This window comes from Pantherophis guttatus, chromosome 6 (assembly GCF_059756535.1).
Source record: "Pantherophis guttatus breed Tessera chromosome 6, ASM5975653v1, whole genome shotgun sequence".
Lineage (NCBI taxonomy): Eukaryota > Metazoa > Chordata > Lepidosauria > Squamata > Colubridae > Pantherophis > Pantherophis guttatus.
The window spans coordinates 98,850,111-98,970,719 of NC_142068.1; the positions used below are offsets into that span (position 1 = coordinate 98,850,111).

Genomic DNA, 120,609 nt, shown 5'->3' on the forward strand with positions numbered 1-120,609 from the left:
CTCCAATGGGACCACCCATTTAGGAACTTGGGTATAAGTTTGTTTCTTCACCTTTTCCCATATTTTTATTAAAATTCTTCTAATATAGTGGTTAGTAAAATATTTAGATTGTTTTCCTTGTTGTGCCCATAAAGCTGAATGCCAGCCTTGGTGAAGATCAAATCCCTCAACTGTTAATATGCGTTTTCTCGAAAGGGATATCCAGTCTCTTATCCAAAGAAGGGACGAGGCTTCGTAATATAACTCCCAATTTGGGAGCCCCAAGCTCCCCCTCTTTTTGTGTTCCTGTAGCATTTTTCTCTTAATTCGTGGTTTTTTCCCTTGCCAAATAAATTTGCTTATTGCCTAATCCAATTTCCTAAAGAAATTTTTATCCAAATTTACAGGAGCCGTTTGAAATAGAAAAATTCATCGTGGGAGCATATGGGCTTTGAATCCAGCAAGTCTGCCCAAAAGTGAAAGCTGTATATTCTTCTATCTATCTAGGTCCTCTACTGTATCAGCCAATAGTTTAAAGTAATTGGTCTCTCTTTTTTTAAAAATTTGATTTATATGCCGCCCTTCTCTGGAGACTCAGGGCGGCTTACAGTGCGTTAAGCAATAGCCTTCATACTTTTGTATGTATTTATACAAAGTCAGCTTATTGCCCCCACAAACTGGGTCCTCAATTTACCTACCTTAGAAAGGATGGAAGGCTGAGTCAACCTTGAGCCTGGCGAGATTCAATCTTACTTTAATTGCAGATAGCTGATGTTAAATTACAGTGCTTCTGTCTGTTGAGCTAAACCAGGCTCCTAACAGGTCTCTTTAATATTAGAGCATTTGTTTGTCAGCCAAGTCCCTAGGTATTTTACCTTCTTTGTAAATTTAAGTCCCATGGCTTCCTGCACCTTATTTTTTTGATCCTCTGTTAAGTTTTTGGATATCATTTTAGTTTTATCTTTGTTAATTTTTAATTCTGCTACTTCTCCATATTCTTCAATTCTCTTTAGCAATATTGGACCTGAATTTAGAGGGTCTTCCAAGATGAATACAAGATCATCAGCGAAAGCTTGGAGCTTGTATTCTTATCCCCTAATCCTTAGGCCACTAATATCCTTGTCTTGCCTGATTATGTTGAGAAGTGGTTCCAAAGTTAAAACGAATAATAACAGTGAGAGAGGGCAACCCTGTCTGGTACCTTTGGAGATTTTAATCTCATCGGAGATTGTTCCATTAAATAGCAACCTGGCCGACTGCTTAGCCTGAATTGCATTTATAAATTTAGAGCCAAATTCCATAATTTTTAATTGTTGTGTAATAAAATTCCAATTGACCCTATCAAAGGCCTTTTGGGCATCTACGAATACCATTGCCATATCTTTGTCTGAATACCTTTCATAATACTCCATTACATTTAAAATTACCCTTACGTTGTCTCGAAGTTGTCTATAAGGTAGAAAGCCATTTTGGTCCTGATGGATGAAGTGGGAAAGAAATATTTTGAGTCTTTCTGCTAATACTGTCGTAAAGATCTTATAATCAACATTTAAGAGCGAGATTGGTCTGTAGTTCTGAATTAATGATCGGTCCGAGTTGGGCTTTGAAATCAACGAAATATAAGCTTCCCTCCAGGATTGAGGTATCTTGGCATTTGTTAAGGCCTCGTTAAATACATCATTTAGTTGAGGACTCAGCAAGTCAATAATATCTTTGTATAATTCACTTGGGAGACCATCAGGCCCAGGGGTCTTTCCCCCCGCTTGCTTCTTAATAGCTCTTTCAATTTCGTCAATAGTAATCTCTTTATTTAAAGTGTGCTTAAAAGAATCAGGGATCGGTTGCAATTGAAGTCCCTGGACATATTCTCCAAGTTTATTTACATGACATCTTTCTTCTCCATATAAGGAGCCGTAAAATTCCTGGGCTATTTTTATTTTTTGATCCCTATTAACTGCCAAATTTCCATTTTTATCCTGTAGGTATTCTATTTTTCTTGCTTCTGCCTTTTTCTTTAGTCTATAACTTAACCACTTCCCAGGTTTGTTCGCATGTTCAAACTGTCTTTGTCTGCTTTTCCTATTTTTGTCTGCCAACTCCTTTTGGTCTATTAATGAAATCTCGTGTCTAATTAACTCTATTTTCTCTTTGGATTTAAGATTTCGTGGGTCTAATCGCAACACCTCTTCCATTTTTTCTAACTTTGATAGTAGCTCCACCCTTTTTGACCTTTCTTCTTTCCACTTGCGGGCTAAGTGCTTTATTGCCAATCCTCGCACTACAGCCTTAGCAGTGTCCCAAGTATTTTGTAAAGAAGTGTCCTCTCTTTTTTTTCCATAAAAAAGAATTATAGTTCTATTTTTATCATATTAACAAAGTCCTCGTCCTTCATTAATTCAGCTCTCATCGACCATCTTTTTTTTTAAACCCTGCCCATTTGATTATTATAGGATGGTGGTCTGCCCATACATTCGTACCTATCTCCAATTCTTTAATCGCCTCTTTAATCTCTGATGTTGACCAAAACATGTCAATCCGTGACCATGACCGATGCCTGGGGGAGAAGTAGGTGTATTGTTTTTCTTTAGGATGTAGATCTCGCCATACATCTGACAGTCCTATTTCAGTTGCCAATTTGTCCCAAGTTTTTGGTAGTGTTTTTTTCTGTCCTTTTACATATTTTTGGAATCCCCTCCCTAGTTCATAATCCTTACCTACGTCTGAGATTGCATTAAAATCTCCCAAAATACATACATTTTCATAATTGAGATCAGCTATCTTCTTATACAGTTTTTTTAAAAAGTTTTTTTTAATCAATATTGGGAGCATAAATAATTACTAGTAAAGCCAATTTTAAACCTGTTTTAATCTGCATGTAATTGTTGAGTCACTAATCCTTTACGGTCATACACCACAATACCTCGTTTTTTCTGGTCGGCCAGGGATACATACAATTTCCCAAGTTTGGGACAAACTAACACCCTTTGCTGGTCTTTACGTATGTGGGTTTCTTGTAGACAAATTAGATCATAGTTTTGTTTTTGTAGGTTAAGCCAAACTTTTTCTTTTATTTGGGGCGTTTAGACCATTAATATTCACCGAAAACAGGTGCAGCCCCTCTTCCATATCCTCACTTACCTGTGGCTTTCTGTTTTTGTGATCTAGTTTCCACTTGCAATCCAAGTCCATCCCCGACCCTTTCTTTTCCGTTCATCATCATCTCCTATTCGCCATGACTTTCCATCCTTGTCTCCTGTATAATATCCTCCAAGCTCCTGCTCTCTGGTTCCCCTTCGCTTTCTCGATCAAAGCGAGTAAATTGAGATTCATAAAATTCCTGTGTGTCTTGTGGGGTTTCAAGTCTAATCCTCTGAACGATAACCCCTCTTGCATTAACCAGCGATACCAAATTCCATATTTTCTTAAGTTAGTTGTAAGAAAATCAAATTGTCTTCTAGAGTCCCGCACATGTCTTGGTAATTGTGGTAATACTGTAATACACTTTCCTTTGTAAGTGAATGATTGATCCCTAGTTTTCTGAAGTACCTCCTCCCGAACTGCCTTCTTAGAGAAACGAATGGATTTCTCTTGGGAGATTATGTCGCATGGCGTAACTGGTGTAAATGCGGTAAATTTCATCAACCTCCCTCGTTGCGTCGAGTTGGTCCCGTCCTAGAATTCCCGCAATTATTTCTCCCATCACTTTTTTGAGACATTCTTCTTTTTCCTCCACCACATTCTGGAAATGTAGAAAATACCCAGACCTGTCCATCTCAAGCAGCACTATCTTGTTTTCCATCTTTTTATTGATCATAGCATAGGGAGAGTCCATTTTTTCTAGTCCGTTATCCATTTTGGCTGTTTTCGCCTCTATAGTTTGTAGTCGCTCTTCATGGTTAATTAAGGTATTCTGGATCTCTTCAAATCTTGTGTGAAATTGCCTTGTCTCGTTTGTTAATGTTGTCACATCCTATTTTAATTCCTCAAGTACTTTAGAAGTACTTTCTTGATTATTAACTAGCGTATCTTGATTCTTGAGTACTGTATCCTGTATGGATTTAAGAATGTCTTGCAGTTCTCGGGATATAGCTGGGGATTTACCCGAGGGTGAGACATTTTCTGCTGATTTCCTTAGCATCTGTGGAATTGTTATTGGAGAGGGGGAGGAGGAAGATGTAAACATCTTCTTATGTGTTGTCGTAGTCGTAGCCATTTTAGATAGGCCTAAAAGATCTCTCCAATCAATCATGCACTGCCACGTTTCTTTGTCAATATCGTTCAGTTTCGTGGTAGTAACACTACTTTACCTCAATATTTGAATTGAAATCAATAACTCTAAAAGTCTATGTCTAATATAATAAATGTGAAGAGTGATTAATTAAGACAAATAAACTGTAGTTTTACAATTAATTAGTAAATAATCAATCAATAGCTCTAAGTCTATCTGTCTTTGATATAATAAGTATGAAAAGCAATTAATTAAGGCAAATAAGCTGTAGTTTTACAATCAAGAGGTGAGTAATCAATTAATAATTAACAATTCTCATTTAATATCAAATGTTCAATAATAATAATAACCCGTAGATAATAATAATTACCAGACCAATCACAATAAATAATTTCTCAGAAAAAAAGAGGGTTAAGTTAGTTGTAGAGTAAATCCCAGGATTGACCACTAGATGGCAATCGAAGAGCAACATATGTTCACTTTCGCGTTCAGAAGGCTGTTCCAAATTGACAGCTCATGCAAATGGCGTCTTACTTGTAGCTTCCAGGGTAAATTTCCAGAATAGCTTGAACGAATCAGTATTCCCCTTCACCAGATCTTCAGAGAGCCCAGATTTACGAACAGCAAAGAAATTGTTTTATTAAAAATAACAAAGTCCAGCCTTCCTCTTTTATGATCTTATCCAAGACAATGTCACTCTCTCTCTTTCAGTTCGCCTCCAAAACTCTTTTGCCACCCTTCTTAATTTTAGTTTAAATACGATGAGCAAAATCAAAGTTCATGGTAGAAATGCCTTTCAAAGTTCCCTTGTTTTTCTTCCAATTTAAAACCGAATCAAGTTAAATGCGATTACCAAGATGTCCTGACTTCCTGCTTAGATGTAGTCACGGTTTTGGGACGCCATTCCAGGCATCCTCTTGATGCGTCGGCCCTGGGGAGTTCCTCAGCTTCTTCCAATAGCTTGCACCTCTACTCCGGAGCTGGAATGCTCCCCTCACTTTCCCCACTCGAGGATGGCTTTGATTAGCCACCAGACGCAGCAAACGGAGCTATCAGCTTTGGGAGAGAATCCCTTGCTTGCTCCAGCTGCTGTGACGTCACCGGAAGCCAGTTGCGCTCTCCCCACTTCTCTCTGTATACCAATGGCTGCATCTCTAACAATCCATCTGTTAAACTGCTGAAGTTCACAGATGACACAACAGTGATCAGTCTCATTCAAGACAATGATGAATCTGCATACAGATGGAAGGTTTAACAACTAGCCTTGTGGTGCGACCGGAACAATCTGGAACTGAACACACTCAAAACCATAGAAATGGTGGTAGACTTTAGGAGAAACCTTTCCATACTTCCACCTCTCACAATACTAGACAACACAGTATCAACAGTAGAGACCATCAAATTTCTAGGTTCTACCATATCGCAAGATCTAAAATGGACAGCTAACATCAAAAACGTCATCAAAGAAAGCACAACAAAGAATGTTCTTTCTGCGCCAACTCAGAAAGCTCGAACTGCCCAAGGAGCTGTTGATACAGTTCTACAGAGGAATTACTGAGTCTGTCATCTGCATCTCTATAACTGTCTGGTTTGGTTCTGCAACCTAACAAGACAGACACAGACTTCAGAGGATAATTAGAACTGCAGAAAAAATAATTGCTACCAACCTGCCTTCCATTGAAGACCTGTATACTGCATGAGTCAAAAAGACAGCTTGGCTGTCTCAGGAATTCTGGGAGTTGAAGTCCACAGGTTGTAAAAGGGCCATATTTGCCCACCCCTGGGATAAAGAAATGATCATGAGAGACTTCCGGTTGGCTCCGCAAGCTTTGAAGACGCTCTTTTACGAGTGCCCAATCCCCGGTTCCGTAAAAGCCCCAGAACAGCCGAAAAACAGCTGTCTGGAGGCTTGGAACCCTCTTCCCGGGCAAAGGGGAAAGAGAAGAGTCGACAGGCAGAGGTAGAGCCCCACAAGTGCGCTAGGAGAAATCCTGGGGCGCAAAAGGTGTGGGCTCCCTATTGAAGCCTGTCAAGCTGCTCCGGACCAGGGACGACTCTGCCAAAGCGGAGCTAGAAGCTGCGACCAAAATCTGCCGAAAATCAACAGGGGGACTTTTAACATCTTTACTTTGATCGCAGACAGAGCAAATCAGGAGAAAACAAAAAGGAAAACTTGCAAGTAACACTTTAACTCCGTTTTAAAATGCAGAAAATGGCGCCTGAGGGCGGGAGGAGGAAACTACAAGGGAAAGTGCTTGTTAAGGCTTGTTAACGTTTGCAACAGTGATACAGCGACTGGATTACACCTGAAGAGAAAGTTTTAAAGTGGAAGCGGCCAGGGAAAGAATATGGTATTGAGGAAGAGAATTTGGTACTGACTTTAACTAAAATTTTGTTTTTACACTGTGTGGAAAAGAGTTGAATTGTTGTTCTGATAGCTGGATGAATACAAAGTGGCTGAAATATGGCTGACAACAGGGCTGGTGAATCAGCAAATTCTCAAGCCGTGACTGTTCAGGTTTTTCAAAAACTTCTAGACTCTTTTACTTCTGCCCTGTTGGATACAATTGAAAGGGCTTTTTCAAATAACAGCTTGGGAAAATATAAGCAGTTGTTAGAGGGACAGCAGGAAATTATTCAGAGGAATTTGTTTTTGGAAGATCAAGAGATGGTCAGGATTAAAAGACAGGCTGGCACAGTTGAAACAAAGGCTTTGGTGGACGTTTCCATTCAACTGACAGAAAAGCAACAAATAGTTTCTTTATTGCAAGCTGACAATCTTTATGGCAATAAATTTTGGCTATATGGACAAAGAAATGGACTGAATGATTATACAAGCAAAAAGAGACGAAATGGGGATTTAAAGTTAGAAAACGCGACCTCAAGAAGAGAGTGAGTATTTCAGAAACATCAACCTCAAATCACCATTTTAAAAGTTTCAAAAATAAAATTGGGGGGACCGTTGAAAGAATTTATTAAAAAAAAGGATTGGAAAAAATATAGAAAGAAGAGAAGAACAGACAATTAAGAAAGATATCTTCCTGTGGATTTTGAAATTGGCATCGGGCAAATATGTGTTTTAATGGTATTAAGAGATTAAGAGAATGTTTAACATAAGATTATATTATTTTAAAAGAAACATGAGATAAATTGTATAAGCTTTTAAGATGCCTAACCCTTTGAAGCGAAGAGAATTAATGTTAAATTCAGGATTTTATTGCAAAATGATAATTAGTTTTGGATAGTAAAAGGGCTGCTCTCTAAAAAGTTAGAGGTATTAAGACGATTAACTGAAAATTTGAAAGACATCCTCCTGTAGATTTTGAAATTTATATTTGGTAAATAAGTGTTTCAAAGGTATTAAGAGATTTTTAAAATGTTTAAAATGTTTAACATAAGACTATATTATTTTAAAAAACATATGAGATAAAATGTGTAAGATTTTAAGATGAAAAATTTTTCTTTATTTTTTCTTTGAATGAAAGAGGATTAATGTTAAACTCAGAATTACACTAGGGAGTAATGTTCAAAAAGAATGATGTTCGAGGGTATAGAAATGGAATTTATTCATGATTTTTACTGTTTGTAAGACTGCTAAAGTATTGGATTATATATCAAGAAAAAGTTTTTTTATAAGTAGGAAGAATGAATTTAATTTAATTGGTTTTGAGAATTTATAAAAGGGAGGTTGATGAATTGGAGCAAAGGGAGTTAAAGAACATGTGGGAGTTTTGAACTTTATAATTAGTTAGTTTATTTTAGCATATGTTTGTTAGATGCTACACCCTGTTTTTGCTCTGGGAAGTCAGGGGGGGTGGGGGGGGATAAGGGAGGGGGGAAAGTGGTGAATAGAGAAATGTTTTAGCAGAAGAAAGTATTTACGAGTAGAATACAGGAGTTGCTCAGACACTAAAGGAGGAAAATATTTCACAGCAAAGAAGCTAGAAAGGAGAGAGAAGGAGGGGGTAGGAAGAGGAGAGGGAGGGTGAGGAATGGAAGAAAGGAGAGGAGGAAGGGAAGGGAAGGGGATAGGAGTAGGAGTGAAAGTGAGAAGGGGGAAAAGAAGAGAGAAGTGGGGGAAAGGAAAAGGAAGTAGGATGAGGTGGTAGAGGAGGCAGGAGAAAGTAGAGAGAAGAGGAGGGAGGGAAGGGAAAGAAGGGAGGAGAAGAAGAAGGTTTGTTGTGGAATGAGGGAAGAAAGAGAAGAAGAGCAACTCTGAATGTAATTAAAATGTCTTATTTTAATGCTTTCTTTAAGGGAAACATGTATATGTAGGATTTCTTACGTATAAGAAAATGTACAATTTCTATTGTACATCTTGTACATCTATTGTATGTACATATTGTACATCTATTGTACATTTTTCTATTATGTGGGGAAGGGGAAAGGGTGGGGGGGAGAAAATTGTTTGTATTTATTATAAAACTTTTCAATAAAAAAAAAGAAATGATCATGAGAGTAAGTAGACTTTAGGAATGGAGATTTTTGAAGTCAGCTCATAAATTGAGTGTCTGAGAGTTGCAGGAATTCAATCGAGCTTACAGCCTATTATAGGGACACAAAGTTCAATTGAGCCTCATTCCTTAACCACTTTTGGATGTAATTAATTTCAAGCTAGAGATTTTGTAGGCAGCAGAATAAGAGAATTCCACTTGATGAGTTGTAATTATTTCTACATTAGGAAGAAATAGGAGAGGAAAAGAGTTTTAAGGACTCAACAAAATTCTGGCAAAAAGCTTAACCAGGAACAGATGTAAGAAAGTAAAAAATGATAAAAAGGGGAGTTATTTTGAAAGAATGTTTTTGTTAACTACTTTTGAATAAACTAGAATTAATTTAGATTTATTTAGATTAAATTAATTAATTTAATTAACCAGGTCTTTTTGGAAATGTTTTTTGTTTATTATTAAAGGGAGCAGGCCATTGGCAGATTTTACAAAACAGAAGTTAAAGATAATATGAGTCAGACTGAGATATTGGCTGTAACTATGGGGGTATGGATTGTGAGGCTCACTGTAACTATGGAGTATCATTAGAGATGAAAATATTAAAGAAAAAGAAGCTTGAAAAAGAAATAAAAAGGGGGAAGCTTGCCTTTTTTCCCTCCCTTGTTCAAGATAATTTTCTTTTTGAATTAAAAATAATGACAACCAGAAGAGTAGCAAGAATGGAGGGGAAGGGAGTATTGTTAGAACAATCAGCAAAAAAAAAAAAAAGGAATTACACCGGATTTGTTTCCATAGTTGTTTAAGGAATTGGGTAATAAATTAGCTGAATCATTTGATAGTAAATTGAGGGCTTTTGAAAACTATTTGTAAAGATGAAAGTGGAGATGATCGAGGAAGTTAAGAGGAAAGCTCTGAAAACAAGTGTCTGGAGAGGTAAAACAAGTTAATGATAGAGTAAAAATGTTAGAGAGTATAACAGGTTTATACAGAGAGTTGAAAAAAGAATTAGATAATCTAGTTGTATTGGAACTGAGAGAGAATGAATTTGTTTGAGACTTAGAGCAATCCCAAAAGATTCTGATGAAGACATTGAGAGAAAAGTTCATTAAAGCCTAAAGCCCTAGAATTTTTTTGGATTGGAAAGAGGATACAGAAAATTGATGAAGTACTTAGAATAAATTCCAGATTTGTGAGAACACAAAAAGTTCCAAGGGCTGTTTTGATGCACTTTGTCAAAAAGAAGACAAGTGGTCAAGTTTTACAACAGTCTTTTAATACAAGATGGAAAATGAAACTCTGGCAGAAAAGTAAAATGGGGCAAAATACACTTAAGAAATGTCTTATTTAGCAACAGAAATTTTGGGTTCGATTGTAGTTGTAAGTCAAGGACTACCTGTACAGAAAAAGTCCAATAGGTGTAATAAGAAACTGAAAGGGATGATATTGAACTAAGTGCTATAGTATCAATTTTTTAAGTATGTTTTGCTTGATAATGGACTATAAATACTTAGCATAGAATATAAATGGAGCAAATGTATCTCAAATGTGTAATGAATGTGGAACCTTGGGGAAGAAGCAGGGGTGAAATGCTCCCGGTTCAGGACGGTTCTCCTGAACCTGTAGTGAAAATGCTACTGGTTCGCCCGAAAAAAATGCTTTAAAAAGTAAAACAAAAGTTCCAACGATCACGCGGCACAGCTGATCGTCTGAACTTTTTTTTTACTTTTTAAAACATTTTTTTACTACCTATTGGGGGGTCCGTTTTTGCTCCCAGGCTTCCCTGAGGCCTGCTAGGCCAAAAACGGGGTGGGTGGGTGGGGTCTGTTTTTGCTCCCAGGAAGCTTGCCCGAGGCCTGCTAGACCAAAAACGGGTGGATGGGTGGGTAGGGGTGCTACAAAAGAAAGAAGGAAAGAAAGGGAAGGAAGGGAGAAAGAAATAAAGAGGGAGAGAGGGAGGGAAAAAAGAGAGGAAGGACCACAAACCTGGCACTAGACGCAGCTTCAGAGGATATCTTGAAAGAGCACAGCAATCCAGGGCTGTAAGGAACCTGGAGGTCATCTAGTGCAACCCCCTGCTCCAGCAGGACATTGTTAAAGTGAGTTTCTGTCTTTTGTCCCCCCAGTCACATGACTACATAGCCACACCGTCACATGACCCCCCCCAAGCCACACCCATCAAGCCACGCCCACAGAACCGGTAGGAAAAAAATTTAGATTTCACCACTGGGAAGAAGATATGCTGTCCAGGAAAATCATAAAAAGAAGCACAGAGCCCCCCCCCCCCGTCTTAAACATCAGAGAAAGAATCTTAGAAAAGGTTCACCCTAATCCATCAAGCAGTTGAAAGAGGTAACGGGAAGTTTTATACTTTCAGACTTGCAAGATTCATGTCAGCCCTTCTAGGTGTATCAAACAGGAAATATGATTAAATGAACTAAATCTGCTTTAAGACTATCTTAACATAATCTAGTCACCTAGATGAGATGGGCAGTGTAGAAATTTGACAAATAAAATAAATGGTAAATTTGTTGCGGTGGATGAAAATTAATTTGCACAGGACTACTAAGACACTGATATTGGAAATTTATACCCCAAATGAAGAAAATGTATTTTTTTTATAAAGGAGACAAATTTTTTCTATTGATGATTGATGGGGAACCGGAATGGAGTCATCTCTCCACAACTGGACAGAATTTCTGAGAAAAACATTAAAATCACTCAAGGCAAATTACCAAAAGTTTTGTTTGATCTGATGGACAATTTAGGACTCTCTGATACAGGGAGACAGAAAAATGGTAATTCAACAGTGTATACTTGCTTTCCTGAAAGACAGAGGTTTTTTTTCAAGAGTAGATATGATTTAGATTTCAAAGAATTTGGCCATTAAGATTTCCAAAATAGAAATATTACCAATATCTTTGAGTCATAATCCTGCGAGTTTGATGTATAAAAGAAAATAATTCTTTTAGATGGAGACTGAATGCAATGTTGTTACATCAAGAAGCGACAGTAGAGGATTATAAAAAGAAATTAAAAGATTTTTTAAAAAAATAATTTACATAAAGGCACTGATTTAAAAATGGTCTGGGATGCAAGTAAATCTTTTATTGAAAGTTATTTTATACAACATAATAATGAACTACAAGCTATTCTGGATGAAATAAAAAGAACTAAAAAAATATCCAGAGGACAGAAACATTTCTTAATAAATTAAGCTTGTACAACAGCTATTAAATTTATTAAGAGAAATGGAAATAAAAATGAATTATAAAAGTTTAAAAATGAATTTGCAAATAAACCAAGGAAGTGGCTAGCATATAAAATACAAAAAGAAAAAGAAAACGGTATTGAAATTATAATAGAAAGATACTGTATTAATAGACAGTATGGCAATACAAAAGCATTCCATCAATATTATTCCACTTTATACAAGGAAATGCTATTCCATCAGAGAAAATAGATAAATACATAAAGGAACAAAATTTATAGAGGATTACTGAGGAACAAGGATAGAGTATGAAGGGACCTACAACAAAAGGGAACCTTCTGAAGTAATAAAAAGAAATTAAGATTAATTAAATTAAGAAAGGTACCTGGACCAGATGGATTATCAGGTTCTTGTTAGAATGTTTTGAGGATGAATTTTACAACCTTTCAAAACAAGATGAATTCTATCTTCTAGGGAAGAAAGATGTCAAAGAGTTGAATACAGAGTAAGCTGCAGTTATTTCAATAGAGAAAAGGAGATTGAACTCCATATCATGTAATACAGTGAATCTTATTTTAGAAATACTGTAAAATATTGTATAATTATAATATTTATTCTTCTCAGCCTCTGCGCCCTGTTTGAAACTAGGTAAAAGCCTGTAGGGTAATTGTAAAATGTAATTATAACATTTTATATAACAATCAGCTGCAATTCATTTACTGTAAATTGTATTTATTTCTCTTGCACAATTATTTTCCAATGTGAAAAGTCTTCAAGTGAACTCATCTCAGGAAAATAGTTTAATATCACACGCACACACAACCAATTAGGATTAACAAATGCCCCTCATAAGAAACTGTTTCTTGAAATAATCTGCATTATTTAGCTTCAAACTTTGCCTTGAAGATACATACTAAATGTTTACCTCAAACTTCCTTTAAAAACAAGGATTTCTAAATCCTTATTGCAGCTTAATCTTCAGTAATTTTGGGGAAAATTTATCTTTACTTTGTTGGTTCTTGCTTTTCACTTACAACATCTGCATACTTATGGAAAACGTTTCCTTGACCAGGCAAATTCTTTTTAGATGAATAAAGCACATTAGGGAATAGCCCAATACAACATGGGGTTTAGTATCTGAAGAATATATATGAACTTTTTCAGAATTGTTTTTCCAAAGACTGATGAACTAATCATCTTTAATTTAAAATATATGTTTTTCACCATCAGAAAGTTTGTCTGAAAAGTTTATTTGAAACTTTCTGAACATTTAAAGCAACATTGCTTTAGATATTATGAAAGTGTCCAGAGAAAACTAAACAAAATCAATCTTATAAATTACAAGTTTTTGCTTTTGAAAGAGCTTAAGTAAACAGAAAACATGAAATACGTACTGCAAGGAAATCCCAACATTTCATGCAAGAGCAGGCAAGATGTAAAAAGCCACCTAAATTCACATATTTATACACTGAATCATCAGAAAAAAAGTATTCTTTAGTAAATCTGTACATCCAAATACAGTTGGGAGCTACATCTAAGTTACATCATTTAATGTTTCATACATTTGTTACCCTTTTAAATCAAGTAAACATTCCAAACTGGGGGTGGGCTGGTGAAAAGAAAGAAAGAAAGGGAGGGAGGGAGGGAGGGAGGGAGGGAGGGAGGGAGGAAGGAAGGAAGGAAGGAAGGAAGGAAGGAAGGAAGGAAGGAAGGAAGGAAGGAATCACTGTAGACATTCATTTAATTTTTAAATCTAGACCTCCATGTGTTGAATGCTTCATCTTCATATATTTTGCTTCCTGACATTTAAAAATTGCAGTGCAGAAAACTCCAACTTTATTATTAGTTACATTTCTTTGGATGGGTTTCAGATATACCATAGTTCAATATACTTTTTGTAATGAACAAATGGAAACATGGTCCTATTAAACTGAGAATGCATGCAAATATTTGACTTCTTTTAAAAAACAAAACAAATGCATGTATATTTTATAATAGGTAACATTGCAAATTATTCCGGTAGCACCCGTGTTTCTTTGCCCTATCAAATAACACTAAAGTTGAAGGGAAGAAATCTTTCCAGAAGAGTTATTTTTTGTACCAATAACTTACTAGAAACCTCTAAGAACCATCTGTTTCACTTTCCTTTAGAACTGAATGGAACAAATAGTTAAATACAGTTTGTCCTCTTCACTGAAGAGAGCTAGTCTATTCATCTTTATGAGCTAATTTTGGGAAGATAAGCATGTACTGTGGAAATGCCTACTGAATATAATCCACACATTTTCTGAGAACATTTGGAAAAAGTCAGTAAGAACCTAGGATCAATGAAAACGGATGTTGCTTTAAATGATCCACAAGAGAGAGACCCACAGAGTGCCCAGTGCCACGCACACAATTTTTCCTGCGTTTTTTGGTGTGCAAGTTATATACTCTTTTCCCACCCCACACCCTAAAATGTTAACTGTTCCAGTTTTCAGTTCTTTTAGTCAATTTTCACATTCGTGTAGATTTTTCGAACAAAGGCACTTGTTCCCATATAGCCAATTGCTCCTGCAAAAAAAATAAAATAAAAACAAACAAATAAACAAATAAATAAATATAAAATTGATAAAACTTTGACATATTTTCTAGAGTAACTTTTAAAAGCAGGGTTCACTATTGAGTAAATATAAATAGGACAACTGAACAACAACAAAACAGATGATGTACAATCTTTTAAATTTCAACAAGATGATCCACCTAAAATTCAGCTAACCTATTAGTACCGTTTTGTTGTATTCTGTTTTCAACCTACACTGAGAATTTCTGGTAATTTGACACATTATGCTCAATCTTATATTATGCATGATGCTACATACCAAATATGTGCCTCTTCAAATGTATGGAAACACTGCATTTAAAAATGTAATCAAATCGGAATTGGTAGCAACTCTGAACTCTCACATGGCAAATATATTCAAGATCCCATTTCTCTCAAGCAGTAGCTTTTCAGCAGTTTTTATTTCTTTATATATGAAAGAGCCTTGGTAGTACAGTGGTTTAATGCACCCTGTAATTAACACAGCTGCCTGCAATTTCTGCAGGTTCGAATCTTACCAGGCTCAAGGTTGACTCAGCCTTCCATCCTTTCTAAGGTAGGTTAAATGAGGACCCAGTTTGTGGGAGCAATAAGCTGACTTTGTATAAATATACAAAAGTATGAAGGCTATTGCTTAATGCATTGTAAGCCGCCCTGAGTCTCCGGAGAAGGGCGGCATATAAATCAAATTAAAAAAAAAAAAAGATTCTATGTTATACCAGGTTAAGTGACAGAACTTGGTTACACATAGCATGTGCAGTTCCAAAAATGCACTTGCAAAAATACTTGCAGAAGCTACCAGTGATTAACAGAATCAAACAACTGGAAGGGGGCATTTAGGCTACCAATTCCAATTCTCTGCTCAGTGCAACAATCTAAATTAAAGCATCTCAACAGAAGACTTTCCAACTCCTGAACACATCCAGTGCTCCTATAAACTATATTTTTAAAGAACCAGTATAGCTCACAGAATAGTGATATCACATGGGCCACGCTTGGGATCCCTAGAACTGTTGTACTATGTTTTGAAAATGATTGAAACATTCTGCTCATGCTCAAAGATATGCTTATTTATCTCTACAACTGCAGGATTCAAGATATACTGTACTAATCAGTTTAGATATTTCCAGCTCGCAGAGATCGTACATATGGTAGGTTTTTTAATAGCTTCTTTCATTTTTCTCTTACCTAGTCTACCTCATTTTCCCCCATCTACTTTTTACTACACTTCTGATTTACTTTTGCTCATTGAACTGGGGGACAGAACAGGGTGATAAAGATTAATTGGCTTTTTTTTCTCTCTCCCCACCTTCCATTTATATTCCAATCCTTATTTCCTCTTGCCTGATCATCCTGTTTATCTTTTACTATGTGAAGCCACACAAATACAGAGATATTTCTAACGAAAGCTAGAAGAAGGTAGAAAGAAATATCTGTGACTAGGTAATAAGAGAATTGTATAAGAAAGTGTTTGATCTTACAGTTGAGATCTCAATTGGTTTTGCAGTTGGGATGCCTTAATTTATATGCAATTAATTCTAAATCTAATAATTCATTTCATTTCTGCTTATTTTTTTTTTGCTTATTTTTGAGCATTCCTCTCACTCAAAGTCCTGTGCTGTCCTCAGCATGTTTTATGCTTCCACTATAAATTTATGCCTAAAACTGAATTCCTATAAAGATATGTATATAACTATTACTTATGTAACAATATATCTATTGAATTCAAATAATTTTATAGCTGACAATTATTTAATATATTCAGAAAATTAACAATATATATGCAAAAATATATTAAGTAGTTTAAATAGATAACATTTGAGAACTAAAAATTCTGAAACCATTGTGATCTTACCACACATTATTCCTAGGGCTGTGCTAAATACTGCCATATAACCAAAGTAAAAAGATGTCTGAAACAAACCATACATCCTGGAGAAAAAGACAGAAGATAAAACAAATTTTAATATTCCTGAAATTATGAATAGTTACAAAGTAAAGTTGTCATTGTGTTATTTTAAGATAGATGTAAAATGTTAGATTACGTACTTTGTCTTGAAAAAGTAGTAATAAAAGGAATACATATAAACATAGATTGCAGTTGAAGCAGCAGAGAGAAAACTCGTCCATTGCCTGAAAAACATAAATTAAAAATATAATACTTTGAGCAATTACATAAAATGTTCCATGACAAAACTTGTAATACATATTAATTCAAATTTAATTAACTATTCTGAGATTCATAGAAAAGTAAAGTTAAATATTTTACAAACATTGTAACATAAAAACTCTTTTGTGTTTTTGTTCAGTCTCTTTTACAACCTAAAAGAGACCCATGTTCTGCTCTTTAATGGTTAAAACTGAATTAACATATTGTACTTACCACCTATAGTCCTCTGCATTCAATAAAAAGTATGTACACACAATTGTCACACAAACAGTTACAATGCAAAGGATGACCAAAACTAACATCATGAAGCCATAGACGTAATAGATTTTGTAAGCCCAGAAGGAGGTGAAGATAAAATACCTAAAGAGAAAGTAAGGATAATTCAAATATATACCTCTAGTTAAGCTGATAAGCATTCTACTGACAAGTTGCTTCTATTAAAAAAACTTACATTTCAATGAAAATTGATCCAAAGGGGAGAATGCCACCAAGGCAAACAATAACAGCTGGTTCCATAAACCTGGAAAAAAAGAACTAGTTTTCTCATTTAACCAAGGATAATGGGAAAAGTCATGTAACGGAATATTCCTGCTGAACTCACTGAAATCAACAGAAAAAAACCACTGATTTTTAAAAATGCACTAGGGGTAAAATCTAAAATATTTTGAATTCTTCAATAAAATTCAGACTGTGAGAGTCACAGGTCAGTCAGCATTTTAAGATTAATTACAACTGATGCAATATTTGTTTATGTAATATTGTGCAATATATTGTGCAATACTAGTTGTTTTGCCAATGGATGAGGGCATCTGGCCCTTGCAATCAATTCATGAAAAGAGATCATTCACTACTTGATGAAAAATGTCATGTAGTTCTGAAAGACAATGCATCCTGTCTCCTATTAGATGCCATATCTTATGTTTAGATAATTACCTGGAAGTCCCCATAAAGACCAACTACCGTATTTTTCGGTCTATAAGACGCACTTCCCCCCATCCCAAAAGTGGGTATAAATGTCTATGCGTCTTATGGAGCAAATATTATGGCAGGGGAGGGGGGGTTTGCCACCGCCTAGCACCACTGCTGCTGGGGAACGCTGGAGCTTTCGCTAACGAGCAGCTGATTAGCGGTTGGATCGGCCTCCCAGAATACCATCTATCGGCCTCCCAGAATACCATCCATCAGCTGTCCTAGAATACCATCTATCAGCTGTCCTTGCCACTTATCGCCGCCGCCTATCGCTGCTAATCGCTGGCAATAGGTGGCAATAGACGGCGGTGGCGATGGCAGCGATAGGTGGTGGTGATTGGCGGCGGCAGCGAACAGCAGAAGCAATCCCTCCCACCTAGAAGAGCTGATCAGTGGTATTCCGGGAGGCTAATCCAACCACCAATCAGCTGCTCAGCAGCAAAGGCTCCAGTGTTCCTGGCGGAGGCAGCAGACACCGAGGAGGCAGCAATGGCAGCGTTTCTGGTCGGCCAGCCCACTGATTGGCGGGGCTATGGGAAGCCAGGATCCATATGTCGCTCAGCTGACCGGTGGTGGGCGCAATGGAGCGAAGCCCTGACGAGCCACGTGCTGGGGCTGCAATAACGTGCTGAAGCTGATCAATCTGTTTGCTGTTTGTTGCAAGGATGCTAGCCAGATGAATACCGGATGGATGCTGGGAAGCAGAGGCAGATTTTTTTTTTTCTTGTTTTCCTCCTCTAAAACTAATGTGTGTCTTATGGTCCGGAGCATCTTATAGACCGAAAAATACGGTAACCTTTAAAGTAGGGTAACATACTTTATCAGATACATGAATACAGACAAATTTAAATTTTACCATTTTTTCTCTGGGATTGGACGAGGAACAGCATTTACTCGGCAAGGAAAGTTGGGCTGACCAGAAAGATTTCGTCCAAGTATTGTTCCAACAAGATTTAAAGGAAGAATAACAAAAAAGCAGATGCAACAAACAGCTACCTGTTAAATCAAGTAAGAAGAGATATAAAATATATTCATTAAAATAAAATCAACCATTATGTTAGCAGCAATTAATCATAAGAAAACATACTGTTATCCAAAATAGATAAGCTAAATGTTGCTTCAAGTTGATAGTAGCAACTTTCAAGCTTTGCTATGAGTTGGATGAACAGCAGTGCCCCTCCTTTACATTCCCACTCACTCCATAGCTACATTGGCAGCCTTCCTTTGGTAATCTCCTGTTGGGAGATTACCCCTAGTACCATGTTTCCCTGAAAATAAGATCGTCTTATATTTTTTTGAACCCCGAAATAAGCGCTTGGCCTTATTTTTGGGGAGGTCTTATTATTTTGGGGCATGTGGAGCAAGACGTCTTGCCGTCGTCTTGCCTGATTTTCAGGTCTGTCTCCCTAATCCTAACCAGAGGAAATGGCGGGGACCGGCTGCACATGCAGTTAAATATTTTCGGGGGGGGCGGCGCTTATTTTTGGGGGGGTATTTTCAGGGAGGTATTATTTTAGTGCATGTGCTCAAAAGCCCAATTGGGCTTATTATCCGGGGAGGTCTTATTTTTGGGGAAACAGGGTAGCTATGTGAATTTCAGTCCTCCAACTTTATTCAACAGATAGAATTTCTACTTCTTGGCAGATGTAGTTTATGCAAATTAAAGTACTCACCATTGTCCCAAAAGGAATAGCTCTTGATGCATGATAATAAATGGCAATAAAATTAATGAAGAAGGCTGTGCCACACACCATTGCAGGAATAAGGAATGCTCCAATGAACATTTGCTTTATCCATCTTCTTCCTGACAATCAAAACATTACATGCATTTGTGACTCAGGGTTACAATTATGAACTTTAAAATTCAGTAGTAGGACATAGCTTAACTGGCATTGTAACACTATTTAGACTGGAAATGATGATGAGCTCTCAGTACCACTTTTCTCTTTTGGACCCAAAATAGGGCTACAACTCAATGGGATATTTTCACAAATCTTGCAAATAAATACATTTTAAGGAACTTTTTATGTATCATTAGAAAATAGAGGACTTCCAGTTGGCGCCGCAGGGACACAGACGGGGAAATGGCGAGCTCCGCAGAGCTTCGCCAAAACCCCGTCTGCTAAGCTGCCGCCGATAGGTCTGCAGACCTCCCCTGTCTTGTAGGGGCAGGGGGACAAGAAGGGACCCCTTGGGCGGCCGAGAGGAAGGGCAGGTTCCTCGGGGCCGGAGGCTTTTCCTTCACGCCAGCAGCAGTGGAACGACAGCCATGGTGGCTGTCCTGAAACTGCGGCAACCGGGAACAAAGATCGTGCTGGAGGAGAGGAGAAGAAGCAGAGAAGAATAGAGAGCGAGTATCTCGAAGCCGGGTGAGTGACACCAACCCAGGCAAAATAACACATATATTTGGACTTAAAAAAAAAAGACCCCAAACTTCCAATAGCAGCTACAGAGCCGTGGGGCTTGAAGATTGAAAAAGGAAAAAAAAATGGAAATGAAGACCCGAAATAGACTTTGCTTTATTAAATTTGGATTAATTAGCTTTTAACAATTCAGTAAATTGACTTTGCTTTTATTTGGAATGGATTGGAGAAATGTCTCTTTGGGAGTTTACACCTTTGAAAGTTAACGAAGCTAATGAAGACAGACAGACGGATGGCTACAAAATTGCCATGGAGTCTGCGGTGACTAAGCAGGAAAGTGGATTGAAGATATTTTTCTTTCTGTTTGAAAAAGAAATATTTTAAATGGCTTTGGATTACTTTGAAATTAACATTAGATCTATGGACTTTGGAGATTTCTACTTTGTCCCAGATGATTTTAAGAAGAAAGAAGGAATATTTTGGATATTTGACAATGGAAATTAACAAGTTTAGCAAAAAAAATCAGGTGTGGCGCAGGAAAAAAAGACAGGAAGTTGATGCATCACACATGGAACAGACATTATAAAAGCATTAAAGGAACATACAGAATTTTTTAATTTGAACAGATGAACTTTGAAATGGAACATTTATGGACAGACAGAAAAAGGAAGAAAAGGAGGAAATAAAGTAATAAATTTTAAATGTAACTAAACTGAAATGTAAAGATTAAAAGCCTAAAGGTATACATGTTTTTTGGATAAAAACATAAAGGCTTCTGGAGTAATAAAAATAGAAAATAAGAGATGGCAATTAAAATAGAGGAAGATATATAGGTGGTTAAAACAATAAAGAAGAGTATATATTACTGTGAGACAACTTTAAGAAAAATTTACTGCTTGATGTAACATGTTTTAATTTTAATTTGCAAAAAAATGTTAGATTGATGATTATGCTGGATTAAGATTTTATTGAACAAGCTATTAGACACACAGATATTAGCGACAAATTGTGATTTAATTTAATATATGATGGAAATGATGATTACTATGAAATATATTGAGAATTAATTTGAAAGACTGTGCTGGAAACTGATATAAAATAGATAATTATATGTTAAGGGGAAGTGAAAATAAGAGGGATGGATACCAACTAGATAAGAGTTTGAGACTTGGAGGAAATATGTTGGAAACTAGTTAAAATGCTGGAAATCAGCCGAACACTTACAGGAGAGTTGGAGGAGACTGTGCTGGAAATCAGCCAAACAAGAGTGGAGCCCTGGAGGGGACTATGCTGGAAATCAGCCAAACATAATATGCTGGAAATCAGCCAATAAAATGCTGGAAATCAGCCAAACAAAATATGCTGGAAATCAGCCAATAACGGTGGTAGGCTTGGAGGAGATATTGAAATTAGCCAAAAATAGTTGGTGCTCTGGAGAAGAATATGCTGGGAATCAGCCAAACAGAATACGTTGGATAATAGCCAAATAATAGAGGGAGGTATGGTGTGATAAATCTGTGTAACATGAAAAGTGTAATAGATGATAAATTGGATAAAATCAAAGATAAATTGATAAAGTTTAAGATATTAAGAATCAAAGAAAGGGTCAAGAGATTAAGAATTAGATGGAATTTTATCTTATAAAGTGTAATAAAATGGAGTGGTATGGAATTTGAAATTAAGATTTGTGGTGATAAAATTGTAGGGTAAATAATTAGAATAAGAGGTTAGAATATTGTTAAAATTTTTTTGATGCTGATGGTAAAAGATGTAAGGTGAAGAAGAACAAGATATAATTAAGTTTGATATATAGATATAAAAATGAGTGAAAGTTAATTTGAAATTAAAATTATATTGATATAATGGATTTGTTTAGATCAGCGGTTCTCAACCTGGGGGTCGCGACCCCTTTGGGGGTCGAACGGCCATTTCACAGGGGTCACCAAAGCCCTCTCTCGCCCCCCCCACGCCTTCACTCACCCTCACTCTCTGCTCTGTTGGATCGCCGGCCGTTCATTTACCCCACCCACTCCCAATCTATTGCTGCCTCCGATGGCTAGAGGAAAAAAAACTGTTTAAATTCTTGCCGCGGGGCTTCAAAGGGCCGCCCTATAGCCAGTGGTGCAGCCGAACCATTTGTTAAATTGCTGGCTTGCCCCGCCCCTCCGCACCACTATTTATTGCCAATAAATAGTGGTGGGCGAGGGGCAGGGAGCCAGCAATTTAACAAATGGTTCGGTGTTTTTTTGTAATTTTATTGGCCCCCGGAGCTTCAGCATAGGCTAATTAGCCCTTGCTTAGATCGGCTCCCGACCCCCAGCTGATTTGCTCTCAGCTGTTTTGCTCAGGGCTCTGCTCCTTGCTTGCAAAGAGTGCTGATTTTTTTCCCCCTAGCTATACTGAAAAACGAAAGAGAAAGTAAAGCAGGCTGTTGGCTTTGCACGTTGGAAAATTAGGCAGGCAGATTTCTTTTCTTTTTCCTCACCAAAAAAGGTAGGTGCAAACAACGGGAAATTTAGGGAAAAAGAGGAGATTTTAAAACACAAAAGAAAAAAAGCTCTATTTAACTAGGGAATTGTAATAATTGAGATACTATTAATTGTATATTGTGTTGAAAGCAGAAATGGTTAAGTTGTGGTTTGGAGGAATATATGGGGGAAATTATTTGGTTTATTATTATTGGTAAATATAATTAATTGATTTGTAAGAAATTAGATTGCATGGAAATAATTGGAATATTCATGTTCATATTGATTAATATACAAAAAAGGTAGTTATATAACTAATAGATTTATATTAAAATGTTGAATTCATATTAAGCAACTGTAATATTACATAATTAACCAATGTGAGGATGGATATAAAAATAGATGACAATGGGAAGGGGTATAATATAGAATAGAAGGGAAAAATTGAATTTGATTAAGATTAGAGATGAGGATGAAGGGTAATATTGGTTTTTTACAAAAATAGATGAGGAATAAATATGGCAAAAAGGAAATATAGAAATTGTAAATTTAATTGAAATGACTAAACACTGTTTAAATTTATGAACCGGCCAAATAATCTGTTCAAAGAAAATACATTGTATGTTTGTATGTGTGTTTCTAATTATTGTTATTTATTCATATTTGTTCTCTTTTATTCTTTAAAGTTTAACAATTCATTCTTTATCTTAATATCTTTATATTTGTTTGGGGTTGGCTTTCTTCCCTTTCATCTTTTTTATTGTACAGCAATCTTTCTCCTCAAACCTACCACCTCTCTCTTTTCTTTCCTTCTTACTTTCTCTTCCTCACCCTCTTCTTCTCCTCCCTACTTCCTCTTCCTTTCTCCTTCTCCTCCTCTCTTCCTCCCTCTCTTACCCTCACTCCTACTCTAATTTCCCTTCCCTTCCTTCATCCCTCTCTATTGCTGTATCCTTTTATGCATATGGACTACTCAGAGGGCTGAAAAAGTTATTTCTGACTGGTCCTCACACTTTTGACCAGTCTTCGAACTTACGACTGTCCTCACATTTTACGTTTTTGCCCTATCTTGTCCCCATGGTGAAGAGAAGCAGTTGTGAAATGAGTGACACATTGTTAAGAATGCTACAATGGGCATAAATGATGACCAGTCATAAGTGCGAAGACCGGTCAAAAGTGCGAGGACCTGTCAGAAATCACTTTTTTCAGCCCTGTGGGTAGTCCTTTTGTGCATATGGACTACTCAGAGGGCTGAAAAAGTTAGTTTTGACTGGTCCTCGTACTTTTGACCAGTCCTCGAACTTACGACTGTCCTCACATTTTACGTTTTTGCCCTATCTTGTCACCATGGTGAAGAGAAGCAGTTGTGAAATGAGTGACATGGTTGTTAAGAATGCTGCACGGGCATAAATGTGAGGATGGTCATAAGTGTGAGGACCAGTCAAAAGTGCGAGGACCTGTCAGAAATGACTTTTTTCAGCCCTCTGAGTAGTCCCTATACACATAGCCATGGCCACCCGGTCACATGACCAGCTAGCCACACCCACCCAGTCACATGACCTCCAAGCCATGGCCACAAAATAAGCCACGCCCACAGAACCGGTAGTAAAAAAATTTAGAACCCACCCCTGGTTGGGGGTCACCACAACATGAGGAACTGTATTAAAGGGCCGCGGCATTATGAAGGTTGAGAACCACTGGTTTAGATGAAGATGTTAGAATTTACGTTAAAACTTCCTTTTTTATTTTTGAATTTTTATTTGTATAAGATATAATGGGAGATTTTGAATGGAGCTTGTTAAAGAAATGTAAGCGTGGTAACCATCTATGGATCGGATCGAGACTCTGCTCGATACATATTCTAAATACATATTCTAAGATTTTTATCATTTCTTCTTAAATTTGGACAATACAGGAAACTTAATTTGTTATACATCATGAAACTTCCATTTTCTAAGATCTATTACTCTGTTTGTCTATGAAACTCTGGCAATGTCATAGCATGATTATAAAATTGATTTTAGTGAAACAATTAATGAATATAATCTTCCTCATCTCTTGTTGAAATATTTCTCCTCTTGGAAACAGAATCTGAAGATAATTCTCCCAGGAACCAATTCCCATCTAGGGCAGTGGTCATCAACCGGTGGTCCGCGGACCACTGGTGGTCGGCAAGAAAATTTTGGTGGTCCGCAGTGCACCAGAGTGGAGGAGTTGCTCCAGGATGAGCAATGGCCAGTCCTGTGACTAGAGCTCTGGAATATGGGACTGGACAGGCAGCTCATGGTGGGGCTGTAAATCTCCGCTGTAGAGGGAGGTTTGTGCAATTTGCAACTTCGCAGCGCAGCTGGAATGAGCTAATGGTGCAAGGGGGGGGTGGCAGTGCAGGCGGGCCGAAGCAACAGGTGGTGGCAACCCCGGGCTGTTTCTTTCCCCTGCTGTAGCTTCCTGTCGGCTAAACCATCAGTGGCTGTCACCAGTCACTCCTCGCCTGGCAAGGGAAAGGGAGGGAGGATGGAGATTCACTCCATATTCCAGAGCGGGAGCGAAGCTTCGTTTCTTGCTGGATCTCACAGCCGTTTCTTCCGGCTCTTGTTGATGCTCCGCGCACCTCGGTCTCTCGGGGATACGCTTGACTTCCTCTCAGCCCCAAGACACATGAGATGGCCCATGAGATGGGAGAGGGAAAGAGAATGAGAGAATGAGAGAGAGAATCAGAACGAGAGAGAGAATGAGAGAAAGAATCAGAGAATCAGAAAATCAGAGAGAGAATGAGAAACAGAATGAAAGAGAGAATGAGAGAGAATGAGAGAATCAGAATGAGACAGAGAAAGAAAAAGAGAATGAAAGAGAAGAGACAGAGTGAAAGAATGAGAGAGAAAGAGACAGAATGAGAGAATGAAAGAAAGAGAATGAGACAGATAGAAAGAGACAGAATGAATGAGAGAGAGACACAGAATCAGAAAGAATGAGAGACAGAATGAGAGAGACAGAATGAAAGAGAGACAGAGACAGAATCAGAGAGAGAATGAGACAGAGAAAGAATCAGAGAGAATGAGAGAGACAGAGAATGAAAGAGAAAGAAAGAGACAGAGAATGAGAGAGACAAAAGAGAGAGAAAAAGAAAAGAGAGAGAGGGAATCAGAGAGAGAATGAGTGGGAGAGAGAGAAAGAGAGAGGGGGAGACAGAGAGAAAGAGAAAATGAAAGAAAGAGAGAAGGAGAAAGAAAGAGGAGGGAGAGTGCCTGAAGGACCCCATCCTGTCACTGGGAATCTAGGCACTTCAGCAAGCGGCGCCACTAATACTGGATTCGTATTAGTGGTCCGCGGGATTTAAAATTATGAACTTGGTGGTCCCTGAGGTCCAAAAGGTTGGGGACTCTTGATCTAGGGTGATACTGAAAATCCCAATCCCACAGAAAATTAGCTGCATGTGACTATCTTATTCTCATACAACAGGACTTTGCAAGCAAGAATGCCAGCAATGAGTTCCATCCATAGAAAGTAAGATTATACTGATCACGGATCCAATCTAGGTCGGTCACCGGAACTAGAGGCATATGTCTTCCAAGCTTTTGGACTCATGCTGGAGCCCATCCTCAGGGAATTTGTCTCTACCAGAATGTATGCTTTGGGCTATTCCATGCTTAGCATTTATTTGATGCCTCTTTTTTGTGGCCCCCTGTTGATTGGGGTACTGATGGCTGGCCACTAAATCGTTGGCTGTTGTTTCCTTGTCCTGTAAAGTCCTTGGCTCCTAAGTACCTGATAAGATGGGCCTGTTTCCAAGGCTTCAATCATTTCCCTATCTTGGTCCCTGCTCGGCCAACAATCTCAGTAATTGTGAAATTGAATGGATGTCCTTGTTCATTGAAATGTGAGGCTACCAATGAGTTCAGGTTTCCTCATCTGACCGCACACTTGTGTTCTTGCAGTCTGGTGGCTAGTTTCCTCCCCATCTGTCCTACATAGTCACAGGGATAATCCATGTAGAGGATCTGGTAGATTATAGAAGTATGTCCCACCTCCAAGCAATTGTTACAATGCATAATTTGTCTTCGTATGATAGCCTCTGGGCAGTGTGCGATGCCCACTTGCAGATCTTGGAAGCTGCATTCTACTGCTTCCAAAATGTTTTTGATGTGTGGCAGTGTGGTCTTGTACTTTCTTTCTTCTTTTCTCTCCCCTGCGTGTTCCGCAGGCATCTTATCATAAAAGCTTGTAGTAGTCATTCAGCCTGAATTGTTCACATAGGTACCTGTTCTCCAGTTGTTTAGCTTGCTGGGTATACAGTGAGTTCTCATCCTGCCATATAATGTTGGATGCAACTCTTTTTAAGTCAAGGTGGATGGCTACTGTTGAAACCCAGGATGCATGGAATGATGGTGGCTTTGAAATAAACTGTGGTTTAAAGGCTTCCATCTTCCTGCCTATTGACAAGTACATCTAAAGCTGACAATTGTCTGGATGTTTCTTCCTCCAGTGTGAACTGTACATCTGGGAAAATAGAGTTCAATAGGGTATGAAATTGGGTGATGATAAATGTGTCATCCATGTAGCAGCACCAAAACTTAAGTGTATAGTTTTGAAATGCATGGTATTCTAGTTCATGCAGGACAGTTTATGCCATGACTCTTGATATTGGAGATCCCATGGGTGTCCATTTTATTTGCTCATACATTTACCTTTTGAACATAAAGAAAATATGTTGACAGTATTGGAGTAGTTTCATGAGTTGTGTCCTGGTTAGGTTGTTCTGATCTGCGTTGTACTCTTCTTCTAGTTTTCTATCTATTACTGCTAGGTAGGGAGGGAGGGATGTAAATAGGGACACTATGTCAAAGGAGAACATGATCTCATCAGGAGCCCCATTTAAGTCTTGTAGTTTTGTCAAATATTGTATGGATGATGTGACCATGCTGTTAGAGGGTGGGATCAGGAAATGTAACGATTGTGTCAGCCATTGGCACAACACTGTGCCAGCAGCTACTCATTAGTAGCCTCACATTTCAATGAATAAGGACTTACAACAAGAATTTCACAGCTACTGAGAATTGTTGGCCAAGCAGGTGACCAACCTAAATTGGATCCTGCAACATTATCCTGGAACACACATATTTGCCTTCATTCATGTTATATTAATTACACTGAGCTAATTTTCTTCCTCAATTTTAAATAACTATACCAATAGTATTTACTGTGTGCCACATACTATGTAGCTGCAAAAGGGTGAGAAAATGGTATGAAATACATGAACTGTCTTAACAATGTGAGAATGGATGTGAATCTCTGAACTGAATACAAAAATCTCCACTATTTATTTAAAAAGAAAATAAAAAAGACAATGAAGAAAAAATACTAATAACATTATAGTATCTGGGCCATACTATTGTTGCATGGATTTATAGTTGATTTAACCACAAGAATCAGTGAATGCAGAATAATTCCTCTCTGATGGTCTGCAATAAGATCTTGAACTCTTTCCTCTGTTCTTTGTTGTTCAGAACATTTATACATGACAAGGACAAAGGTATAGAAGGTTGAAGGTCAGGTAACAAAAACCTAAGCTTTAGAACATTTATTTATTTATTTAATGTATGGCATATCATACATGGACTAGTAATATATATTAACATTTCACCTAGATTAGGTGAAACGCAATAAAATATAAATTTTAAAAGTATCTATATTCAAATACCAATGTCTAGGCTGTCTATGCAAATATGTATGGACGTATGTATGTATGTATGTCAGGGGTGAAATCTAACAATTTTTGCTACCGGTTCTGTGGGCATGGCTTAATTAGTGGGCGGGGCTTGATGGTAAGATGACTAGGAGGGCATGGCTTGTTGGTCAGGTGGGCATGGCCAAGTCAATGTCACTTCTTTGCCCTTTTTTAACCTACAAAACACAGCACAACACAACCGGCTCACCCACAATATAAAAGCAGCTGTACTAGACCCAAAATGGCCCCTGCAACAAGCAGGAACCCCACACAGCCACAAAAAGCCCCCCCCAAAAAACAACTTTCACACTTTACACACACACAACACAACACAACACAACCGGCTCACCCACAATATAAAAGCAGCTGTACTAGACCCAAAATGGCCCCTGCAACAAGCAGGAACCCCACACAGCCACAAAAAGCCCCCCCAAAAAAACAACTTTCACACTTTACACACACACAACACAACACAACACAACAGGCTCACCCACAATGTAAAAGCAGCTGTGCTAGACCCAGAATGGCCCCTGCAACAAGCAGAAACCTCACACAGCCACAAAAAGCCCAAAAAACCAACTTTCACACTTTACACACACAAAATTCCACATACAGCTTTGTGAGATTTTGTGTGTTTGTGTAGTTAGAGTGAAACACTACAGAAACACACTAAATCTCAGAAAGCTGCACAAATATTATTTTATTTTATTTTATTTTTATATAAAAGCAGCTAAATTTAAAACTTCCTAAACTTTAAATGGCTAGGTCTAAAAAAAGAACAACTAAAAAAAAACCCAATTAACTATTTTTTTAAAGCTCTCAAAGGGGAAAAAAACCCAATAGAACAGGGGTCTCCAACCTTGGCAACTTTAAGACTTGTAGACTTCAACTCCCAGAATTCCTCAGCCAGCTTTGCTTTGCTGGCTGCGGAATTCTGGGAGTTGGAAGTCCACAACTCCCTGCCTGCTTGATTGCAGGCAGGGAGATTCAGTTGCTTGCTGATGCAATGGATTGCAGGGATTACAGCAAGGCATTGCGACCAGCAGCTAAGGTAAGCAAGCTGAGGGGGCGGGGGCAGGGATTTTTGCTACCGGTTCTCCGAACTGCCCGCTGCCATCGCTCCCTACTCGCCCAAGCCGGTCCGAACCGGGAGCATTTCACCCCTGATGTATGTATGTATGTATGTATGTATGTATGTATGTATGTATGTATGTATGCAGGGGTGAAATGCTCCCGGTTCGGACCGGATCGCCCGATCCAGTAGTGATGGCGGCAGGTGGTTCAGAGAACTGATAGCAAAAATCCCTGCCCCACCCCCATGCCCAGCTGAGCTGCGCAATCTTCAGAGGCTGTTTTTTTTACTTTTAAAAACATTTTTTCTACAACCTCTTCGGCCGAAAAAATGCTTTTAAAAATTAAAAAAAAAAAAGCCTCTGATGATTGTACGGCTCAGCTGGGATTGTCAGAGGCTTTTAAAAGCATTTTTTCTACAACCTCTTCGGCCAAAGAGGTTGTAGGAAAAAAAAATGCCCTTAAAAGCCTCTGGCAATCCCAGCTGAGTTGCCTGATCGTCAGAGGCTTCTAAAAGCATTTTTTTTCTGCAACCTCTTAAGGTTGTAGAAAAAATGCTTTTAAAAGTTAAAAAAAAAAGTTGGCCACACTGGGTAGTCACATTACCCGCCCCCCCCCCCCACCAAGCAACGCCCACAGAACCGGTAGTTACAAATTTTACATTTCACCCCTGTATGTATGTATGTATGTATGTATGTATGTATGTATGTATGTATAATTTCTGCTTTCATTGTCATGTACAGTTGCAAGAAAAAGTATGTGAACCCCTTGGGATTATGTGGAGTTTTGCATGAATTGGTCATAAAATGTGCTCTGAACTTCATCTAAGTCACAACAATAGAAAAACACAGTCTGCTTAAAATAATACTACACAAACATTAGATGTTGCCATGGTTTAATTGAACATAACATGTAAACATTCACAATGCAGGGAGGAAAAAGTATGTGAGCCCCTAGCCTAATGACTTCTCCAAGAGCTAACTGGAGCCAGGAGCGAGAGCCAACCTTGACTCCAATCAGTGTGATGATATTGGATGTGTTGCTGACAGCTGTCCTGCCCTTTAAAAACACACACCTGTTTTGGGTTTACTGGTTTCAAGAAGCTGTCTGATGTGAACCATGCCTCGCAGAAAAGAACTCTCAGAAGACCTACGATCAAGAATTGTTGACTTGCATGAAGCTGGAAAGGGTTACAGAAGTGTCTCCAAAAGCCTTGATGTTCATGTGTCCACGGTAAGACAGACTGTCTACAAATGGAGAAAGTTTAGCACTATTGCTACTCTCCCTAGGCGTGGTCGTCCTGTAAAAATGACTGCAAGAGCACAGTGCAGAATGCTGCATGAGGTAAAGAAGAATCCTAGAGTGTCAGACCTACAGAAATCTCTGGCACATGCTAACATTTTTGTTGACACATCTACAATAAGGAAAACATTAAACAAGAATGGAGTACATGAGAGGACACCACGGAGGAAGCCATTGCTGTCCAAAAAAAATATTGCAGCACGTTTGAAGTTTGCAAAAGAGCACCTGGATGTTCCACAGCACTACTGGCAAAATATACTGTGGACAGATGAAACCAAAATTGAGTTGTTTGGGAAGAACACACAACACTATGTGTGGAGAAAAAAAGGCACAGCACACCAACATCAAAACCCCATCCCCACTGTAAAACATGGCGGAGGGAGCATCATGGTTTGGGGCTGCTTTGCTGCCTCAGGGCCTGGACGGATTGTTGTCATTGATGGGAAAATGAATTCCAGAGTTTATCAAGACATTTTGCAGGAAAACGTACGACCATCTGTCCGCCAACTGAAGCTCCACAAAGGATGGGTGATGCAACAGGACAATGACCCAAAGCATACAAGTAATTCAACAAAAAAATGGCTTCAACAGCACAGAATACGCCTTCTGGAGTGGCCCAGTCAGAGTCCTGACCTCAACCCGATTGAAATGCTGTGGCATGACCTTAAGAGAGCGATTCACACCAGACATCCCAAGAATATTGCTACACTGAAACAGTTTTGTGAAGAGGAGTGGTCCAAAATTACTCCAGATCGTTGTGCAGGTCTGATCTGCAACTACAGGAAACGTTTGGTTGAGGTTATTGCTGCCAAAGGAGGGTCAACCAGTTATTAAGTCCAAAGGTTCACATACCCTGCACTGTGAATGTTTACATGTTATGTTCAATTAAACCATGGCAACTTCTAATGTTGGTGTAGTATTATTTTAAGCAGACTGTGTTTTTCTATTGTTGTGACTTAGATGAAGTTCAGAGCACATTTTATGACCAATTCATGCAAAACTCCACGTAATCCCAAGGGGTTCACATACTTTTTCTTGCAACTGTATTTGGTTTTATCACACACACACAGACACATGAATACATGGCACTGAAAGCAGAAAAATATTATTTTGACAGACTGAAATGCTATTATCAATCAAGAGGCAAATGTATAATTTTGCATGTTAATATGATTTTCAGAAGTATAGGAATGGAATGGGAGAGACTTGCCTTGTCATCTGTACATATGAAAGGATATATGTCCTTACGACAAACACCGTAACTATGAATTTAGTGGTGCAATATAGCTGCTAAAAAGATACATGCAGACATTGTCAGCATTGAGAGTGACAAATAAAAAAATGAAGATCATTTGAGACAGACAATGAAATCAGAACTATAAAGAAAGAATCGAGAGTTGCTAGAATAAGAATATGATGAATATGAGATAAAGCCAAAAGACCAACAAGATTGCACATATATTTAATTTCCAATAGCTTTTATATAGAGAGCTAAGAGAAAGATTTAAAGTAGAATATTCTTCTTTAGCTACCCATAGTAAAAAAGAAGAAAAAAAAAAGCTCTGCCTACCTCAACATAGAGGGGCAATACAATCCAAAAACATTATAATGGAAAACAAAAAATCAAGTCAAGGGAAGGGGAAGAAATAAGAATGAACTGTATATGGTGGAGACACACTCAATTAATGGACAAAATCTATATTAAGTCCAAGCAGGAGACGGATATATTTCCATTATTATAAACAATTTTTTTTAATACTACTTTTGAATCTATCAATTACTATCAGTTTCTTACCAATACATGCTAAAAGCCATAAACTCATCTTCTTAGAACACAGTACTTCACTTCCAATCATGTTTATTTTAAAAATATTAGTCTGTAATATTTTCAGCATTGGATATTAGGTGTGAGAGAAGTAGTGTACTTCTCAATGCACTCTGCATGACTTCTTCAAGTTCTCCCTGCACACATTTAGATGATCAGCTGGTTGCTTCATCAGCAAAAGTATTCTTCATGCATGAACACATATGTAGATATACCAAGAAAACTCTTGAAGTAGCTATACCATGTCTTGTGCTAGACTGCAGTATGAACAATAATCAAGAAATGCTTTACCTCCTTGCCTGGCATAAAGGCTTCCTCCAAAGTAGCCATTCACTGGTGATGTTGCAGCATAAACAAAAATAGCAGTACTTAACATTGATCCTCTCCTAAAATAAAAAACATTTTTTTGCTATACAAGTGACTGCAAAAAGAAAAGTAAACGTATAAAAATAATGTTGAATGCTTAGTTCTCATTTAGTTAAACTTTGGTTCTTGAGCTGAAAAGAGATGGCTATCATTGCCATGGTTAGTGGTATCCCAGAAATAATAAAAGCATTATGATGCTACAAGGTGGATTTGATTTAAATCAAGTCAATTTAAATCACTATTTAAATCATGATTTAAATCATTAGTAAAAAGGGTTGTTTTAAATCAACTCGATTTAAATCATAATTTTTAAAGAGCAACTGTCATCTCTATCCCGCACTAACTCCTCCTCTGACCTGCTGTTGACTCATCGACAGTCGCAATATTGCAAAATATACAGGCTCATCTACATAACTAAGCTCTATTTCATGCTGAATAAACTAAATCATGAATGTATCTTAAATAGAAAACTATCCTTAGATAGATTTTTATTCCAAAAGCATTTTATGAAAATAATTTTTAAAAAATCTGATTTTTTTAAAAAAAAATTTAAATCACCATCCTGTGATGCTATGACGCCAACTACAGTTTTCTTTCCATAGTTTTCAAACTACAGGGCATAGCACATCTGAGTAGAAACACTTATTCCTTGCGCACCCAACTCAATCAGGGAGATATATCAATAAAAACAGAGTGGCAGAAGGAATTTATGTTCTGTCTGAATAGGAAATAACATACAGCTAATAGCAAGTAAAATAATTTTACTAGAAAAAAATGATATTGTGTTAATCGTTCTCCTCTATTTCAAAGCCATCCCTGTTTCTGCCTCTATTAGCATCTCTCTGAGTCTGTATTATTCTTGCAGCTTTTTTGGCTTCTACTGTGTTTTCCCAAAAATAAGACCCTGTCTTATATTTTTTTGAACCATGAAATAAGTGCTTGGCCTTATTGCCATGCACTCAAAAGCCCAATTGGGCTTATTATCAGGGGATGTCTTATTTTGGGGAAAACAGGGTTGTTGTCTAGAAGCTTCTAGAAATCTAGCAAAGAAAAAATAACTTTATAGTGCTCTCAATGGTACCCATATTGGAAAGAAGAATAAAATATCCACCGTTTGGTCAGTAGGCAACTAGACTGGATATATGTGGATACTTTATTCATCTTGGGAATGTTTATCTTTTATGGATATAAAATTGAAGTCCATTATAGCTAGCGGGCATCTAAACTGATTTAAACAAGCTAGAGATTTTGTCATATCTTTGGCTTTAATACTATTTGATCTTCCCATCTTAATTTTGTTTAATGTTCATTTGTGTTTCCAGAAGCTTGCTATATTTTTAATGCTAAAAGCATATGTATATGTGCCAAGATCTGCATGTAATGTCATGATAGGGCTTGCTTTGTAATACTGAAACTATGCTTTATTGTTTTGGTCCCCCCCACCACAGACACTACTATTTATGGTTCTATTCTGAAATTTGTTATACTATATTAAATGTTGATATTTTTTATGTTAATAGCTACAAAAATGATTTGACTGTACAGAACCAAGTTTTTAATAAGATTTTTTATTTGCCTGAAAGGAAGTTTAGGTTTACACCCAATAATTTACTTCTAATATTGGAGGATTGTTTTGGATTTGCTCAGAATATGGTAACAGATGGTGGTGGGGAATATTTCTTCAGATCTTCAAGGGGAGAGGGGATGGTCTTAAATACAGAGAACATTCCCACTACTAGATTCGTGCTATCTTGCACATAAGTCTGATGTGAGTGAAGCTTGGTTCAATAGACTATGTTCTATCCAAGGAAGAGAGTTTAGGATCTAATTCATCATTTTAAATTTAAAATATGTTTTACCATAATTTTTACTTTACTTATGTTAATACTCTAAGTCAAATAAATATATGAGCATTATCTATGTATCTTCTGCCTATACGGCTATTTTTCTATCTTTGGAAAACTCTAGTGCTCCAAAAATAGCTGATATACAAGTGGGCCCATTGGACCTTACCAATATATTTTAATATAACCAGAAAGTAATACTTACTCTGTATACAAATCTTCCAGCATGGCAACAATGATTACTATGAAAGAAACTGCAAAGATTTGGCAGCCAGAACCAATAAGGGACGAAAATATTAAAGGATGACTAGATGGCCTGAAAACATCTCCATGAACTTGTTTCCAACCATATTCATCTCCTAGATCTCTATCCTGCACAAAACACAATACATTCATTCAAAATAACAAGAAAAAAGGTAATTGCCAAACCACAGTCTAATTCAGTCTATAAAGTATCACCCACAACTTGCTTTACTGAAACCCCTTCTAACGTGCACAGATTCTCTCCTTATTCCTGTCTTGCAGCAAGAGAAAGCTAAAAAGCTCACATCTTTGGTCACTATCTTATGATAATCTCTGATCAACAACTTGCAATCACTAAGTAAAGTCTTATTACCACACCAGTGACATTTCTGAGGAGAGATACTGGTGATGGGAAAGGGAGTAGTAACCCATGTTGTTACTACTGTAGAAAACACATGCAAGAGAATGCACAAAAATGTATTAAGTTCTTCATGCTTGCAGTATACATCAATATGCTTTGACAATAATACTCATTTTGGATCTTCCTACCTTTATGTCAAAGCCATTTAAGCTGGATACCAACCCCAAAATAGGCTATTTACTATAAATTAGGAATACATACATATTTTCAGGTTGAAATTGATTTCTGTCAGAAGCTGCAATTGGACAGGACCAAGACCAAGATAAAATTTGATTCAAAATGTAAGCAAACATATTTCATATGATTATTCCTCATAATAATTTCCTTTATTTTCTTAGTTGCAATTTTTAAATGAGATTTGGAGCTATACACAATGATTTGGGATTAAGAATTACGAACCCTTGCGCTAAAAGAAAATAAAAGTCCAGATAATCTTCTGCAATATTTTTATTACTTCATTGTATTAATGGAGGAGTCTGAATTCTTTGTTAATAAACTAGTTCAAACAATGTAATTACAGAGAAACCAGAAAAAAATGTAAAGCACAAATATTATAAAATGACGTAAGTTATTACATCTCTCATATCGACTACAAATTTAGCCTCTAATTTAGGTTTAAACATAGACTTAGTTGTTTATGTTTCATTAGATGTCTGAATGAATACATACGAAACTTAAATGCAAAAAGCTTTTAGATATGGAGGAGTTAGGGACTCTTATGCTGGCTGGAGAATTTGGCAGACATCTGCATCAGTGATAAATTGTCTATTCTACAAGTCAAATGTCTCTGATTCAATCCCTAGCTAGGAAAGATCTTTTTGAAAAGGATAGGCTCTATCAGATAATACCTTATTAAATAGAACACTCGCCTAACTAGTTATGTAAATCAGCTATTCAATAAGTGTAATCAATTTGCCCCAGACATAGACCACAGGATCAAGTCTTGAAGAAAAGATATTTTTTCCACAGTGAACTATTGGGGCATTGTAAAAAAAAAACAACACAATTTGGCCCCATTTTTTGGTCAACTGTATAATACTGGCACATACAAGACTCTCTTTATCAATATTCTACTACCATACACACATATCACTTTCTGATTTTCAGCGATATTGGAACATGTGCCTTGCCCAAATTTCTAACTCTAGTATAGTGAAGGAAGGGTTAGAATGATGACTGAAGAAAAGGCATTCAAAATAATTATTCATGAACATTTATCCACCTTCTTTGCCAAATAGATGGGACTCAAAATCGGCTTTATCTTAAAACTGACTTAAAAATTCTTAAAGTTTTGAGAATACTATTCTAATTAAAGTATTGCATATAATCGGTATATTAAGCATATGGTATTTTAAAAATATCAACCAAGAGTCTATTGAGATAAACTTTAAAACTTTAACATCCTGTCAGAAAATCCATTAAGTTATTAAAAAAATACTTATAATCTTTATGCTTAGGAGACCCTGCACTTACAGAACTGGTCACATTAATTTATTATGTTTGATCCCATTTCTAACACATTCAAGCTTTCTGCATCCAGGCTTTCTCATAGACCGAACAGATATAAATTTAAGAGTGAAAATAAAAGCAAACATTTTACCATATCATCCATTTCTTCTTCTTTACTATATCGTGCATAATCTTTCCTCAGCGTTCTCATTAAAATCATAGAAACCAAGCCCACCAGGAAAATAACCATCATAAAGGAGTTGAAGATTGAAAACCAATGAATCTAAAATAAAAAGTGGACACTCATTAATATTTTTTTTTATTTACGAGCCCACAGATCTATAATTATGGAGAAATGTTCTAAGGGATGACATTGACTGTTTATGAATAGAAAGGAAGTTGAAGTACGTATAAAATTCTGCAGCCCTTTTGTCTGGCAAAGCCAAGATAAATAAAACAAAACACTATACTCCACTTTTTCCATTCTGAAGAAACACAGTGATAGAGACAAAATCTATTCACATTTTATCTTATATGAAAACATGAAAATAGTTTTTTTTCTTCTCTATTATCACAAAGTTACAATAGCAAATCTAAGATTAGTAACTTGTTCAAATTTATTTGAAATGGATTTCAGAAAAAATGAAATAAGTATCTATGGTCCATTCTTCAGCTGAACATGATTTCTTCAGAAGCCAGAACAGAAATTTGCAGCTAACTTACTAACTTCCTATTGTAATTTATTAGAAAGCCAAAACCAGTAATTTTTCATATGAATATGTTAAATGCTCAATGAAAATGCCCTGGTCTCTAATTAAAATATATAGAAAGGATATCCTTTGCTCACATAATTAATAATGTTGTAAAAAGGAATTACAAGAATAAGGAAGAATAGATATTTCAAGTCTACCGAAAAATCACTCATACCAACCAAATACTCCACTACAAAGTCAATAACCCATCCTCCCACAAGAGCTGCGTTAAGAACACTATTTAGACAAGGACGAAACACATTGCAGCAACCCTGAACATCAAAAAAGGGATTAGTACACAGAGAGGAAGGATACAAACCACCTATCACCTGTTTACAATACAATCCTTTTCAAGCAGATCCAAGAAGGCTCCACACCCATTTGCATTATTCAGGTGACCCTGAGAATACAGATAAACCTTCAAGTGGCCTCAATGACTCTCAGAAAGAATGCTAAGGAGCAAATAACTGCAAGGAATATCAATCCTTCCATCCAGTTGGTCAGAGCCAAAGAAGCTTCTTGGATGAGAAGCGAAATATCTTCAAGGAAAAAAACGAAGTCCAACTGCCTTTTGAAAAAGCACTTTTGGGGCTTCCTGTCTGGCTTCCGGCGCCGCCAGACGGTCCTCCATGACCGCCAGCCCCGTTGCCTGTAAAGAGCCGCCTTTACACCTGAAAGGCGGCTCGAAAAACTCCATTTCCCGACGGAAATGTGAGTCAGAGCAGGCGAGGGCAGGTAGAGCCCTCTGCGAAGTCCCCACAGTTTTTTTTTAACTCTTGGGGACGAGCAGGTTGTGGCTCCCTATTCCCGCTCGCCGCTGCTCCGGGCATCGGGAGAACTCTGCCTTTTTTGCAGAGCTAGGCGCTGGAACCGGATTAATCAACGAACCTAACAGATGGATTAATTAAAAAAGATGAGACTTGGACTTGGGACCCTAAATTGCAAGTATCCTTAATGAATTTATAAGCATTTCAGAGTGAAAGAGAAAAAAACTTTAAAATGGCGACCGCTGAGGCTTGGGAAGTAGAAGAAAGTCGAAAGTGAGAGTCCTTCCGTAACAGCTACAAAGTAGCGGAATATACAGTGCTGGCTACAATTTGGAAGAAAATTAGTTATTTTAAGTTCCTTCCTTCTTGGAGATTTGTACTTGATCTTGTTTGGGGGGGGGGAAAGAGTTTGTTGGCAGGATGGCGTTAAAACTTATAAAGCCTGATAGACAAGCAGTGTGGGGGGGGTGCTCCCCCACTCACAATTGTTTGAACAAGCTTTGAGCCTACAGACTCTGCAGAATGGTTTTAACTTAAAAGAATTTCTTCAGGAGGAAATGGCAAAATATTATGAGACTGTGAATCAGAAATTTGAAAAATTAAGGCAGGAAATTAAAGAAATGATACAACTAAAGTATGATAATTTGCAACGAAAGATTGTAACAGTGACTAATGGTTTTTCAGAAGTTGTTATAAAGTTGGATACAAATATCAAATTACTAGAGTCTAAAATGAAGGAAATTGATGATAAGATTTATAATTTGGACAATAAAATACAAAGAATTGAAAATGATTTAATAAATATTCAAGACAATAGTTTAGAAGTAAAGTTTAAAAAGGAAGCTGGTCACGAGACTTATAATGCAGAAGATATAAAGCAAGGGATTGAAAGAGAAGTTGTAATGATGCAATACAGGCTTACAGAATTTGCGATCAGAATGAGAGGCTTACAGGAAAATGACAGTGATGACCTAAGAAAAATATCTGCTCAAGTTCTGGCTGGGATCTTAAAGGTTCATCCTGAGGAGGTATCCTGTAAAATTGATAAGGCCTATAGAGTAAATTCTTGGATTGCAAAGCAAAGGCAACTGCCTAGAGATGTGGTGATTTACTTTACAGATAAAGAAATAAGAAATGATATTGTGCAAAAATCCTTTAATTCTATTCCACAACTGTATGGGAGAAAAATTTGGATATATAAAGAATTGCCGCCTAAGATGTTAAGAGATAGAAAGAAATTTGGACTTTTGGTGACTGAGCTAAGAAAACAAAAATATTTTATTCAGGTGGGATGTTCCAGTGGGTATAATATTGAGATATCAAGGAGTAAGATATCAGTTAAATACTGTTGAAAAAGCGGAAGAATTTTACTACAAGGTCCTTAAAAAGCAAAATCAACAAGAGATAGAAATTCAAGAAAAGCAGAAGGAGATGGAAGTAATGAAGAAACAACAAGTTACAGAGGTCTCCACAGATGAGCCGTTTTTGGATTCTCTCTCAGAGGTCTCAGCTGGATTATTTAATATAAGAGAGGTGGTTCCGGATTCCAATGTAATGACTTATCAAGCCACAAACCAGCATGGAAATCAATCAGTTGATATACAATTTATAGAACCAGAAAGATTTAAGCCACAAAAGCAAAACCAACAAGATCAAGTTATAGATCAGTATGAAAACCAAATAGTCGATACACAATTTACAGAAAGGAATTCAGGATGGAGATCCAACCCACAAAAAGTCAAGAAAAGAAGAAGTAGGTCTCACAAAAACAAAAACTTTTAAACTAAACAACAGTGTAATGCCAGTTATTTAAGAGAGGATTGAATATATGAAAAGATAATGGGCAAAGTATTGGTTTATTTTATCCTGAGGAGAGTGACAGACCTCTGCAGTGCTGAACTTTTGGGATGTGAAAAGGGCCTTAAATTGAATGGATTGGAAATATCTTTTTTGTTTTTTGGATTTTTTGATAAATATATTACGTTTATGCTGAGTTACATGGCAAGAGAGTTACTGGATTGGGGCACGCAGAAGATCTGGTTGTTACCCTATTATGGTGGTTGGAATTAATAATCTGGATAAAAGACACCTCTATAGACATTATATGGAATATAAATATAAAGTCACTCAGGTGGTTGTTGTTTTTTCTTTTTTTTTAATATGAAGATATTTGTTACTGATGGGGGCAGATGGTAATTGAAGATACCGAAAATACTGTTGGAATTAGGATGCGATGTTACCCTAACATGGGTGATGGAGTTTATCATCCAGCTGAAAGACATTACAGAAATATCATATGGATTACAAGCTTAAAGTCTTTTTAGGATTTTATTTACATAAAGGAATATTTTTCCAATGGAGTGGGCAGAAGAATAAAGATATTAAGAACAATTATGGTAGTCCTGTAGGAAAGTGGGTGGAGACAGGTTAGGTTATTGATTGTTTAGTTTAAAGAAAAGGGATATTATGTTTAGATGTGAATATATGTAAAAGATTTGAGTTAAGAGATATAACGATGGGGGGAAGGAAATGGGTAGCTGAACTGAATAAATGTTAAATTAGGATTTATTATATAGTTTTATAATGGAAGGTTGCTTTGAAATGTTATATTAATATACATAAAAGATTTGACTTAAGAGATATATGTATGGGGGGTAGTAAAAGGGTAGATTATGAGCCGAAATCGCTAAATTGGGAGATATAATAATATTATTATGTTAAATTAGGAGTTATTAGATAATGTTATAATAAAATGTCACTTTGAAATGTATAGTATAGTATAGTATAAGGGGGATATGATAATTTTATTAGAAAGAAAGGGTCAGCATATGGGGATGGAGTAAGTGGATGGTAAAGTATTATATAATCTGTTATGAATTTGGGTTTTATTATGAGGAAGTCACAGGGGGATGGGAGGGGGAGGGGGGTTAGGGAGGAGGGGGAAAAAAAGGGGGGGGAAATCTATATTTGAAAAACTTTTTCAATAAAAAAAAAAGCACTTTTGGGACAGCATGAATATATTGCTTACTATGCTGCCCAAAAAGGAATTTTGATCCATTATTCAATTTACAGAACAGACTCAAAAGCCATGTTTGTTTTTGCCTTCTCACTGGTAGTGAGACTCTGTTTTACATGGCACAGTAAACAAAAGACATAGTGATTGATAAGCAGCATGCACCAGCAAGCTGTTCTTTCTTGGAAATATCACTGGCCTATCACTGCATGCAAAATAGACGTAATGGAGTCTGTCCATGTACAAAAGATATTTGCTATAAACAATCACTGAGACCATACTGTGAAAGAATTATTGTGTCTAAAAAATAAAGCTGGACTATTACTTGACTAAGAGAATTTTGTTAAATGAAGCATTGTATATCCTTTATAAATCTTAAATATTAATAGGGCTCAACTCCAAGATTGGAAGATATAAAATAAAGGTGAATGTTGGTTCCTTTATAGTTTAACCTCCATATTAATTCCTTCACTGAACAACCTATAGGCCAGTATCTCTACTCACCTAAAATGTGGACAAATAACAAGCAATTTTACAATATGAGGATAATCTGATCCTGGACAGACGTATCAGCATCACAGCTCTTGCTATCTGGGACATTTTATTCAACACTGAGATCAGAAAATGAAAGACCTAAAAGTACTAATAGTACATTGATGGATTGAAATTTAACAAATTTTGAAGGTATTTTGGAGATATTTTTCACAGCACTGGGTCCTTCAAAAAGCATGCCACATTTGTAACCTAAAGCACCCAATGCAATACTGAAATAATTTTGGGCTTTTTTCTTCTCTTCAAAGTTTAATCCAGTAGCCATGAAACTTTTGAAGCTAAAGATATAATGCAAAGATATACTTTTAGAATTAGTCTAAATGGGATTTTCCACATTTCTAACTGTTTTTTATTTGGCTTTTCAAAATAGAGTTGATGAACAAGTTTGGTTGGTTGGTTGGTTGGTTGGTTGATAGATGGTTTCTTACTGGCTAACACTAAACTTAAATCTCTCTGGAGTTAGATTGATGGGAATTTAAGAGTTTCCTGGAGTTGCCTTTTGAAAGCTGGCTCCAACTATGGCTCCAACTATTACTATATCTCTAGGGATATTTTTGGTACCACCAGATCCAATATTAAGTAAAGAATAAGTTATACAAAGCAAAAATTAAACATGTCATTGTTTCTAACTAACTGGAATTTGAAAAGATACAGATATACAGGTATGTATGCATGTATGTATGTATGTATGTATGTATGTATGTGTATGTGTCAGCCAGATCTCCACATGGGTTTCTTCAGCATGCTTGCTATCGGCTGCCTTAGTAATGGGGAGGGGGGTCTTGGGCTAGGGAAGTGAGCTGGAGTAGTCCCACGAGAACTGAAAGGGAGGTTTGCACTCAACCATCCTGAGACTCTAGATGGGAGAAAAACCTGAAGATGGACTTTTCCACAACATCATACTGGACGTTGATTGGACTCCAAGTGCTGGACCCTGGGGAGAGGGATTTGGAGTGACTTTCAATCTGTAACTTTCACATGTTTTGAATCAGATGTTGCCTTGCTTTCGTTCCTATCACTTCAAACTTAGTAAAAATACCTCTTCTCTAAATCAATGGAGTTGGGAGTTTTCTTTCTTGAGTTTTGAATGGAGGTAGGCCTGACAGTATGTATGTGTGTGTATGTATGTATGTATGTATGTATCCATCCAATTTCTGGAAAAGAAAAAGCTACTACCACTTGAATGACAAAAAGTAGCTTCCTTTATCGGAGGTAAATTCAATTTGAAAAATTGACCTGAGATTATTTGATGTTATTTGTTAACCATTTATGTATATGATTTACTAACTGAACAAATAAATTGACATTGACCACCTGTTATTCCAGTGTGTACTTTGTATCACTATTTAGTAAATATTTAGCATATTTATATTATCACATTATATATAAATGAACTCTTAAGACTCATTTATATGAGGACAGATTAATGAAGATAGAAGCGTATGTATGTATATGTGTATAGGTATGTGTGTAGGTAGGTAGGTAATCCTCAACTTATGACAATTATGTTGCTAAGGGAGAAATTTGTTAAGTGAGTTTTGCCCCATTTTATGACTTTTCTCGCTACATCTGTTAAGTGAATCACTGCAGTTCTTAAATTATGTAGTAACATGGTTGTTAAGTGAATATTGTTTCCCAATTGATTTTGCCTGTAAAAAGGTTGCAAAAGGGAACCACGTGATTCCAGGACACTGCAACCATCATAAATGTGAGTCAGTTGTCAAGCATCGAAATGTAAATCATGTTACAATAGGAATGCTGCTAGTCATAAGTGTGAAAAATGGTCATAAGTTATTTTTTTTCAGTGCCGTTGTAACTTTGAAGAGTCACTAAATGAATACTGTATACACACGCTGTATACTGTATACTCTCTCTCCCCCCGTCAAGAAAAACACTGTGAAAAGAAAATTAGTGTGGACAGGATCAAGATCAAACAAAATGATAGTATCAGAGACTTAATACTGACAATGCCAATGTTAGCCAATTTTCAAATTTTCAAATCAGTGTCAGCCTCCGCTCTTTCGATGCTTACTTGCTCGGCTGCCATGGAAACGGGGGAGGGGGAGCTAGGGGGATTCTTGGGGGGGAAGCATGCTGGAGGAAAATGAAAGTGAATCTTTGCTGCAGTTCTTTCTTTCAAGTTGATATGTTTCAAGATCAACGGTCGTGGCATACCAGGAGGAAGACACTGCCAGACGTGTGCTCCCACATGACCCCTGGAGGACCTGTGGATTGGATGATTTATGCTGGACAGTTGGGAGGGGATGCTTTCTATATGTGATTTTCGCGCCTATGCTTCAGATCTTGCTTTTCTATGGTTGCATTCAGTTCATACTCAGTAAAAGTACCTTTCTCTATGAAAATGGAGTCGGGGATTTTCTTTCTTGAGTATTGAAAGGAGGCACACCTGACATTAAGCAAGATCTCCTTTTAACAGCCATCCCGGATAACTACCGAGGGGGCTGAACAAACGATATCTGATCAAGACAGTGACCAGGACCAGATGGGAGCTGCTGGCTCTACAGTTTCGTCCTTCCACCCGGGTGGGGGGGAACCTCGGACTGGATGGCAAATTTATGACTGGGAGAGGAACCAGAGCGAGCCAGATGGTCGTTGGGAGTAGGGAGGTTACCAGAATTGGAAAGGACCCCCCAAGGAGTAACAAGCACCGGACCCCGAAAGGGAGAATCTGCATGGATGCAGGAGCAGAAAGAAAGCCTCATGGTCGCCCAGGCTCTGCAACTTCTGAAAAATACTGAAGAAAGCCGCAGAAGCCAAGAGAGGTATGTTTACCCAGCTGAAAAGGGGGGAGACCATCCCAGGGATGAACCAGATGCTGCTGCTTGTGGGGGAGAGGAAGAGCAAGCTGGGGAAGAAACATCTCAAGCCTCGGGAGCTCAGGTGAGAGATGCAGCAGTCCAGGGGGCCCCAGCATTACAGGCTCCACCCCAGAGGCAAAGAAAGCCAAAAATTCCCCCCATATCAGAAAAGTTCAGAGGAGATCCGAAGACCTTGGGGGTTTTCCTGACCCAAGTGTGGAACCATATGCAGGACTGGGGGGAGGACTTCTTGTCGGATGCGGCACGAGTGAGGTGCGTTACCAAAGCCCTAGAGGGAGTGGCACCTGAATGGATGGCGGGCCTTCACAATAACAACTCCCCCCTGCTGAGAAATTACAACCAATTTATGAGAGCCCTCAGAACGCGTTTTGAGGACCCCCCTAGCCGAGCGAAAGGCGAGAATCAGAATGAAGGGCATTCACCAGGGCCGGAGATTGGTGGCGGAGTACACCCAGGAGTTCTGCAAGCTGGCACCCTTCATGAGAGGGTGGTCAGAAGTGGCCCTATTAGAGAATTATAAAGATGGATTGAATGAGGACATCTACAAAGATTGCCAGGCACGGGGGGTCCCCAAAGATCTGCAGAGCTGGTATGTGGTAGCAGTGGACGTGGAGATTGATCTGGCCCGAAGCCGGATCCGTGGTGGCCGCGCCTGGGATCAGACGTCCTCCTCACTCCACAAGGGGGCGGCAAAGGCAGCAGTGGGGAAGACAGGGCCCAAGCTAAAATCCTCCGCGTGGTGAATTACAATGGGGGCCCCATGATCATCCCAGTAGAATTAAGGGTGCCATCCACCGGGCCCCACGGGCAGATGCCAGCCCTCCTAGACTCTGGATGCACCAGGTGCATAATCAGCCCAGACGTGGTCGTGAAGATGGGCCTAAGACTAAAAGCTTTGAGAAGGCCCATCGCATTCTGTCAGTTAGACGGATCGGTGGCAGGAGGGGGCCCCCAGCCAGTTTTGTGACCGAACCAATCGAGATGCAAATGGGGGATCACCTAGACACTCTTAGTTTTATTGTGGCCCCAGGCATGGAGCGGCCCCTCATACTTGGACTGCCTTGGCTCCGTAAGTGGAACCTGCGCATAAACTGGATAACAGGAGTTTTGCGCATTCGCTCCGAGAAACCAGGGAAAGAAAGGAAAGAACCCCATTTGGTGGATGGAGTGGAAATCGAGGGGGCGGCAACGGCAACAGACCACATTGAGGAGGAGGAAAAGATTCCAAAGGACCTCCAGGAGGTTTTCAGCAAAAAGGCCTCAGACGTGCTGCCCACCCCCCCACTGGCCAACAGACTGTACCATTGAAATATTTCCTGGAGTAAAACTCCCTAAACCAAAAATCTACCCCTTGACCCCCTGGAAGCTGGGGGAACTACGAAACTTTATTGACAAAAACCTAGAACAGAGTTTATCCAACTGGCCAGGCCGAGGGTGACAGCGCCGGTACTTTTCCAGGAGAAGGATAGGTCCTTTCGCTTATTTATTTATTTATTTATTTAATCATATTTGTATACCGCCCTAATCCTGGAGGACTCAGGGCGGTGAACAGCCAAGATAAAAATACAAATAACATACAAAAGTTAAAAGCTATTAAAAATAGATTAAATAATTTGGGCTCAAAAAACAAATTTAAAAACATCCAATTTATGTAAAACATTTAAAACCCAATTTAAAAGGGAGAGTTAGGCCAGACCAGCCTGTTGGAATAAAAACAGGCTTTTATTCTAAACGCGTTTTTAGGGCGCGGCGGAAGGTGCGTAAGTCTTGGATCCTCCGTATCTCCGGGGGGAGCTCGTTCCAGATGGCAGGTGCCCCCACAGAGAAGACTCTCCCCCTGGGGGCCACCAGTCGACATTGTTTGGCCGACAGCACCCTGAGGAGCCCCTCTCTATGGGAGCGAACTGGTCGGTGAGAGGCTACTGGTGGCAGAAGGCGGTCTCTTAAGTACCCTGGTCCTGAGCCATGGAGCGCTCTAAAGGTGGTAACCAAAACCTTGAAGCGCACCCGGAAGACCACTGGGAGCCAGTGCAGCTCGTGCAGGAGGGGGGTCACATGGGAGCGCCACGTCGCTTCCATCACCACCCGCGCGGCCGCATTCTGGACCAGTTGGAGCCTCTGGGTGCTCCTCAAGGGGAGCCCCATGTAGAGAGCATTGCAGTAGTCCAGGTGTGAGGTGACAAGGGTGTGAGTGACCGTGCGTAACGAGTCCCGATCCAGAAAGGGACATAACTGGCGAATCAGGCAAATCTGATAAAAAGTCGTCCCGGCCACGGCTGTCATATGCTCTTCTAAAGACAGCCATGAGTCCAGGAGGACACCTGTTGTGGCCCCGCCCTCTGAGCCTGTCCCATCGGAGGAAGAAAGCTCCGAGCATGAGGAAGAGGAGTCAGCCAGGCCTCCCTCTCCAGGCCCCTCCCCTCTGGCATTGTCTCAAGTGCCAGCCGAGGGAGAAGAGACAGCTGATTCAAATCAGAGTGATGAGGAAACATCATTCCTGGACGCACGCCTCCGAAGGCGTGATAAACGTTTGCAGCAGTTTAGGAGGCATGCTAGGGATTAGAACTGAGTCACTGGACCACACCCCAGGGACTATATAATAGAGGGTAGTGGTCAAAGGATCCTTGTGACGAACAAAGCAAACCTTGGATAGTCACTAAAGCCTCGTCCGGAGCTGCTGAGAGAAAGATTTAAAGTGTCGGACATTTGGACTCTTGAGTATTTTGTCTTTCTGGTTTACTTTGAAAATAAAGTCACTTGGCAGACGGTGTGTCTATCGCTGCCAAGTGGGAGATAAGAACTGGGTGCGTTCCAAAGTGCTTCCTTAACCCTCGACTGGCTGTGTGTGTGTGTGTGTGGGTACGGGGACAGATCATCTTGTTCGTCACCCCATACTCCATCGTTAACCCACGATGGACCAACAGCTGCAGCAGCAGATACAGCAGATGCTGGAGGCCAATCAGCTTCTGCAACAGCAAGTAGCACAGCTAACTGCCCAACTTGCTTTGGGAAATGCTCCTGCAGCTCCCCCTCCTCCCCCTCCCCATCCGAGATGCCCAGTGAACGCGCCAGATAGGTTTTCTGGGCAGCAGGAGATGTTTCCGGCCTTCTTGGGACAATGGCAACTGTTTATGGCGATGAGGCCGGAGGATTTTCCGGATGACCGGGCTCGGGTGGCTTTTGTTATCAGCTCCCTCTCTGGTACTGCCGCCCGATGGGCCACGCCCCTGTTGTTGCAAGATAGCCCCTTGCTCCTGGACTTTCAGGGCTTTTTACAACACCTGCGCACCATGTTTGAGGACCCCCTCCGGGTGCAGACGGCAGCGAGGCGCATCAAGGACCTCCGCCAAGGCAAGCGCCCCCTGCAGGACTATATTGCAGAGTTCCGACTGCTAGGCCAGGATTCGGCTTGGAATGAGGTGGCGCTGATGGACGCCTTCCAGGACGGCCTTTCCGACGAGATGCAGGACGAGCTGGTTCGTGTGGAGGCGCCACCGACCCTCGACGCGCTGGTGACCCAATGCCTGCGCATCGACGCCCGCCTGCAACGGCGACGGCCCCGTCGGGCTCTTCCGGAACCACTGACAGCGTTGGCACCCCTGCGTTTCGCACCGACAGCGCTCCGGACCGCACAGCGTTTTGTGGCGACGGCTGAGGAGCCCATAGAGCTCGGAGCAGCCAGACCTCAACTGACGGCCCAGGAGCGGATGCGGAGACGTCAAGGGGGGTTGTGCCTCTATTGTGGCGAGGCGGGACATTTTGCCGCCTCGTGTCCCCGGAAGCGGAGTGGACCGCTCAAGCCTGTTCCGGAGTCTCGGCGTGACCAGCCGGGAAACGGGCCAGGCATGGCCTAGGGGAAACTCTGGGTCAGGCACGTGACCATGCCCCGCTGGAGTCGGCGGCTGTGGACTGTGAGGCCCCTCGGCACCTGATTTTGAACACCCGGGTGTTGTTGGCTAACCGGTCGGAGGGGCTCCAGGCGCACGCACTGGTGGACTCGGGGGCCACCACGAACTTTATGGACCAGGCCTTTGTGGCCCATTACAAAGTCCCCTTGGTTCCAGTGGACCCTCCGTTGAGGGTCGAAACTATAGATGGGCGGGAACTCGTGGCGGGGCCCATCAAAACCGCTACCCAGCTCTTGCGCCTCGCCATTGGGAACCACGAGGAGGTGATCCAGTTTTACGTAACGGCGGATCTGCACTTTCCCTTGGTCCTGGGGATGGCCTGGCTTCGGGCGCACGACCCTCAGGTGGCGTGGTCGAGAAACGCCATCTCGTTCCCGAGCCTGCAGTGTGTCGACCACCTTCGCCACACCTGCGCCGGCCAGGACGTCTCTGCCCCAAACGTCTCCTTGCCTCCGGAGCTGACGCCCTCCGCCGACGTGTTCAGCGAGAAGGAGGCGGACCGCTTGCCCCCGCACCGACCCTATGACTCTGCGGTGGACCTAATGCTCAACGCGCCCCTGCCCTCGGGACGCCTGTACTCCATGTCGGAGCCCGAGCTGGCCGCCTTACGGGACTTTCTGGAAAAGAACTTGGCCCGTGGGTTCATCCGGCCTTCGACCTCCCCGCTCTTGGCCCCGGTCCTCTTCGTTAAAAAGAAGACGGGGGACTTGCGCCTGTGTTGCGACTACCGGCGCTTGAACGCCATCACAGTGCGAAATCGCTACCCCCTGCCGCTGATCCCGGAGCTGATGGAGAGGTTGCGGGAGGCCTCGATCTTCATTAAGCTCGATCTCCGAGGGGCCTACAACCTGGTGCGCGTGAGAGAGGGGGACGAGTGGAAGACGGCGTTCGGCACTCGGTACGGACACTTCGAGTATACCGTCATGCCGTTCGGATTGACCAACGCCCCCGCGGTCTTCCAGCACTTGATGAACGATGTGTTCCGGGACATGCTGGATCGGTTCGTGGATGACATTTTGATCTATTCCCGGACCCCGGAAAGTCACCTCCAGCATGTCCGCCAGGTCCTGCAGCGCCTGCGGGAGCACCAGCTCTATGCAAAGTTGGAGAAATGCTACTTCTTCCAGACTTCCATAGAGTTCCTCGGGCATATCATCACCCCCGAGGGCATCGCGATGGACCCGCGCAAGGTGGAGGCCTTGCGCAGTTGGGAACCCCCGCGTCGGGTGAAGGACGTCCAGCGTCTGTTAGGATTCGCCAACTACTATCGGACCTTCATCCCGGGCTTCGCCACCCTGACCTTGCCGTTGACCCAGCTCCTTCGGAAGAAGGTCCCGTTCCAGTGGGGGCCCCCGCAGCAGCAGGCCTTCGAGGTCCTCAAGCAGGCCTTCCTCACGGAGCCAGTCCTGAGGCACCCCAATCCACACCGTCCGTTTGTGGTGGAGACGGACGCGTCCAATGTGGCGATTGGGGCGGTGCTGCTACAGGCTCCGGTGGATGGCGGCACTCTTTTTCCCTGCGCATAGTACTCCCGGAAACTCAACCCTTCCGAGCGCAACTACACCATCTGGGAAAAGGAGTTGCTGGCCATCAAGGCCGCGTTCGAGGCTTGGCGACATCACCTCGAGGGGGCCCGACACCAGGTGGAGGTGCGGACGGACCATCGGAACCTGGAGCACCTCACCACGGCCAGGAAGTTGAACCAGCGGCAGATCCGGTGGTCGTTGTTTTTCGCCCGGTTCAACTTCCACATCACCTACATTCCGAGCAACCTCAACCAGAGGGCGGACGCGCTATCCCGTAAGCCGGAATACTTTTGCCCCAAGGACTCCCTTTCCCACCGGACGGTGCTGCCAGCGGACTCCTTGGCCGCGGTCCAGGAACCGGTAGACCTGCGGGCTCAGGTGCTGGAAGCGCAGCGACGGGACGACTGGTCGCAGCAGAGGAGAGCGGACGTCGGCCCCGCGTCCCCATGGACCGTGGAGGAGGGCTTGCTCAGACACCGGGGTCGGCTGTACGTGCCCACGAGTCCGCTCCGAGCCCTCGTCATGAACCAGTGCCATGACAACCCCGCGGCGGGGCACTTCGGCTTCTTTAAGACTTTGAACTTGGTGACGCGGACTTTTTGGTGGCCTCGGGTACGGCACGACGTGCACGCCTACGTGACGTCCTGTGTGACGTGCCGACAGGCCAAAGCCACGTCCGGCCCCCCTCCTGGACTCCTCCAGCCGCTGCCGACACCGGAGAGACCGTGGGGAGCCATCTCCATGGACTTCCTGACAGACCTGCCCCTGTCCGCTACGTACACGACCGTCCTCGTGGTGGTGGATGCGCTCACGAAGATGGCACATTTCATCCCGTGCCGCGGCCTGCCCTCGGCCCGCACCACGGCTCGCTTGTTCCTGCAACATATCTTCCGCCTCCACGGCCTGCCGGACCAGGTGGTTTCGGACCGCGGGGCCCAGTTCACGGCCCGCTTCTGGAAAAGCCTGATGGCCGCGCTGAAGGTGCAGGTGTGCCTGTCGTCGTCGCACCATCCGGAGACTGACGGGGGCACGGAGAAGGTCATCGGCATACTGGAGCAGTACCTCCGCTGTTTTGTCAACCAGCAGCAGGACAACTGGGCCGAGTACCTTCCCCTGGCGGAGTTCGCTTTTAATAACTCCCAACACACCTCCACCCAGATGACCCCGTTCGATGCCAACGTCGGATACCATCCACGGCTTTTCCCGTTGACCATCATGGACTCCCCTGTTCCCGAGACCCGGGACTTCCTCTCAGAGCTGCAGGCGGTGCAGCAACTGGTGCGGCGGCAGCTGATCCGGGCGAAAGAGGATTATAAACGGTTCGCCGATCGCGCCCGCCGGGCGACGCCACCGCTGGAAGTAGGAGATCGGGTGTGGTTGTCCACGAAACACCTCCCCACGGACCGGCCGGTGAGGAAACTGGCCCACCGCTTTATCGGTCCCTTCCCTATCGAGGCGGTCATCAATCCGGTGGCCTACCGATTGCCTCTACCCCGCTCCATGCGGCTCCACCCTGTTTTTCATCAGTCCCTCCTGGTCCCTGAGGCCCCCGCAAGCCATCTCCGCCGCCCGCCGACGCCTGCCCCCCCAGCCGCAGCCGACGAGGACGACGCCTCGACATACGAGGTGGACAGTATCCGGGACTCCCGTTGGCTGAAGGGGCGCTTCCAATACCTCATCGCCTGGAAGGGGTACGGGCCCGAGGATTTCACCTGGGTGGACGCGTCTGCCGTTCAGGCCCCTGACCTGGTGCGGGCTTTCCACGAACAGTTCCCGTCCCGACCCCATCCCGACCGTCAGACCCGGGGGAAGGGCCCTGCGGTGGGGGATAGTGTTGTGGCCCCGCCCTCTGAGCCTGTCCCATCGGAGGAAGAAAGCTCCGAGCATGAGGAAGAGGAGTCAGCCAGGCCTCCCTCTCCAGGCCCCTCCCCTCTGGCATTGTCTCAAGTGCCAGCCGAGGGAGAAGAGACAGCTGATTCAAATCAGAGTGATGAGGAAACATCATTCCTGGACGCACGCCTCCGAAGGCGTGATAAACGTTTGCAGCAGCTTAGGAGGCGTGCTAGGGATTAGAACTGAGTCACTGGACCACACCCCAGAGACTATATAATAGAGGGTAGTGGTCAAAGGACCCTTGTGACGAACAAAGCAAACCTTGGATAGTCACTAAAGCCTCGTCCGGAGCTGCTGAGAGAAAGATTTAAAGTGTCGGACATTTGGACTCTTGAGTATTTTGTCTTTCTGGTTTACTTTGAAAATAAAGTCACTTGGCAGACGGTGTGTCTATCGCTGCCAAGTGGGAGATAAGAACTGGGTGCGTTCCAAAGTGCTTCCTTAACCCTCGACTGGCTGTGTGTGTGTGTGTGTGTGGGTACGGGGACAGATCAACACCCAAGTTGCAAACCCCATCCGTGGGGGCCAACAACTCGCCCCCAATAGTCAGTGATGGCGCCAACTGACTATATTGGGACGTCGGAAACCACAGCCACTCGGTCTTGGATGGGTTGAGCCTGAGTCTGTTCCTCCCCATCCAGATCCGTACGGCCTCCAGGCACTGGGACATCACCTCGAGGGCATCATTGGGGTGGTCTAGGGTGGAGATGTACAGCTGGGTGTCATCAGCGTACTGATGGTACTTCACCCCAAAACCACGGATGATCTCGCCCAGCGGCTTCACATAAATGTTGAACAGAAGGGGCGAGAGGACCGATCCTTGCGGCACCCCACATACAAGGGGCCTCGGGGTCGACCTCTGCCCCCCTGTCAACACAGACTGCGACCGGTCGGAGAGAAAGGAGGAGAACCACCGTAAAACAGTGCCCCCCACCCCCAACCCTTCCAACCGGTGCAGCATACCATGGTCGATGGTATCAAAAGCCGCTGAGAGGTCTAATAGGACCAGGACAGAGGAGCAGCGCCTGTCCCGAGCCCTCCAGAGATCATCAACCAATGCTTAGTGGTTGACTACAAAAATCTGAACGCCATTTGCGTAAAAAATGTCTAACCCTTGCCGCTCATCAAGGACATGCTAGCCTACCTAGGCAAGGGGAAAATTTTCACCAAACTGGATTTACGGGAGGCCTACTACCGAGTCCGGATTAAGGAAGGGGATGAATGGAAAACGGCTTTTAACTGCCCGCTGGGATGTTTCCAGTTTTGGGTGCTCCCTTTTGTACTGCAAGGAGCCTGGTCTACTTGGATGACATTTTTATCTACACCGAGAACATGGACGACCATGTGAAATTGGTGAGGACTGTCCTGAAAAACCTTAGGGCTGCTGAACTTTATGCCAAACTCTCAAAGTGGGAATTCCACCAAAACACAACTGACTATCTGGGTTACCACATCTTGCATGAGGGAATAGAGATGGAAAAGGTCCGGGCAGTATTGGAATGGGCCCCACCATGCACCCGCAGACAACTACAGAGCTTCCTGGGTTTGCTAATTTCTATAGACAGTTCATCCCCTCGTTCGCCAAAATCGCGTTGCCGATTACCAATCTTTTGAAGACAAAAGGACAAGTAAAACCAAAGCCCTCCCGGCCCCTTGAATGGACTGTCAGGCGGCATTTGAGAAACTAAAACGTTTGTTTGCTGCTGAACCAGTCCTTAAGCATCCCGACATGGAAGAGCCTTTTGTTGTGCAGGCCGACACCAGAGATGTAGCAGAAGGGGCAGTACTTCTGCAAACTAATGCAGAAGGAAAGCTGCAACCGTGTGCCTATACCTCTCGTAAGCTGACGGAGACCGAGAGGAGATGGGCCATATAGGAGAAGGAGGCTTTTGCAGTTTGTTGGGCACTGTTAACGTGGAGACAATTTCTTGAAGGAGCTAAGCACCCCTTTGAGGTGTGGATTGGCCACAAAAACTTGGAAGCTTTGAAAACGCCACGTAAACTGTCCCCAAAGCAAGTCCGCTGGGCTCATCACTTCAAACGATTTAATTTCTCCCTGCGCTACTTTCCTGGAGGGAAGAACTTTATGGCAGATGCCCTTTCGAGACTGCCGCAATACAATAGTGCTAGAGAGGAGGTGATCCGGCCAATTATCCCCTCAACGCACTTGGCTGTACCAGTAATTATTAGAGTGCAGGCAAAGGCAGAGCCAGCTCTATCGGATGATTTGTCTAAGCAACTACAAGAAGCTCTAAAGACCGACAAGTGGTTTCTAGCCCACTCGAATGAATGTACACTTTGAGATGGTCTGGCTTGGATGGGAGCCAAGTTGTATGTTCCCACCAATCTGAGAGCAACAGTGTTACAACACGCTCATGATGCCAAAGTTGTTGGCCATTTCGGTTTTGTCAAAACACTACATCTAGTCAAACAGCAATTCTGATGGCCCGCATTCAAGAAGGACATAGAGACATACGTGGCCAGCTGCCCCGTGTGTGCTTTAGCCAAGAGACCTCCGGGGAAGCCACCTGGTCTGCTTCAGAGTGTTGCCAGACAGGATGCCCCTTGGAAAGAGATCTCCATGGATTTTATTGTAGAATTGCTCGAAAGTGGGGGGAACACAATTATTTGGGTGGTTACTGATTTGTTTTCCAAAAAGTGCATTTCATTCCATGTCCCAAGATCCCTTCCGCAAAAACACTGGCGAAAATGTTTGTCCATCATGTTTACAGGTTACATGGTGCTCCAAAACATATAATCTCTGACAGGGATGTTCAATTTACCTCCCATTTTTAGAAAGAGTTCCTGGCGTTAATAGGCACCGCCCAGGGATTAAGCTCCGCCCACCATCCTCAGACAAATGGGGCTTGTGAGAGAACCAATTCCGTACTGGAACAATATCTGAAATGTTATATAAATTATCAGCAAGATAACTGGGCAGATTTATTGCCACTTGCAGAGGTGGCCTATAATAACTCCATACATAGCAGCACAGGGTTCACCCCTTTCAAGGTGGCCTCCGGCCAAGATTTTGTGCCAATTCCAGAGTTGCCTCAAGAGAATCCACAAAACCCCTCTATGATTGATTGGATCGAACAGCTACGTGGCACTTGGTCAGTAACTCGTAAGGCACTCGATGAAGCGCATCAAGCTCATAAAGCCCAGGCCGATAAGAAAAGGGGTCAGGCATGGGCTTATAAAGTTGGTGATATGGTTTACCTTTCCACCAAATATTTGCAAACTACCCAAAAGTCTAAAAAGCTGGGACCCAAATATGTGGGCCCTTTTCCGATAATTCGGGTCATTAACCCAGTCACGGTACAATTGGAGTTGCCAAAAAATTTAAGATGAATTCATCCGGTATTCCATATCAGCTTACTGAACCCGGAACATTTGTCCCCTTTACGTCCAGACCAACCTCCTCCTGTCCCCATTCTGATTGAAGGAGAACAGCATTTTGAGGTCAAAGAGATCTTGGAGTCCAGGAAGCATCCTGGTAAGGTGCAGTATTTGGTGGCCTGGAAACATTTCCCACTATCTAAAGCTGAATGGGTAAATAAACGAGATGTTCGAGCGCCAAAGCAAGTGCAATTGTTTCACACCAAATATCCTGATAAACCTTGATTTGTGTATATATTGTATGTTTATCTCACTTTTATCTCTTACAGGAATAATGTCTGCTCATGGCCTAGGCCCGGGATATTTGTCGGACCCCCTGCAGCCAGCAACAATCTCCAATCGCCCGGTGTGTTCCCACAGACAGGGCCTCCTCAGGGTGCCGTCGGCCAGACAATGTCGGCTGGCGACCCCCAGGGGGAGAGCTTTCTCTATGGGCGCACCCACCCTTTGGAACCAACTTCCTTTGGAGCTCCGGATGGCCCCTGACCTTCGCTCGTTCTGCCATGATTTGAAGACCTGGCTGTTTCGCAGCCTGACTGTTTTGGGGGGGGGCGGTTTCTTAATAGATTTTAAATTATTTTAATTTGGACTTTTAATTTTATATTGTTTTAATGTGCAATTGTGCATTTTATTGTTGTGAGCCGCCCTGAGTTCATTGGAGATAGGGCGGCATATAAATCGCATTAAACTAAACGAAACAAAACTCTTCTGAAGGGGGGCCAAATGTCTGCCTCTGCTCTTTCGATGCTTACTTGTTCGGCTGCCATGGAAACGGGGGAGGGGGACCTAGGGGGATTCTAGCGTGCTGGAGGAAAATGAAAGTGAATCTTTGCTGCAGTTCTTTCTTTGAAGTTGATATGTTTCAAGGTCAATGGTCGTGGCATACCAGGAGGATGACACTGCCAGACGTGTGCTCCCACATGACTCCTGGAGGACCTGTGGATTGGTTGATTTACGCTGGACAGTTGGAAGGGGATGCTTTCTATATGTGATTTTCACGCCTATGCTTCAGATCTTGCTTTTCTATGGTTGCATTCAGTTCATACTCAGTAAAAGTACCTTTCTCTATGAAAATGGAGTCGGGGTTTTTCTTTCTTGAATATTGAAAGGAGGCACACCTGACAATCAGTTATAAAAATGGTTTGAACCTTACATTTTTGGACCTAAGCAGTAGTGCGGTTCTTAAGTCATTATAAAGAATTTTGTAAACTTGAGTTATTTAGCATTTTTTAAAAGTCTTATGATATGGGGGTCCCTTATCCTTTTGGAGTGGTAGATATATATTTGGAATACATTTTGTACATCTTGAGTACATTATGGATAAATTTAAAAAACAGTTGTCAAGGTGATTATGGCTTGTACCAAAATATAATTTACCACTAAACTAACTAGTGAGATTACTTCCCAACATCTTTTCTCATCTACCTTACCTCTGTCTTTGCGGGGGGAGAAAGAAACAGAGTTCCAAATAAAACATTTGGTTGTAACCACCCATCGTTTTATACAAATGTTTCTATGGTCTACTTGATACCACCAAACATCTAGGGAAATCAATATTTCATTTCAAGCTGGTACTTTGCAATATGCTAGCTTCCCATTTATTTATTTTTTTAAAAAAACCTTGAGCATCAAGGAAAATATCACTGGGCACTATTTTGAGTACATAGGTTTCAATGTAATGAAATATAAAAGAAGCATACCCTGTGTTGAAAGAAAGATGGATCAAGATATTTGTCAAATCTATCTTCAAACTTCACATCTGACTTTTTCCATTTCACCTGGAGAAAAATTACATTTAAAAATCTGACACAGTATATTACAAATCAACAAAATCAACCCAGTTCAAATTCCAGACAACACTAAGAAAAACATTAACTGCTAACATACTTTTTCTAGCAAGCCATTGGTGCTGTCAAGTTTTAATAATATCATTATACAAGAACATTTATTCTTTGTTTTTAAATGTTTTAAACAACTATAAACTACCGAGAGTCACTAGAAGTCAGTAGCAATTTTATTTATTTTTATTATTAAATTAAGCTAATATAATGTTCTACAAGAGATCTTTGTCTAACAACTACTCATTCAATGTAATGAAATATGAGGATGAACTTGGAAGATAGGGGCGGGGGAAATGCTGCCTAGGGAATTATTAGATAAAACAGGAGGAGCTCACAACTGAGTACAAGTAGTCCTTGACTTACGACCACAACTGAGCCCAAAATTTCTGTTGTTAAGTGAGACATTTATTAAATAAATTTTGCCCCATTTTATGACCTTCCTTGTTTCAGTTGTTAAGTGAATCACTGCAGTTGATAAGTTAGTAACCCAGTTGTTAAGTGAATCTGGCTTCCCCATTGACTTTGCTTGTCAGAAAGTCACCAAAAATGATCACATGACCTTGGGACACAGCAACACTTAAAAATGTAAACCAGCTACCAAACATCTAATTTTAATCACATGATCATGAGGATGCTGGAAAGGTCGTAACTATTAAAAATAGTCATAAGTAACTTTTTTCAGTGCCATTGTAACTTTATACTGTCACTAAACGAACAGTTGTAAGTTGAGGACTACCTGTAACAGCTAGAGAAAGAAACTTAGAAAGGATCTAACCTGACTGATAGTAAAAAGAGACAGCTGGAGATCTGTGCTTTCAGATTTGTATGATTATGTTAATGTAGCTTTACAGTATTTACTTTACAGTAGTTCATCTTATGTTTCCTGTCTAGTCTACTTGGAAGGCTGACATTCAGCAACTGTTCAAATTTGCAACGATGTTGAACAAGTATTAGTTATTACCAGTCCTCATTATTTTAACCATTACAGCTCACCAGAGGTAACATAACATGATCCAGACACTCACCCATTGACCTGGAGGTCCAACCATTGCATGGTTATATGATTATATATATATATATATTTACATTCCTGCCAGTTTCCCAAACTTCAAAGTCAGAGGGAAGCAGGCAGGAAATTGGAAGTATGATCACATGAGATCCTCACTTAATGATCCATACAGTCCTTGCCTAGCAACAGTAACCAGGATCTCCCAGAACTGCCATCACTAACAGCATAGGCATGTGACGTCACATTTTATAAATCATCACTTAGCAATGGAAATTTTGGTCCCAATTACCATTGTTAATTGAGAACTACCTGTATTTTTTTATTTTTTGCTTTAATTTATATGCCACCCTTCTCCGGAGACTCAGGGCGGCTTACAATGCATTAAGCAATAGCAATAGTATTGTTAAACTAATATTATGAGCTGCAAAAAGACAATTCCAAGTGGCATCTTAAATAGGAAAATCTTTTCTACCAGATATATTAAAAGCAGTTTCAGTTTACAATTTTATGTCACCCTTTGTTGAAATACACAGGGAGAAAGGGTCACCCCAAAAAAGGAATGCCAACCATTTAAGTAGGAATGATATAGGAGTTATACCACTATCACTGAGACTATTATAAACAGAATTTAAGGAATTTCTGTCAGTGGTAGCTTTAGGAAGAAGCATCATTTAATGGAATTCTTTTTTCTAGATTACCTATAGAAGAACTGTTCTTTCAGGTCCTAGATTTAGACATTTAAATGTTAAATATACACAGTTATGTGGGATGAGGATATGGCATACAAAATGAACAGTAAATATGTACAATCTTTCTTTTTATATAAATAGCAGGGTGACCATTTGACAGAAAGCTTTGATTTCGCCCTCACCCATTTTAATTTTAAATTTTAATTCCCTTTTTACCACATCCCCAATGTCCATGGAAATATGTATGTGGAAAAATGAAAAAAAGAATTGCTGTGATTAGAACAATCTCATTTTGTAACCATTTTAGCTTCTGGTTTGTTTATCTGGAGATAAGGGAGTTCACTTTAGATTATCCTTCTTGTTGGAATTTGGATAACACTATTCTCAGGGTGGGGAGAGTAAGTATACAATGAACTATGACACATATTGTGATTAAGGCCTGCCACCACGATATATGGCCAGTACTTGGACAAAACATGGTTCTGCCAACATCCTATTTCTACAGCTTAACAGCTGTGTAACCATTATTATTCATAAATTCAGATTACTTACAGAGTAAGACATCTGGATTTTAGTGTTGGGTACCAATTTAACTTTTCCTTCGCTTGTCAGATTCACATCTACAATCCTATTTCCATTATAACCTATTTCAAGCTTTTTATATGTCCAGAGATAAAAATCTTCACCATTTTCATCTGCTTCACCAACAATACCTGCAGAGGGAGAAAGTGAGGAAAAGAAATTAATTTTCCTACACTAATTAACCATTGATTAATAGCAGTCTTCACACCAGCCTTACTAAAGAGGAGAGTGAATACTGATTTGAGAAAATCTCATAGATTCCTGATATTGAAGGAAGAGTTCACATTTCATAAATAAAACATTAATCCATAATAATATAAATTCTGCATTTTAATTTTGAAATTTGTAGTCTATGTTACAGTGTAATTTCCTTAAACTGGTTAAGGGGAGCAACAACGAACTCTGCAAAATACCAACTCCATGCAGTTCAAATTCAATGCAGCCTCCTAACCTTGGGCTTCTGACATTCTACTATATAGGCTCTTCTTAACCTATTGATTAAAATTTAAATAAACTTAGATATAAATGAAAAGCTGGAAATATAAGATTCATCCTTTTTCTATCCAAATATTAAAACATACAAGAATTAAAGAATTAATTAAAGGGTTAATAGTTACATCAGTAATATTTAGCTGCAAATCAGGCTTCCTGTAAATTAAGAAAATCTATAATTCATGTATCAGATGACTACACAAAGCTATAGCTTTTAAAGCAAACAATAAGTGCTGCACACTTAAATGTCTTCTGTTGGTGACTGCTTTTGTATCCACCTAGCACGCACTGTACCTTGTGGTTGTCCCTGATTCAACACGATTATCACCCTACAACCCTTTTTGGTAAATGGAGTAACTTCAGTTCAGACTGAAGCTGAGAAGAAAGCCAATTTCATTCTCCATATAGCCTTCTCCAATTGTGTAATAAAGCATAGTTAGGGAACTTGAACATGACAGTGCTTGTTACAATCGGTCCTAATCAACCTGCCCGGGAGCCACTTTGCCAGTGGCTTGTCTCCTAATAATTTGGGTTTTATAAATAATAAATTGGTTTTATGATTGGACATACATTATGGCAGTCATTCTTTGAATTGAGTATATATATTACTATAGATCTATTTTATTTCAGCATCCATGACATGCTTTCAAGCTGTAAAAAAAATCTACTGGTTTAAGAAGACTGGACTACTAGATATTTTACAACACCTGTGAAAGAGGAAATGCCAGATACCCTAGTACAGAGGAAATATCAAATGCCACAAAATCAATGAAAAAGCTTTAGGGAATGTGTTATGGCTGAAATGCTAAAGGCTTGTGGTCACAGTTTACACCAGATACTAACAAAACTATACTCGAGATGCCTCAGAAAAGAAAAAATACCAGATGGAAAAATGCTGAAGTGATTCTTATACACAAGAAAGGGGCCAAAGATAATTTAAAGAACACTCGCCCAAAAAGCCTTCTTTCAGTCATCTACAAGGTTTTCACCAAGATAATAGGAAAAAGAACATTGAGAACATTACATGATGCATAGCCAAAGGAACAGGCAGGGTTTAAAAGTGGTTAGAGCACAATGATTGTACATCCAGGTTGTTCAACAAGTCATTGAAAGCACAATGAGTACACCAGGGTTCTGTGCATGGCTTTCATTGACTAAGAAAAGGTATTCAGTATTCCAGCAAGCAATAATCAATGCATTGCTCAACCAAGGTGTAGACACTGCTTACATAAACTTACTGCAATTGATTTATGAAATACCAAGGGCAAATGCATAGACACTGCTTACATAAACTTACTACAATTAATATATGAAAAATACAATGGCAACAATTTGCCTTAATGATCTTAAAGTAGAAATCGACATTGAACAAGGTGTACAAGGTGATACAATATCATCTATCCTTTTCTCAACCTGCCTTGAAGAAGTATTTTGTAAACTAGACTGAGCAAAAGATGGAATAAAAATCACCTATTTAAATCACTTAAGATTTGCAGATGACATTCTTTTCTCACAAGACCCACAAGAGTTACAAAGACATATACAAGAGCTGCACAAAGCAGGAGAAACATTTGGCTTAAAAATAAACCTGAAAAAGAGCCAGGTTATGTTTAATAAATTCACCAAAGAAAGACTTTTTATATATCTGGAGAAGAACTAGATGTAGTAGATCATTCTATATATACCTTGGCCAATGGTTGGAAACATGCAGAAAAGATCTTCCTGCAGTAGACAGACAATGGCTAGAATGATGATGATATGCAATAATGGCGAATATCTGTAGCTTGGGTTTAAACTCCACTGAAGATGTTACCTAGCCTAGTAATGAAATGTTCAGAAACCAACCCACAAGCTCAGGGAACGAACCCTAACCCTCATGATGATGATAATTCATACACTGCGCCATATCATAAAACTGTTTGGTTTACAGGGTGGATAAAAATTGATTTTTTTTAAAAAAAAATTTTTTTAATTGTGATGTTTCTGCTTTGAAGTGCTTTATTCCTCCCTTGAGGAGCAAAATGGCAGCAGCCGAAAAAGAGACCCAGTTTGGGAATATTTTAATGAAGTTCCTCTACCTATGGGTAAAACAGGTATGCGTGCAAAATGCAAGCAACGCAACAAAGAGGTGCAAGGCCTAGTGGCCCAAATGAAACAACATCATGAGAAGTGTTGTGATGAAAGGACCATGTTTGAAGAGGCAGGACCCTCAGGTTGGTAAACTGTTTTTATTTCACCATATTTTATTACTCGGTTTGTTTATGCAACAAACACTTCTTTCTGTCTGCTTGAAAACCCACACTTTGTTAATATGATTCAGTCACTGAGAGTAGGTGTCAGCCCTGGAGGCCATCTTTTTCTTTGGATCTTCAGGGCTGCCACACTTAGTGCTGTGGGCAACTAGGAGGGGGGAATTGTATGGAGTAGCAGGGATATCTAGCCATAACATCATTCTTTTCTCTGAGAGTCAAGGACATCCAGCCTGCACCTGGAATGACGTGTCTGGGACGGTGCATTGATTGGACCAAGTGATGGACAAGTGGGTGCAGGGGAAGGGACTTGGACTTTCTTTTGGGTGGGGAAAACCTGGAAGCTTTCAGATTCAGGTTTTCCCAGATGTGCCAATATGACATCTCTAATAAAATGGAACTTTGAGGAACTTCTGAGCTCTGAGTCTTCTTTCATTGGGAGTGTTACTTGGAACCCTGACATTAGGATGCAGTCCACCAAGTAGATTAGATGTTGCAGGGAAACTGCTGGGTAAAGTATATGATGAAGAACTTATGCAATGTGCAATAAGTCTAGAAGGTAAAATTGCTAACCTAAGTCTTGATGGGTGGAGTAATGTCCACAATGATCCTATTGTGTGTGCTTGTATAACAACAGAAAAAGGGAATGTATTCTTTGCAGAAACAATTGATACTTCAGGAAATGCACACAGAGCAGCATACTTAGAAGAAGTAGCAGCAAAAGTTATCATAACATGTGGGGGGGGAATCATATGTCAAGTACACAGGTTGGTTACTGACAATGTTGCAAATTTGTCCAAAATGAGAAGAAATTTAGAACAACATGAAGAAACTACCAAGCTAATAACATATGGTTGTAGTGCTCATTTGATGCACCTCCTAGCGAGATTTCTGGGTCCCAGAAATAAAGAGTAATGTTGTTGAAATTGCTAAATACTTCTGTAACAATCATTTTGCAGTATCAGCTCTGAAAATAATGAGTGGAACCAAGCTAACAGTCCCACAAGATGTTAGATGAAACTCTGCAGTGGACTGTTTTGAATAATATATATAAAACTGGCCTATTCTGATGACCGTTTGTGAGCAAAATCGAGAAAAAATAGATGGCACTATGATGCTGTTGAAATTTGGAAGGAACTGAGTGAGCACTTAAAAAAGAACTACACACTGACAAGCAGAAATTACAAGATTTAAAAAAGCGAATGGGACGAGCAGACTCCAACTCATTTTCTCACAAACATTGTCAATATCCAGTACCAGGGTCAAACCTTAAGTGCTGAAGAAGAGGAATTAGCCATGACATGGGTATCCAGCAATCACCCATCTCTAGTGCTAACTATAATGAACTTCAGAGCTAAGGGGGAACCATTCAAGAAATATGTTTGTTGATGAGGTTTTAAAGAAAGTTTCACCAGTGAACTGGTAGAAGTCACTTAAGCACTTGGATTCAGACAGTGTTGAAGTAATGATTTCACTTTTAACCGCAGTGGCCTCTTCTGCTGGCATTGAAAGAATATTCTCTTCCTTTGGACTTGTTCACTCTAAATTGAGAAATCGTCTGGGGCCTGATAAAGCAGGAAAGCTTGTTTTTGTTTTCCAGATCATGAACAAACAAGAGAACGAAGATGAAAATGAGTGAGCTGCAGAAGACCGTGTTTGAAGAGTTTTTTTTAATGTGAACCCAACTGATATATTCAGTTTAAGTTCTTTTGTTTGTTTTTTTAAAGATACTTTGTTTATGCACTTCAGTTACTAAACATTGATGTTTAAGCAAATACAAGAATATGTAATATAGTATTATTATTTCAATTAAATAAAAGAATGAGTTCTCCAACTATGTGTGATTAACCTAAAATCGGTTCTGATATCGTTGCTTCACTAACCTGACAACTTATTATTCTAAAGAGGAAACCTTCATTTTGTTTGCAAATAGTAATATTAAAGATTCTAACTACCAACAAGAATGAGTCCTTACATTTAAAGAGCACCTGTCATTTCAGATCCATCATGGCAGCGAGTGTTGGTGGGCATTCACCCACCTGCTGCCTGCCACGTCCCTCACCACATCACTGCCGCATCACCAGCCGTCCCATTAAAGTGAATGGGACTGTTGGTGAGTCAACAGCAGGTCAGAGGAACTTCCGGTTGATGTCGCGGCGAGACAGTTGGGGAAATAGCAGGCTCTGATGAGTCCCACGAAAACCCCCGCCGATGGGTCTGCGGACCGAACCTGTGCTGAAGGGACGGGGGAAAGAAGAGGGGTGCCTCGGAAGACCAAGAGGAATAGGCAAGATCCTCAGAGATCAAAGGGAACCCTCTGTGAGTCGGCGGCGGGGGGGCGGCAGCCATGGCGGCTGCCACGAAGCTGGGACAACTGGGCAAGAAAAGTGCTGGAGGAAAGCGAAGTAAAACGGAGGCTTCTGAAGCTGGGTGAGTGACAACAGCCGAGACTTGTAACAACGCTTGGAGATATATTAGTAACTAGAAGACCCCTAGCCTAAAACAGCAGCTAAGCAACAAAAGGGCTTTGGAAATTTTTTAAACTGTAACTTTATAGAACAAAGACCCAAGAAACAACTAATTTTGGAACAGAACTAAGAGACTTAATTTAGAGATATGATAAAAGGACTAAACACTTTAAAAAATTGAATTGGACTAAGGGGGGAAAAAAAGAAGATTTGATACTTTTTTAACTAAAAGAAGAAAATAAAGTGGATGCTTATATAATAAGAAATAAAATGGAGTCTTGCATGACTAATGGGAAATGTGGATTATAGAGAGACACCATCTGGCGTAAAGAGGAACTTTGTAACCTCCCTTTGTTATGAGAACTTTTGAGCTCTACAGAAAAAAAAAATTGCTGAACTGTGGAGGAGGATTTTTCTTTCCTGACTGCAAGCAGCTGGACTTTGGTGAAAAGAAAAGGAATCTACAATGGAACTCCTACAGTTGAACAAATCATAATTTGAATGTTGGCGCAGGAATAGAAGAAGGATTAAGCGCAGCCTTAAAAGAAAGAGATTTGATACATTATATCCGGAATAAAAATATGAAAAGAAATTTAATTATGGAGAATAAAATTAAAAACTTGGAAAATGGAAGGAAATTTATGTTTGCAGACTAGGAAATGAAGATAATGTGATTAAAAATAAAATAAAGTAAAGATGATTGTAATAAATTAAAGGGAGGCTTTTATAGAAATTAAGAATGTTAAATGAAACTAATTAATACATGTAAAGATATGTTTAGTGCAAGAACTATGTTTTAATGGTAAAATGTTAAGGTAAAGAATAAGGATGAATATGATTAATTGAAAATGCTAAAAGGAATTTAAAAATGTTTTAAGCAAGAACCATGTCTCAAGATTAAAATGTTATGAATGCTATGAAAAAGGATAAAGAAAAATATGATTAAATGAAAAGCAATGCATAGATGGAGGGAAACAAAGAAAGTTTTAAGTAGAGATTGTTAAACCAACTATGAACATGCTGTATTGAACAGCCAAACAAATGGTCATGCTGGGTATCAGCCAAAACGAAACTTAATATGCCGTGTAACGGCCAAAAAACAAAACTAGAGATGCTGTGTTCAACAGCCAAACAAACCTGAAGATGTGTGTAACGGCCAAAAAGCAAAATTAATATGCTGTGTTTAACAGCCAAACAAAGGGCATGCTGGGTAATGGTTAAAAAATAAAAATACAATATAGCCAAAACAAAGCGTTATGCTGTGATTAACAGTCAAGAAATAGAAATGATTGGTTTAACATCAAAGATAATAAAAAGAGGTGGGATAATTAAAATGAGGTGGTGTATGTTGAGAGTGATAGTTAAGATAAAATGCATAAATTAAGTTTAATAATAATTAAATAATTAATGAATGTTTAATCTGTTTAATATAATTGTATGATTTATATTGTTAAAATATCCATCTAAGCAAATGAAAGAGAAAAATGAATTGATAACTGGTTAGGATTTAAGATTTAAGTAACGGGTTTTTGGGGATAATTGATAATTGAAAGAGGCGGTGGTGAGGCCTCTCCTCAAGAAGCCATCCCTGGATCCGGCTGTTTTGGCTAACTATCGTCCAGTCTCCAACCTTCGCTTTATTGCGAAGGTTGTTGAGAGTGTGGTGGCACGACAGCTTCCACAGTACCTGGATGAAGCTGTCTATTTGGATCCGCTCCAGTCCGGTTTCAGACCTGGGTACAGCACGGAAACGGCATTAGTCGCGTTGGTGGATGATCTCTGGAGGGCTCGGGATAGGGGTTACTCCTCTATCCTGGTCCTGTCAGCGGCTTTTGATACCATCAACCATGGTATCATGTTGCGCCGGCTGGAGGGACTGGGAGTGGGGGGCACCGTTTTGCGGTGCTTCTCCTATCTCTCCGACCGGTCGCAATCCGTGTTGACAGGGGGGCAGCGGTCGACCCCGAGGCGCCTTGTTTGTGGGGTGCCACAAGGGTCGGTCCTCTCGCCCCTCCTGTTCAACATTTATGTGAAGCCGCTGGGTGAGATCATCCGTGGTTTTGGGGTGGAGTTCCATCAGTACGCTGATGATACTCAGCTGTACATCTCCACCCCAGACCATCCCAACGATGCCTTGGAAGTGATGTCCCAGTGCCTGGAGGCCGTGCGGGTCTGGATGGGGAGAAACAGGCTTCGACTCAACCCTTCCAAGACCGAGTGGCTGTGGCTGCCGGCGTCCCGGTATAGCCAGCTGACGCCATCGCTGGTTATTGGGGGTGAATCATTGGCCCCCACGGAAGGGGCCCGCAACTTGGGCGTCCTCCTGGATGCACGGCTGTCCTTAGAAGGGCATATGACGGCCGTGGCCAGGGGGGCTTTTTATCAGGTTCGCCTGATACGCCAGTTGCGCCCCTTTCTGGATCGGGACTCCCTACGCACAGTCACTCAAGCACTCGTCACTTCTCGTCTGGACTATTGTAACGCTCTCTACATGGGGCTCCCCTTGGGGTACACCCGGAGGCTCCAACTGGTGCAGAATGCGGCCGCACGGGGGATTATGGGAGTGACTGGGCGCTCCCATGTGACTCCTCTCCTGCGCGAGCTGCATTGGCTTCCGGTGGACTTCCGGGTGCGCTTCAAGGTGTTGGTGATCACCTTTAAAGCGCTCCATGGCTTAGGGCCAGGGTACTTACAGGACCGCCTTCTGCCACCAATAGCCTCCCACCGGCCAGTTCGCTCCCACAGAGAGGGCCTCCTCAGGGTGCCATCAGCTAGACAATGCCGGCTGGCGACCCCCAGGAGGAGAGCCTTCTCTGTGGTGGCACCTACCCTTTGGAACAATCTACCCCCAGAGATACGAGTGATCTCCGACCTCCGGACCTTTCGTCAGGCCCTAAAAACTCATCTCTTTCAGTTAGCCGGTCTCTCTTGATTTTATGATTTTATGGTTGGTTTTAAATTTTGATATGGATTTTAAATTGCTAAATTTTAAACTATGGGCCAAATTTAATTATTTTAAATCTATTTTTAATCGTATTTATGTATGTTTTTATTTTGGCTGTTCACCGCCCTGAGTCCGAAAGGAGAAGGGCGGTATAGAAATTCGAATAATAAAAAATAAAAATAAATAATGGCATAGTTAGATTTGCGGGAAATATTTGTTTAAAATATTGAGTTGTGTTAATTGAAAATAATATTTGTTAATTATTTGTTTTAATTTATGACCGGAGCAAAAGCTTCGTTTTGAAAAGATGTGTTTTATGATATTTTTTTTGTTTTAAAATTTTTTTAAAAAAAATTATCTAAAAAAAAACAGCGGGTCAGAGGAGGAGGAGCTGCTGGGGGACAGAGATGACAGTTGCTCTTTAAAAATTATGATTTAAATTGAGTTGATTTAAATCAAGCTTTTTACTAGTGATTTAAATCATGATTTAAATCATGATTTAAATCCAAACCACGTTTATGACATTTATGTGAACTCAGTCAAATATGATTTATTAAACAATCATTAAACTATGGTTTGGAATAAACATAGTTGTTTTCAAGAGAAAGATTGTAGTTCTGAACATTGTAGGCATATATTTCTTACCCCATATTGGCAAGTCATCAATGTACATCTGATACCAATAGTGATTTTTGATAGCATAAACAAATGCATCTCTTGTTTGTTTATCTAAATCTATTTCACAGTAGGTGGTCTGCATCACATCATCTGTAAAAAGTAAAACAATGTGTTAATAGTGCATTCAGATTGTTACATCAATATAATCAAAATAAATTTTACTAATGAATCAGTGCAAATATACCAATCTGACTCTTCAGAGCAATCTACCAATAGCTGACTCTTATGCTATATTCATGCCAAATATTTATTTCCGATACACACAGAGTATAAGTAATCTAATTCAAAAGGGACAACAGAAGTGTACATTCTATTTATGTGGAAAAATTGTACAGTTAGGATTTTGGAAAAAAAAATTGCCAAATGCTATGATTTACCAGTGTGAGCCTATGTTCAGTTAAATCCAACCAAAAACATCCTATCAATTCTTAAGAGGCTTATTTCAGGCCCTCTGTTGGAATCTATACAACTTGCATTTGGGATGGTCTTCCAGTAAGAGTCTGCATTTATTGATTTAATTTCTCAAACTAAATTTTATATGGAGTTTTTAGCTGCATTGATTTTCATGGAAGATGCAGCTCCAGGATATATTGTCAGCATCGTTTTTCCAAGTTAATTTTGCTAGCACATGTACTGAACTGGGCTAAAGTTGAAACAACAAAAATGTACACTTTAGACCAATGTCTAAATGTCTGGGACTTCAACTCCCAGAATTCCCTAGCCAGCAGGGGAAAACTGGGGAATTCTGGGATCTGAAGTCTACCCATCTTAAAGTTGCTAACATTGAGAAACACTGCTTTAGACAGAGCTCTCCAAAAAGATCACATTCTTTTTCTATGAAGGATTACTTATTTTGTCCGATATACTTAAACTACTATAAATAGAATAGAATAGAATTTTTATTGGCCAACTGTGATTGGACACACAAGGAATCTGTCTTGGTGCATATGCTCTCAGTGTACATAAAGTAAAAGATATGTTCATCAAGAATCATAAGGTACAACACTTAATAAAGCTTTCTCTCTACTTCACGTTCATGTTCTAAACTTGATAGTACTAGAGCAGGGCTGTCAAACTCCCAGCCAACGGGTGGGATGCGTCACGTGCTGGCCACCCCCATGCCCAGTTTAGCGAAGGGGGGGAAGTCCCGATATGTCACGTGACACCGCCGTGATGACATGAGTTTGACACCTCTGTACTGGAGGGAACAAAGAATACTATCACCATTTCTAAGTGAATATGCTCAAGTGAAATTCAGCAAAGTGAGTCTCTAGTGCAATCCTCTCTATAAGATCCTGCATTCCGGCCTTATAATTCACTTAAAATTAATAGGTCTGATAGAATTATAAATGATTATATCCACTTTCAGCTGTTAACTTGCATCCTGTGATCAATAGAAAAGGCACAGATTTTTTTTCTACTGCCATTTAATTGCATCATAATATATTAGGACAACCAAAGTCTGTATTACTATTATTGCATTGTATCTTTTTTTTCTTGCCTTTGAATATTTTTAATCTATCTTTTTATTATTTCTAATACAAGAGAATGTTAAAAAGAAATTCTGAAAAGGTCATTTGTCTGATAATCAGTCCAATAATTCTCTAAAAACAACACAATAGAATAAAATTTGATGTAGAGTAAGAAACCAGCAAAAGAAAGTAGAAGTTTGAAAATAGTTCAATAAGGCTGAGAGTTGTTGAAGAGGCAATTGGATGGTGGTTCAGAATGTTGCTGGCTCCTCTACTAATCCTTAGCTGCTAATATTATTATAAGACTGAGATCTGTCCACAAATCCCACCCAAATCATGAACAACAAATATTCAATAATTCAAGCTATTTGCAGAGAAAAAAACATCAAGCACAGAATTCTGAGACAATGGCCTAGATACAGAAGTACCTGGAGACGGAGCCACGCAGAAGTCTTATACTTCAATTTGTCAGAATGTATAATCCAGCCACTATTTTTTATTCTTTATTTTTAAAAACTGATCCAATCCTTTTTTGGAATAATTTTTTATTTTATTCAGAAAATTAAGGTAAAATACAAAAAACAAAAAAAGGAAAAAAATTTTTTTACAAAGACAAAACCAAGATAGACAAAACATTAAAAAAGAAAAAAAATATGCATTAAAAAAATGAAAGACAAAAACACATATATTCTCCCCCCTTGTGGAACTGATATTAGAACAATGTTAATTTCTACAGACACCCCTTGCGAAGCAGGTCCAAAATTTATAAACCGTTACAATTTGGCCTGCCATCTACATCTGCTATATATAAAAACAAAGTAGTTAACAGGTGAACCAACAGCAAAGTTAAAACTTCAAAGCCCTCTGTTAACAATCTATTATATTTAACTGGTAGAAAGTCTACAACAGCTTATCTACCATAAATCACTACAATCATGATCTCTAATCCATCCGAGATGAAATACCCTAGTTTGATTTTTAATAATAAAACCTCTCAAAATTTTGGTTGAAAACTTTCCCAACAATTGTGTCTTATTCTCTAAAATGATAAACCTCTGTTGTAAATCAATTTTCCCAATCCAGTCCAAGTTGTTTTCCAGTTAGATATAGTAAGTCCATTCCATAATCGCCATCAATCTTCTTATCCATTGATTCTGTTAACTCCAGATTGTGGAATCCATATCCCCATCAGCCTTCTCCAATAAACCTGCACTTTCAAACAAAGTTCCTTCTCCTTTAAATCTGCCAACAGCAATTTAGATTCTAATCCATCCAGTTGTGAGTTTGGTTTGCATACAATTGGTTCTGTCTGGATATCTTCTTTAGGTTGACTTATTTTATCAAACTTTTGCCAAAGTTTTCCATTTTAGCTTTTAGGTTAAAAACAGTGGTGGGATTCAGCCAGTTCGCACCACTTCGGGAGAACCAGTTGTTAACTTTCTGAGCAGTTTGGTGAACTGGTTGTTGGAAGAAAATTGAAACCATGTAGTTAAAATCCAGACATGCTTAAAACTTGACTGTAAGGACCTGCCTCAGCTATCTTCTCAGGAAAGCATGACTCTTGAAACAAATGGTATTTCAAAGTGATTCAGGAGTGGTATTCACTTACCTTCGCTACCAGTTTGCAAATGTGAGCGCTCTCACACACCTCCTCCATGCATGTGCAGAGGGTCAAAAACGGGACATAACAACGTCCGGGCAGGTGGGCGGAGCCTCCCACCGCCAGTGCTACAGGATCGCGCAATCCAGATAGAGCAAGCTGAATTTCAACACTGAAGTGATTGCAGAGAAGTCAGGTAGAGTCTGAAGATTCCCGCGCAGTGTTAAGCTAATTTCCCCTGTTCAACACCACGCACTTCCCCATGTCCACCAGTAGCCAGTACAATGCCGGAAAGATATTATGAGAACTCCAAGGCAGGATGGTGATAACAGGCCAACCTCAGACCACCGTGACCTTGAGTAACAGACTGGAACTGGCCGGTCTGACGGCCCAGTCTCCCTCCCTAATTCCCATGCGATTACAGCAAAACCAAAAACATTCAAAGCATTCAAACCCAAGAAGCATCCCCCCTCCCTTTCAGAATGGCAGCATTCTGGTAGGAACCTGACATGCTGCCCCCTAAAAGGAGATCCACACCTGGAGGAAAGAAAATAATAAACAGGGAAAAGAAAACAACAGTTACGGTCATTTTGGTTTATCAGGGTAGTGATTGTGGAACCATTTAAGCAATCTAGGGGCCTTAACTTGTCATTTATCTACCCATTCGTTCTGGGTCCCAGGAAAATCTTTCCATGCTATGTTGTCCCCTTCCACCATAAATAGTTCAGGGTAAAGGTGGAAGGGTTGGTCTTAATGGGGAAATCACCTCAGGTTTTAACAAGCTGTAGTGGAAAACAGAGTGAATTCTCCTCAATGACTTTGGCAATTCTAATTCTACTGTAACTGGGTTAATAATGCGCTTGATGGGAAAGCATGTCTCTTGAAACAAATGGAATTTTTACTGAGAGAAGTGATTGCAGAGAAATCAGGCACGAGTCTAAAGATTCCCACGCAAAGTGTTAAACTGATTTTCCCTATTCAACCCCCACCCAGTGTCCCATGTCCACCAGTAGCCAATACAATGCTGGAAAGGTATTATAAGAATTCCGAGGTGGGATGGTGATAACAGGTCATCCTCAGGTGCCGCAGCCTTGAATAACAGGCTGGAACTGGCTGGGATCCCTCCCTAATTCCCATGCAGTTACAGCAAAAGTGAAAGCATTCAACCACAAGAAGCATCCCCCATCCCTTTTGGAATGGCAGCATTCCAGCAGGAACCTGACACTGACCCAATTCTGACATTCTCTGGGTGTGCAAAAAAACCATCCCTAAATAAATAAAATAGCATTATAAAAACATCAGTAAATGGTACGTGTTCTTGAACTGAATTAATCTAATCTAAATGGCCAAATGCATGCTGGAGCAAAACTATTTCCACTTGTTTATAAAATGCCACCATGGTCCTGATTATACATCCCTCTGGGAGGGATACTCCTTAGAGCAGGGGTGTCAAACTGGCAGCCCGGATGTGTCACGCACAAGTCAAGCCCAGCCCAGCTCCGCAAAGGGAAAAAATGTCACAATACCTCATGTGACGGCAACGCTGTGAGTTTGACAACCATGCCTTAGAGGGAGCCGCTATTGTTGAATATTTGATCCATACTCTATGCACCTTGCACAGAAGGGAAACCTACCACAGGCCTTCTCTTGATAATTGGACTGGACTGGAAGGTTCAACTCTAGCAAGGTATTATCTAATACAATCCAATGTGGTGCGGTAAAATACCATATTTTTCAGAGTATAAGACGCACCGGAGTATAAGACACACATACCTTTTTTAGTGAGGAAAAGAAGAAAAAGAAATCTCCCTCTGCCTCTGCATAATTTTGCTTCATTGAGGCAAACAGCAAACAGCCTGCTTTACTTTCATTTTCATCCTAGCTTGATTAGCATAAGGGAAAAAAATCTGCCAGAACCGTCCTGCAGGGACGGGGAAGAAAGAGGGGCGGCTCGGATGACCAAGAGAAACAGGCAAGTTCCTCGGAGGTCAGAGGGAACTCTCTGTGAGTCAGCGGCGGGGGGCGGCAGCCATGGCGGCTGCCATGAAGCTGGGACAACCGGGCTAAGTATAGAGCTGGAGAGAAGAAAGAAACGGAACGGAGTTTTTTGAAGCCAGGTGAGTGACAGCCAACTCAGGCTTGAATAACAAGAGAAACATCTTACAACTATAAGACCCCTAATGTATAATAGCGGCTAAGGAGCATGGGGGCAAAGAGGATTTTGAAATGTAATTTGGAAAAGACAAAAACCCAATTGAAAATTGATTTCTGAACAAACTAATTGGAAACTTTAAACAATTAGACATGGTCAAAGGATTGGAAAGAAATAAAGAGATTCTTCCCCCCCCCCTTTTTTAAATGGCAAGAAAAATAAAAAGAATGGATAATAAGCTTTAAGAAGAAGAAAAAAGGATGTGTAAATAAAAGGGGGAAAAGAAAAAAAGAAGTGAGAGGAGCTATTTAAATATGATTTGATATTTTTAAATTGAAAAAGAAAAAAGAGAAGTCAAGTAAGATGGTGATGTAATGGAAACAAAATGGATACTTATTAAGCAATTGGAAATTGTGGATTGCAAAGAGACACCATCTAGAGTAAAAAGGAACATTGCAACTTGGTTCTTTGTTTTGAACTTTGAACTTCACAGATAATAAGCGTGAGAATTTGTGGAGGAGGATTTTCTTGTCTATAAGAGACTTGATTTTTAGAGGAATAAAAAAAGAAATAGAAAGGAATACAATGGAACTTTTATAATTGGAGCAATTATTTGATTTGGAGAATGGAAATAAAAGAAATAACTATAATGTTGCACAGAGGACAATTTTTTTTTCCAATTTTTTTTTTATTTTTCAAAACACAAAACATAAAATACATCTTTTTAGAGCAGGTGCTTGTTCCGTCATATAATAAGTACAATTATTAAGATTCCCACAATCAGTTTTGTTCCCATTTTTATCCAATTACATCTTTTTTAAAAAAAAAAAAAAGAAAAAAGAAAAAAAATCTTATTCTAAACATTTATCATTCAATTATTTCGCCCAACATTCTAGACTATCAACACCATTCTAAATATCTTATCATTTTAACAATCAATATTTCATATACATTTCTCAATTTAACACCCATTACACCAAATCTATATTTCACCTCTTCTTGATCACAACTAATATCCAAAACTTATCAAAAATTTATTTCCCTTTTCTCTTAGAATTTTTACAAAATCAATCAACATTTCGCTCTTTATTACTTCCAAAATATTTTATTTTGATTTAGTTACTCCATAGTTATTCTCTTATACTATTAAAATTATTTTGGCTAATTCACAGTTTATGTAACTCCAATCTGATTATTTAACTGGTTCAGAGTTATATTATTATTCTCCTGTAAAGTTTCTTCCACTTCCTCCTAATTTTATTTTTTAGTTGGTTCACATCTTGATCTGCTGCTTTCCAGCAAGGCTTACCTCCACTCCTGACCTTAAATTATTTTGGCTGGTTCACAGTATGATTTTAACTACACACCAACCTTATCTCCTTTACTCCTCCTATATTTATTTTATAACTGGTTTGCAACTTAAATAGTTGCTTTCCAGCAGTGCTTTCCTCCACTCCCACCTTTATTTTTAACTGGTTCACAGTTATATTTCAATTGTTCCCCAGCATAGTCTCCTCCACTCCTAACTTTATATTTTTGGGCTAGTTCACAGTTTAGCTTTAGCTGTTACCCAGTATATGCTTTCCTCCACTCCTAATCTATATATTAATTGGTTCGCAGCTTTACTTTAACTGTCTTCTAGTGCATATTTTCCTCTGCTTCTACCCCTATTTTTAACTTGTTCACAATTATATTTCAATTGATCCCCAGGTATAGTCTTCTCCACTCCTACCTTTTTATTTTTAACTGGTTCACAGTTCATATAAACTGTTACCCAGCATATGCTTTCCTCCACTCCTAACTCTGTTTATTGGCTGGTCCACAGCGTTGCTTTAACTGTTTTCCAGCTCATGCTTTCCTCCACTCCTAACTCTTATTTTAATTTTTAACTAATTCCAAGCTTTGTTTCAACTGTTTTCTAATATAATACCTTCCTCCACTCCTACCATATTTATTAACCTGGAGCAAAACTCTACTTTAGCTAATTTCCAAAAGCATATTTCACATTACTCCTAGTTTCACATATTTAATTGATTGATAACATTTTGTTTTAATTATTATCTCGCTTGTATTTTCTTTCCTTCCAACTTCTCTTATTCAATCTGTTAGTTTCAAATTACTTCACAATGTATTACCCATATTGTTTTTCCATTTATTCTCCTCCATATTTCTAATTTAAAATAAAAATATATTTTAACAAATATCTTCTAATGTCTTAAAAAACCTTTTCTTCTAAATTGTTGAATCTACGGAAAATTCAAAGTTTAAGAAAAAGTTAAAGCCTCCAGAGATCATATTTTTCTTAAATAATTTGTGCTCTTATTTTTTTTTTTATTGAAAAAGTTTTCAAATACAAATTTCCCCCCCCTTTTTTTCCCCTCTCCCTCCCCCTCCCTAACCCCCCCTCCCCACCCATCCCCCCCTGTGACTTCTTCATAACAAAAAAAAAAAACCTAATTCATAACAGATTACTTACTCCCTCCTCTATATATTGACCTTTACTTACTAAAAATATTATTAATATTATAACATCCCCCTTTATCCATACATTTCAGAAAAGAGAAAAGAAAGGGGAAAAAAAGGAAAAAAAAAAGACATTATACTATGACATTATAAAATAACTTCTCCACTTTAAAACTATACAATAAGTCCTACTTTAACATTTAATCTTCTATATATATTACTATAACATTTCAAAGCGGCCTTCCCCATAAAATCTAGTTTAACATTTATTCCACTCTATCCATTTCCTCCACTCCCCTAAATATATCACTTAAAAATCCCTTTTCTTAGACTAATCAATCTACTAACTAGTTTATTCACCCACTATCATGCAAAATTACCATACACAACATTTCTTAATATCTTTGATTCACTGCCCACACTACTTAAAAATATATGTCTATATTTTCCATTATATCTAAATAAAAAAAAAGAAAAGACAATGACTTTAAATTTATAATCCATATAGTATCTTCTTTAAGGTCTTTCCACTGGATTGGTAGAATCAACATCCATAATCGGGTAACATAGCTTACTGGTGCAACAGTTTATTCAGGATCTTCAATCATATCTGCCCCCATCAGTAGTAAATATCTTCTTATATGTATAAAAGTAAAAACAACCACCCGAGTGACATTATAATTATATTCCATATAGTAATAATTGTGGGTTTCATCAGGATTATTAATTCCCATCATCGTAGTGGGTAACAACCCGATCTTCTGCATGCCCCAGCATAATTCTCTTGCCTTGTAATTCAAGATAATATAATATGTTTATCAACACAAAAAGAAATTCCAAAATGGATAATTCAAATCCATCAGTTTAAGGCTCATTTCACGTCCCCAAATTACGGCCATGCAGAGATCTGCCACAATCCTCAGGATGATATTAACCAATACGTCGCCTCTTCTGTGTTTACACATAATCATTCATATTTTAAAGTCACTGGCTTCACTGTTGCCTGATTTAGAAATTTCTATTTTTATGCCACCTATTTCTTTTTTTCTTTTCTTTTTGTGGGTTTGGTTTCCATCCTGGTTTCCTTTCTACAAATTGTGTATCATCTGGTCGGATTTTGTTCTGCTTTGTAGATTGGTCTTGTTGGTTTTGTTTTTGTATCTCATGTTCCTTTTTTATCACTTGTATTTCCCCTAATTGGTTTCCATGCTTATCCTTGCCTTGATAAGTCATCACATTAAGGTTAGATGCCACTTCTCTCAAATTTGTAGATAGTCCAGCTGGGGTATCCAATGAATCCAAAGGCAATTCATCTGGTACAGTCTCTGTAATTCGATATTTTACCTTTATTTCCGGCTCCTTCTGCTTATCCTGTATTATACCTGAAGATGTTAAGTTCATTTTCAACCTATTTTGATAAAATTCTTCCGCTCTTTCAACAGTATTTAGCTGATATCTTTCTCCTTGGTATCTAAATATAATACCAACTGGGGCGTCCCACCTGAATGAGATATTTCTCTTTTTTAACTCATTCACCAGAAAACCAAATTTCTTCCTTTCCATCAATATCTTAGGTGGGAGTTCCTTGTAAATCCAAATCTTTCTTCCATACAATTGCAAATTAGAATTGAAGGAATTTTGCACGATATTATTCCTAATTTCTTTATCTGTAAAATAAATCACCACATCTCTAGGCAATTGCCTTTGCTTGGCAATCCAGGAATTGATTCGATAAACTCTGTCAATCCTACAAAACACTTCGTCAGGTTGAACCTTTAGAATCCCAGCTAGAAATTCAGAAGATATTTTCCTTAAGTCATCTCTATTATTTTCCTGCAAACCTCTTAATCTTATCGCATATTCTGTGAAGTTATATTGTACCATTAAAATCTCTTTTTCAATCTTCTGTTGCAGATTTTCTGCATTACCATACTTTTGATCAGCATCCATTTTAGGTTTTTCTTCTAAGCTATTATCCTGAGTGTTTGTCAAGTCATTTTCAATTTTTTGAATTCTATTGTCCAATTTATCTTGAATTTCTTCCATTTTAGACTCTAGTACATTAGTATTTGTGTTCAATTGTATCATAAATTCTATAAAACCATTAGCCACTTTTGAGAGTTTTTTCTCCAAAAAATCAAACTTAGATTTCACCAATTCTTTAATTTCCTGCTTAAATTTTTCAAATTGCTGATTCACAATCTCCTCCCTTCTTTCGATCTCCTCTATAAAAAATTCTATTATATTAAAATCAGGTTTCTGAGACTGAAGAGTTAAGACTTGTTCCTTTAAGTTGTTGGTGGGGGAATCCCCCCCTTCTTGTCTATCTGACTTTATGAGTCTCAGTGCCATGTTTCCACCCAGGCAGGCTTTGTTAAAAAAAAGCAAGAAAGACTTCTTTCCAATCAACAACAATATCAGGTCTCCAAGGGAAAAAAAAGAGAAAAAGACACAGGAGCGAAGTTTTGTCTACAAATGTAGCCAGTGGTATTTATTCCGCTACCTTGTAGTAATAAAAAACGGAAGGTCTTTCCCTTTCAGCCTCTCCTCCAGCTGACGCCATTTTAAAAGGCTTTTTTTCCTCTTTCTTTTCCTCCTCTCTCTTAAGTAATTTCTTTTAAAAAATCAGTAAAATACTTGCGGTTCAGTATTACAGGTCCAGCTCACATTTTCTTTGAGTAGTCTGTTAAATTTGCAGGCTTGCTTTTGACGCCTGGCTCTGCATCAGCAGAGGTCTCCCAAAGCCCGGAGCAGCGGCTGGGGATACGGGGCATCTCATCCGCTCCGTCCCAAAAGTAAAGGAAAAACTTTTGGGACTCCGCAGAGAGTTCTACCCACCCCTGCCGGCTCTATCTCCGTTTCCTCATGGAAACGGAGTTTTTTCGAGCCGCCATTCCGTTGTGAAGGCGGCTCTGACAGGCGATGGAAGCTGACGATCCCAAAGGAACGTCTGGCAGCGACAAACAGCAAACCGGAAGTCTTATTTCTTAATCAAATTATTTGTGTATTTATATATATATTAAAACAAGGTGGTGATAGTAATAAGGAAAATAATAACAATAGTAATTACAATAAAAAAAGTAAGGAAGTAATAGAGATGTCAGTAAAAAGGGAAAAGGGAGTTTAAAAATAACAAAAAAAAGAATTAAACAATTATATTAGAGAGAAAAAATAGAAAGGGAAAAAAAGCAGATGAGAAAAGAATAAAACAAAGAGAAAAAAGAAATATAAGAAATAAAAAGAAAGCATGGAGAAGAAAGAAAAGTATCTCCTAACATTAATCATTCACCCAATAACCATTACATCCATTTGAATCAAAATGTGATATTTTGTTATCTTGTTACTTGATTTATTCCATTGTTTTTTTTCTCCAAACTGTCCAAATGTATTTCTTTTCCCTTTCAATGTCATCAAAGTTATAAGTTCTGCAAAGTTAATTTTGGAACTATTCCATATATGGTATATCATGTCTTCCTTTTGTTGCCACACCTTTCTCTTATAATCACTTTTATTTAGTTCAGTTTCCATTATTCCATTTAATTTCTTCTTTCAAATCTTCCATAAATCCTCCAGTGAACAGATTATGTATCAGAAACCAAGGTCTCTAAGTCTTTTCTTAGTATCAATTCAGTACAAGTAACAAGCAACATAGTTCCTCTTTTCAATTAACAAATAGTCTGGGATTCATACTTTCACTTCAGAGATAGCAGCCATTTTATCCATCACCGTTTGTCTTTTGTCTTTACTTTTAAAACATAGTTGTTTCCTCTTCTCCTTCCTCTCTCCCAGATATAATCCAGTCTCACTCCACAAAATCAGTTTAGCCTCATTTATAAACAGGAAAAATAAAAATAAAAATAGTTTAAAAAATTGTAACTAAGCCATTTCCACAGAGTCATAATAAGTGCTTTCTATCAAACAGGTCCTTTGTCTTTTAGCCCCTGTAGTTGTTAGCCGCTATTAAAACAGGGGCTCACTTGTTGCAATCCACATCTGAGGGCAGCTCCCGCCTGGGCAATTGTTAAACTCACCCGGCATACAAGCTCCCTGTTCTTCTCCGCTTCTCCTCCAGCATGATCTTTGTTCCCGGTTGCCGCGGTTTCGGGACAGCCGCCATGGCTGTCGTTCCACTGCCGCCGGCATGAAGGGAAAGCCTCCGGCCCTGAGGAATCTGCCCGTTCCTCTCGGCCGCCCAAGGGGTCCCTTCTTGTCCCCCTGCCCCTTCAAGACAGGGGAGGTCGGAAGACCTGTCAGTGGCAGCTTGGCACATGGGGTTTTGGCAGAGCTCCGCGGAGCTTGCCATTTCCCCGTCTGTGTCCCTGCGGCGCCAACTGGAAGTCCCGCAGAGGACAAAATTTGAGGATACAAAAATCGAAATGGAGTATACAAGTGTGGACAAGAAAATGAAGATGGAGAAATAAGACATAGAAGTGGAAAATAAAGAAGATAAAGATATTGTGATTAAATATGAACAAATAATTGAATATGTGAATACTAATAATAAAAAGGAGGTCTCTATAGATTATATTGAGGTTAACAATAACACAATGATGATTATACCGAGATTAATAATATAATGATGATTATATGGAGATTAATACTGAATGATAAAAGAATAAAAGTTTGGAAAATATTAAGAAATTTAAAGAAGTCCAGGACCTGGATTTATAAAATGGCCATATTGAGATAAACAAATATGAGAAAAATTATGTTATAGATATTTAGAAATGAAATAGGGATTGAAGCTAAAATATATGGAAAATAGATTACAATAAAAGAAATATAGCAATGGATATAATGAACCAATTTTTTATTAAGATGTTAAAAGATACTACTTGAGGGAATTGATGGTTATAATAACTGGGATATTGTTTAAATACCTATAAGAATTGTTATAATTTGAATATTTTTAATAATATAACTACAAAAGTAAAAGATGATTATGTTGGGAGTAACAGTGAGAAAAATAAAGATAATTATACTGGGATTAACAATAACTAAAATGATTACACTGGGATTAACAGTGATAAAAATAAAGATGATTACACTGGGATTAACAGTGAGAAAAAAATGATTACACTGGGATTAACAATGGAATAAAGATGTATTTTGTACATTGGGATTAATAGTGGAAGGATAAAAGAAAAGGTTAAATTAGAAAATTGATAGCTATAATAATTGGGATATTGTTTAAATATGTATAACAATTGTGATAATTTGAACATTTATTACCTAAGTGAAAAAGAAAAGAAAACTGAAACAATATATGATTATGATTTATAAACAAAAATTACTTAATTGGTGTTATATAAATGGTATGGTTTGATAGATAGAATTTAGGATAATTGGGAAATTGTATTAAAGAGCATTATTTGAACTAAGAACTATGTTTAAATGTTAAATTGCTATATTTCTAAAATTAAAAAGATAAGATTTAAATCTGATAAAGTAATAATGGAATAAAGATTTAATGAGCATAATGAAACATAAATATGTTTGAATTGTATTGTTAATAATGAGGATTTAGGGTAAGAATTGTATTATGAGTTATTAATTGAATTAAGAATTAAGGTGGGTTAATAGAAGGGTTATTGTTTTGATTAAGTAAATATGTGTTATTTTTTTTAAAGATGGTATTAGTTGAATATGTGATCTAAGATTTAGAAATAAGTGCTATGGCAAAATAGAATAGATAAAATTTTGTTAAAAATTGAACAAAGTGATGATTGGATCAAAGCTCTGTTCCGAAAGGATGTAATTTGTATGTTTGGAAAAAATAAAAAAACTTTTTGCAAAAAACAAAACAAAAAACAGCTGAGAGCAAATCAGTTGAGAGTCGGGAGGCCGATCCAATCAACTTGTGCTAATTAGGCTGTGCTGAAGCTGAAAGGAGGTTTTTTCTTGCTGCTTGCTTGCAAGGAGGTAACTGCTGGGAGGCAGAGGCCAAAGGATGGGGGCTAATGGGTGGGTGGGGCTACATTCAGTGTATAAGACACACCTAAATTTTCACCCCCTTTTAGGGGGGGAAAAGGTGCATCTTATACTCCGAAAAATACAGTACTTTACAGATGGTAACTATATTGAATTAGGCTTGGAAAAAAGACCAAGGATAAACACCCTGGGCTAGTCCTAACTAGCCTAATATAACATACATACATACATATACATACATATATACGTGTGTGTGTGTGTATGTGTGTGAGTGACCCAACCACTGCATTCTTTTTCATATGAGCAATTTTTGTGAAGATTTTCTCAAAGAGTCACACATGGAAAGAAATGCAAAATGTTTAAATTTCAAAAAAGAGAAATAAAATATAAAATGGATAATGTAGTAACTAAACAAATATAAGGTCTACCTTTGCTTCTGTGACTATAATAAGGTCTTTGTGTATATAATGTCATGGTGTGGAATATGGTAAAGATAATGAGTGTGCCAGAATAACTGATTCTAATGAAATGAAATGAAAAACGAAACAAATGAAAAACAAATGAAAAACTAAAGAACTGCATCTGGAGAAACAAAATAGCATATTATCCACATATCTGTAAAGCTTCAGCAATAATTATAGTACAAGATCTGAAGTCAGAGCAACCAGATGCAGGAATATGGGTGTGGCAAGAGGTTCAGAAGAGACCCTCCCAAGTACTTTCAGACTTACAAAATTCTGTTAATGTAATCTTACAATATAGAATAAGCTCAGGTCGTGTTTCCTGTCTAGTCTATCTAGTAAGGCTGTCAATAAGTTTGCAAGAGATGACAGCTAGAATAAAAAAACAATTTGAGATAAACAGGGACACTACATTCTGGGTTGAAAGTAGAGACAATTAGAAGACTTCATTACAGGTGGTTCTCAAACACAACAGTGCTGAAAGTACTTACAACCAATTCTCAAAATTCCAGGTGTCACAGCATCCCTGTAATCATTTTAATCTTGATCAAATAAGCCAACTTTGTAAAACTTTTTAATTTTAAAGGTCTTGATGTTTATTTTTTAGATAATATCCGAAAACATTTCTTTCTCTATTTTCAGGAATTTCATAAGTATAAAACATCTTTTATAAATACAAAGTAAGAAAATTGTCCAGGTCATTTTTCTGAGTTAAAATCTACACCTCCAAGTCACTTTTTTACTTTATTATTTGTGTGGCCCTTTCAACTATTAAAATATTAAAATCCTTAGTATATAACATCTCTGACTGTCATTAAAAATTCTTTTGCTATGGGTTGGAGGAAAATACCCAGTGTAATAAAACATGTTCTTCAAAAGTTTATTAATATTCAAAAAGCATTTTCTTTACAAATGCACAAGAGCAATTCATAAAGCATTTCCCATGAAAGTGATTCAGAAAGAAGTGGGCAAACCCAGTGTCTCTTTGAAGGCCCTGAATTGCAGCTTTGCCAAAACTGGCTGTTCTGGCTCCCTGAGCTTTGAAATCTGACACTGATTTTTTTGGTATCATCATATATGGAGCTCTGTAGATAGACCCCAAGTCCACACCTTCATCCAGAGCAGAATTCAGGGAGCCAATTAAGGTCTCCTCATCTGACTGCTCGCTTGTGTTCTTGCAGTCTAGTGGTTAGCTTCCTCCCCATCTGTCCTACATAGTCACTAGGTCACTATGACACAGTAATTATATTGAAATTAATTCAATTCCAACTAATTCACCAGCTAGTCTTCTATCACAGTCGTCAGTTCCAATTCTTTTTTTTTGTTTCAAGTTTTTTATTTTGTTTTACATATATGTATCAATGCGTGAACGGTGTGGCACCTGGGTGTCATACATTCTAATACAAATAAAACTTGTAGAATTAGTCATAATTATTACAGTCAACCAACTTATATATTTCTAATATATATTTCATATTTTCTCTTATTGCTTTTATTATGTAAAAATGTAAATACTAATATTCCCCCTTCTCTTATTTCTATCTCTTATTCTAACTTTAAATCATGTCACCCTTTTATTAGAAGATGTTTTCTTTCTATCCTACCTAACTTCTAATCATACCACCAACCTAAAGGAGGAAAAGAGAGAGAAAAAGAAACAACAAAAGAGAAATCATTTCCTTTCTATCCATCGTCTCTTGCCCGCTTCAGAACTTTAGTTGCTATGCTTTTTCTTTTTTTTACTTGCCTCCCATATTTCTCTCTTGGATCTTTATCTCTGTCTGCATCTACTTCTTGGCTATTCAATCTAAGTATTTCTCCCATCTCTACCCTCTTCCACTGCCTAGTTTCCAAAATTTCTGCCCAAACCCCTATCTCCTTTCCAAAAGTATCTTCCTGTATCTCCAGCACCAGTCTTAGTTGTTCCTTGGTTGTCCCAGCTTCGTGGCAGCCATCTTTAGGCTGCCTCTTCTCCTCCGCCGTGGCTGAGAGGGAGAAAGAACCCCGGGTCAGACAAGAGAACTGCAACTCTCTGTGACCTCATAGGGCACCCCTCTTTCTTCACTGCCCCTACAAGGTGGCTTTGGCTCCTTTCGGGACCCACCAACAGAGAACTCAGCACGGGAGTATGGAGACCCAACCCGCGTGTCTGATCCACTGCGACGTCAATTGGAAGTCAGTACCAATTCTTAAGGAGCAGTCTTTACTTCGCCATTACTTCCTCGAAAGTCATTTCTGTTTTCTTTTTTGGTCAACTTATTGTCTTCATAATGCCACACAAATTTCTTAGAATCCTTGCTGTTTCATTTCCCAGAAAACTGCAGAACAGATGAGCATATTAGGTTGCCTTGAGATAAAAACAATGGGTACCTTGGAAGGAAATAATCAAATCATCTTGGTTTTCAAGGTACTACAAAAACAGTGGCTTGCTTGCTTGCTTATTAATCAACTTGCATGCCCTTCAATTACAAAATGCCTTTAGGTAGCTTATACAACAGGATTAAAATATGGGATAAAAAGAAGAATTAAAAGTAATGAAACATAATAAAAAGAATACATAATATCCAGCAGAAACATGTTAAACATGCCTATATTAAATATAAATAATTATAGTTATAATATAAAATATAACAGTAGTGATAGTGAATCAGGCAAATCATAACAAAACCAAATAAAACAATGCTAAAAATTAATTCAATACAAGTAATTCAAAGAGAAATAAATTAAAGACTGTTGATAAAATATTTAACCAAACTCTCTTCAGAAAAAATTCTCTCTCCAGTAACTCCTAGAATATTACAAAAGATAGAGCAAGGTTTTAATTATAAGGGGATAGTATTTCACATCATTGGCATATAAACTGTGAAAAAACACCTCAATTCCTCTTACCAAAATTAAGCATGAATGGGCCACTTTGGGTAGCAGAAGATAGGCTATACAAGTCAAAATCAGTTCATGTGGTAACCAAAGTAGTGTTGTGGTCCGCCGACAACCTGCGGAAATGGCAGCAGAGTCGGACAGTGAGGAGGTTGGGGAGGAACATGGCCCAGTCCTTGAGCCTGGGGAAGGCCCAGACAAGGATTCTGAGTCATATGCAGAGAAAGGGCCATCTGGGAGCTATGTGCTGCCTCCAGGATCGGATGTCAGTGAGGCAGAGCAACAGGGGGAGCCTGTTTCCAGTGGGTGCATGCTCCAGCTGCCAGAAGGCAAAAACAGTTAAAACAAAAGGGACGACTCGGGAGTTGGGCTTGGAGATGATTGGCCCCTCCCATAAGACTTAAAAGAGGAGCAAATGGGCCTTTGCAGGAAGCCACATTGTTAATTCTGTTCAGTTTAAAGTCTGAAGCTCTGTTTGATTCTGGACTCCGTGTGGCTTTGCAGCGAGTCAAGGGAGATAAAGGTGGGTGATTATCAGCCTTATCCCAAAGGACACTTTACAACTATTTGGGACTCATCTGTGAATGAACAGAATTCACAGCAGTTGCAATAGAAGAGGTTTTTGGGACTACTCGTGTGTTTTACTGACTCAGGAAGCCTAGGTCAGAACAAGTAGGATCCACAGCACATATATTATGCACGCTTCAGGATATAGCAACTGGTAACTGGACCACTCCAGTACTCTTCAATATCTTCATAAACGACTTAGATGAGCGAATAGAAGGGGAACTTACCAGATTTGCAGATGATACTAAGCTGGCAGGAATAGCCAATACCCCACATGATAGACTGAAGATCCAGATGGATCTTGACAGACTTGAACACTGGGCCCCATCTAACAAAATTAAATTCAATGTAGAGAAAAGTAAAGTCTTACACTTAGGTAGAAAAATCAAAAGTACACATATAGACTGGGTGAAACCAGGCGTAATAGCAATAACTGTGAGAGGGATCTTGAAGTCTTAGTGGACAACCAATTAAATATGAGGCAACAACGTGCGGCAGCAGCCAAAAAAGCCAATGCAATCCTAAATTGCATTAACAGAGGGATACAATCAAGATCAAGTGAGGTACTAATACCTCTCTGTAAAGCCTTAGTAAGACCATGCCTAGAATACTGCATCCAGTTTTAGTCACCATACTAAAAAAAAAATATGTTGAGACACTAGAAAAAGTCCAGAGAAGAGCAACCAAGATGATTAGGGTATTGGAGGCTAAAACATACAATGAACGGTTGCAAGTACTCGGCATGACTATTCTAGTGAAGAGAAGGACCAGGGGAGACATGATAGCAGTGTTCCCAATATTTGAGGGGCTGCCACCGAGAGGAGTGGGTAAAGCTATTTTCCAAAACACCCAAAGGTCAGACAAGGAATAACAGATGGAAATTGATCAAGGAGAGATTCAACCTAGAAATAAGGAGTAAAATTTTCTGACATTGAGAACAATCAACCAATGGAACACCTTGCCTTCAGAAGTTGTGGGAGCTTCATCACTGGAAGCTTTCAAGAAGAGACTGGACTGCCATCTGTCAGAAATGGTGTAGGGTCTCCTGCTTGGGCAGGGGGCAGGAAGTGGACTAGAAGACCTACAAGGTGCCTTCCAACTCTGTTAATCTGTTTAAATAAAGATTGATTGCTTGGTGAACCTTAATATTATTTAAGTCTAAAGGAATAATGGGTTGAAATCAACAGAATGAATTTTAGTAGGGGAAAACTATACAATTCTGTATGTGGAAAGAAAAAAGGAAAAGCATGACAAAAGGATGGGAGAAACCTGCTTGGTACTAGTACGCATGAAAAGGATCTGGATGTTCTAACAAAGCATGCTGATTATCAGCTATCAGGTGATGCAGTTGCTAAAAATGCTACTTTGTCATGCATCAACAGGAGCAGAGTCAACATTCCAAGGGGGCGTTGGTCCTACCTGATACGCACCTTCTCGTTGGGTGGAGACACCCAACGAGAAGGTGCGTATCAGGTAGGACCAACAGCAGGCAGGAATGGGTGATTCTCGCCTGTTCAGCTTGAAGAACTGAGACTGTTCCAAAATTAAGCTCCTCCCTTGTTGTTAGGGATCTCCAGCTTTTTATGAAGACGAACAAGTCTCGATGCCTCGGGAGAAAGAAAGAAAGGTTAAGAAAGATCAGACAATCCAAGGGTGGGGCTGGCTGCTGTCTCCACCCAACGAGAAGGTGTGTATCAGGTAGGAACAAGGCCCCTTCTCCATTGTGGGTGGAGACAGCAGCCAGGAATGGGACATACCAAAGCTTCGTGTCCCAATTACGGGCAGGCCCCAGTCTGGTCTCATTTCTCTGCATCAGAATGAACCCCGCTGCAGAACTCTGCGGCCAAATGCAGCCTCCGCCGAGGCGGCATTTGGTCGCAGGGTTCAGCTTATAGTGCCTCACAAAGGACGAAGAAGATGTCCAAGTCACCGCCCTGCAGATCTCGTTCAAGGACGCCTGGGTGGCCCAGACCGCAGAAGTAGCCACATTGCATGGGGAATGCGCGATCAGACATGATGGTCATGGCAAGGAACGCAGTTCATACGCCTTGGCGATTGTCTGCCAAATCCATCTGCCGAATCCATCTGCCAATGGTGGAAGAAGAGACCTTGGCACCTAAAGACACTGGAATAAAAGAAACAAACAAGGACTCTGTCCTGCGGATGTCAGCAGTCCTCTTGAGATAAATACGAAGGGCCCTCCGTACATCCAACATATGCCAGCGCCATTCTAAAGGGTGAGCTGGATGCATGCAAAAATTTGGAAGGACCAGGTCCTGTGTGCGATGGAAAGTCGTATTGACCTTCGGGATGAAGGTGGGGTCCATACGAAGGACCACATGGTCAGAATGAAAAATGCAAAGATCACTACATACAGAAAGAGCTGCAATTTCTGAAATCCGCCTGGCAGAGGTAATTGCCACCAAAAAGGCGAGTTTGCATGAAAGCAGACAGAAACTGGCAGTCCTTAAGGGTTCGTACGGAACCCCCGTAAGGGAGTTCAAAACAATGGTTAGATCCCAAGTGGGATATCTGTGTACCATGGGAAGACATAAGTTAGTGGCTCCCCGCAGGAACCTATGTATGAGAGGGTGCTGGGACAAGGAGGTAAGGGACCCACAAGTGAGAACCAGAGATAGCCGCCACCTGCCTCCGTAGAGTATTGGGCAAAAGTCCCCTCTCGAGCCCATCCTGGAGAAAAATCAGGACGTGAACAATTGAGGCCTGAAGGACAAAAGTCCCCATACGGTCACACCAAGCACAAAAGGCCCTCCAAGTGGCCAAATAAATGCAGTCTGTGGACGGCCTCTGGGATGCTTCGATAACGCTGGAGGGAATGTTGTCCTTACTCAAAGTGCACCACTCAAGCGCCAGGCAGTCAGTTGCAGCCACCGAATGTCCGGGTGGAACAACGCCCCCTGGCTGAGCAAGTCCACAGGCTGAGGGACCCTCCAGCAAGGGGCCACCGACAATGATTTGAGGTTGGCGAACCAAGATTACCGGGGCCAGTGTGGCGCTAGAAGAATGACCTTCCCCCGCTCCACCAGAATCTTCTGTACCACTCGTGGAATGAGTGGCAATGGGGGAAAGGTGTAAAGAAGCCCTTTCGGCTTCTTTTCAGAAGAGAGTCCACTCCCTCCGCTCGAGGAGCTGGAAAGCGAGCATAGAAGCGGGGGAACTGAGCATTCTCCAGGGTAGCGAAGAGATCCACCTCTGGAGGACCAAAGATGCTCGACAGGTCCTGGAAAATCAACGGGTGGAGTCGCCACTCTGTGTGTCAATAGTCTGGTGGCTGAGCCAGTCCGCTTGTACGTTGGCCATTCCCGAGAGGTGTTCCGCCGTCAAAGAAAGTAGGTGTTGCTCCGCCCATAAACCCAGTCTGGAAGCCTCCGACATCAGGCCCATGGATCTGGTGCCTCCCTGGCGGTTATGTGGGCCTTTGTGGCCACATTGTCAGTGAGCTCCAACACATGTTGGTCCATCACCAGTCGGATGAAGTGTCTGAGGGCCAAATAGACCGCATGCAGTTCTAGCCAATTGATGTTCCTGCGTTGATCATGGGCTGACCACAATCCCTGAGTGACCTGCATCTGAAGATGGCCCCCCAACCGGAAAGGCTGGCATCCGTCGTCAATACTAGACAGTGAGGCTTGTGGAAGAGCTGCCCTTTGGAAATGGCTGGAGACCTCCACCAGGTTAGGGACTATCTGACGCTGGGGGGAACCCGGACCTTGGCTTGGGAATTGCCTTTGCTCGCCTTCTGAAAGGGCAAGAGAAACCATTGAAGGTCCCTCGCATGAAGGCGAGCCCATGGGGTAATGTGGATGGCCGAAACCATCTTGCCCAGTAAGGTAGACAGCAAGGCCAGGGGAACCTTAAACTCCTTCTGAACTTCGACCACAAGTTCAGAAGAGGACTGAATTAAAATGTCATCCAAGTAACATTGGACCTGGACAGGGATGGCTCAAAGATGAGCCGCCAAGGCAGCTAGTACCTTAGTAAAGGCATGGGGAGCAGAAGACAACCCAAATGGCAAAGCACGGTATTGATAATGCGTACCAGCATAATAAAACTACAGATATTTGCGATGTGGGGAAAAGATGGGGACATGTAAATAAGCCTCAGTGAGGTCAACAGAAGTGAGGAAGTCGCCCCTCCTGATACCAGCCAAGATAAATTGAAGAGACTGCATTTTAAACCATTTATAAACCACATAACGGTTTAGTTTTTTAAGGTCCAGAATAGGTCTCCACCCACCCAAGGATTTGGAGACCAGAAAGAGCAGGGAATAAAACCCTTGGCTCACCTGATCCTCTGGCAGCTGCTCGATGGCCTGAATATCCAGTAGGTATTTCACGGCCAAATCCATGAGGGCAGTTTTGTGCCCATCTTTAGAGATGGGGCAGCGAATAAAGAAACTCGGAGGCGTAGAGAAAAATTCAAGGGATAGACCAGATCTTACGGTATCCCTGACCCAAGAGTCTGACATAAGAATATCCCACCGGTCAGCGAATAGAGCTAACCTGCCGCCGATGGGGCCGTCAGATATGCAGCTATCGTTGGTGGCGGAAAGGACGGCTTCCTCCCCCTCGAAAGGGCCGCTTGCCAGGGAGAGTTCTACCTCTGTATGGCCTATCTTGGGTCCCCCGCTGTCTAAGTACGAAGGACCCTTCAGAACGGGAAGTTCCAGCATAGGAGGCCTGCGGAAAAAGGGAGAGAATCGAGTGTCAGAATTACGTAGCAAAGAAGGCAATATTTTGCGTTTGTCTTTCGACTCTATGAGGAACGGGTCCAAAGAAGAGCCAAACAAATTGCCCCCCGTAAAGGGGGACGACGCCAGACGCCATTTATGATGGGCGTCTGCCTGCCAATGTTGAAGCCAAACAAGACGGCATGCCGCCAACGTTGAAGCCATAGATTTCGAAGCGAAGCGGGCAGAATTGAGGGTGGCGTCTGCAGAAAACTGGACTGCTGCAATGATTTTGTTTAGATCTTGTTGCAGTCTGGAGTCCTCAGGGGACAATTTGCTTTGGAGCTGACTCAACCAGAGCAATGTTGCCCTGTTGAAGAAGGAGGCTATGGTGGCAGACTTAATTGCCCAAGCAGCTCCTAAGTGAGCCCTCTGGAGTGTCTGATCAGAGCGGCATTCCTCAGGACGAAGACCTTTGTCAGGCTTGCCCGGGATGGCAGTGTGAGGCAGTAATGCTGCAATAGGGGCATTAACCGCAGGGATTTGGAGCAGAGAAGCCATGTTGGGAGCCACATTAAAGAAGCATTTGTCCAAGGAAGGAGCCAGAGCCGACCCAGGCGAGGTCCACTGGCGCTGAATAACGTCCAGGAAGAGCGGAGGAGCTGGAATATAATTGACAGGCTTAGTTGGCTCAGAGAAAAGAGGGTTAAACGACCGTTGGGGTATTGGAGGGGCTTCTCAGTAGTTGGAGGGCCCAGTTGCACCGCTTGAGACGCTTTAAAGAGTAAGGATTTAAAAACAGCTGGAGGGAAGAGACCGGTAAAGACCAGTTGTTCCGGCTCGAGGCCCTCGTCCTCAGACAGATCTGGATCCGGGTGGTCGAACTCGTCAAGGTTAGCTGGGCGAGATGTGTGTGAAGGAGATGTCAACATCGACTCTGGACAGGAAAGCTGATCATCCCGGATGTGTCATTCAGGAGAAGCAGAATCCCCAGATCTCACATACAGGTCTTCACCCGGCTGAAGGTAGCCAGCTTCTAATGACATCTGTAGAGCCCTGGAAAAAATTCTGCTGTAGATTATCAAGGAGCAAACCTTCTCTAGTGTGTGTTGGAAGAGGTTCAGTAAGTCCAGGGGCGTGACCTGGAGCGGTTACCGTAGCCCCCTCCAAAGGGGGGGAGGAGGGGCAGGAGCTGAAGGCACAGCAGATCCCCACAATGCAGTGGTGGAAACTGAAATGAGGCAGTCTCGCAGATATCTGGTCAGGTGCCATCACAGAGGAAGGAACTTGGGGAAGCTGCTGTAAGGTAGGGGCCCTATGCTTGCTGGCCTTATTGCAGATGTTCTGCAAGGCCTGGTCTCTGCGCCTCTCGTCCCTAGTGGCAGCTGAGGTGAGATTGCGAGAGGCATGGCAAGACTGAGTGGACTTTCCCTTGGCGGGGGCATCCATGGCAGGACCTGTTTGGGAAATTCCCGAGTCCGCGCTGAGGGACACCTTCTCAGCTTGCCCAGCAGATCCAGCCTTCCGGCCATGCTTAGATTTGGAGATTGCCTTAGGCATTCTTATGGTAAATAGAAGAAAATATTTTGCAATTAGGGGCAGGGCCTGTTAATAGAAACGACAAGTAGGTACCCTAAAATGGCCACCAGGCAGACAGCAATTGTAAATAGCCGCCTCAGTTTAATCTGCCAACTCAGAGCAATAATTGGCAAAGGCAATGAAAGGGAAACCTCTCCCAAACACCAGGAAGGAGCAAAAACAATTCTTTGGCCCAGGTGAATACAGCTGCCAAAGGCTATTAGAAATCGAGCACCAAACTCAAATGTAGCCTGAGATGCTGGAAAGGCCTAAAGTAGCGCCAATATGCTAGGCAATGGAGCGCGAAGCTCCGGGCACTCAAAATGGTGGCCAATGGTCCAGCAACGGAGCACTCAGCTCCTCACAGTAAAAAACGCTTAAAATACCGATCTATGGAGCGCGAAGCTCCTGAGCCTCCAAACAGCCGACTGGAACAGTCAGTGGAGTGTGAAGCTCCTGATGGAAGGTGATCGCTGGGCACCGGCAACGGAGCGTGAAGCTCCTGAATTCAAATGACTGCCAGCCGCTAAGTGTGGAGCGCGAAGCTCCTGATGCGGCAAATAAAAACGCTCCTGTTGAAAGGCAGTCCAAGGCAGCAAATACCCTTTTAAAGCTGCAGGCAGGCGAAACAGGAGCGCAAAACTCCACCAGTGGTTCCAAAAGGCGGGCGGCGTTCAATTAGATGTCTTAAATCAATGCCGCCCGACCAGCCAGCAACGATGCGCAAGGCTTCTCAGCGCAAAGCCGAACCTGGGAGCACAAAGCTCCACTCAGCGCCGAAGCGCAGCACCGAAGCGCAGCACCGAAACAACACCCCCCCCAAGAAGGCAAAGATTCCAGATTCCCCACGAACAGCAAAGCCTTTTTACTCCCACGCAGAGAGAGAAATAATTCATTATTCTCCTCGCACTCTTGAGCTCACCCTGGATGAGCTGGCTATGAAAGCCTATTGTGACTGTAAAAATTCTATGAACAGGAGCTATCCCAGGCAAAAATGGCTATATCTATGCTTGAGCAAGATAAGGGAGAATCTCATGACTTAAGATTTTCAAAAAGTGCCATATTGCCGCCTTCTCCGGAGCCAAAGACACTCCCCCTGGTGGATTTTGTGTCAGGCCAATCAGAACAGACAGTAGTGCATACGTCACATGTCTTACATAATCACTCCTACTCTAAAGCATACAATGCCACGTATGCAAAGCTGCCTGAAGCTAAAGGTGCAGCACCATCTGCTGGCAAAAGTAATTTACTACAGGAAGCTGAAATGCCACAAGTGTCTCCATGGGCCCAAACTCAAACACCCCCTGATGGTGTTGGTGTCCTTTTAGATGGAACACAACCACGCTTAGTGCAGCAAAGGCAAATGACTGCATCTCCAGCAGGTCATGTCAATGTTGCAGCTCAAGCACAAATGCCTGCATATATGCCACAGCCACAAGTGCAAATAGGGCCAGCTCCTGGTCCACCTCCAATGGCACAATCAAGACCATTTTTAGGTCCACAACAGGCACAGCAAATACCACAGGCATTTCTGCCAGCACAAGCAGCATACCAAATGCAGGCTCCTTACCAGGCATTTTCTGTCTCTCCATTAACTGGTGAGTCAAAACTAAAAATGTCAGGACACAATTATAAAGCCTGGGTCAGTGAGATTACACTATTGCTTCTTAGAGAAGGCACTCACTGCATGATTTTTAACCCTCCTGCACAACCTTGGGATTTTGCAATAAGAGATTTAGAGATAAGAGCTCGCACAACATTATTGATGTCCATGGATACTGAACTGCAGGTCACTTTTCCACCAAATACAACAGCCCGACAAATTTGGGCTCAATTGGAAAATTGCTACAGGCCTGTCTCAATTGAATCTTCATGTTTACTCATGTCTGAACTCCACGGTTCGAGATTGAAACCTGGTGAACAAACTGGAGGACATTTAACCAAACTGAAAGGACTGAGAACAGAATTGAGAGAAAGAGGCCATAACATTGAAGATATTCAAATGATCAGCATCATTATTAACTCTTTGAATTATGAATGGAAAGATGCTGTTACAAAAATTAACCAAGTCCCAATTGCTCAACACACAGTGGACAATGTCTGTAGACTTTTAATTGAAGAAGAGGCATTCATGTTGGCCACGCCACATTTGAGAGGACCACCCGCATCAAGAGGTCCAGCTAGACGCCCCTTCCGAGGAAGGACCTACGCTCCAAGGATGCCAAGATGCAACACCTGCAATCGTGTGGGACATGCCACCCGGGATTGTCCCCAACGAGTTCCAGCTCCCGTCACGTACCAGCCCAGAAGAACAGATTTCAGAGGCGGAGGCAGAGGCGGAAGACAAGGTCGTCGTGGTCCCCAGCGTGATCCACAAACTCCACTCGCCACACTGGCTTTAACCAATGATCCACAACCTCAACCAGAGTACGACAGACGACTCCTGTGGACTTTGGACAGTGGTGCAGCATTGCATGTTACCTACAGAAAGGAACTTTTCACAGAAATGCACGAGCCTGAACCAGAACTACGTGAACTTTATTCTTTTTCAAATCATCCTTGTCAGGTCAAAGGAAAAGGAACTGTTTATGTTGAAGAGCTCGATGCATTCATTCGTGATGTTTATTACATACCAACAGCAACCAGTAATTTGCTTAGTCAGAGTCACTTGTCTAGAATGTTAAAATTCCAGGTTCACCACCTCGAAAATGCAAGTTACATAGTTAAAGATGGAGATATTGTTGCTGGAACCATATTAATTTGTGGTGTTTATTACTTAAAGCCAAAACCTAAACCCCAACACAGGCAAGTATACAAACTCCAAAAAGGGAGAGCACAGGCCCCGAGAGAGATGCTCCAGAGAGATCCTGTTGCTATTCCAAAGGGTCCTAAAGCCAATGAAAATAGAATTGGTAAACAGGTTGCTCAGAGCAAGCCTGAGGTTCCGCATAAAAATGTCAATGTTGAGAATTCACTAACTGGTAAACCTTTGCATTCCAGGTGTATCCATAAATGGCATAGAAGATTGGGGCATGCCAGTTTCCGTGTTCTTAGGAAGATGCCGGAGTTCGCAAAAGGTTTGGATCTAAAGGGGTGTAAGGTATTTTTGGATTGTGCTGTCTGCAAAAAGGCCAAATCCAAAGCAGCAGCCATTCCCAAACGCGCTTCCCGCCTGTCAACACGCATTTTTGATTTGGTTCACATTGACATAGTTGGTCCTTTCCTGCCATCATTTGGTGGTAGAAAATATTTTCTAACAATTGTTGATAATTACTCTACCTATGGATATGTATATCCTATGAAAGAAAAATCTGAGACCTTTTAGATCTTTAAAGACTTTGCAGCCCTTATTTCTACCCAACACCAAGTTCGCATCGCCAGAATCCAGAGTGATCGTGGTGCTGAATTCATGTCTCAGCGTTTCCAGGACTGGATGCGTAAGAATGGAATTATTCATCAGACTTCGGCCCGACACACCGGCTCACAACGGAGAGGTACTGCAAACCATGATGCGTTGTCTCCTAGAAGACGCCAACCTTGATATGATATACTGGGGTGAAGCTATAAAGTATGCAAGTTACATTGTCAACCGTACTTGGAGCAGTGTAACAAATCAGACTCCTTTCTTCATGTTGTATGGCTACAAGCCCGATCTTAAAAACATCCATATTTTTGGTTCATACGCTATGGTGAACATTCCCCTTAGCTCAAAGAAGAAAAGGAAGTCCAGCAGCAAAAAGACTGAGATTTATGGGTATTGATGATAACTCAAAATGGAGCAAATTTATTGACTCTAAACGTGTAATTGTGATTTCCCAATCTGCTAATTTTGAAGAAGATATTGACTGGTCCAGGATTCATTCCAATGATCCTGGAGTTTATTTTCCCAGAGATGATACTGCTGATGCCACACAGATTGATGATCAAGATTCCACTGATTCTTCTCAACCCGATGTTCCGTCTTTGCAAGCCGCGGATGCTGACGCTAGCGACGAAAGTGAGGATGAGGACGAAGCAGAAGAAGACTGGACAGTTGTTCCGAGACGTTCCAAGAGGGCCACAAAAGGAATCCCTCCACAACGATATTCTTGGCAACTGACAAAAAGCACCCTTGCCTTTGATTTGCAATGTTACACTTCCACCTGATAATTTCACACAAATCAAGCAGCTCCCCGATTCAGAGCAAGACAAATGGTATGAAGCAATGCAGGTTGAAATGGACAGTCTAAAGAAACTTAAGGTATTTACACCTGCAAAACCTCCAGCAAACAAAAAGGTCATTGGCACTCGATGGGTCTACAGAATCAAAAAGCAACCGAATGGTGAGTCACTGTACAAGGCCAGACTTGTAGCTCAGGGTTTCGCTCAACGTTATCCTGAGGACTACACAAATACTTACTCACCGACAGTCAGAACTGAGAGTGTAAAAATTGCTTTAGCAACTGCAACTATCCTTGGATTAGAAGTTTTCCAGTTTGATGTTGGCACGGCTTATCTACATGCAGACCTAGATGAAGAGATCTACGTAAAAGGTCCTCCAGGATTCCGACAGCAAGAAGGGGATACCTGGTTCCTAAACAAAAGTCTTTATGGTCTGAAACAATCGGGTTTAATGTGGTATTTATGTCTTACTGACAAACTAAATTCAATGGGCTTTATAAAGTCCGAAACTGATGAGTGCGTGTTCACAAAAAGATCTAACAATGCATATGAGATAGTTCTTGTTTATGTTGATGATATTGTTTATATTGGTCCAAATAAGCAAATGAGTGAAATTTTTGCGAAAGCTTTGCAGAGATACTTCACATTGAAATCATTAGGTCATATTAGCACTTATTTAGGTGTTCAGATTGAAAAAACACAGAAGGGGTTTAGTCTTTCACAAGAAGATAAAATTGAACAAATTTTGCATCTTTGCAACAAAGACACCCATGCAAACAGATTTTCACAACTTGACACAAGAAGCAAGTCCCGAGTTCGAGGATCAAACACTTTATCGTTCAGTCATTGGGTCACTATTGTACATTAGTAGTTGGACCAGACCCGACATTGCACTTAGTGTTAATCTCTTATCTCGACACGTAGGTAAGGCAAAACAGTTTCATTGGACATGTATTAAGAAATTATTGAGATACCTAAAATACACCAAACATTTGAAGTTATTATTGTTAGAACCAACACACACTGATTATGCAGAATTAAGTTGTTATGCAGATTCTGATTGGGCAAGTGATAAGAAATCACATAAAAGTACTTCAGGTTATATGATGTTCTTAAATGGATGTCCTGTTTATTGGCAAGTACGTAAACAGAATTTTGTTTCTTGTTCATCTACTGAAGCTGAATATGCTTGTGTTTCAGATGCATGTAATTCTCTAACTTGGTTTGATGCTTTAGTCACAGATATCTGGATACACCCGATCCGACCGATCAGCGTGATGGAAGACAATGAATCAGTGGTTTATATTTCTGAATCACATTTCACAGGTTCTAGGTCCAGACACATTGGCATCCGTTATCAAAACATAAAACATCTAGTGAAAAAAGGTTTTGTTAAAATGCAATATGTATCTACACATGATCAAATTGCTGACATGCTCAACAAACCACTCCCAGCAGCTCAACATCAGTATCTGATGTGCCTTATTTGATGATGTACTGATATTCGCTCAACTGGCAAAGAAGGGGAATGTCACTCCGTTATTTTATTTACCAGCTGAGCTCATCATTTCTGGACTATCAGACTTTCCGTACCTTGCCAAGAATTGTTATCAAAAGCTACTACGCATGTCCATCCACCCACATTCCTTCACACTCTTTCCTTTGTTCTCTTGCCACGGGGGTACCGGTTGCTGGAAAGCAGCCGGCCCGAACTATTTCAAAATGTAGCAATTATTTTTCTTAGTTAGTGAGGTGTTTTATTTTCTTTATAACAAATAAAAGAGTTTTATTAGAGAATACATCTTCGGGTTTTATTTTCAGAATATTGCAACTTGGAGAAAGCCACGATCCATCCTCTAATCAGGGTGATTGTCCCAGAGCCAATTATGGGATTAATCAATGCCCTGACACTGATACATGTCATCTGATACATATCTGAAATATGCAATATAAAAACATAACATCAACATACTGGAAGCACTTCAGAGATGGGCTAACTAGATGGTGAGAGTGACTGGAAACTAGATCATATAAAGATTGGTTACACGAAGTAAGGTTGTTCTGTAAGAGAAATCCTAAGGACAAGTAAGAGAGCAATTTTATGATGTCATATAGAAGGTAGAGTGGACTTGTTTTCTGTCAACCTAAAGAACAGAACCAGAAGCAATAGCCTGAAATTACAGGTAAGTAGTTCCAGGTTAAGTAGCTATATGGAATTTACTGTCTCAGAAAGTGGCACGCTCATCTTCCCTCAAGATCCTCAGACAGATGCTGAATATCAATCTATAAGAATTTTTTAACAGTTTCTGTGCTAGGAGTTGGACAATTTAAGTTCTGAAATCCCTTCCAACTGTAGATATATATATTTCTATAAACAGTAGACAGAAAAAAACCATTATCCCCAGACTATCATAGTCTGACTAAATCTAAGACAATCCTTCCCATTTAAGTTAAATTTATTTAAGACTGTAACAGGTTTGTTTCAATTTCTGATGAAATGATAAATCAGTTTATTAAAACCCTGTTCACAACTATATGGAAAACAGACACCAAGTTTGGAGAAGATTATGGAGTACTTGGATAAAATAGAATTTATGAAATTATTTATAGACCAGCAAAAGAAATACTTAACAAGTTAATTACAGGACACAGAACAAAGGACACAATCTGAAGAATAAATCCCCATGATCAGAATTGATTTTCTGCACTATAAAAATTCATTTTTTTTGACAAAACATTAACTTAGATCATGAATGGAATACAGTAATGTGAAGTGTGTGGCACATAGCCCTTAGGTCTCTGATTTATAAGAAGAGTTCTAACCCATCCACTATTTTATGGGCTTACTTCTTCATTAGATGTAGACAATAAGTTTTTCACAGCTATTTTACAATAAGGTTAAATAGTCTTGTAAATGGCATAATTCATTCTAATCAACAGACATGAGAAATAATATCAAAAAAATATTGAATAAATATATACATCCAGATCAGAACGGATTCTTAACAGGACGACAGATAAAAAATAACATGAGGATCATAATGAATACCCTGGAATACTACAAAGCCCATCCTGAAAAACAAGCTTCACTGGTTTTCCTTGATGCCCAGAAGGCATTTGATAATTTGAATTGGAAATTTATCACAATACAATTGAACTATATGGAATTTGGGACAAATTTGAAAAGATGGTGGAAAAATATACCGTATTTTCCGGCGTATAAGACGACTGGGCATATAAGACGACCCCCAAATTTTCCTGTTAAAATATAGGGTTTGGGCTATACTCGCCGTATAAGACTACCCTTCTTCCAACGCACACCAAATAAAAATTAAAAAAACATCAACTGGCTCACCCACAATGTAAAAGCAGCTGTGCTAGACCCAAAATGGCCCCTGAAACAAGCAGGAACCTCACACAGCCACAAAAAGCCCCCCCAAAAAAACAACTTTCATGCTTTACACACACACAACACAACACAACACAACACAACTGGCTCATCCACAATGTAAAAGTAGCTGTGCTAGACCCAAAATGGCCCCTGCAACAAGCAGGAACTTCACACAGCCACAAAAAGCCCAAAAACCCAACTTTCACATTTTACACACACAAAATTCCACATACACCTTTGTGAGATTTTGTGTGTTTGTGTAGTTAGAGTGAAACACTACAGAAACACACTAAATCTCAGAAAGCTGCACAAATATTATTTTATTTTATTTTATTTTTATTTTTATATGAAAGCTAAATTTAAAACTTCCTAAACTTTAAATGGCTATGTCTAAAAAAGAACAACTAAAAAAAACCCAATTAACTATTTTTTTTTTAAAGATCCCAAAGGGGAAAAAAACTTACCCAATAGAACAGGGGTCTCCAACCTTGGCAACTTTAAGACTTGTAGACTTCAACTCCCAAAATTCCTCAGCCAGCTTTGTTTTGCTGGCTGAGGAATTCTGGGAGTTGAAGTCCACAACTCCCTGCCTGCTTGGTTGCAGGCAGGGAGTTGCTTGCTGATGGAATGGATTCAGGCAAGCGAAGCAAGGCAAGCAGCTAAGGCAGTGGTTCTCAACCTTCCTAATGCCGTGACCCTTTAATACAGTTCCTCATGTTGTGGTGACCCCCAACGATAAAGTTATTCCTAAAACCATCAAAAATATGTGTTTTCCGATGGTCTTAGGCCAGGGGTCCCCAACCTTTTGGACCTCAGGGACCACCAACTTCATAATTTTAAATTTCGCAGACCACTAATTAATAATAATAATTTTTTTTAAAATAATTTTATTTCTATACCGCCCTTCTCCCGAAGGACTCAGGGCGGTGTACAGCCAGTTTAAAAACACAAGACACAACAATAATTAAAAATTAAAATAATTAAATAGATTTGGCTGATTTAAAACTCTAAAAATTAAAATACCCCAATTTAAAATTATTATATTGACAGCCCTGCCTGGCGGAACAACAAGGTCTTCAATGCGCAGCGGAAAACCCGGAGGTCGGAGATCTTGCGTATTTCCGGGGGCAGTTCATTCCACAGGGCTGGGGCTCCCACAGAGAAGGCCCTCCCCCTGGGTGTCGCCAGCCGACATAACTTGGCTGATGGCACCCTGAGGAGACCCTCTCTGTGGGAACGGACTGGTCGGTGGGAGGCTATTGGTGGCAGAAGACGGTCTCGAAGGTACCCGGGTCCTATGCCATGGAGCGCTTTAAAGGTGGTAACCAACACCTTGAATCGCACCCGGAAGACCACTGGGAGCCAGTGCAGCTCGCGCAGGAGGGTGTCACGCGGGCACAGCGAGTTGCGCCCATAACCACCCGCGCGGCCGCATTCTGGACCAGTTGGAGCCTCCGAGTGCTCTTCAAGGGGAGCCCCATGTAGAGAGCATTACAATAGTCCAGCCGGGAGGTGACAAGGGCATGAGTGACCGTGCGCAATGCGTCCCGGTCCAGAAAGGGCTGCAACTGGCGGATCAGGCGAACCTGATAAAAGGCCCCCCTGGCCACGGCCGTCATGTGTTCTTCTAAAGACAGCCGTGTGTCCAGGAGGACACCGAGATTGCGAGCCCTCTCTGTGGGGGGCAAGGATTCACCCCCAATAGTCAGCGATGGCACCTTCTGACTATATTGGGACGCTGGCAACCAAAGCCACTCGGTCTTGGATGGGCTGAGTCTGAGCCTGTTCCTCCCCATCCAGGCCCGTACGGCCTCCAGGCAGCGAGACATCACATCAAGGGCATCGTTGGGGTGGTCTGGGGTGGAGATGTACAGCTGAGTATCATCAGCGTACAGGTGACACTTCACCCCAAAACCACAGATGATCTCACCCAGCGGCTTCACATAAATGTTGAACAGAAGAGGCGAGAGGACCGACCCTTGTGGCACTCCCCATGCGAGATGCCTCAAGGTCGACCTCTGCCCCCCTGCCAACACGAACTGCGAGCGGCCGGAGAGGAAGGAAGAGAACCACCGCAAAACGGTGCCCCCTACTCCTAACCCTCTCAACCGCTGCAGCATGATACCATGGTCAATGGTATCAAAAGCCGCTGAGAGATCTAATAGGACTAGGACAGAGGAGCAACCCCTGTCCTGGGCCCTCCAGAGATCATCCACCAACGCGACCAATGCCGTTTCTATGCTGTGCCCCTGCCTGAAGCCCGACTGGTACGGGTCTAGATAGATAGCTTCATCCAGGTGCCTGGGCAGTTGTCGTGCCATCACACTCTCAACAACCTTCGCCACAAAACGAAGGTTGGAGACCGGACGGTAGTTAACTAATTCAGCCGGGTCCAGGGAAGGCTTCTTGAGGAGGGGCCTCACCACCGCCTCTTTCAAGGCGGCGGGAAAGGCACCCTCACTCAGAGAAGCAGTTATAATCCCCTGGAGCCAGCCTCGTGTAACCTCCCGGGAGGCCAGTACCAACCAGGAGGGACACGGGTCCAATAAACATGTGGCGGCACTAATCCTACCCAGAACCCTGTCCACATCCTCGGGAGCCACAGGATCAAACTCCTCCCAGATAATATTCTCAAGACCTACCCTCGTCTCCTCCCCCGGACTCGCCCAGTCGGAGTCCAAGCCTTCCCAAATCCGAGCGACTTTATCGTGCAGGAATTGCACAAAATCCTCAGCTCGACCCTGCAAGGGATCCTCCCGCACTCCCCCCCCCGAAGAAGGGAGTGGGTCACCCTAAACAGGGTGGCTGGGCGGTTCTCTGCAGATGCGATAAGAGCGGAAAAATGGTTAGATTACGCCGCTTTTATCGCCACTAGGTAGGTCTTGATATAAGACCTCACCTGTGTCCGGTCGGAATCAGAATGACTAGCCCTCCAAATGCTCTCTAGGCATCTTTTCCGACGCTTCATCTCTCTCAGCTACTCAGAGAACCAAGGAGCCGATTGAGTTCGGCATCGGGTCAGAGGCCGCAAAGGCACGACACGATCTAAAGCTCCGGCTGCCGCACTCTCCCAGGCGGCCACCAGCTCTTCAGTCGAGTCGTGTGTCAGGGTCTCAGGAAACGGCCCAAGCTCCGTCAGGAACCTTTCTGGATCCATCAGACGCCTGGGACGGAACCATTTAGTCGGTTCCGTCTCCCTGCGGCGGGGGGAAGCGGTAGGAAAGTCCAAGTGAAGGAGCGAATGATCTGTCCATGACAAGGGTTTAATGTCTAAGTCCCCTCTACCAAGATCATTCAACCACTGACCAGAGATGAAAATCAAGTCCAGAGTGTGTCCTCCTATGTGAGTGGGGCCTTGAACTAACTGGGTCAGGTCCATGGCTGTCATGGAAGCCATGAACTCCCGAGCCACCTCTGACGTCTCACCCGCGGATGGAAGGTTGAAATCCCCCATGACAATAAGTCTGGGGGTATCCACCGCTACCCCGGTGATGACGTCGAGTAGCTCGGGTAGGGTCGCTGCCACGTGGCAGGGAGCCAGGTACGCAGTCAGCAAACCCATCTGCACCCCACGGCCCCACTTCAGAAAGAGGGACTCACATCTGGCTATCTGAGGAACAGTGGTCTCCCTCGGACAAAGACTCTCCCTAATAATCACCACCACTCCCCCACCCCTCCCCTGGGCCCTTGGCTGATGAAATGCATGAAAACCTGGTGGGCACATTTCAACGAGGGGGACCCTCCCCTCTTGGTCCAACCAGGTCTCCGTAATACCTGCCAGGTCCGCACCCCCCTCCAATATAAGATCACAGATGAGGGGGGCTTTATTGACAACCGACCTGGCATTACATAACATCAGCCGTGGACCCTGGGCCTGAGACTCTGCACAACCCAGGCCACGAGACGCGCATGGGGACCGGAGTGCGCAATTGCTCGTAAACAGCGTATGCGCACCCCCGGCACATGATATGGTCCCCTGCGCCCGTCATACCTGCCCCTCCCACTCATTATTTCAATTGCATTGGCCTTCTTGTTATCCCCCTGCTCCCCGGATAAATTTTCTTTCCTGACCCCTTTGCTGCAGCCAATCAACCTGTCACCCCGCTCAGTAGCTATCTGGACCCCCCCAGGTCCACTTTCACAACCCCCTCCCTTCCTCCCGGGTCCCCTTAAAATTTTCTTTAAAAATTTAAATAAAAAACCCCTCAACCCCCTCTTCGCTGCATGCCATCTCTCGGGATTCCAAAATCCGTCATCAAGATAGGCCCTCGATAGCGTGGAGGGCCAGACCTGCGAGAGTGGGAAGTCTCGCAGCGCAAGGAGTTCGGCGGCCGAGTGCATCAAGAACCGGGAAGGGTGAAATATCCTCTGGCTGAGGTTCCATAGAATAGTCTAATCGTCCTAGGGCATGGAGAGGCAGCAACTCAAGACACGGAAAAACTGGGTTCCACTGTCCTCTCACGACAGTGGACGAAGTCTCGTGCGATTTCGACAAAACTCAGAAGGTGCTCTCTCCAGACCATCCTCTCACGATGGCTAGCCAAGATGGAATTGGCTATGGAGAGATTCGATAGTCCATCCGCTCTGGTAGGGGAAATGGCAGTTGAACCGGACTCCCTCAGAATCCATATCAGAATTGTCCATTCTCCACACCTTCAAGGGCATAGGTGGAATAGAGCCAGTCTAGAAGGCAGAATAGTAAACACGGGGAACAGATGACACATGGAAAGCAATGAAGGGAGATGGTTTGCAAGGGAGAAAGTAGCTGGAGTGGTGACCATGATAAGGCCTATACAGGCCAACAAAAAAGGGGGGGAGGGGGGAATGGCCTAAGGCAGCCCAAGGCCAACCCTCGGCCGTCTTCCAACCTCTCCCACTCCCCAGGTCTTCCAGCATTTTATACCCCCAGTCTACAGCCCCAGTCTCCAATGGGGCCTCCGGATTCCTGCAGCAAAGTGGGACAGCAGAAATAGGCCGCCCTCTTGCAGGTCCGGGGTTTCAAGATAGAAGCCAACAGCCTCTCACCATAGCGTCCTCTTCGGTAGCAGCCAGCTGCCGCCCCCTCGCCTCCGCCATCGTCCAGCGGCCGCCGACCACCCCGCGCCCACTGCCAGCGCCGGCGCCGCTTCCCATGGCTCCCACCATACTCCAGGGTCCCCAGGAGCCTCAGGAAACCCCGGAGAGGCCAGGAATCCAGGGGAGCCACCGCATTGCCGTCGCCACCACCACAGAGCTGCCGCCGCCGTCGGTCCATGCCGGAGGCCGAGAAAAGCGCCGCCAGTCAAATCGCTACCGACGTCACCCCGCGGAGCCTTCAGCAGCCGTTTTTTTTTTCCCTCGACCCGATGTTCCAGAGGGCAAAAAAACCCTCAATGGGCCGAGGAAAGGTTCCTCTCTCAAGGACTGGGGGCCATGGTGGACAATCGCCCCAGGAACCTCCCGAAATTGCCAGGAATCACCCCATCTGCCGGGAGCGTCTCAGGCTGAATCCTCCATCTTGGACATGCGCAGATATAATACGAATCCAGTGCCCCGCTTGCTGAAGCACCTAGACTCCCAGTACGGGATGGGGTCCTTCAGGCACTCTCCATCCTCTCTGTCTCTCTCTCTCTGTCTCCCACTCTTTCTCTCTCATTCTCTCTCTCTCTCATTTTCGCTTTCTCTCTCTCTCTCCCTCTTTCTTTCTCTCCCACTCTTTCTCCCCCCTCTCTCATTCTTTCTCTCTCCCCCTCTTTCTCATTCTTTCTTTCCCCCACTCTTTCTCTTTCTCTCCCCTTTCTCATTCTCTTTCTCTCTCTCCCTCTTTCTCTTTCTCTTTCTCCCCCTTCTCTCTCTTTCTCCCACTCTCTTTCTCTCTTTCTCTCCCCCCACTCTCTCTCATTCTTTCTCTCTGTCCCCCTTTCTCTCTCCCCCCCACTCTTTCTCTTTCTCCCTCCCCTTCTTTCTCTTTCTCTCTCTCCCACTCTTTCTCTCTCATTCTCTTTCTCTCTCCCCCTCTTTCTCTCTCTCTCCCCACTCTCTCCCTCTCATTCTGATTCTCTTTCATTTTCTCTCCCTCTCTCTCATTCTCTCTGATTCTTTGGTTCTCTTTGATTCTGTCTCTTTCTCTGTCTCTCATTCTCTCTCTCTCTCACTCTCACTCTCTGATTCTCTCTGTCTCTTTCTCTCATTCTCTTTCATTCTGTCTTTCTCTCTCTTTCATTCTTTGTCTCTTTCTCTCTCTGTCTCACTCTGATTCTCTCTCTCTCATTCTCTCTTTCATTCTTTGTCTCTTTCTCTCTCTGTCTCATTCTGATTCTCTCTCTTTCTCTCTCATTCTCTCTCTCTCTCATCTCATGGGCCAGCCAGTGTCTTGGGGCTGAGAGGAAGTCAAGCATCTCCCTGACAGACTGAGGGCTGGAAGAAGTGTGGGAGCGAAGCACTACTTGAACTTGTGCGGCATGAGCATTCGCCTTGGTATATTTGCGCCAGCCGATGGCCAAGGCAGCCCTCATCTGTCTGCTGAAAGTGCAGCATCAGGATTCTGCCTTGCTATATTTGCAGCGCAAGGCAGCCTTTGTTTCCTGCTGCTTGGGACTCAGAGCGGTAAATAGCGTCTGATCCGGAGAGCAGCTGGATTTTGCTCTCTAATCTGGATGCCAGATCGGCCCCCTGCAAACTCTCATCTCTCGAGGAGCGCTCCCTGAAGCGGGGCTGGAAACTTTGGTTGGACTGCTTGAGAGAGGAGAGCTTGCAGGGGGGCGATCTGGTATCTGCAATGGAGAGCGGCATCCGGCTTTTTCTCTCCGCTATAAGAGCGCTGTAAGAGCGGCAGCCCTCATCTCCTAATGTTTGGGACTCGGAGCGGTAAATGGTGACTGGTCCGGGGAGCAGCTGGATTTTGCAGTCCCAAGCATTAGGAGATGAGGGCTGCCGCTCTTACAGCGCTCTTACAGCGGAGAGAAAAAGCCGGATGCCACCCTCCATTGCAGACACCAGATCGCCCCCCTGCAAGCTCTCCTTTTTCAAGCAGTCCAACCAAAGTTCCCAGCCCCGCTTCAGGGAGCGCTCCTCGAGATACGAGATCTTGCAGGGGGCTGATCTGGCATCCGCAATGGAGAGCAAAATCCAGCTGCTCTCCGGACCAGTCACCATTTACCACTCTGAGTCCCAAACATTAGGAGATTAGGGCTGCCGCTCTTACAGCGCTCTTATAGTGGAGAGAAAAAACCAGATTTTGCTCTCCATTGCAGACACCAGATCGCCCCCCTGCAAGCTCTCCTCTCTCAAGCAGCCCTCATCTCCTAATGTTTGGGACTCGGAGCGGTAAATGGTGACTGGTCCGGGGAGCAGCTGGATTTTGCTCTCCATTGCGGATGCCAGATCAGCCCCCTGCAAGATCTCGTCTCTCGAGGAGCGCTCCCTGAAGCGGGGCTGGAAACTTTGGTTGGACTGCTTGAGAGAGGAGAGCTTGCAGGGGGGCGATCTGGTGTCTGCAATGGAGAGCGGCATCCGGCTTTTTCTCTCCGCTATAAGAGCGCTGTAAGAGCGGCAGCCCTCATCTCCTAATGTTTGGGACTCGGAGCAGTAAATGGTGACTGGTCCGGGGAGCAGCTGGATTTTGCAGTCCCAAGCATTAGGAGATGAGGGCTGCCGCTCTTACAGCGGAGAGAAAAAGCCGGATGCCGCTCTCCATTGCAGACACCAGATCGCCCACCTGCAAGCTCTCCTCTCTCAAGCAGTCCAACCAAAGTTTCCAGCCCTGGTTCAGGGAGCGCTTCTCGAGAGACGAGAGTTTGCAGGGGGCCGATTTGGCATCCAGATTAGAGAGCAAAATCCAGCAGCTCTCCGGATCAGACGCCATTTACCACTCTGAGTCCCAGGCAGCAGGAAACAAAGGCTGCCTTGCGCCACTCCCGACACAAATATACCAAGGCGGAATGCTGCTGCCGTACAAATGAAAGTAGTGCTTCACTCCCACAGCTTCCAGCCATCGCAAACGCCGCTTCTTCCCGTTTCTGCCGCCCCCTCCCCCACCGCCACAACAGCACCATTCATTCCGGATGGCGAGGGCTGCGCTCGTTTTTCTGTATTGCACCACCTGCAAAACCCCTGTGAAAGGGTTGTTTGACCCCCAACCACTGAGCTAAGGTAAGCAAGCTAGAGGGGGAAAAGTTTTTCCCTTCTCCATGGCTCTGGCGATCCCAGCTGAATTGCCTGATTAGCAGGCAAAGCTGGGATCGTCAGAGCTGGGATCGCCAGAGCCATTTAAGGCTCGTCAGAGCCTTTCGGGCTGGTCTGCCTGGTTACAGGAGAACGACACCCGGCGTATAAGACGACCCCCGACTTTTGAGAAGATTTTCATGTGTTAAAAAGTCGTCTTATACGCCAGAAAATACGGTACACAAAACAAACAGCTAGAGTAATTATGAATGACGGAATGACAGAAAAATTTGATATAACCAAAGGTGTAAGACAAGGGTGCTCACTTTCTCCTCTTCTATTTATTTTATCATTAGAAACACTATTGACAAAAATCAGAGAAGATCAAGAAATAAAAGGTTTAAAAATTAAGAAGGAAGAATACAAGGTTCAAGCCTTCACTGATGATATGGCATTCATTTTGGAAGATCCATTAGAAACTGGCCCTAAACTGATCCAAAAAATAGAAGAATTTTGTGAGGTAGCGGGATTTAAGATTAATAAAAATAAATCCAAATTAATAACCAAAAATCTTACAAAGAACCAAGAAAGTGAATTGGAAGACAAAATTAAAATTAATATAGCCAAGAAAATAAAATATTTAGGGATTTGGCTTACAGCGAAGCGCTCTTCAAACAAGGAGGATAATTATGACAAAATATTACACTATATAAAAAAAGACCTAGAAAACTGGAAAAATCTACAAATTTCATTTTTAGGAAGGATCACTACGGTTAAAATGAATATTTTGCTGAAAATTTTATTTCTGTTCCAAGTTATTCCAATAAAATTAGGGAAAACATTTTTCGAAGAGTTAAACAAATTAGTTACCAAATTTATATGGCAAGGGAAAAAAACCTAGGATTAAATTAAAACTTCTGCAAGACACGAAAGGCAGAGGGGGTTTGGCATTACCAGAGTGGGAAATATATTACCTAGCATCAATTTTAACCTGGTTAAAAGACTGGATGGAACTGAAAAACAATAGAATTCTAGCAGTAGAAGGGCATGATTTGCAAGCGGGGTGGCGTGCATTCCTATGGAATGAAAAAGTATAAAACACATAGATATTTTCAAATGCATGTACTTAGCATTGCTACAGACTTGGAAAAAAATAAAACAAAAACATTATATAAGAATTCCAATGTGGTTATTCCCAACAGAAATATTGAAACACCCAAATTTATTTGATATAGATAAGCTAATTAGATATGAGAAATTGGTAAATGAACAGGGAAATTTGAAAACAAAACACGAATTGGAAAAAGTTGTAGAGAGGGAGATAGATTGGTGGACATATACACAAATACAATCAAAATATACAGAGGATAAAAAATTATATGAAATACAAAAAGAACAGCAAGAATTGGATAAAATTATATATGGAACAGAGATAAAATTAAAATATACAAATATCTATTGAGATATAAAATGGAAGATGAGGTTGATAGGAAACAATGATCAAATGGGCAAAAAAATTTAGATACAATGTAGAATTGGAGAAATAGGAAAAAATGTGGGAAACAAATATAAAACTGACTATGTCTGTGGCATTCAAGGAAAACCAGTTGAAGATGTTTTACAGATGGCATCTCCCACCAACAAGGCTTGCTAAGATGTTTCCGAACAGTTCTCCAACATGTTGGAAGTGCAAAAAAGTATACAGAACGTATTACCATTTATAGTGGACAAGTTCATCTGCAAAAAAATATTGGGCCAAAATCAGAAAATGGTTGGAAGAAATAACTGACCAACCCATAGACTGGAAACCAGAGATCTTTTTGCTGGGAATACTTAATAAGAAATATAGTAAAGAAATAAGGTATCTAATTCTACACATAATAACAGCCGCAAGAATATTTTATGCACAGAACTGGAAAAATGAGAATATACCATTGGAGGAGGAAGTGATAAGGAAAATTCTGGACTGTGCTGAGATGGATAAATTAACAAAGGAGATAAAAGAAAAGGAAGATACAGAATACTATGTAGTATGGAATAAATGGTATAATTGGATAGAAATTAGAAATGGTAAAGAAAAAAGGGGAAAATATCACAAAAAAGGTAGTGCATGAAAGAAAATGTATTGTTATAATGATAGATATGATGGAATATACATAGAAATAAGGGATAATGGGACAAAAAGATAAGTATAATTGAAGAAAAGTAGAGTGGAAAATGTAAATAATAGAGGATTACCGTTACGAAACTGTTGTAAAGAAGGAGTATATGTTTTATGTTAGTGTTTATCTCTTATTGTTTTAAAAAATAAAAAGTATTTTCCAGAGAAATAATATCAGATATATATGTTAGTATCACTGATAATGTCAACTAGAGAAATAAGAAAGTAGCAACATTTTTTCTTGATGTAAAAAAAGCTTTCAGCAATTTGGAATAACTCTTCATATTCACAATCTTGAAAAAGATGAACTGCAGTTCAATTTTTTTCTCATGGACTCGAAGAATTTATAAACCAAGTCAACTGTAAATGCATATATGCCTCAAAAATATGCTATTATGAAAACGACAAGATAAAATGGTCTTCTTTCTTTCCTGTTTTTATTGACCTGAACCACTAGTAAGAAAGATATAACAAAAGAGTAAATTTTCAGGAATTAAACTCAAGAGCATAAATTAACATGCATATGGTGTTGGTGATTACTTAGTTACTTAACTAAAGAGTCCTTAGGGAAAAAAATGGAACATACAAACAGTATCAAAATACCAAAATAATAAGTCATAGATGATTACATGGAACCTAACTGAAGAGGGAAAAACAGCATTTGAAAAAAAACAATAGGGTTTAATATCAGTACTAACTGATCAAGTAGCTGGGAATTTATATAGCTAGAAACAGTAAAAAAAATATTTAAAAATAATTATTTGCAGATCTGGAAAAATAATGATTGATATATTAAGATGGAAAAAGCTAAGCTGATCTTGGCTATGAATAATGTTGGCAATAAAAATTAATGTTTTTAAGAAACATCTCAACAATTTAAGAAAGTATATTTGAATGAATGACAAAGACAAATGAATAACTTCATTTAAGTAAATAACGGACTAACAATCAAATATAGAATTCTATATGCTACAAAGGAATGTACCAGCTGCACCAAATGTTAACTTCTATTATTATTTGATTGTTTGACCAAGATTACAAATTGGATTATATCCTCATATGGTTGAATTACTTCTTTGGAAAGAGCTTCCAGAGAACCTGTTCAACTATCTCTGATCTGATAACTATAGAATTAAATTATAAATAGATTATTAAAAGTAGGGAGAAATATATATTTATTTATTTATTTATTTTATTAATTAAATTTCTATACCGCCCTTCTCCAAAGAGGACTCAGGGCGGTGCACAGCCAAAGTAAAAACAGAGCATACAAAATTTAAAAACAATATTAAAATAATTAAATATTCTGGCCGTAAATTAAAACAACCCAATTTAAAATCAATTTAAAATTAAACTCAAGCCAGCCCAGCTAGTTGAAATAAATAGGTTTTCAGGGCCCGACGAAAAATCCGGAGGTCTGTTATTGTACGTAACTCTGGGGGAAGGTTGTTCCAGAGGGTGGGCGCCGTCACAGAGAAGGCTCTCCCCCTGGGGGTCACCAGCCGACATTGTCTGGCGGACGGCACCCTGAGGAGGCCCACTCTGTGTGAGTGTACTGGCTGGTGGGAGGCTATTGGTGGCAGAAGGTGGTCTCGTAAGTACCCCGGCCCTAAGCCATGGAGCGCTTTAAAGGTGGTCACCAACACCTTGAAGCGCACCCGGAAGACCACTGGGAGCCAGTGCAGCTCGCGCAGGAGAGGTGTCACATGGGAGCGCCTCGTCGCCCCCATAATCCCCCGCGCGGCCGCGTTCTGGATCAGCTGGAGCCTCCGGGTGCACTCCAGGGGGAGCCCCATGTAGAGAGCGTTGCAGTAGTCCAGGCGGGAAGTGACTAGTGCCTGAGTGACTGTGCGTAGTGAATCCCGATCTAGAAAGGGACGCAACTGGCGTATCAGGCGAACCTGATAAAAAGCCCCCCTGGCCACGGCCGTCAAATGGTCGTCTAAAGACAGCTGTGCGTCCAGGAGGACGCCCAAGTTACGAGCCCTCTGGCGTCAGCTGGCTATATCGGGACGCTGGAAGCCACAGCCACTCGGTCTTGGAGGGGTTGAGTCGGAGCCTGTTTCTCCCCATCCAGACCCGCACGGCCTCCAGGCACTGGGACATCACTTCAAGGGCATCGCTGGGGTGGCCTGGGGTGGAGATGTACAGCTGGGTGTCATCAGCGTACTGATGGAACTCCACCCCGAAGCCACAGATGATCTCACCCAGCGGCTTTACATAAATGTTGAACAGAAGGGGCGAGAGGACAGACCCTTGTGGCACCCCACAAGCAAGGTGCCTCAGGGTCGACCGCTGCCCCCCGTCAACACAGATTGCGACCAGTCAGAGAGGTAGGAGGAGAACCACCGCAGAACGGTGCCCCCTATCCCCAAAGGATAGGCTCAGATTCATCTCCTTTTGCTTCAAAATTACGGTAAATTAAATATTTACTTTCATGAATATGCTAAAAATTATTAGTGGAGAGATAATATGCTGCAAGATTTAACCTTTAATAAAACAAAGTTGAAATCTTTTGAGAACCTCTCTTCAGAATAATCAGAAATACCTCATTGGTTTCAATATTCAAATAAGTAATACAGTTCCTTTTCAACTACAAAAGCAAGTGATTTTATAGAATTTGAAATGTTTATACTATGAAAGTCAGAACTTCTGTTTCAATTTCTAAATGTTATTGAAATATGATTAACAGAAATTGAACAAGTTAAAGACTATATGATTCAATGGATGCAGAATTTAAACAGGCAAATTGATATGCAACAATGGAAATATCAATGGAAGGTATGTTTTAGGTTTACTGTGATCATTATACCTAGAAGAAATTGGTGTTTTTCAGTAGCATATTATCCAGCAATGATTTGTCAAAACGGGTAATATGTATTTAAAAACTGCAGGTAATGTAATAAAGAGCAGTGGCACAGTGGTTAGAATGCAGTATTGCAAGCTAACTGTCGACTGCCATCAGTTCAATCTTGACCAGCTCAAGGTTGATTCAGCCTTCCATCTTCCAAGGCCAGATTGTTGGGGCAATATGCAGACTCTGTAAACAGCTTAGAGAGGGCTGTAAGGCACTGTGAAGTGATATATAAATCTAAGTACTATTGCTATTGTAAATCAGCTTAAATCATTCTTCCGTATCTACTGGAAGCTCACAATTTTGTAAGACAATCTTTTTCTTCCATTCAAGTTTTCCAATTGTTGGAGGTTGCCCCGACAAGTCCCTGCAGTTTTCTTTGCAAGGATTTTCAAAAGTGACTTGCCACTACCTCCTTCCTAGGGCTGAGAGAAAGGGACTGGCCCAAGGTCACTTAGCTGGCTTCATGCCTAAAGTGGGACTAGAACTCAGTTTCCCAGTTTCTGGCCAATGTCTTAACTGTTATACCAAACTGGCTCTCATTCATTTTTATTATATTTAAACATTTCATATTTTGAAATATTTAATATATTTTCCTTTTCTGTCTTTGTATTTTTCTGTTTTCACTCAAATATCTTTTAAAACTAATACGTTTACAGTAAATTATTTGGAAAAAGGTTTTCCTGTTAAACAAATACAATAATTTTTAAAACACCAACGATCATGACTTATGGTTATTTTACCTTTAAATTTAATATCCAAACCGCTGAACTCTAGTTCAACTCCTTGAAGTGCTTCCCCAAGAGTTTCATGGTAGTGATCAATGCTTTTTTTAGATCCACCACAAAAAGGGAGAGAGAAGTATTTGTAAGTTTCCTGGCGATTGTGATATGGTCCTACAGTATTCATCCATAAAACAACTTCTTCTTTATCTTGGTACTGAAAAGAAACCATATTTTAAAATAAAGAATTATCAATAGGCACATTGTTTAGAATGGAACAAATTTTCAGAGAGAAATATGAAGAAAATACTTTAAAATATTGACAGGCAACTCCTGGTTTGCATGCCATCCCCAGAAATTATACCATTAAAAAACAGTAATGTGATTACCACCTGCATTTTGGCAGGGGAAGCAAAAGTGCTACAGGTAGTCATCATTTAGCAACCACAACTGGGGCCGCAAACTTAGTTGCTAAGTGCCATAGTCACCAGGGTGGATAAAAATCTATGATTTTTTTTAAAAAAATAAAAAAAAATTGGATTTTTAAAATTTTAAATTGGATTCTTTTTATGTTTATCAAATTTATTTTAATAAAATGCTTTTGGAGTAAAAATCTATCTAAAGATAGTTTTCTATTTAAGATACATTAATGATTTAGTTTATTCAGCATGAAATGGAGCTTAGTTATGTAGCATGAGGCTGTATATTCTGCAATATTTACATTTTTAGTAAACTCATTCAATGAATCCAAGCTCTGCCAGTTCAGATAACATGCACTGCATTGATGCGTTCACACAATTTCACAGTAACCAAGAGATAAATCATAAAACAAAGTTCAGGAATATTCCTTTATCCCATTGTTTTGAAAATCTATGTACACTACAAACTGTATGGTTGTTTGAAGAGAAATGCATCTGTACCACCTGGCTCTAAGTGTGAGGAGGAAGGGCAAGCAGTAAAAATGAAAGTGAAACCTTCTAAGCAGCTTATAAATATAATATTAAAGAGCACCTATCATTTCAGATCCATTATGGCAGCGCTTGTTAGCAGGCATCCACTCACCTGCTGCCTGCCACATCCCTCACCTTGTTGTGTCCCTGCCACATCACCAGCCGTCTCATTAAAGTGAATGGGACTGTTGGCAAGTCAACAGCAGGTCAGAGGAGGAGCCGCTGTGGGACAGAGATGACAGTTGCTCTTTAAAAATTATGATTTAAATTGAATTGATTTAAATCAAATCTGTTTACTAGTGATTTAAATCAAATCCACCCTGACAGTCACTAAGTTGAAAATCATATGACCATAACTGTGTTTAGGATTTTATGAGTTTTCCTTTTTCCCCATTTCCTGAAATGCTGTTCCTCTCCAATCTTCTCTGCTCTGAGGGTGGAAGGAAAAAATGGGTCAGGTGCAGGACACTGTGTACTGAGTATAATGAGAAACACATTAGAAGAAAGTAAGTTGTTAAGGTCATACATATGCACCTTGATTACAGTGTTATTTTTTTCAAGATTGTCGTAACTTTGAGTGGTTGTTGCATGAGGTCGTTGGTAAGATCTATCTGTATATCTCTCTCTATTTAGGTTTAATAATTGCCTTAAAGTTTAAGTTTTATCTATGTCCCATACTACCATTCTAGCTTTAGCTGTCCAAAGTAATGCATTAAAAAAATTGAATGAAACATAATTTTTTCTTGTATTCAATTTCTACTTGTTGCATAATTAGTTGGCCAGGACTAAAATTATCTGGTGTCTGCACAATGTATCCACAAAGCATCCAGCTAGATGGATCTTGGCTATTCTCAAAAAATTACATAGGCCTGGATTTGATTAGTACTAATAAGAGAAATCACCAGGAAATCCCAGTGCTATAGACTAAGACAGGAAAGCTAAATAATTAGCTCAGAAGAAAATAATGCCAGTTTTTCTATTGCTGAAGAAAATTTTTTTTGGATGTGATCAAGAACTCAGCTTAATTTACCTTTTTATTTATAAAGCACAATGACTAGATTCACATATTACACTATTAAGCTAAAACTAAGAAAATCACACAAGGGGTTAGCAAGATGTGCGTACTGTATCCAGTCAAACTGTTACCAGTTAAACCAGCTGAAAGTCACTTTTCTCAATGCCATTGTAACTTTGAACAGGTACTGAACAAATGGTAGTAAGCTACCTGTACACATTTTCATGCAGAAGATTTCACAATCAAATCCAGCAGCACACCTCTGCGCAAGTTTTCATGTAATTTCCATGGACAGCTACTACTTTTCTCAAACTTTTTTTTCTCAATATTGCAATGATCTCCCATCAGGGTGGATTTGATTTAAATCAAGTCGATTTAAATCACAATTTAAATCATGATTTAAATCACTAGTAAAAAGGCTTGATTTAAATCGACTTGATTTAAATCATAATTTGTAAAGAGCAACTGTCATCTCTGTCCTGCACTAACTCCTCTGACCTGCTGTTGACTCACTGACAGTCCCAATATTGTAGAATATACAGCCTCATGCTACATAACTAAGCTCCATTTCATGCTGAATTAAATTATTAATGTATCTTAAATAGAAAACTATCTTTAGATATTTACTCCAAAAGCATTTTATTAAAATAAATTTGATTTTAAAAAATCCGATTTAAATTTTAAAAATCCAATTTCTTTTAAAAAAAATATTGATTTTTATCCACGCTGTCTCCCATCGTTCCAATGTTTTTGATCATTTGTTGTAACAGCTTTATCCTTTTCTTCCTGCTTGCACAATGCCCTTGCATTCAACCCCTTGGTTTTTATATACTACTTACATGTATCTGTTACTTGCTTGACATTTCTCCATCTCAACAGCTGGATGTTTTCACTCTGACATTTTCAGTCTCTAAGCATTCTAAGACTGCCTTCTATCCTATCATCCATATCATCAGACATCCTGGTACAGTAATCTTGAATTTCTTACATTCATATATGCAAATATGCTGCAAGGCATGTTGCTTTTCCCTGTACAATATTGGGGGGTAATGTTCTCTTTTCAGCCAACCCCTTAATTCCTCTCATTCACGATTTTTCCACTTCTATTACAACTTTTAATTCGTATCTTGATTCCTAAATTGGGTTTCTATAATTCCTCAATTGGGTTTCTATTGCCTTTTTCAAGGGACTCCTTTTATACCTTTAGAAACTAAATGCCATCTATTTTCTGCTATATTGTATATACATGCTTGTCACATTTGCCTAGGTCACTCTTTATCATATGTCTCCTTCCTTCTTCAATTACCTGAATCTCTTCTCAAGGACATCTTATAAGTGCACTTGTAAGTCCAATATTTCTAAGAATGTTCTACACATTATTTGCCCAATATTCTGGTTTTCATGTTCCTTTCTTTTCTGCTTTTATATGTATGACAGTTTCTCAAAATCTTTTATTAATACTTGGTGTGTAGTGCAGAAAATTGCAACCACTAACTTTCAAGGAAATAGCCATTAAGAGATTGTACTATGTACTCACTGTCTTAGTGTTAGCACTGGATGACTTTTGAGCGGCATTACAAGGGCAAGTGTATGACTAAGTCATAGTGCAAACCTAGCTACAATGTAAAGTATTGTTGGCAGAAGTGGGTAATGCAAGTGGGTAATGCTTCATGCAATTCCTTGAATGCCCTTTTTTCTGCTGTCTTCTGGAGCATCCTTGGATTCAGGGGTCAGTTCTACTTACCTTTACCTTTACAACGTGGCCACTCACATGCTCTTCTGCGCATACGCAGATTGTCATTTATGACGTCGGGATTGGTGGGCGGAGCCTCCCGCCAATTTTATTACTGGTTTTATAGAACCGGACAGAACCGGGAGCAACCCACCACTGCTTGGATTGCACCACTAAAAATCTTTGGGAAATCATTAAAATCAGTGATGCAGATTTTCAGAGTTTGTCAGCAGAAAACTGAGGGATAAGTTTTCAGATAATGTTTAATATGTTTAAAGCAGCGACTCAATTTCAAAAATAACGCTTTAAAATTTCATCCATTTGTACCTTACACTTCCAATATCCATTGCCCAACACCATTTTTCCCCTTTTAAAAAAGTAAAGCCTTACCATTGGTTTATGGCTTAGTGCTATGTTTGAACCCATCAATAATTTAAGAACAGAGTGTTTTCTGAAGTGACACTAAACGTGATTACATTATGCTCGGAATCAATATTATTCATCGCTATTATCCATTATACAAGCTCCTACTGCTTTCAACAAAGTTTGCAAGTGCTACTTTTAAAAGCTATTTTTCTAATTATGTTTGGTTTATACCAACTATATTATTTGGTTTTAAAGTGCTTGGATTTCATATTCTACATTATTTGTATTTTCTTTTAAGTGGTTTCTATCTTAATTTGTCTTTCTAAGAATAGCTTGTATGGAAGGCTTTAGAAAAATAAGAAGTCCCAGGTTAAATACTGCAATTTCTTGATATTTTAAATAAGAAGTACACTTTGCTATTTTTTTCAACCTTCCATCTTTATTTCCCACTTGGGGGGGGGTGGTTTGGCCCTTTGCTGTTTTTGCACCTTATCGAGCAGCTACCGTATATTACAATTCTAGCCCATTCGATACAATTACAACAATCTGACTATACAGGTTGTATATTCTGCACAAACAAAGCAAATCAGTCATGTCATTTCTTTACAAATTATCCTGATCAACTGAATCAGGATAACCGTAATGCACAAACTGTATTTTCGTTAAGCATAACCAGGCAGTGTCCAAAGCTATACAAACACGGCCCACTAGTTAAGTATCAGATTTCACCTGGTTCGACAAAAGAAATACTTTTTTTGATAGGACAGAAGCTAAACAGCTTGAGCCACGCTGCTGTTTCTCAGACATAACTATTGGAATTTATTCTGAATTGTAGCGTTTATAACGTTTCTGCCTGCTTTGGGGAAGATTAATTTTAATTTGCTTTTTTTTTAAAGCAGGGTGATTCTTTATAATTAATAGATGCGATTCTGTTTTCTAAGTTCTAAGTTCTAACAATGTGGTGTCACCACCAACAGAAATGGTGAAAAGCAGAGTGTTGTTTGAACAAAGGCTGCCCTTCTTGATAGCCTTCTTCGAGCTTCGTTCTCTGGAACTAAGAACTACCCTTTACAGGAGAACTATATTCGGCCAGGCCGCTCGCAATCACCTCCCCGCCACCCATCCACTTCTCACTGAGACGTCGGCTCTCAATGATCTGCGGAACAGCTTCTCCTCTCACGCACGCGGGTCCCGTCCCGCGCGGACCGATTGGGTCGATCCGTGCTGGCTCTGGCCTCTGCAACGCCGCGCAAAGACGCACCCGCACCCGAGCAGGGGAGCCGCCGCCGAAGGATGAGGGAAGGAGGGAAGGAGAAAGAGCAGGCCCGTCTGTCCCCTCACCGTGTGGTCATGCTCGTCGGCCCGGCCCTGCAAAACCAACAAGGCCACCACGCACCACAGGAACCCGGCCAGCGCCATCCCGCGTCGTCGCCGCCGCCGCCACCGAGGAAAGGAGCCGCCGTTTCCGCCGTCCCCGCCACGTCATCCAAGAGCACGCCGGAACAGACGCCGCTTACGGCGACCGACAGCACCCAGAAGTCGCAGAACTCGAAGGCAGAACGCGAAGGTGGGGGCGGGACCCCAGTCCTCGCCGCGCTTCCAGGCGGAGGGCCCCTTCTGCGGGCGCTCGGAGATGGACGAGCGCGCCTTCTGGAAGCCGAGGCGAGCTTTCTATTCCCTAAAGGGCGTCGTGTAAATTCTTCCATCTTCGTGGTGCCGGACCCGAGCGCTCGTTTCTCCATACGCAAACCCTCGAAGCAGAAGGGAGAAGAGATACCCCAGGGGTGGTACTAGCCGGGCCGTTTGCAGTTCCGCCAACAAACAGGGAATACTGGCATTTATTTTCTGTGTGGAATCCACAAGCAGGAGTTAGAAAGCACATCATGAACAAACTCAGAGAAACACGATTTAAAAGTTTGCCAAAATTGTTTAAATATAAATGTAGCATGAATAAATATGGGGGCAATTTCAGACTTCTGAACCTGGATTATTCATGCACAAATTCAAGTATCACCAACAGTTACTATACTGTAGCATAGTATCTGAAAGTTGGAAGGGGGCTTAGAGATTATCTACTTGAACACTCTACTCTACTCTGTGAAAGATCCAATCTTGGTAAGAACAATTTTGGACCAACTCAGCATGCTGGCTGGAGAATTCTGGGACTTGAAGGGTACACATCTTAAAGGTGCTGTGGTTGAGAAACATTGTGTTAGAGCACCTCCAGCTCTCTAACAAATGACCAATATTTGAAAATATGAAAAACACCATTGAAAGGGAGCCCAATTTTTGCAGCAGCAGCTATTCCACCAGTTGAGGGAATTCTTCCTGTCTAGCCTAAGCTGCCATTTTAGCTTCTGATCTCTATGGTAATAAAGAGTAAATCTATCCGACAATATTTCAGTAATTTAAACTGTTAAATCTCACCTCAGTTCTTTCTTTGCAATAATCCATTTTTATATACAATGAAAATAGAAGTGAGACAAAAAAGCTACTACGTATACAGGTAGTCCTTGACTTACAACCATTTGTTTAGTGAGTGTTCAAAATTACAGCATTGAAATGGACTTATGACCATTTTTCATACTAGGACTTGCACATCCCCATGGTCAGGTGATCAAAATTCAAACACTTAGCAACTGGGTTGCAACACCTAGACAGAAGAAAAAACAACAAGAGGAACAAAACAATGGGAAAGCCATCTTGCCCTATATAAGGGGAACAACAGATAAAATTAGCAAAGTACTACATAGACACAACATCAAAACCATATTTTGCACAGATAGAAAGATATCGTCCATTCTGAGAAACCCTAAAGACAAAATAGAATTAGAAGATCAAGGCATATACGAAATCCCGTGTGCTTCCTGCCCATCAACATACATTGGACAGACCAACAGAAGAATGAGTGTGCGCATCGAGGAACACAAAAACTCAATACAAAAGCAAGAACACACATCATCATTAGTTCAACACATAAATACAACAGGACACAATATTAATTTTAATTACACAAAAACAGTTGCAAAAATAGAACATCTCAATGGCAGAATAATCAGAGA

At 40.8% G+C, this 120,609-nt stretch overlaps 1 protein-coding gene across 1 annotated transcript; it reads right to left on the minus strand.

Moving 5' to 3' along the window:
• Positions 1-11,740: 11,740 nt before the first annotated feature.
• On the minus strand, positions 11,741-119,033 carry TM9SF3 (transmembrane 9 superfamily member 3). Its single transcript, XM_034435254.3, has 15 exons — positions 118,889-119,033; positions 113,506-113,701; positions 68,230-68,352; positions 59,402-59,562; positions 57,011-57,088; positions 36,812-36,943; positions 34,753-34,919; positions 32,629-32,723; positions 19,257-19,387; positions 18,440-18,579; positions 17,066-17,134; positions 16,828-16,974; positions 16,494-16,577; positions 16,300-16,376; positions 11,741-14,416 (listed from the first exon to the last, which is right to left on the minus strand). The coding sequence occupies exons 1-15, from the start codon at positions 118,964-118,966 to the stop codon at positions 14,349-14,351; spliced, it is 1,746 nt and encodes a 581-aa protein (XP_034291145.1). The 5' UTR covers positions 118,967-119,033; the 3' UTR covers positions 11,741-14,348.
• Positions 119,034-120,609: the final 1,576 nt, after the last annotated feature.

Coding starts and splice junctions, on each gene's coding strand:
- TM9SF3 (XM_034435254.3), bottom strand. CDS start 118,966: ATGGCGCTGGCCGGGTTCCTGTGGTGCGTGGTGGCCTTGTTGGTTTTG. Junction 17,135..18,439: donor CCAATCCCAGAGAAAAAATG/GTAAAATTTAAA, acceptor CTTTTTTTCCAG/GTTTATGGAACCAGCTGTTA. Junction 14,417..16,299: donor AGCCCTAGGAATAATGTGTG/GTAAGATCACAA, acceptor TTTTTTTTGCAG/GAGCAATTGGCTATATGGGA.